Source organism: Lathamus discolor, chromosome 15 (genome assembly GCF_037157495.1).
Source record: "Lathamus discolor isolate bLatDis1 chromosome 15, bLatDis1.hap1, whole genome shotgun sequence".
Taxonomy (NCBI): Eukaryota; Metazoa; Chordata; class Aves; order Psittaciformes; family Psittacidae; genus Lathamus; species Lathamus discolor.
The window spans coordinates 5,621,747-5,736,979 of NC_088898.1; the positions used below are offsets into that span (position 1 = coordinate 5,621,747).

A 115,233-nucleotide genomic window follows, 5' to 3' on the forward strand; every position below is an offset into this window, starting at 1 on the left:
ATGGCTTGATTTTACTCCGTGTGTGTGCAAAGGCCTGAATATAGAAACCAGCTGCCGGCAGCTTCCAGCCCCCAAACTGCTCCTCGCGTGGGCCTTGCCACAGGGGTGTCCCCTGGGATGGGGTTGGAGCCAGTCTCATTCTCTTCCTCTATGCCTTGGGAACTATGCTTGGGAGAAGCCCTGGAGGAGAAGCACAGGGGAATAACATCAATGATGGCAGCAAACTTGCTGCCCTAAAACATCCAGCTGTTTGGAGGCAGCAAACCAACCACAACACCCCAGGTCTGCCCTCTGCAATGAGATTAACCAAACCTTGGCATTCTTTATTGGGCTTTACAGACAAAGGGCCTTTTGCACAAGGATCAGAGGTCAATAGAAGTCCAGGGTTGAGCTAGAAATGATCGGTAAAATAAGCCATACTACTGCTGCCCAAAGAGCTCCCATCCCACACAGGGTCCCCATTAAGGATCAGCTCCATTAGAGACCCATTGCTGGTGGTGAAGGAGCACTCCTACCCGGATGGCATGGAGCTGTTTCCACCCCTCACTACCCAGATCCCAGTGCACAGAATGCAGATGCGGCCCCGGGATGCAGGTAGGGAAGGCAGGAGGCCATGAGCATCCTGTTCCCACTCCAGCGCTGCCATGCTCCCTCCTTGCACACAGCAGAAGGTGCTGTGGGGCTGGCTGGGAGGGTGGCATGGGGACAATGCAGCCCTCCCTGCCCTGGGGAAGGAGGGTGGTGGTGGTCCAGGCTGGCAGGACTCACCTCCATAGCAAATCCAGTCATGGAAGCACCGCAGGACTGGGGACAGCAGGGGCCAACGTGTCCCACGTTACTGCCTCCAGTGCGGAGCAGATGTCTAGAAGAGCCTGGCTCCCAGAAACCTCCACTGTAAGCCTCGCTGCCAGAGCATGCGAAGAATCCCAACGCTGAAGCACAGCCAAGACACCCAGCTCTTTGGGGAAGCAGCATCTAAAGATGCAGGCAGCGCAGTGGCTTTGGGGGACAAGCGTGTCACGCTGGGAGCTGTTGGGTCCTCTGGCCTCCATCCTGCACTCACTGCCTTCCTTGAGCCACAGCCTGTCTCAAGGATGAGGTTGTTTTCCTGCCCCTTTCCCAAACAAGGTCTCCAACCAGACCAAAATCCCCTTTGAGTCCATTGAGCCTTCACTTGTGGACAGCAGAGATCTGGCTGATTGCATGGGGTTGGATTTCTTCCTCCTTTCCAGCTGTTAAATTGCATTATAGACAGTTAAAAATACATCACATACTTTCCTAATGTGACTTTTCCGTGGTAAGCAAGCAGCACGGCAGCACCGAGATGCTGGAGGTCACAGAGAGCTGCTCGCTCGTGCCCAAGGATGGCCAAGTGAGCGGCTCTGCTGGCTTCTAATTGTGTGGCCCTAAATTTGGGTCCTACAGAGGGGAACTGAGTGGTCCCACAGCAGCTCTGGCCTTGGCAGCCTGACCCTCAGGCTCATGGCCTCTCTTTTGCCTCAGTTTCCTCCCTTGTAAAAGCATTTATGGTGTGTTCTCTGCAACGAGATCTCACATTAACAAAACTTGGCTTTCTCTGTTGGGCTTTACAGAAAAAGGGTCTTTTGCACAGGTATCAGAGGTCAATAGAAGTCCAGGGGTGAGCTAGAAATGAGCTGTTAACAGCATTACAGCAGAAAGGCCTAATTCCTGAGCGAAATGCCAGTGGGACACGGCCTGGCCAGAGCCCACAGCAGGCATGGGGCAGTGCCAGGGTGGCTGAGCTCAGCCTAAGGCAGCAGCATTGCTGCAACCCATGTGTGAGCTCAGATTAATCTCCCCTTCTCGCAGCACAGCAAGCTGCTCTGAGGTCTGGGTGGGTGGGTGGAAAAACCAGCTCCTTTCGGTTTGCTACAGCACTGGAAGGAACAACTTACATCCCCAAGGATGCGGTTCCTCACGGCTGTGGGGAAGGCAAGGGGAGAGCAAAGGTGATCTCCCCTCGGCTCCCAGTGCTGGGAAGGTGTTTGCATCAGCCCCCTTCATCCCAGCCAGGCTGCATCAACCAAGACCAGCCCTGATAGACACTGACCCAGCCTCTCATAGGACTGATGCCACAGCCCCAGCATGGGGTTGGGCTACAGAGAGGAACCCAGCGCCCCAAAGCAACCAGGGCACCCTGGACCCCAGTGAAGAGCTGGATGGGGAGGAAAGCCTACAAGAGGGCAAGGAAGGAGTTAACTTCCCAGCACTGCCAGCCCCCCCTCCTGCTTCTCTGCTAACTTTGGGAGGAAGGGAATAGCATAAAGGTAAGAGTGGAGGAAGGAGAGAGGAGACAGATGAGAGAAGGAGCAAGCGAGGGAGAAGGGGGAGCGGGAGAGAGGAACAGACGGCAGAGAGGGAGAGCGTGGGGGGGAAGATGCTGACGCTTCTCCTCCATCTCTGCGAGAGGCAGATAGAGGGGAGCAAGGGGAGAGAAAAAAAGAGAAGGCAGCAAAGACCAAGGGAACATGGGAGAGGGAGAAGGAAGGAGCCCGAGCGAGGGAGCATGTGTGAAAGTCGCAGTGAGAGAAGGGGCCTCTTTGATTCCCCTGCCTCATACCAGACAGTGTCTAGACTGCAGCAATTATTGTCAGCTCAGAACACCCAGGCATTGCCATTTCAGCTGAAAGGGAGCTTAACAAAGAGCGAGGAAGAAAAAACCCTACCCTGCCGGCACAGAGCTGGTCTCCCTCCAGCACAAGGGGCTCTTCGGAGGGTCCTCCGTCACCCCAAGCCCCCAGCCCCGGGTGCTCTCACAGTGAGGGGGAGCAAAGAGTTTGCTTAGCGCGAGGTGGCCACGGTGTGTGAGCAGTTCCCGGCCCAACCCCGCGGTCCTTGGCTGGTTTTGGGGTGGACCCGCTGAGCTCAGCTCTCCCTGCAAGCCCAGGTTATGGGGTGCAGGGCTGGGGAGCCCTGTGGAGGTGCCCAGTGGAGGGGCAGCTTCACCAGCGGGCAGCATTGGGCTGTGAGTGCCTATGGAGCTGCTCCCCAGGCCAGTGGCAGATGGTCAGACAGACACCTCAGCATCACCACAGCCTGGGGGATGAATATGCCTCCTCTGAGCAACAGGGATGTAGCCCATAGAGTTGGGGACCTTCTCCTGCTTGGGGACCCTGATGCACGCTGCTCCGGCAGCTCTCCAGCTCCCTTGGGGGTCAGGAAATGACGGGAGATCACTTGTGCAAAATCACAGCGATAAAATCATCCCTCCTCTCCTCCATCCTGTTTCCTCACCCCCACGGGGGGAGTTACCCCTTCCCCTCTCAAGCCCTTTGCCCTCTAAGGGGCTTTTGTGCCTTTGGAGGTCTGGGATGCGGCCGAGCCTCACAGGAGGGAATTAACGCCCAGAGCTGGCAGAGAGTCAGGAATTCCTGCCATCCGCTGGAAACACCACCCCTTGCCCACCCCGGCTCTGGTAAGAGCCAACTCCGAATACCTCGGAGGGGAAGAGGTTGGGAGGAGAGCTCATGTGCCCCGTCTCTACTGTACCCAGAGGTTTGGAGGTGGTGATGATGCCACCCCACTGTCTGTGGGGCTGTCATGCAGATGAGCCCCATTGGGCTTATCCCCAGCACCACCCATCTTCAGTCTTAGGGTGCAAATTGCAGCAGGGCCAAGTGACCTTCCCCACTGGTGGATGGCACCAGGGACTGGCCCCGCAGAGGCTCAGGACCAGTCTGCTGGGAAAGGCGGCTGATCCCTGCAGATGCCAGAGCTCAGCTCAGGTTTAATTAGCACTTTTAATGCTTGGAAAGGAGGCACCAGGGGATACTCGGCGGGTTGGACGCATTTTCCTCACTAGTGATCCGGGATGCCAACAGGGAAGTTCCCCAGTTCCGGCTTGGTCAACATTGCCCTGGGGTCTAAGACATAGCAAATACCCTTGGTAAGGCCCACTTGGACCCCTCAGAGCAGGGGTACCTCTGTCAAAAGGGGGTTTTGTATGAAAGCCAAACAGTTGGCATGTTCTGACAGTGTGGGATACAGTTTGAGAGGTGCCTGAACACAAATGAGCTCAGCTGAGCTGTTTGTCCTTGTACCCTCTCTGTTACTGGGGAACGACATCCATTTTCTGGCCAGGTCTGATCATGCCTGCTAAACCAAGGACTCCTCCCTTGGGTACACGGCACTGATGCTGCTGTGTGGATGAAATCAGCCCCACTCAGGACCTGAGAGACCAGAGGAGATGGCAGCAGAAGTCCCACAAAGGACCAGGATGGCAAAACCTGCCTGGGGAGGGACTCATGCCCTTGGTTTACCTTGGTTGGCCATGGTGGGTCTGCAGAGACAATGCTGTTTCCTGATGAGGATCACATCTCCCATCACCATCCTGCTCCAGCAGTGCCCTCAGCTCCCATCACCATGGTGCTGAGCTCCATCACATGCTGTTGCAGTGGCATCACTTCTGCATCTCGGGGATGGGGTCTCCATCTCCAGCAAGGCCTTGCACGCAGGGCTTGCAATGCTCCAGCCATGGAGGATGCTGAGCCTCCAACAAGTGTGGGTGCTGCAGAGAAATAAAATACATGAAGTACTTGGTAAGAGCAGTGGCAGGCCTTCACATCATGAGCATGGGACATAAAGTGTTTGACCTTCACAGGGAACTTCTGGCCAGCCTACTCTGACTCAGGGGACCATGAGGGGGACCTGCAACATGACAAGGCTGGAGAGCCTGGGAAGTGTTTCCCCAAAGATCTGACAACTGCAGGGCTTCCAAACTCCCACCCCAGGGCTTTGTACGCAGACCAAACACAGCCATGGAATGCAGTGGGGCTGCCACCGAGGCCTCCCTGCAGTTCTCTGATGCTGGACTCCCATCAAAGCACGGTGAGGCAGTGCAAGGAGGACCTTGCCTTCTCCATGATACCACCAGTGTCCTTCCCTCGCCTGTGTTTCAGAGCAACTTGTGCCCCTGTGAGACCCAACCCTGCAGAGATGCAGCCTCCAAAAGCCTCCCACATGCGCCCATTGTCAGGCCCCTTCTGTGTTCCCCAGCTCCCTGCACCAGCCGCGGTCCCAAGCTCCCAAGCAGGGATCCAGGAAGCCACAGCCGCCGGTGTACGTGCCCTGTTTGTGTGCGGGGGTAACCGGCCGCATCCTGCTCCCCGAGCACGCAGACATGTGCCGGGAGAGGACGGGGCTGGCGAAGGCACAGAGGGCAGCCGGGACTCTGCGGGCACAGCCAGACCCGGCCCCGCTGCATCCCGTCCCTGCCGCCGCACCGGGACCCACGGGGCATCCCCGCACCACGCAGGACCCCTTCTCGCCTTCCCAGCCCTCTGCAAACCGCTCTGCAAATGCCAACTGCCTGTTTTCCAGTTCCTGCAGATTTACCCCCTCCTCCCCCCTCGCCCCCCCCCCCCCTTTTCCTTCCTTTCTTCTTCCTGGGTTAAAAATAATCAAGTTTCTGGGAAGCGCAGCCCCTGCTGCGCCTGCCTCCCTGCACTCGCGCCCCGGAGAATAGCTCCGCTCCCGGCTCTGCTCCGGCCCCTCCTCGCTGCTCTCTCCTTCCTCCTCCCCACCCCCTACAGGGATCTGACTAATATGCTCGGGCTCTGCTTGCCAGCTCAGCTGGAAAGGAATTTAACCATTGCCTGGCCTGGAGGGAGCGAGCGGAGAGACCGGACGTTCCCCCTCTAAGGAGAGGAGAGACCCTTCCTCCATCACCCAGCTCCCCTGGGCTGGGTCCCTGTGCAGCCGCGTTCCCTTGGGTGCTGGCCCGAGGGTGATGGAGGAGGAAGGATGCACGGTGCCAGCACCCCATGGTGAGTGGTGGTCCCAGCACCGAGCCCCACATGGGTGCAGTAAGCCTTGTGGGCTCACTCAGAGGTGTCCTGCCATTCCTTAGGCTAAGCAAGGTGAAACGCAGCACCGCAGGTACAGTGGTCCCCATGGGTCGGCTCACGGGAGCAACTCATCCAGCCATGGATGCTACCTGGGCACCCTGCAGCTCGTCACAGGCTTCAGTGCAGGGTGACGGTGGAAGATGGGTATGACAAGGTGCTGCTTGGGGGTCATGGTACTGCTCAAGGAGCATAGTGAGACCCACAGCTCCAGCCCCACAGCCCTGAGGAGCATACGGAGAGCCCTGGGCATGGGGAGCTGTGGCTCAGCCCTTCTGCAGCGCAGCTCTGGCAGGAGCCAGCAACCCTCTGCCGAGTGTTCGCACTCAGCTTCTCCTTTATCGCAGTGGGTAGAAAGCTGCAAGCAAAAGCAAGTCACATGTGGGTAACAAGCAAAAGCTTCTCTGTTCCCATGGCTAAACCCTGGTGCTAAAAAAACTGGTGTTTGTGCAGACCCCCTGCGTGCCCCCCCTTTGCCAGCCAGGCTCAGATTTAGCAGCACAGAAGGAGCTGCAGCCATGGCTCTGCTTCACAGCAGGACAAGCAAAGTACAAAGCTTTGACCAAGGTTATCCCAGAAAGGCTGTGGCAGAGGTAAGAGCTGACCCACCCCCCCCCAAGGCTTCACTCATTGGTGTAATGAAGCATCTCCTGCTCTGCCACAAACTCCCCTTGAAAACTCCTGCAAGGCCAGGAATCCTAAGCTTAGCACCCCATAGGCACTGCTCAGCTCAGCTAACCCCCTGTGCTGGCTGGTTCAGGTCTGTGCCAGGGCACAAACCACCCCAAAGGAGGATACTACCTTCCTGGAGTCCGATGCTGGGTGAGCTGTAAGCCCAGACCGTGTGGAGATGGGTCTGGGGAGGAGAAAAGGGCACCGGGCACAAAGCCTGGTCCAGGAGAGCAGAGGAAAGCTGCATCCAGGGATGACCCTTTAGCTCCTGGGATGCTCCATAGAGTGGGTCCAGCATACGCCAGGGGAAGGGGGTTGCACTGGCAAGAAGGAATCTGAAAGAGGAAGATGTCTCCTCTCCAAATCCTCCCTTAAATGGCAGTTCTGCTGTGAAACAGGATGGAGCTCAGTGTTTGTTTTCTCTGCAGGACCCGAGCGTGGCTCAGCCTGGGACTGCAGTCAGGCTGGGCTCCCGGCTCACACAGCCCCAGCTCGGCTCTCACAAACGTCCCTGCAGAGCCATTGCTCGGGGTGCGAGAGAGGAGGGGAATAAGCATCATCTCACTCCCACCTCAGCTTCCTGCCCTGGTTACAGGGCTTAAGGCAGCGGGATGGATGCATGGGGGACATGTGAGCCCTTGTGCACCAGGGGATGCACAGCAGAGACCCTTTGGCCCCTTACATTATGGGATGAAACGAGAGATGGTAGGACAGAAGCAGGACCCTGACCATCCCTTGGCAAACAAGGACACTCTTGTTTGCTCTCCCACCCTAAGTCCCCAATGCCTTGGAGCTCCCCCCAGCCCTTCCAGCCCCACAGGCCCTGCAGCAACCTCAGGAGAAAGGAAACGCTGGGATTGAGAAACTGCAGGATGAGACAGGAGCCAGCGCAAGCAGGATGTGACTCAGGGGTGACTGGGACCGCTGCAGGGATGTAACCAGGAAGTGGTACCTGGGGCCCATCCTGTACCCTCCCTCTCATGTTCCTCATGGCCAAGCCCCAGCTCGCCACAGGAGAGGTCCTGGTTGTGTTTCACCATCTCAGTCCTCTGTTAACAGCACAGCCCCTGTCTTCTCCCTCCATCCACCACAGGGTTTTGCCTTCCTGCTCTTCCCGGGGCTGTCCCCCAGGGCTGTCCCTGCCGCCACAGGGCCCCAGCCCTGCCACCCATCTATGTGGCAAACCTGATAATTCCCAAGGATTTTTCAGCACAGACTGGATGGCAGTGATGGGAAGTTTGGGGCGAAGGAGAGCTCAGACACTGGGTAGACCGTCTGCTTGTCCTGCTTCACATCCGCTGCTGTAGCACTGCAGGAAAGGAGAAAGAAGAGGATGAAGGAGAAGAAGAGAATAAAACCACCACCAACAAAACAACAGAAACGTGGTTTTGCCTGTCCCCTCTGTGTGTTGTGGTCCCTGATGGATTCCAGCACATCCTCTCATTTCTTAGCTCCAGCATGGCCAAGGAAAGGCAACTGAACAGCCACTGCCGCAACATCGCCTGCTTGGGAGGAGAGATCCAACCCCAGGCACAAGCCATAGCACCCAATCTATTAAAAGCAAGAACAAAAGGCATTAAACCCATTACAACCCAAAGACTGGACACAGACTCACTGGCTTTGTGGCAGTTCAACCCCAGTTTCAGCTCACCAGGTATGAGAGCAGACAAGCTGGTATTGTGCTGATCCATAAAGTGAACCCATCTTACTGGTCCAGTGAGGTTCTGTGGGTGCTCAGAGCCACCCCATGCTGTGCAGGGCATGGGACAGCTTTGCGGAAGGGGTATGTCCCTCTCCTTTGCAGGGGAATGGCTCATGCAAGTGTCACAAAAAGCCAGTGCTCAGCACAGAGCTTTAGCTGGGTTAGTGCTCTTCCAGCCAAGGAATTCAGTTCAATTCCCAACATCCTGGTTCATCAGCCATCCTTCCACACAAGGAATTATTTGTCCCAGATGAGGAAAAACAGAGCAACAAGGAGATGGATGCAGCAGTTGAATCCAGTAATGCCCACAGATGGATGAACTGCTTCCTTGCTGTGGGGCACAACACCAGGGAGATGTGGGACTGTGGGTCAGAGCCCAGGACACCCAACCCACTGCAGCCCCTGGTAGATAAGGGCATCCCCCATCCCTATGGAAAGACGTATGATGGAAAAGACCCTGTTACACAAACAGCTCCGACCCTGCCCACCAGGCAACAGAATCTCAAGGGCTCCAAGGTGCTGCAGTTCTCCTTTTCCATTTCTCTGCACAGGCAGGTCAGCAAAGCACAAGGACACGCTCCCAAGGGAGAGAAAGCTCCAAAGCTTGGTTGGGAGAGAGGAATGGGAGTGCAGGAGTGCGGTTTAGCCTGAAGGCCAGGAGATCCTCCTGGGATGTACCTCTGGACCCGGGAGGATGCAGGAGCCAACAGCCACATCACAGCAACGCCATCAAACATCACAGTTGCTCTCTGGGTAATGCACTCTCTCCAATGTGAGGCCAAACCTTTATCCTCCATCCGTGATCCAGGAGAGCCTGCGCTGCCCAGAAAACATGGGATGTCTTTCCATGGCCAACTCTAACCCTGGCACGGAGGCACCAGCTGTGGGGCTGAAAGGGACTTGTGCTCTACCTGCTGGGTGACTCTCATCTAAGAGCTGACGGAGATGGTGTTTGCTTGGCTGTGAGGAATAGTGGATTGATCGCCAACTGGAAGAGTCAGAGAGGCTGAATCATCCTGAAACTCAGGGTGAAGCTGAGAAAGGGTTTGAAGTGAAAAAGAGAAATACCTGCGTTGGGCAGGGGAGGAGGCTTTGAAGATCTCAGACTATCTCATTCCGCCCCTCGCAGGAGGAATTGTTGTATTTGGGCATTTTCTAAAAGAATCGGTTTGACTTTCTCATTGCCCAAAATCTGTATTTTTTCAGTTCAAAAAGTGACCCCCATGTAAATGAAGAGATCTCATTACAGTCAGGCAACCCCCAGACATAACAAACCAAAAACCCTTTCAGGCCAAACCAAACGTTCTGGCTTTACCCAGCACAACCACTTACACTGGTTTGGGGTACAGTATGGATTCTTTTCTACTTTATTTTCCATCTTGCCAGGAATTGCCTCCTAATCCCTGTTCTGGGTTGACATCATCCAATTCCCACACCCAGAATGTTCCCTTTGCGCACCAAACAACACTCTCCATTCATTTTCCCGGCAATGTGGTACTCCATCAGTGGGCCAGACCCACTGGAGGAACTCCCTCCTCTAAGAAGGATGAACACTTCGGTTCACCTTGCTCACAGAGCTCTGAGCATCCCTCACAGGACCTTCACCCAACCTCCAAACCCTGGTTATTGAGGGAGATTTAAGCCTCCTTAATAACTCAGCAACCCAACAGCCACCTCTACTCTTACATTACTCTTCTCAGCAGACCTGCTTTTCAACCCAGCTCGATTCTACCCAATCCAATCTGACTCAACCCAACCCAACTTTCTCCCCCAGTCTCCATCCCCATCATCCAGACTGGGTAGCATCATGCCCAACTCCAAGCTCACCATACAGCCACAAGAAGAGGGATTTACCACCCAAAAAGAGCAGGTTTCCCTCAGGCTGCCGCAGCGGAGGTTGGAAGGGGGGTGTCAGACAAAGAGATGCCGGGCAGCACTTGCAGCCCCTGCCCTGGCTGCAGAGACAAGGAGCAGCAGGATTGTGCTCTGCAACCCCAGGCAAAGAGGTGAGACCCCAGGAAAGTAGCAAACAAGTTGAGGTGTAAATGCGGGCTGGATCCACGGCACTCGAGCGCGGTTCGTTATCTCTGCTTACACTGGAGCCGGTGGAGCCGGGTTTGAGAGGAGCAGAAATCTCAGCAATTAAAGATATGTCGTGTCAAAAAACCTCTAAACTGATTAAAGTTGAAGGCTCCGTTTTCTTCTTTTCATCAGAGAACGGAATCAAAACCTGCCTGGAAAGACGCACTCCCCCCGTTCCCAGCGCTCCGAAGGCAGCGCCTGCATCCGTCCTGCTGTGTCCCTGCATTTTAATTACCACCTTATTAATATTCATGAGACTAGGCACTCAAGGGGGATTGCAGTCTGTCATTCTCTCTCTTTCTCTCTCTTTCCCCCCTCTCCAACCTCTCTCGGCTGAATCCATAGGTTTTTTTTCCCTTCCCCTTCCCAACAGTTGGCGTGCAGCAGATCCGTAAGGCTGCGTGTGCATGCTGCCCCAAAGGCGATGAGCATGCAAGGGGCTGCAGGGAGGATGCTGGTGGTGGTGGCAGGACATGGGGTGAGGATGGGTTGGTTGGTGTGGGGTTGCCCCCGTCACATGTGGTGGTCCCAGCATCCCGAGACAAAACTGTCACACACTTAGGGTGTGATTCTGGCACACGAGCAGAGAGGCCGGTTGGGAGAAGGAGAGCTGGAGCACATGGGAATGGTCATGTGAGGAGTGGGTGCAGAGAAGGGGTATATCTGCATGTTCTCACATTTGTGTGCATAGCTCCTGGTAGCAGCATCGCTGCTGAGTGATGGGCGATGATGTAGGACCTGCATGAGAAGAGGATGGCTGTGCAGAATGGCACTGGGTGAATGCAGATGCTCTCAGCCTCCATCCCACCACCTCTCCTTGGGGACTGAGCACCCTGCACCCCAGCTCACCATGCTTGGGCAAAAACAGCCACTGAGAGCATCACAGCACATCCAAGAGGCCACCAAGTAGGTTCCTGGTGGAGCCACAGCCTTGGCCATCAGGGTGAAGTGGGACCTAAGAGCTCTTGCATGCATTCAGCAAGGGGGTGACTCCCCCCACGGCTGTGCCCCCTTTGCTGGTGCAGTTTGATGGCTGGGCAAATTGGATCCCATTTGTTTTCTCAAGTCCATGGCGCTGGCATGCCCCGGGAGGAGAGAGGGCAGAAAGCCTGGCTGGAGGGCACACAGAGGGAATGGGCTGGTGGTGGAGCTGAAGGTAAATCGATTTTCTCATTCCTAAGTTGAGCAATGTGAGGTTTGCCTGCTCCTCGCTGCCATGAAGTGCTTAACCCTTTCTGTAGTCATTACTGAAAGCAGTGGCCACATGGGCAGCGAGCAGAGAGCTTGCGGGGCTTTGCAAACCCTGCTTCTCCCTCGCTGGAGGAAGCTAGGAGGGGCCAGGCTGTCCTCTCCTAGGTCCCTGTCCTGGGGACATCAAGGGACATCAGTGGGGTGATGCAGAGCCTGGCTGCAGGTAGTGGGCAGGTTCCCCCATCACTCCACGCTGCTCAAAGCCATTGGCAAAGGGGCACATGGGTCTCCCATCCCAACAACCACCAGTTGCAGGCTGGAACCCACCTCCATTCTCCATGCAGCCACAGCCAGACCACGGTCCCACCTTCCCCCAGCATCTTCCTCTTGGCTAATGCTACCCAAAGCACCATCAAGCAGCCCAAAACCCCTTTGTGGATGGATGCGCTGCCTCCCCATCACCAACCACCTGCGAGCAACCTGTCGAGAGACACTCCAACTCGGTGGCTCCCCAACGCCCCACTTGCTCAGCTCCACAAATATTTGAATTAAGGTCCCCTGGGGAGCCGCAGTCACAGAGTAACTGATTTCTCCTCCTTCATTATATCTCTGTGTAATTTACCGAGGGACGGCGGCGTGTGCCTCCGTTCCAGCGAATTCCCAGCAGGACTCCCGAGAGCTCACAAATCAGGCAAAGGCAAGGCATTAGAATATGAAAGGTGAGGCTGGGCGCTCCACCAAGGCTCATCCTGCTCTTCCCCGGCTCTGCCAGCCCTGAATTGTGTCTTATTTCCGCCTGTGCGAGCGCGGAGGTCATGGGTTGGGGATGGGCCACGGGGCTGTGTCCTCAGCTCCTGCTCCCTTCTAGGCAAGAAGGAGGGGAAAGGGTGCCCTCCCTCTTGGCAGCATCTCAAAGAGATGCCAAGGAAGCTGATGCAGCAAAGATTTCCAAGTGAAACCACATCACCTGGCCCTGAAGTCTGACTTGCTTGCACCTGGATAAGTAGCCTGTGCCTCAGTTTCCACGTCTACAGCAATGAGTAATCACTCCTTCCATTTACTGATTTAAGAACCCCCAACACTTAGATGGTGGAGGTCTGTAAAAGACAGCCGGCATTATGGATCCATCTGTGCAGTATCTCCAGCAAGGAGGAGCTGGAGGACGAGTTTGCCAGTGTAGCTCTATAGTTACCAGAAAGAGCTCAAAGAATCGCCAAGGAGAAAGAGAAGAAACGTGAAAAAATGAGGAATTTGGACCAAGGAAGCACAACTGAGCTGCTTGGTGCTGTTACACAAGATGTGAGGAAGTCTTCAGCAGACCCACCTCAATCCAAACCCAACCCAACCCATGGCCAAACACCCTATCAGCCCTGTGTTGAGGTGCCAGGGTGGGAACAAGTCCCCCCAAGAGTGGGATAGTAGAGGATGACCAGACCTCTCACCGGTCTTTGCAGCATCTATGGGCCGGGTAGGGGTTGTCCCTCTCCAAACCCTGGTCACCACCAGGGATGTGACAGCAGAGCAAAGCGCTGGCCAGGCTCGGACACAGCGAGCTCTGTTCCAACCACGCTGCAGACAGCGGAGGGCAACATTTTGCTTCCTGGAAACCCAGAGAAAGAAGTGTTTTTGCTGAAGAGCTGCAGCTCGCAGGCAACCTGCAATGGAGATTTCGGAAAGCTGGGTGTTCCCCCTTCCACCTCCTCTTTGCGAAGACAAAGACTTGGCAGATGGTGGTGGTGCTTCGCAGGGCTCCTGCTAGGCTTTGCTTTGGGAGATGGGTGCATGAACCCTCACTCTCACGCTTCACTTTAGAGGTACGAGCAATGTGAAACCTGCCCATCCCCAAATCCACCCATCCCTGGGCTACCTCAACTTCTTGAGCCCTTCACACGGGCTGACTTAAAGACCTGGGACTGCTCAGCCTTTAACAAAGAGCTCCTGTTTCCCCAGCCTTTGCCAGTCTTGGGAGTTAAATAGGCTGTGCTGAAACCAAAGCAAACAAAGCCCCTGCAAAGCAGCTCCAAATCCCCATCCCCTTTCCAGTGCTGAGCCTGGGCACAACGCTCTTGGCAAGCTATGGCTCACTCCCTGCTCCGAAAGGCAAGCATGATGGGCTGAAGCAGTGGGGTTGTGCTCACACCTATGCTTCTTGCTGCTGGGCATCCATGGGAGGCAATGAAAGGGTATTTTGGGAGGGAAGCTGCTCCAGCCTCTGCCTGCAAAACCCCTGCTCCAGTGGATTTGCTCTGGACTCCAGCCGGTACCATGAATCCCTGTGGAGTAGCTCCGGAGCAGCCCTCATGGGCACCGCATGGCTTTCCCAAGCATGGGGACCCCAATGAGACCTTTCCAAACACGCTGCTCAACCATCCCCATTCACCTTCTCCCATTCTGGGGCACAGCTCCCCATCACTGGGCACCGAGCCCTCCTTCCCCCTGGCATTAGAGCTCCCGGTCTGGGGAAGCAGGGAGGTGATGGCAGATGGGGGGGGGGTCTCCATCAACCACAGAGGGGGATTTTGGCCATGCCAAAACGCTGGCTCCTGCATCCCAGGGGCCTGGGGGTGTGTGTGTGTGTGTGTGTGTGCAGGCAGCACTGATCAAAGCACCGAGCACAGCCCGGGGCTGGGGGGAGGCAGGCGGCGAGAGATGAAACGGAGCAAAAGTTCCCTGGGTTCGGACGCGGGAGTTGGAAAGGATTCGACGGCAGCTTGGAAAAGGAGGAGGAGAGAGCCGGGAGCAGCAGCGTTCAGCAGAAAGGAATGTCCTGATGGGACGGCAGCCTGAACGCTGGCCAGGACCCCCCCCCCCTCCTCCTCCTTCCCAAGGCTGTTTAAAAGCCCCGGACCTCTCCAAGCCCTTTAATTGGTGCTTTAAAAAACTTCCTTGTTCCTTGACGCGGCGAGGTTTGCGTTTCATGCCCAAAATGACTCAATTCCCCCCTTTCCCCCCCCCCTCCATGAAAAGAAAAATCCCCTTTGAAAGGTTTGCTCTAAGCCAGCTCCATCCCCTCCCCACCAGCCCCAGTAGCCCCCAGCCCTCACCCCACCAGCCTCTTGTGTGTATTCTTGTTCTCCCCTAATAATCCACATCCCAGCTGCCTCCCTCTGCTTTCACCCTCCTCCTCCCTGCCTCTCTCGCTCCCTCTTTCTCTCTCCTCCCCCCTTCCTCCCCCTTTCCATAACTCAAAAGCTTGTCAGGCTGGTTCCAGACTGCTGGCGCCAGGCTTCACTCCAGGAAAAAAATAAAGCAAAAGAGAAAGGCATGCAAGGCAAAACAGCCCCGCCACATGAACACACATCAAACCAGCCCTTTATCTCCCCGGAATGCTCTCCCCGCTGCAGAGCTCCCTACCCCAGCCCAACAGCCGCGCTCTCCCCATCCCTGTCACCCCAATGCAGCCCCGCCAGGCTGCGAGCGTGCCCGCCCCGGCACAGGAAAGCGAAGGAGCAAATACGAGATGTATTATTTATCAGTGTTATCAATTATTTAGAGCCCCGGCGCAGGGAAGGGGTGGGGAGAAGAGGCCGTGGCAGAGGCAGCTTTTACCCCAGCAATCAGGCGAGGGGTTTGAGCCTGCGTCTACCTCCCTGCTGCCCCTGGCATGTGCCTGCCAATGGGGAGGTGATGGGGTGTCTGCAGCATCATTCCCTGCATCCTAGCACACTGGTGTGGGGCTGTTTCCTATCCTGATCCTTCCTGCCTTCAACAGAGCTGGGTGGAAGCACTGAACCCTGATACCACCTCCAGGAGCATTCCAGTCCTGGAGGCATCAGACCCAGCGTCCTCCACCACCCCTCACTGAGGGCCAGGACTTTCACATGTGGGGACCAAGCACTCTGCCTCCTCACCCATGGGACCAGAGATCCCTCAATAATGCACATTTTAGCATCAATATCCACTTTCCCAGGCACTCCCAACAGTGATCTCCTGCTTTGCTGGTGCATGTCTCCATGCCACCTCTCCCCACAGCCTGGAGGATGCACCACACTGCTCATCACCACCCTCAAACAGCAACACTGGCCTATGCAGGGCTTTGGAGCCCTGAGTCACTCTCACATCCAGCCAACCGTTATGGAGCTGCATCAGCACAAGAAAGGAGGCAGACATCCATAGCTCTCCACCTTATGGAGCTTTCAGGTCAGTCTTGACTCCAAAAGATCAAACCCAACCTTTCAAACCCAGCCCAGGCAGTGGGATGAAGATCACACCATGCTACCCAACCCCTTCCGCCTCTGTTTTCTCTTGGATTTGGGAGCAAACACCATGCCACCATCATTATGATGGTGCTGGCAAAAGGTCCTGGTCACCAGCACTGCACTGCACTGTACCCATGGGCACGGGTTTGTCCTGGGGCCACTGCCGCAAGCACACAGATGGCTACCGCAGCCTCCCCTGTCAGCTCGCACTGAGGAGCTGCAGTGGGAACGTGTGATGAGGTGGGTGTGCTAAGAAGATTCTTTTTTGGCAGACTTGGAGATGACTTTATTGCTCACAAGTTCTCGAGTCATGGCTGAGTAACACACTCATCACATGGCTGAAACAAAAAATAGCCCTTACCCCAGCACTAAACCATGGACAAAGGGGGTTTGCTTTGCTCTTCCTCACCCTGGCTTTATGTGGTTGGGGGTTTGCAGGCAGCAAACCTGCCTATGAACTGATACTTAGTTTGGGCAAAGAGATGGGCAGCAGCTCCCACCATGTACACAAGCACCAGACCCCATCCCGAGACCTCCCTTTCCAGTCAACAGATTCTGTACCTGAAGCAGAGCAGCAGCGTCCACTCCAGTGGGATCTCTGGGAAACAGCTTTAATTTGGGTGGCTGAATTTGTCCCTCTGCTTTCACACAGTGCAACCTCAGCCTGCCGTGGCCTCAAGTGTTTTCTTCTAAGGACAAAGAGTTGTGCCTTGGGGCACCATGTCCCCAGCCAAGCAGTGTGAAAGCTCCTGGGCAGGGTCAGGCGAGACCCTTGGGTACCACCAAGGATGAGTTTCTGCGATGCAGTTGGTGGTTTGGATGCCAAGAGGGTGCAGAGAGCGGTGTTATCTAAGGACAGAAGTGTCCCCAGCTCCTGTGCCTTCCACTCTGAGAAACCAGTGGGTGCTTTCGAAAAGCAATCGATGGATTCCTGACCTGGAAGGAAAGCCACTGGCCTCTGCTCCAGCCAAGTCAGCAGTGGCTGATGAAATCCCTGCAGCAACTCAGAGCGATCAAAGAGCGTTAACAACCTCTTAAGGCTGTGGGTGCAAAGAAAGTGCTCTCCCCTCTCCCAAGTAGGGAAATGAAGGTGATGAGGGACAAAGTGACTTCCCCAAGGTCACCTGGGGAATGTTGCTGGAAAGTTGGGGACAGACCTCAGGACCAGAAGAGAGACCCAGACACCAGAGGTTTGTGCTGCCTGGCTCCCAGGTCCTCACATCCATCCTGACCTACCCCTGGGTCAGCCACAGCCCCACAGACCACTCAGGGCCCTGATGACTTCAGAACATCCCTCCATTGGAGAGACGTGAAGGTTGGGAGCATGAACCCCTCCAGATGTTGGCTTTTGGGTGCCAACAGCTCCACAGGCTCCTCTCCAGCCCCAAAAGACCTCAACCGGGATGGAAAAACCTTTCCCTTGAGTAAAGGAAGAGTAGGAGCAGCTCTCTGCCTTTCACTGGCTCAGTTCTCCCATAGCAAAGGCTAAGGACAGATGAGAGCTAGTTGGAAGGGGGAAACAACTGGAACTATTAATCCCATTCCATGTTAATGGGTTCAAAAGGGGTGTTTTTGTAAATTTTCTACTACATTTTCCTTGTTTCCATTTTGAAAAACAACATTCCAGGAACACCAGCCCTTACAGTTGCTGTTCCTCCTCCTGAAAGAGCAGATCTTGGAGAGGAGAGCAGGGTGGTTTAGCGAAGGGAGAAACTTCACCGAAGATTGAGGGAGGAAGAGCAGAAGGCCAGGAGAAACCCTTCATTTGGAAATGTCACCGGCAGCTTCGGGAAGACGAGAGAAATCCCATTATGTGGAGAATGCTGCACGGAACTTTGTGTGTTTTAAAGGCTTTGTGTGCTTTTTTCCAGCTAAAAATAAACCCCCACATGCAGAAAAGGCAGGCGGCTGTCCCTGGGCAAAGCAAAGGGTGCTTGGAGGGACAGCAGCCACCCCAGGTCAGCTTGTGCTGCTCCTCAACAGGCAGCTCTGGGCATCGAACGACTTGGAAGGGCAGGATCTGCCCTGTGCTGCCTTTAAACAAGCCCAGGGAGCCGGGGTGGCCTCGCACAGCAGCGGATCTGCAGTGAGTCAGAGCTGGCCATCACCAGACTGGGGCCGTTTCCTTGTATCCAGCTCCTGGAAATGGGGAACGTGGATGCCCAAGAGCATCCCATGTGCATGTTCGGTGGTTTCTGGCCAAGCTCCAGAGCTGCCCCACTGGGTGCGTTTGCTGCAGTCCCTCTGGGAGCCCCACTCTGCTGGGGATAGCCCTGACCTGGTCCATTCCTCCAGCCCATCCCAGGGGAAAAGCGGGAAGCGGCACTGCCGCTGGGGCAGAGCACACGCGTGCTGCAGCCGGTCCCAGCTGTATCCTTTTCCCATTTCCCTTCCATGCGTGCAGCCGGGCTCCCCTCCCCGCTAAGGTCAGCTCCGGCTATTCTCTCCCCTGTTTCCCCTGCTCCTGCCATGCACTTCCCGTCTCCCTTTGATATTTCACCTTCACTGCGTCATTCCTGTGAGCCATTTGTGGGCTTGGGTTCACGTGGATGTGCCGTTCCCTGCTGTTAGAGCCAAGCCAGGGCCAAGCTTTGCTGTCGGGGACCACATGGAACAAGCCGGCTCGCACAGACAAGAGTTCAGCTGAACAAGCATGAGCCCCAAAGCTGAGATTGCACCAACAGCCTCGAGCAGCACAAGATGGGGGAAAAGCCGTGGAAAACAATGAGGAGCTGGAGGAAACAAAGGCTGGGTGAAACAGGGAGTTTCCAGCAGATGAAGATGGACAAATCATGCAGTGCTGGGCTTAACCAAGGCTGAGCAGGACCTGGAGCTGGCCCGGGTCACACAGACAAGCTATGTCCCATCACTGCCCTAATGCCACTGAAGCAAGGAAACCCTGGCATCACACATAGAGGCAGATCTATCCCAAGCATTACAGACTGGACACGCGAGCACCCACTCAGCTGACAAGAGTGCAGCACTTCCAGTTCACAAACAATATCCCCAGTGGGGTTTGGGAGCCAGCAGCCTCCTTATGCTGCCACAAAGGGCCAGGGAATACAGTGCAGAAGAGAGTACCTGGGCTCAGGTGGAGTGACACCGTGTTGACGCACACCGCATTTTGGCCAATGGTCCTTTCCACCGAGGAGCCAGGATGCTGAACAGCAAACATCCCCAGCACTGCTCCATGTGGCACCCAGCCAAGCTGTGAACAAAAGAGGACTGAGAGGAGAGCACGCATTAACCCCATGGTGGATCTGCTTCCAGGGAGGAGCATCATCCACCCCACCACAGCACAGCCCCGGCCCATGGCACCAGCGCTCACCCATCAGGGCAGCCATGGTGATGGGGTCACTTGGAGCTGCCCAGACCCATGGCATTCCCAGGACACTGCTCCAGCTCCTTGCCACCGACAGCCGGTGACCTCCCGGACACGGGCTGCAGCCAAGCCATGTCAGCGAGATGAGATGCCACATCAGGGGCTGCTCCCTGAGGCTTTAGGGGGAATCTCATGACATGGGAGCCTGGCAGAGGGGCCTGACCCCCGGTTATGGATTTCTGCCTGCTTGGATAGCGGTCACTGACAAATGCTCACAAGTACATTGCTTTGGAGGAGCACAGGCTCATAGAGCTCATAGGCTGCTTCCCTTCCCAGCCAGCCCAGGTCGCATCCCTGCCTGCTCCAGGGATCACAAATGGTCCCATCCTGCTCTGCAGGTGGTTCCCAGTGAAGGGGCCACAGGGGAATGGTGAGATCTCAAGCACTCACTTTGTCACTTGGCTTTAAAGCTTCTCCATCCCCTCGCGCTACATCACCCCTGCCACTGCTAGGGAAGGACTAGGATGTCCCCAGGCTCGCCCCTACTACATCCTTCCCGAGCAGTAAGCTCTCACATGGTCATGGATGTGCTCCCAAACCATCACAGACAGCACTCATTGCTTAAAGTCTCTATTAGTCATCATCTGTAGGGGGACAAAAGCCCTCAATGCCCTGTCCTCCCTTCTTTTAGCTCATGGATGCTCAGGATAGGATTGTTGCCTTCAAACACCACATAGCCATCCTTCACCCTGGACCTTGGGGGTCCTTCAGGAGCGAGGACAGGGCTGAGAGCTGAAAGATGTAGGAGAAAAGAGTCCATAATGGGAGCCCACAATGGCTCGTGTACTTCACAGCCTTGTAACCCCAACCCAGCTCTGAGTGGTGATGGGCCCCAGCCCATTGCAGGGAACAGCAGCAAACAGGCACCATTTTGTGTTTTCAGGCTCAAAAATAGAGTGTTCAAGTGAGTCACAGGGATTTTTGGCCCTCTCCTGGAGGCCTTACATTCATTCCTTCTTCCTTTCCTTTGTCCTATTTGGTAACCTGAAATATTAGTCAGATGGACTAAATCTGTAGGTTTTACTCAGCACCTTCAAAGGAAAATATGACTAAATAACACACCAAAACGGCATGCCCAACCCCAAGCATTCAGAGCCCCTAAAGTCTTCCAGACCCTGGAAAAATAAGGGAACAGCCTTTAAAATAATGAGATTTGCAAGGAAAAATAATAGAAAGAAAGAAAAAAGAAAGGAGACCAGTGGCTTGCTTTTATCTCCCATTGGGTCTGAGCCTGTAGGCCACACTGGCATCATGCTGCTAAGCTCGTCTCTGCAACCATGAGGTAAGAAACCCTAAGACCAGCAAAGCCCCCTTCCAGCTCACTGCGATTACACAGCTTCAAGTGAAAGAAGGAGGTGAAGGGAGCTGAGGGAGGTCTCAAGAGGTTTGGAGGACCTCTCATAGGACCAAGAGGAGCATCAGTGGGCAACACAGAGTGAGCGGTGCCTCTCTCCACCATGGGGTAATGGGGAGCTGGGGACATGGGTTGTGAGCACCAGTGGGGCCGTGGTGTGTGGCTGGGCTGCTCTTGGCAATCGAGGACAGTCCCAGGAAAGGGGAAAGACTTCCAGCACATCTCAGCAGTTTCTCTCCATTCCCAAAGGAAGAGTGTTTACTGGAAGCCATTTTATGCATAAATGGCCCTTTCCTGCTGTTTCCCACAAAAGCCAGGCTTGAGGACCCCAACCCACAGCTTCCTCCATGGATGCACAGAGCTCAGCCTTCAACAAGAGACTAAAGACATCCCTAAAACCCTGCCTAGAGCCCACCCAGCTCTCCCAAAGCAGAAGTCTTACATCCCTTCCCAACAGCTCTTGTACCAACTTCCAGCCACTTCAACACAGCACTTTCCCTTCAGAGGTCCCAAAGCCCTGTGAAGCCTTAAGGCCGTTCATCCTCCACATGTGCTCCAGAAGGAAGCATGGCCCCAGTCCACTGCTGAACACACACGGAGCTTGCTCAAATACCCCAGCAGTGCACGCTCACAGGTAAACCAGTCTTCAGCCCCCCCAGGGCTGGTGTGCAAGGGGAACAGCAGAGATGGAGACAAGGTGACCTAAAGGTGATGGAAACAGGGCCCCATTCACACAAGGAGAATGTGGAGGTCCCCTGAAGGTTTCACCTTCAGCAACAAAACCACTTGAAGACCATGACCACATTGGTGAAACCCATAGTGCATGTGGTCCAATCATCCCAAAAGAAGCCATTGCCCTGTCCTCCAAAGCCAAGCAGCCCCATGGACATTGCATGACAAGCTGTTGTCCTTGAGTTTACAGCAGGGAGGAAAGAGGGAGGAATGGGAAAGTCTCTGTTTGGAGGTGCTCTGGGGCTGGAGGCAGAGGGACTGCAGCACTGTGGAACTGGAAATGGGCAGGACACAGTTAACGCCTGGTTTCTCGTGCAGGATCAGGAGGAACTTGGCTTCATATTTCAAGTGTGGGATGTTGCAAGAGGACACGGAGCCCTGAACCCCAGCGGCACACACTCCCCATGGCTCAGCTCGGCTGTGGGGTGCCCACCACAACGCGCCCCACTCCATCAATGAGCGCAGGAGCCTTCATCCCAACGCATCACCATCAAGGACGGTGCCACCACGCCAACAGACACACCGAGGCCACGCCAGCTCCATGGTGGCAACTGAATACACAGCAGCAAGGGCCCCGTGCATGGCGTGGGGCTGGGGGCTTCGCACCCACCCGGCTCCCCTGCTCTTGAAAGCAAATACAAAGGCTGGGCTCCCCCAGCCCTGGCTGATGCTCGACCTCTCCGTTGTCCTCGCTGCACGCCTGTCCCAGTTCCAGCAGCCGGTTGCTACAGCAACTGAGCTCTGACTAATCATTTGCGCAATGACCTTTTTTCCCCCCAGAGAGAGGGAGGGAGGGAGATGGAGAGGAGGGAGGGAGGGAAGGAGGGGAGGAGAGGCGAAGCGAGCCGAGGTTAGCGAGAAAAAGCAGACAGGGAGAATGTGGGGGGTGGTTTTTCTTTAGGCGATGCAAGATTTTGGAAGGGGAATGGGGGGGGGGACGCGGGTGGTGGGATAGGGAGAGGAAAACGGGTGCGGAATGGGGGGATATTGGAGTCCCCCCTCCTGGCTCTGTGCTTATAAAGGATGGATGGGGGCAAAGCTGACTGCCAGCGGGCAAAGCGCCTCGCTGGGACCGCGTCCATGGGCTATGGGAGGGGATGATGACTCCAGTGGGGCTGACACCACAGCCCTCCTCCTCCTCCTCCTCACCCCACGCTGATCCCGGCCACCCCGAAGGGCCAGAAGTCAGGAATTTGGCTCTGTCCCACCAGCGAGTGCCTGCAAAGGGCTGGTGAGCCCCGGGTCAGCCTGGATTGAGAGCACAGAACCTCAGGGGGAGCTGCACCAGGATAAGCTAAAACATCCCCTTGTCAGCATTACAGCAATGGGGAGGCATGGCTGGGTACTGCTGAGCCAGGAGAACCAGCACGGGAAGGAACCTGAGCCCAGCTCCAGGGGCTCTGATGGTGTTACTGGGAGGGCTCCGCTCCCACCTTCAGCTGAGCAAGACCAGGGTCAGGTCTGGCTCCGGCTCCAGAGCAGTGTAAATAATGCAAAAGCCTCTTTCTGCATCGCACTGCCCCGGCAGGGAGAAACAGTGCAGGGGCTGCCCACTGCTCCTCACACGGAGACAACAGAAGTGGTGGAACCAGAACCGCAGCGCACGGAGGGTCCTGCTCACCAAGGGGTGGTTGTGCCGCCAGTCCCAAGCTTCCATGGTAAAAGGAGCTGGGCTTTCCTCCAGTTGGATCAGAAACCAGTCACATCTGACCTTGAGCAGCCACAAAGGACTAAAGGGAGCGGGGATGGACAGTAACGGAGATCCCTGGTGACCAAGAGCAGAAATCCATGGAGTGTCACAGAAGAATGGGTTGGCCATTTGGAAAGAAAAGGAAGTTTGAAGCAAACAAACTGGTTTTGTGGACGGATATTCCACAACGGAGCCTGACAAACTGCAGCACTGGTGTGTGAGCTGAAGGAGAAGGAGGGCTTGCTATGACTAACAAGCAAACCAAAGAAGAACCAGCTATATCCTGACTGGTGCTGAGCACACGCTCTCCACATGCAGCTCCTGCTGACATATGCTGGAGCTCAGGACAGGGAGCTCTCGTTGGATAAGGCAAAATCTCATTCAAAGAGGCATGATGGTGGCCTTGGCTCTGTCCTTGCCCTGTCTTTCTGCACCAAAGACAGACCCTTTCCTGAAGGCAGCTCAGACAAAAGTCTTTGCTCCAAAAGGTCCTAAAGCCAACCTTCCCCTTGCAGCTCACCACGCTCCGCTCTGCCCATCAAAACAATGCGAAGGGCAGAACATTCCTAGCAGGAATTCCCACTGCAGCTAGAGTTTGTGCAGCTAGGAAATGTAAAGCAAGGCTCACAAAATCATCTGTGTTTTATTTAAGGCACATAAAGGAGAGGCCGGGTTGTGAGGAATACTGCACCCAACATATTCCCTTAGCAGCATGACTTGGCACCTACAGAAATTCCCACTGCAGCATCTGATCCCAAACGTGGAGAGACCCACAGGAAGGTTTGCATTGAGCTCATAGGGGTGCCTACACTACACAGGGCATTGCAGGCAGCCACAGCTCGCTCCGCTTGAGCGGATCAAAGCCATGTCAAGCCCAATGTAATAAGTGCTGCTGCATGGCAAGATACCTTAAATCAGGCTTGGCACTACATGGCCACGGTCACAGGGCTTTGCAGATCCAGCCCAAGCTCCGATCCACCTTGTAGATGAAGCCAGGGCTGCAGCAAGTCTCAAGCACAGCGTGTAGGAATAAAACTCCTTTCCACCTCTTTTCGGTTAAATCACTGCAGCTCACACAGCTCCACCAAGGACAATTATTTCCAGCGTGTGCTGTGCATGAGCGCTGCAAGCAAGAGAGAGCTGGAGTTTCATCATAGCCCCGCTTTGTGTGCAGAGCAGAGAGGGAGCAAAAACAGAGAGGAGAAAAAACCACACGCACAAAAAAGGGAACTTGGAACTGGAGCCTCCCCCCCGGCCTCACCCTGATCCCGAGGAGGCTCTGCTCTGCTCTTGCTCAACCCGACACCGGGAATGAGGAAGCAGAGTAGACAGGCGGGGGAGGCAGAGGAACGGTCAAGCTGAAGACAAACAGCCTCCGAGCAGGGCAGCTTGGAAAGCTCCGGGAGCAACAGGGCATGGGAGCAAGAGAGCGGAGCCAGTGCCTGCTCCCCATTCCCATCCCTCACCCCAGGGGATGCTCCGGGGTTTGATAACCCGAGTTCAGGTCCTAAAGGAGGTGGTGTCCAGCACGGAGACGTGCCGAGCCCAGATCTCGTGTACACAGATGATGGCACATGGGGACGGTGAGCCCTCGCTGGGCTGTGCCGGTGCAGGCAGCCAGCGCTGCCCCTGGCTGGCCTAGAGCAGCTTTCAGCAGCTTGCCCCACGCTCTGCAATACCAGCAACCACAGCACCACATTGGCTCCTACCAGGAGTTCGCATAAGGAGTTCATCCCAGCCAGGGGTGAGATGTTCCAGGCTCAGTTCCACATGCCCAGGGCTGGTCCTTTGCCATCCCAACACCCCTCTCCGTGCTGCTCCAGGAATCACACACTTTACCTCCACTCACCCCATGTGTCAATGCCCACTGTCACCTTCCCCACCATGCTGTCCCCATTCATGAACAGGAGTCTCTCCTCCTTCTGCTCATACCCTGGGGAAGAAGAAATCCAGCTGATGGGAGCTCAGCATCTGCACAGCCCCACTGGTGACAGACCAAGACCCCAATGTGATATTCTCCTACTGATTTGCCCTTCTACCTCAGTAGGCTATTAAAGAGGTACCTTGATCTCATCTCTCTTACAGCAAAGGACATTGTAACAGCGACACAAAGGGACGTGCCTGAGGCCAAGGAGGACAGAGAACCAGGCAGGGGAGTTGGTTGTACCCACTTGCTTAAATGTCTTTATGGCAAGCAGTAATAGCTGTACCCCAGCAGTGAGGGATGGTCTGATGACTATGGGCCGATCAGTTCAGGACAACCCCACAGTGCAAGAGGTTTCCCATCAGGGATGCAGGCACCGTGCATCTTCCCAGCCAGCCTGCCTGGGATCCCACCCAGCTTGTAACCCTCCCACACCACGCAACACAGCCCGCACGGCACAAGGACCCGGGAAGAAACATGGCTTACATGGAAAGGACAAAAAACAGAAGGTTGGGGATGCATCAGGTTAATCTCTGTTAAAACCACACACTGAATTCCACACATCGAATATCCCTAGTGGGATTCACACTCGTGTAACTGTGAAGATAAAAGCAAAGGCCCATAAGGCAAACCCCACTTCCAGTCCTGAATCTCTCCGGGTCCACCAGCAAACCAAGACACCAAGATGGATCTGCTCAATTGCCTGGTTCCTGGAGGCTCGCACCAGTGGTGGAGCAGTTTGGGGGCCACCACGTCCCCCTGAGCTCATGCTACCCTCAACTGCCCACATCGCCAGCACCCCAAGGTGAGGGGAGCTGCAGCAGGAGCAAAATGAGAGGTTCCCTTCTCAGGATGGGAATGGCCATTGCTGGGGCTGATGAAGCCCATCCCAAGGGAAAGAGTTTGCTACTTCCCGAGAGAAGCGGCAAATCCCATGGGAAGGAGAGCTGGACCAGCCCTTCAGGGCTGCCAGGAGGCAATAAACTTAGAGAGGGACCAGACAGGAGTGGGAAAACCCAGCAAAAGCTGGGGAAAATGGAGTATCCCTGGAAGGGAAGATTCAGTGCCAAAAACCAGAGAGCTGCGCCTGCCCGGATTGTGGAATGGAAGGAGGGTTTGTTTGCGTTTCCAGCTTGGCTGGAAAACTGGAAAAATACAGCCCTGAAAATCTTATTCCTCCCCTGAAACCCACTGGTCTCTAGCCCAGAAAGATGCTGGAGCAGCACCACTGGGGACCTTCGGACACATCAGTGGGCAGGGACCAGGGGAAGCCTTTGGAAATGGGGCTGATGGGAGAGCAAAGATGCCAGGATGGGGCCTGGCAGCACCTTCCTCTGTCCACCATTAAGGCACCCATGGGACCTAGGAAGGGGGGAGCCCCTTGGACTAAATAACTAAATACAATTCTGCCAAAAGGGGAAAAGTGGGAAAAACCAGGGAATAAAGGATGTGCCTCTCCAGCACCTCCTCCCCTCCCAGAAACCTGTGTGCTATGCAAATATATGCAGATGAGACATGGAAGAGGGGATGAAACTGGCTTTCTAAACCAGCCTGGATTTAGGCTGGGAAGCGTTGGAGGCAGCTTCCTGGAAAGTTGAGGCAGAAATAGCTGCACCGTGAGGGACAAGCAATGACAGCTGGAGGGTACGTGTCCCAAAACGCCTTTGGTGGAGGGATCAGCTGCTGCAGCACCAGCACAACACAGCAGATACAGCCCCAAATGTCTTCTCCACAGCCTGGTTCAGCAGCTGGGCTTAAAGCATTCCCCAAATCCCCCTTCCCTCTATTCCAGGGGCAGAAAACTGTTGTTTGTGATCCCCCCCTCCAGGATTCCCAGGAAGGGATGGCAAAAAGCACTTCAGTGTATGGAAGCCCAGGCAGCTCATACAAAGCAGGGGCCAGCCAACATGGGCAGCCCAAGGTGATGCTCCCCAGGTGGGCACTTTCCCCGAGGACTGCTTAAGGAGCGACATCTTTCTTACATGAAGAATGGGATCGTACAAATTCCAGCTCGTTTGTTCCAGGCAATTTATCCACCCAAGTATTGCCTTGTTCCGTAACGTGTTCTCAAGGGGGTTCTGCAGAGAGGCAGGTGAAATGGAGAAAGTCTGAAGGCTTCGGGGTGTAAACACCATTTGCCTGAACAATGCTGCTCACGTCGATAGTCAACGCCTGAGCGTTTGCTGCTCACAGACAGGAGGGGGTTTGTGTTAAACACTCTCTGCTCCAGAACAGACCTGGCTGGAGCAAAAAGCCCCTTTCCTGCCTCCTGACCCAGGGCAGGGCTGAGCACAATGGAAGATTTGGGATGTGCTGCCAACGTCGCAGGCAGCCCTGGACCACAGCAGCCCCACTTCCGCTGGTCCTTTACATCAGCATCACTGGGATGTGATTGGAAAGTTGCCTCCTGTGGCTGCAGGGCTTTCAAACCCACCCCAGGCACTGGAGACAGGGCGAGAGGACAGAGCAGCAGAGGGGGGATGATACCAACACTTTGAGGCCAAAGATGCAGTGCAGGGTGCCTGCTTCATATCTCGCAGTGGGATGTAGAGGAGTAGGATATCTGCAAAAGGCACTGGGAAAGACTCAACCGCTCTCCGGCATGAGATGCCCATCTCCTAAGATTCACCCCTCCAGTACCGCTGCCACCATTTGCAACCTCATCTTCCCCCCAGGAAAGTCACAGCACCGTGTACAAGACAGCTCCCCCAGCCCTGCATCTTAATTTGCTTTTCACTTCGCTTTATCTGTCTCATTAAAGGCAATCTGTCTCATCTCCAGCGACTCCGACACCAGTCTCTAGCATGGCGGGTGCTTGTGTTTCCACCGTTGGGTTGAGCACTGTCAGCAGTGACAGCCCATGTGCACGGATGCCACTCTGGCATTAGCAGTGCTGAGCATGAAGCAAAGGCACCTTCCGTCCCACATGTGCAGTCATTGTGGGGTTATTGAGGTATGTCCAGTCCTGTCCTGCACCCCAGAACTACCCCCTGACAGATATTATGGCTTCAGCATCACATGTCCCCTAGACAGGGGTGTTCTTTACCTGCTTGGCTGCAGTGTGGTGCAGTCCACCACATCACCTTCCCTGGATGAGGTATATAAACCTGGGCTATTCCTACACCACAAACCCAGCTCCTTCACTTGACCTGGTCTGTAACACAGGGACAAGTTTGGGCATCTTTCTCACTGGTGTTTATTTGAGGCAAGAATGAGGCATCTTCAATTCTTCCGTGTTTTTCCATCCTTTTTGCTGCGTTTCACTGATACCTCACAGGGACCTGCCCCAGCACTGGGGCTCCAGCCCAGTGTCTGTCGGTGCATGTACCTCAGCAGTGATACACAAACTTCAGAGGACATGGCAGCCCATAATGACAGCAATTTGTGACTCTATATTGAAAACACAGCCTTAACCCACCTCCCTGAAAAGAGAGATGCCATAAAAGAGTTGTGGGGTGACAAGTCCAGGAGACAGATACCAGGCAAAGGGAGAGGAGCTGTTGCTTGTCCAACCTCTTCCCAACCCCTTCTCCAGCTCCTTTTTGTTGCTTATGAGCTGCTTATTTCTCCCCCTGCCCACACGGCAAAACCTGAAGAATAAAAGGTGCAGAGTAGCTGGGATTTCGAATTCTGTGATTAAGGATGGAGGCAATTCCGCCCCTCCCTGGGCTGATAGAGCAGGCAGCGGATGAGGATGCTGGCAGCAGCTGCGATAGGCGCCTCTGCCGTCACCAAGCAGGGAGATTATTCTCTGGATCTCCTGGGCTGTTTATCAGGAGCACTCACGGCTGCAGCCTCTAAACCAGCTTAAACACCAACATTAAAAAATAATTAAAAAAAAGAGAGAGTAATCTTTTCTGTAACCTCAGGAGGAGAGGGCTTGGGGAAGGGGAGCTGAAACCACCCGGGAGGCAAGTGAGGGTCTTAGCAAAAGAGCCATAGGCACAAGCAAAACAGGCTCCACAGCCACCACTGCAGGGACCAACATCCCCAGGCAGAGGGACGGAGCAGCAAAACCCACTGGCAGAGGACCAAGGGACCTGCCAGCCTCAGCCAAGGGGCACATCACTGGGAAGCCAGGGCAGAGTGAGCAGTGCCTGGGCTGGCGCATCGCCCTGCTGCTGCCTTCGGCATCGTGGGGTGGGAGCCATTGGGAGCAGCAGCTTTGCACCACAGCCAGGCTCTGGTACCCAAGCAGCAGAGCGATGCTCCCACCCCACACACGGACAGGGAGGGAGCAGCACATGTTGGGGATAATAAATTACATGAGAGTCCGGATCTAGGGACTGCCTGGGAAGAAAAGGCACAAGGTCTGATTTCCTTGGGCATCCAGAGCCTTTGAAGATCAGAAAGCAGCTAAGTGCAAGGCAGGCTTTCAAGCTGCCAGTGCAGGTTAGCGGTGGGCCAGGGACTCCCTGGGGAGCAAGAGCTGCAGCATGCTGGCTGCTGGGCTGGATCCTGCCGCCCAGCCTATAGGAAGGTAAATGGGAACAGCTCTATCGATACCACATCAGTGTGCTCCTCTATGGGTCCTTAGCACATGGGTGTGAACGGGGGAGCACCAAGCAGCTCATCCTGGCATGTTCCCCTCCTTGACATCCCTGTGTGCTGGGGATGGTCCCATCCCCTAGTACCAGGGGTACAATGCCCAGGAGTGCCCTCTTTGTGCAGAGGGATTCCTTCTCCCCAGCAGAGACCAAGCTGGATCCTCCAACCCTCCCACTGCCCTGAAATGCAGGACAAGCAAGACCCTTTGTGGCAGGCAGGAACAGCCCAGTCACTTGCATGAAAGGCTAAGACCACTTTCCAATTAGAGAGGCAGGAGCCATCGCAATAAAGCTCTTCTGAGGGGATATTAATCAGGGCATCTTCCTCTCACGGAAATGCAAATCAGCACAATGGGAATGGGAATGATTAGAGCCAGGGAATAATGCAGGCATTCGGATCACAGCTCCACAAGGGTGCAGGAGAGATGCCCCAGGCTCCCGTACCAGCCCTGGGACACAGTTGGAGACATGAGGGAGCCACAGGCTCCACCTGGGAACATTCAGCATAGGGTTTTCAGGTCAACACGAGCACCAAGACCATGGAAACACCACCAGTAACAGCAAACCAGCCCCTAGCTCTCAGGCTGGCTGCAGGGGTTTGGTCCATCCTCTTGCACCCACCCAGGAGGGAGGTTTGAGAAGACGTGGGCACTGCAGGCACATGGGTCAGGGACCTGACTGAAGAGATGGAGAAGATAGCAAGGAGGGCAGGAGCATGGGGTAAAGGATGTAGAAGGGAAGGAGAGGGTATGAAGAGCAAGAGGCAGTGCAGAAGGGGGCCAAGGCATGGGTCAAGGTGGTGGGGTGCACAGAGCATCTCCCTGTCCTGCCCAGCGAAGTGCCGCACTGAGTCCTGCTCTGCTCCTCGCGGCAGGAGGCATTAGATCCAGCTGAGCTGCTCCAACGCAGCGTGCATGTAAATCAGCTGGACAGGCAGAGGAGAAAAACAAGGGGGATGAGATAAGAGGATAGAGAGAGGCGAGGGGAGGAGGAGGAAGGAGAAAAGGGAGGGGAAGGAGAGGAGCAGGTGTGGAGAGAAAGAGAAGCAAAAAGAGGGCAAAGGGAGAAAGGGAGAGGGAAGAGGAGGAGGGATGGGGAAGCAGAGAGCAGCAGGAGGGCAGCAGTCTGGGCTGGGGTTGGTCAGTGCACCATGGTCCAGCTCCCACTGCCCCAGGCAAGGAGCACGGAGTGAATGGGGTGGAGGTGCCAGACCACAACCCAACCTGGACCAGGATAACCTTGGGCTTGAGCACCCTTCTCCTGCCCCTCGGCTTCCCAACCCTCCAGGACCCTGCTCTGGTCTTGGATAAACCAACAACAGAGCTGATTTTCCAGCCGTGAGGAGGATGTCTAATGGACATGCAAGTAGCCAGGCTGCCATCCTGTAATCCCTCACCTGCAAATGTGATCCCCTCAAACCACCAGACGTACATTTATGATGGAAGATTTGGTAGGTACCAACCTGGAGGGGACTGCATCTGCGGGATGAAATGACATGGGCACACCACTCCTCTAAGTCAGGAACGTCTTGCAAAGCACATCAAGTGATTCCTGATAAATAACAACTGAGCCCTGGTCCTTTCAGCCAGGAAACACAAGGGCTGAATATTAGTATTAAAGCCCAAGGCTGAGGATCAGCATCTTCATGAGAAGATCTGGTGACTGGGCAGGAAACAGAGATCTGACATCAACACGCGCTAAGCAACCGATGCTGATGCAAATACCATCTGCTGTAATCATGACATCACCTTTAATTACATAAGGAATGAGAATGTCACCACATGCAGAGTCCTGATGTCACCAGCAGAGCTGGGAAAAGGGCTGGAGCAGGATCATCAAAACAATTAGGCCATAGAAGGAAGATCCCAGCTCGGAAAAACAACAGCTAAAGAGGCACATTTGTGGCCTCGAGAAGGTGAGCAGAGATTGATTGCTCACTGCATCTCCCAGTAAAGGAATTAGGAGATATCCAATAACATTAAGAGGCAGCAGGTTCAAAAGAAACAAGAGGAGATGGCTCCTCACGTGGTGCGTGGTTCAGGAGTGGAAGTCCTTGCCACAGCTCTCTGGGGATGATTACAGCTTACGTGCTTGCAGAAATCAACCAGACCAATTCATGGGGAAGCCATTGAGGGGTATTAAAGACAAAATGCCACTTGCTTAGGGAGTCCTGAGCTGCCCTGTGCTTGCGGCTGGGGGATGCTCGAGAGATGCATCAAGAGCTGATCATCAGGGGAACAGGCAGGGGACAGTCTGCACAGGTCCTTACACTGCACTGGAGCTGGCAGAAGACATGCCCAAGCCAGCACACTGATGTCAATACAGTCTGCATCACCCAGAGTTCCAGCAGCCGCATGTGTTTACAGCCCAGTCTCAGGTGGTGCTGAACCTCCCCAGGACACACAAAGTCCATGAGAGCAGGACCACACAGAACACAGAGTCACCCTTAACCTCACCCAGCCCAGCACTGGGTCACCCCCCCCCCATCACTTTGCCAAACGCTGTTTTCCAGCACCCCACCGGGAGGCTGGCTGGATGCAGGGCTCCATCCCTCAGGATCCTGACCACGCACTTCCCCATGCACAGCATCCTTTCCACGCGTGCAGAGTCCATGCACGTAGCAATCCCAATTAAACCAGGCTCCATGGCAGAGGGGCCTGGCAGCGCTGCATTTATCAGCCTGCCTGGAAGGGGCTTGTGCAAGCTGTCCCCCCGGCTGACGGATTAGACAGCAGACAATTAGGTTTCAGACACACACACGCAGGCACACAAATCCTTTCTCTCCATCCATCCATCTGCAGGGCCGAGGTGGCCGAGCCCAGCTGCGCGCCCGGCCCGTGCTGCTGGAGCTGCGTGCGGCTGAATAAGAACGAGCCCCCGCGCCTGGGCTTTGCTCACACGATGAGCCCGAGGTCCCCAAAGAGATGACACAATTGCAATGGAAATCATTAACCCTCGGCAGGCCGGTTTCGCCTCCTCCTCCCTGCTCCGCAGCTCCCACTCTTTGGGATTCAAGGACAAAGGCGGAGCAAGGCAGAGCTCAACCAACATCGCAGGGAATGAGCAACCTCCTGTGTTTGCGCTCCGAGGTGAGCTGGGCTGGTTTGAAGCATGGATTGTACCAGATGCACCCCTTTGCTGCTGGGAGATGCCCAGCTCCTGGAAACAGGGACAGTGTCTCAACATGAGCATCACTTCTGTGACATGCCACCAAAGGCATCCCCAAGACCAAAGCTATGATTGCTATATGCAGATCCTAGGTGCAACACAAGCCAGTGTTGCTCCTCAGGTTGTTCCTTCAAGGACTATTGGGAACAATAATTCAGGATTTCAAAATTCATTGAAATATGAAATAGCAAAGTCAGCAATGGAACAAGCTGAGCTGGCTCCACTCTGGGAGAGGATTTCTGATGGACTCAACAGAACAATGGATAAAGGGAAATCAGTAGATGTAATGTACTGGGATTGTCCTAAAGGCTTTGAATAAAACCCCGCAGGAGATGCTCTTAAGGAGCCCAAGAACTGGGCAAGATGTAAAACATTGCTGGGGAGGAGAAAAGAGTAAAGTGGCACAAATCGGTGCGGGATGATTAATACCCTGCTGGGAAGGATTGTGGGGAAGTGTGTGGCCAGGATCCTGAGGGATGGATTAATGCTGGTTTGGAAAGCCAGAGCACGGCCATGCTCCAAGCCCAGCTCCTGCTGGCATCAGGAGTGAGGAACCAAGACCCCCAGGAAGGCAACACTGCAGACGCTTGGGGCACACCAAACCTTCACCATCAGCCCCCAGGGATCCCTCCCTGCTCCTTCCTTGCTTCCCACAGTCTGTCTCAAGCTGTTTGTCCTCCCATGTGGGCAGGGGTACAGGGCTGGGAGCATCCCCCCTCACACCTACTTGAGGGAAGATAAGCTGAACATGACACCAGAAAGGACCATGTCAGCCCTCAGCCTTGCTCCTCACACTCGCAGCCCTTGATCTCCCCGTGTCCTTTCAAGATGCCCTTTCAGCCATCTATCTCCCATCCTGCATTAGGAGAGGGACACAGCAGGGGAGGGAGGATCCTCCGGAAGCACCACTCTCAGCTGTGCAAAGAGCTTCTAAAAACAGCACCATGCTTTAGTTTTCCTGGAGGACAGCTTTGGAAGAAAGGCAGAGCAGAGGAGAAGAGCCCATCTTGGTGCCTGGTACCCACCTCACCCAGACAGGATGCAGCCAGCTCCAAGAGAAGTGATGCCCAGGTAGAAATGACCACAAAGGGAACTCAACCCATCCCTCAAACCAAGTCCAGCAATTTTTGGAGGTTCATTTTCATAAAATACAGACATAAGCCCTAATGTTACAAGATGCATCATCCACTAAAGGTAGAAGCTTTCCAGATGCACTGGGGAGCATCCAGATGCTTGCCAAGGAAGACTGCTGCTCTCCCAAAGCTCTGATGATTATTAGTAGTAGCTCAATAGCGGAGACATGAGGATGGACCTGTCCTCACAGAGCACATTATACAGGAATCTAGGGCTGAATGGAGGCTGCTGTGTTCATCACCTGTGAGCAGCTGGGTCTGCCCCACAGACCCATCTCCAGACCCATCAGCTTTTTTACCTGCCCCAGGGGCTGGCCCAGAGCCTCATCCTTCTCTTCACCAGAAACCAGTTCCTCAGTGTTCAGCCTAGACTTATTTGTTTAAGTTCCTGGTCATTTGGTCACCAGCCAGCAATATCCATCAGTGAAACAGCTCCTCTCTCGCCCTGCTGCTCTGTGTCCCCTCGTCTCCCAGCCCTGCAAAGCTGAGTGTGCAGAGTCTCGGGAGATGGGCCGTTTAGCACTTCTCCCTGGGGACATCACCATCATTTCATGTATCAATCCATAAATCACCCCTCCAGGTTTATCAAGGACCTGTGTTTCCCTCCGCAGCACTAAGCAGGGCATGGGGGAGAATTTTCCGACGACGACGCTGCATTTTCCTCTCCTCCTTTCATCCCATTACCCACAGCTATATCCCTTAGACCACTCTAAAAGATTGCTGAGCCGGGTGGTTATGACCTTCAGATGTTTGTCCATCCCTGGTTTAAGTGAACTCTGAGCCAAGCAATGCTTAATATTGAGACTGCGGAGAAATGCTCTTGTCCAAAACACCTCCAGGCTGTGGTGGGGAAGTCGATAGAAAGGGCTGATCCTGCACCATTTGCCACAGCTCTGAGGCAGTTTTTCAATCCCAGCAGCTTTCTGCTTCCTCAGTGTGATGTTTTCCCATTAAAAAACCCCAATGCCTGGAAACCTCCCTGTGCGTGCTTCCCTCCTACCCTTTTCTTGGGGAGAAGGGAGTGAAGGGACAGTTTAAATGGAGTGGTTCATGCAGAGGTGTGAGATCTCCAGATAAAGGTATCCAGGCACCTCCTTTGAGAGGGAGAGCTCTGAAAAAAGCCTTTGGGAATTACAGGGAAGGGAGGAACAGCTCTAGCTGCTTGTGAGGAGCCACCCTCCAGCTGAAGAGTTAGGGGGACCCTGTGTGCCAGGAGCATCACCACAGATGCCAGTTCCCTCCCAGGGCAGAGAGCTTGGGCAAGGTGAGGGTCAGGACCACAGTGAGGGAAGGGGAGACTGGCCATGGGAATGGAGACCTGCTGCTTTGAGCTCTGTTAGCTGGGCCATCTGCATACCAAGCAGCAGCAGGAGTTGTTAGAGACCACAGCCTGATGTGTCCTACAGGCACAAAGGCAGGGAGAAGTGGGAGATGCTCTGATAGCTTTTTCCCCATGCAGGAAGAAGTAGGGAGCTCTGGGATATTTTCTGCTGGAGGAAAACCCCAGCAGGGAGGAGAAAGGGAAATGCACACTCAGATACTGCACAGGCACTCACAGATACCAACACAAACACACCGATGTGCATGGCATGCATCTGAGCTCACAACCCCGTGCATGGGAGCTCATACCCAGCACAGTGCTGGTATCCACTACAGAGGCAGGAAAGGGGAGAGGGAATGGAGGAGGAAGCAGGATGAGCTCCCCATCCACAGCACCACCAGCTTCAGGCATTCACCTGTCATTGTCAAGCCCTAAACAAATTCACAAGAAGGGTCTAAGAGAGCTTGTGTCTCAAGAGTGTTCACTTGAGGTGGCTCTGATGCATCTTCTGCTTTTTGACGCTTTGAGAGGTCACGTTTTCCTGTATCGCTTTCTGCTGCGGCCCCAAGAGTTGGAAGGACTACAAGGACACTCTCTCCTTGTAGCCAGCCCAGGTTTCTGTTCCTTCGCAGAGAGCTTGGGTTCAATGTTTAGTCCCAACATAAACCCCGCAGGAGGCCCCAGTCTGACTCATGGAGGGGAAATGACTCGCTGTGGTCACAAAGCATCACTTTCCCAAAGAGGAAAGCAATCCAGCACGTGAAACAAAACCTCTTTGCTTCCTTAAAACTGGGCTGCACCTTTCAGGAGACAACAGATGACCCAGCCCAAGCCACACGTGGTCTAGGAAACAAAACTTGGCTTGCTTGACCCAAGGAGTATTTCCACTGTGCCAGCCCCTGGGATCTCCAGGTACCATCCCAGATCCTCCACCATCCACTTGTCTAAACCGGGACCCATTTCAGTCCTCTGTGGGCAAGGGAGCTGCCTCCAAACCTTCAGCCCCAAAGGAAACAGACCTGGCCACATGCAGCCCTACTGAAGAGCATCCTTGCTGCATTCCCTTCAGTCCTCCACCCCAACAGCACAGAGAAATAACGCCCTGGTCCCCTCCACAATGGCTCTTTGGAGGGGGGCGATTCTGGCTTGAGAAAATGAAATAGCATGAGGGGAGGAAAGCAGAGAGAGAAAGGAAGGACAGGAGCAGGGCTGGGATGCAGGGGCTGCAGGTCTCAGCCCGGCATCGGGCTATTTTCTGCCTTTTCCTCTTCCTCACCGCCGCGTCGCCATGGCAACCCCATCAGCTGAGCGGCTCCGCTCCCGGCTCCGCTTCCCGCTCCATGGGGATTTTTGGGGTTGTATTTTTCCCCATCCCTTCTTCTCACCCCGTTTTCCTGCTCAGGCCCCATCCCAGGGAAGCTCGCAGCCAGCGCTGACCAGGGATTCTAGGGGTGTTCATAAGGTGCTTGTGCAGCACAAGCAGAGATCACTGGCAGGACCCCCCCAAGCAGCTCCCATGGAGGGGTGATGGCACCCAGCCTTGGAAGCAGAGCCCTGCACCAAGGGAGACCTCGCACACCTCTCACATTCCCTATCTTTCCCTGGGAAATGTTCTTCCTTTCAATATCTTAAGCCCCGATGCTCCAAACACCTCCCATTGCAAAGGGCAGGCATTGAGCCACACCACTGGAACAGCGCTGCCCTGGGATGCAGACATCACACAGAGAATCCCAGGAGAAGCCTTCTGCAGGCAATGGACTCTGCTGGGGAGAAGTTAAACACTGCCTGGGTGTAACTCCTCCTGCCACCGGGGTTTGTCAGCCCCCAGAGGTCCCTTCCAGCCCCTTGTTCCAGGGCCCAAGGTAGATAAATCTATCAAAAACCTAGCTGAGATGGAATGATGGGTACCTTGGTGGGTTTAGAATGAAATAGAGAGAGAGAAACATATCAAGGCGAGAATGGTGATGGAGGAGCTGGACGAAGAGGAAGTGGGAGGAAGGAAAAACCCAGCCTTTCCTGCCTTCAGTTCAGACAATGTGTCCCGGTGTGACAAAAGAGCCCTCCAAAAGGGAAGAGGGACTTGGAGAGCATCCCTTGGCATTAGATACCTTCTGCCACTTAACAACACTGCTCTCCTCTTGCCCTTTGAAAACCCCAACCTTAAATACAAAGCAAAGTGTCTGTCCTCTTGAAATCCTGACCTTGAGGAGCCCAGATCCATCTCCAAAGTACGATCTCCTCTTTCTTGCCTGGAGTTTGGCCCTGCCCAGCACCGGGCTGGCACATCCCCAGAGCACCATGAGCTCATGCTGCCTGCTCAGCTCCTCGCCAGGACATCGGAGTCCCTTTGGGGTGTTTTGCATTGGGTTTGGTGCCTTCAGAATAGCTGTGGTTGGAAATCGGAGGCTCGGTTAATCTGACCCTGTCATACACATCAGATGTGCAGCAGAAACAGCCCTCCAGAAAGCATTACCACGACATTTGGAAAGGGGTTTTTTTCCTCCCCACACCCCCCTTCTCTCTTTTATAGCAGACATCTGCAGCAGGAGAAGGACGAGGAGAAAGGAATGAGAAGGAACAGTGAATTCTTCCACCAACCAAATCCCACTGACTCAAAGCCCCCTCCAATCTTCCCCAGATCCCAACTTGTTCAGGGTCAGAATGCTGCTGGAGAGGCTCTGGATGGCTCAGCACAGCCCCTGGCACTGTTATCCCTGCGCACATCCATGCCAGGCTCCAGGTTTCTTTATATGCAGAATCACGCTGACTGAACCGAAGGTGCAATTTTGCAGCCGCTTGCTGGGGAAGCTGAGGGGGTTTTTTCCATGTGGTTTAAGTCAATTAGGAGCAGGTTGAAGCTGAAGTGAATTAAGGCGTTCAACTCCAAATAGGAGCGAGTGAATGCCTGGAGGAAAGGGGAGGGGAAGGCAGCTCTGCACCACTTTTAGCTAATCCAGTGCAACTCAACCAATATAAACCCGAGAACACACGAGGCAGCATCTTTCCTTCCTCCCTCCTCCCTGTTCTCACTTCTTCTCCCCCCTCCTTCCTTCCCTCATCCTTCCCCCATCCCCTCCGAAGACTTTTTCTCCTGCTGTTCCTCTCTTCCCCACTTTCTCAGCCACCCTCTCCCAGTGCTCACATGCACAGCGGGGCCAGGAGGCAGTTGGAGATCAAACTCCTGGCAGCACTGAAGCATCGGCCATGCTGAGAGCCCAGAACAGCTCTGGAGCAAGGAGGAAAAGCAGTGGGATAAGCGAAAAGCAGGAGGGTTTGGGTGCTAGCAGAGGAACCACTTGCAGCATGGGAAAGATAGAAGGTGGCAGGGGAGGGAGTCTGCTTTATAGCACCAAGGAGTCACTGGGGTTTGCCCCACACAGACCTGCCTGTATCCATCCCCTGCCTGGATGTGGGACAGGGAAAGCCGTGTGTCCAAGTGACTGATCTGATGGCACCGGAGCAGCTCTGCTATCAAGGAGGGAAGTGCTGTGTGGCAGCAGGCACCCTTCATGGCATCCCTTGCTTCTCTGCTGTCTTCCACAGGGACATTGGACAGCATTTTAGAAGCCAGTGTTTACACTGTTCGGAAGCCTGTAAGGACTACTGATAACATGGGTTAACACAGGGTGGTTTTCAAGTTCAAAAGCTCCTACAGGACCACCTTTCTCTGCCCCCATCAAAGTCCTTAATCCCCCAGATTAACTTCCAGAAATAAACCCAGCAGTGTTTGACTTCTCCCAAACCTCACCTGGCTACTGAGGTGCCAGAGACCCTGGAGGAAGGATGGCTCCTGTCCTCACACCTCAGTGGTGGAGGGAGCCCCTGCGCACACCAGGATCCAGCTCTAGCTGCCATTACCAGTTTCCCTTCAGCAAGGGCAAAGGCACAGAGGATTAAGCAGCTCCAGGCCTGGGCTGTGGGACTGTACAGGTTTTCTTTGCTGGTGCAGGCCATCTGCATCCATCCCCTGGAGCCCTCGGTCGTGTTTCCCCAGGAAGGGGAGGAGGAAGAGGATGAGCCCAACCCCATGGAGCTGCTCAGGGGGTGCCAAGGCTCTGTGCAAAGGTACCTGCCGTGCGCTGGCTGCCATCAAGGACTCGCACATCACACAAACACCCTGCACAAAGAAAACACTGCTGAGAGAACCCCCCAGCACCTTGCCCCATGCCACAACCTGAGCTGCAAGACCCTCATCCCTGGGTGCTCCCTGGAAAAGGCAAAGACTCCAGATACATCCAGTGATCCCGGCTGCAGGTTGAGCTGGGAACACCATGCGTTGGTCTCAGATTCACAGCACTGGCTGCTGCCAGCAAAGAAAAGGAGGAATTAGGGGGGAGAACAGAGCAGGCACAGTGGGGGACAGTTAGGAAAGCCAGACTTTGGGATGTGCTTCCGCGTGTCACCAATGCAAATGGAACAGGAGGACCCAGGAAGACATCCTGTGCTCCCCATTGGGTTTATGCCCAGGTAAGTGGGTGACAAGGCTGGTTCTGGCCACTCCGTAGCCTTTTAGTCCCCACCAACACCAACTCGGATGAAGATGTGGGAGCTGCCACACGCCAGTGCTGGGCTTTAAATGGTGCAGCTCCAGAGAGGGAAGTGGTGTGGGCAGGCTTACATAAAGGAGCTTGTGACCCATCACAAACATCTCTCCCCTCTCTGCTTCTCTCCAGCTGCCCCAGCATCCAAGCACACCCATCTCACCCTGGGGACACACAGCCCTGGTCCACACTGGGACCACTGCAGTGCTGAGGCACTAAATGCCGAAATACAGACATTTTTCAATGCTCTCTGATTGAACATCCCAAAGAAGCCATTCCCATGAAGGAAAAGGAGGACCCAGACCTCCCTGTGTGGGGTCTGTGCTCCCTTTCAGGACACATCAGTGTTGGCGCAGACATCCCAAGACCTGGTGCAGGATTTCAGGAAGCTCCAGCTGAAAGGACATGAAACAGGCGTGTGCTAACAGACAGAAAGGAAGGCTGGACATATGGGACAGGAAGCCCGATCCCATTCCTGGCTCTGTCCCTCACTTCCCCCATGACCTTGGACAAATTCCAGGGGCACCAGGTTTTCATGCAACTTCTCCTCCTGTTTAAGCCCAGATTTACCCAAGCAGAGCAGGTTGCTGAGCAGGCTGGAAAGCCAAAGCCTCGTCAGCACCTCGGTTCCTCCTTTTGAAGGGCATCACCATGGCTGCCTTTCTGCTACCCCATTGCTCAGAGGTACTGGGGTGGGCAGGAGATGCTTCACATGTGTGCGGCTCTCTGGGAGGGAGAGGGAAGTGCTTCACCCCCAGAATGGGGTCAGGGGGGTCATGCAGTAAGAGCAGCAATAAAGCAAACTCTCCTTAGAAGCCAAACCAAAGCACTGGGTGTTTGCACAGAGCAAGGTGCTGTTCTCTTCAGGGAGGTCAGGCACAGCTAGAACTTTCAGTGTTGAAGCCAGCAGGGTTTGCAAGGGACTCATTTCTCTCCAGTGCTTTGGGGTACCTGGAGCCCAAAGCTGCCCCAAGAGGGACAATACTTGTGCTGTAAACCACTGCTGCAGATGATGCAGGAGTTTGGAACAGGCAGCAGTGAGGGCACTAGAACTGCCAAGCCCTGACATCCTGGACCCTGCTGGCTTTGGCTCCGCGTTTTACTGTCCCCAGTAGCTGTGTAGCTGTCACCCAGCACAGCTTTTGGGAAACCCTTTGGGGCAGGACAGCAGGGGCGAGCCAGCTCCTCATCCTGACAGCAGCTCTGATGGCAGCAACAAGGAGGAATGGAAAAACACAGAGAGGAGGTGGGTAAAGCTCCATTGTAAAGGGGCTCAGACCACACTTTGGACCCTATTCCCCACCTTTGCTCCCTTGCCTTGCTGGCTGCATGGTGCCTCCACAGGAAGAGCATGGATCCGAGCTGCAAACTTAGAGGAGGAAAGAGAGAGAGAGAAAAAAAGCAGAGAGGGAGCAAGCGAGTGTCTGCCTACAGCCCTAAGGGCTGTCACAACAGATAAAACCTCAGCCAGGCTTCGCAGTTTGAGCTCCTGCACGCTAATGCACAGCAGAGCTAAAAATACCGACGTGTGGAAAAGCAGAGGATGCTGCTGCTGCCTTTGAGCTGATGGCAGGAGCCAGCTTCCCGGCCAGCCGGGAGCAGCCGGGCACACGGCCGCAGGGAGGGAATTGCAGCCCTGGAGAGGGGCAGGGGCACTGTGGGGGTCCCCAACACCGCCCAGTGCCAGCTCTCTCTGTGCCATCCCGCACAAAGGGCTGGAGTGGGTTTGTGCTGATGCGAAGTACGGTATCTGGGCCACCTTCTGCTCTGCAGGGATGGCAGCAATGGGACGATGTAGCCTTGGGGAGAGGGGCGGACACATGGAGGAAGGGGAGGACAGAGCCTGCAATGAGGAGGAGGATGAACAAGGCTTCATGAGATGGCAAAAGGGGAGGACAGATCCAGTGCTCCATCCTTGGGGCTGCAAGACAAGCAGCCTAGTGCTAATCCTCTTGTGCAAGATGGGAACAAGCTCATGGCCATGCTATCTCCTGGTTTATCCAGCCGTCTTCTCCCCAGCAATCCTTAGCCTATCTGAGGCCCAGGAATAGGAACACACTTAAGCATGCACTTAAATTCAAGCATGCACTTAAAATCTGTTTTTTTCAATGGAGCTGAAGGACATGCTCAAGGATTAGCACATGATGAGCTGCTTGCAGCAAAGGTCAGTTCTCTGATCCAGGGTCTCACTCAGGACTCCCTTCTCCCAAACCCAGGCAGGGCATCAGGGTGTCCTTGAGCTGTTCCACCCCCTCCTGCAGATCCAGCCAACGCTGCCTGCTCCTGAGGACAACCATCCTCAAGCCACTGACTAACAGCAGGCATGGAGCAGCATCACACTTCCTGCGGCAGGTTTGTGTTGTGCCCATCAGACAGTGAGTGGAGCCTGCACACAGCCCCAGCTCTGCAGCCCAGCAACGTCCCGCTCTCAGTTTGGAAGCCATCAGGATGAGGAGCACCGAGATGGTCTCCCCCTCAGTTCTCAGCTGCATCTCATGCTCCTGCTCTGCCCCACAAATGAGACAGACACAACCATTTCGCGGTGATTTTACCCCAAGATGTGGAGCCCAAACTCAACCTCAGGGCACCAAAACAGAGCCTCCAGAGCCCCAGAGTCCTGGCTCATAGAGCCTGCTCTGCATTCCAACACCACACAGGGATCAAATCCCCCCAAACCCTGATCAGCACCCCTGGTACTGCACCTCCCACATCAGCACTGACCCACCAGGGTTGACATCCCAGTCACTCCATGCATCACCCAATTCCTTTCCTGCTTGCAATCACATTCAAGACACCAGCGCCAAGTCCCCGTGGATCTGTTTCAAGTTGCATTATCAGCACATTTGGCATTTCCATCATGCTTAGGACACAGTCCCTTACAAAAGGCCAATGTATCTTGAAAGCAAACTCCTGCCTTAGAGCCTGCACTTCACAGCAGCCAGCAGTGGTGCCAACACAGCCTTTGGGCAGGGCAGAAGGTCCTGCTGAACCCAATGGCATGGACCACAGGGCCAGGGAAGTACCAGCAGCCCAGCTCCACTGATAGCCCACATTTCCCAGCACCTGCGCTGGTTGTTTGCACTGCACCAGCACAAGCCACAGGAGCAGATTGGTTCCTGAATAATAACTATAACTTGGAATATTAATTGATGTTTCTATGGTGTGTCAAGGAATTAAAAGGAAAGGGAGGGTGAAGGAAGGGGCACATCAAAAATTGAAGTGGTACCTAAGGCCAGAGGGTGAACACCAGGCTTTAATAGTAATTAAGACATCAGAATTGATGAGTTAGACAAAGACGGTCCCCTCAGGCACTAACTGCAGCTGGGTCTATCTGCAACCACTTGCACAGAATGGGGCAGGAAAACTCCCTTTCTGATCCCAGCACAAGCTGAGCATCAGATGCTCCTCTCTGTTGTGTTTTACAGCATGACAAGCACCCAAAACATCAAACTTCAGGGGTTTTAATCCATTTCCAAACCCAGTAGACACCAACCAGCCCAGCCCCACACTTGCAGCATTTCAAGGGCTCTTCCAGCCCTCTTGTTTTGCTGCACACAACACATTCATATTATAGCTACGCTAGACACAGAAACCTTACTCATCACCATCCAGCTGTAACCCGGTTGCTGGCAAGTATCACAGCACCATCGCAGGGTGTTGCAAAGTCTTCTGACTTCCACAAAACCCCTCATCCCAGAGCCATGAAGTTATGGAAGAAAACACAGGAAAAACCCAAACCTCTTCTTGCACTAAATAGGAAAATTCACAGCCCCCATGGTTAGAGGCGAAGAGTTGGAAACACGAGGTTTGAAATGCAGCTCGGGGCCACAGAAGCTGGGAAGGACATGGAAATTGAGATTCTTCACACAGGGTTTACAGCAGACTTTTGATCTGGGGGCAGCAACTGGCATTACAATCACTCTTATTTGCTTACAGCCGAGCATGCAAAGAAGATAGTTCCACCACAGCAGCATTCACAACCAGGAGCTCCTTTCCAGACTGAATCAGCTCCAGCAAAAGGCTGGCTGTCCATGGAAAAACCAATGCATGAGCTGATCCCATCTAACAACCAACCATGCTCCCACTAACAAGGAGCCCCATGGCCCAGGGAGATCAGACACTGAGCAGCCTGCTTTGACCAAGCAAAAACCCCTCTGCAGCCCTCCCCAAGGCTCCCAAAGTCCCAGTTCCTCACCTCCTCAGCTCAGAAGACCCCTGGTGACCACCAACACCTCCACCAAATCACCAAATAGCTTCATCATCAAGCTTTTATCTGAGCCCCCTCTCGAGGCAGTGCTGCACCAGCTGCAGGCACTCAGGATGGTCTCACACCATTAGCACCCTTGGGTATGGAAACACACACCTGGAGGCTCAGAGCTGCCCATGACCTGAAAGGGTTTCTGAGAGCAGGCTGGTGGCCCCATGGGAGCGTATCCCTCCTTACCTGATGCTTTAATTTGGATGGCAAGATCTGTGAGACAAGGAGCATCTTATGCGTTGGTCCCGCTGCCTGCAGCCGAAAGTGCAGCTGGGTGAGTTTCTAATAAATGCTTTCAGACTCATCACCATCAACATGTCCTTATTGGTCTTCCCAATGGAGTTTCCAAGCAAAAGAGAGGCTTTGGACTTTTACAATGTTGTCACCAGCAGGGTCACATCCACCAGCCAGCACAGGGCACACACCCCACAGCACTCCCTTTGCCAGGCTTTGGGGCAGGTCAGTCCACCCCATCTGCTCCTCTGGGGGTCAGTGCAGCCCTCTCTTCCTTTGTGCCCCGTCTCCAGCCTCCTGAGACCTGGAAAACCCAGAGCTGTGGGTGAAAATCCATTTAGAACCCTTCCAAACCTGCCTTGGTTCAAACTCCTGAAGATGCTCCTAGGCCAGCACTGCTTGTTGGTGCCAGTGCCGGCTCCCCTCACACACTCCTGTCCCAAACTTATCAGGCCTCATCACCAGCTCCGGTCTCTTGGAATCCTGCACACTAATAAAATCCTAACTAATTTACATCGGAGATGGGGAGTGAGTGGCAGCTGTTGCTATAGAAACCCTCTCCCAAGCCCTGGCTCCTGCTTGCAGCTCCAAGATGAGAGGGTGGAAGCCAGCTCGGACCCGATAGCATTGGGACATCGCGTGGTGCCCAGCCTCGGTGTCCTGTCCTCCTCCAGGCCCTGCCTGTTGCACACTCAATCACTGCAGGGTCTTTCCTTTCCCAACCTGCTCCTGGAGCCTTGGGAAAAAGGTTGGAAAAGCTGAGCTGAGGATTACACCAACAGAAGGAAAACTTGCCATGTGTCCGACACTGAGTGTGGTTTGGGTTGTTTTAAGTTGGACTGATGACTATTCAGTGCACAAGCTCTGGGGGTGTTAATGCTTCAGACTGATAACAGCACCTTACATGAGACCTCTCAGCTCCAAGCAGGCTGAGTCTTGCTTTACCAAAGGAGCTCAGCTTACAGCATGTAACCTGGTCACTAGGGCTTCACCATTCCCTGCCAGCTTTGATGGGCATGGAGACACCACATCTCCATGGTGAAGCATCCAGCTTCAGCAAAAAAGCAAGCAGAGGACATGAATCAATATACCCGGTCCATGAGGCTGGATCCTGCTCTCAGCTGCACCTCTGTAAAGCTGCAAGGAACCAGTTCTGAACTGACACATCAGTGTGTGTTGAGGAGCAGCGAGCACACACGTACTGAATAGGTACTGGCGGGGTGAATGTGCTTCCTCCCCCATGGACATATTCCTCGGGTCTTCCCAGGAGCAGGATCCAGCCCACAGCATGGGTGTTCCTGGGCATCCCCTTTTACCCTTGGCCAAGCTGTCAAGGACGTGTGAAGGTTGCCCAGTGGAGACATCTCCCTCATCTCCTACATATGTGCCATGCACCACATGGGCGCCACAAGTCCAGCACTGCGGGTGGTGGAAGGCTCCCGACCCATCACCTTATCCATCCCCAGGGACAGACTTCCCCGGCATACCTCAGGAGCTATTTATTGCTCCTTCCATCCCTCAGCTGCCTGCCCCATCGCGTCACACAGGGAAAAACTGACTCAGACCTCCCGGAGATAAGGCGACCACATCTGCAGCCCTGGGAATGCAATCAGAATAGCGCCCAGCCGCCCCGGCGAGGGAAGGAGGGGGCAGAATTCCTCCTTGCTGACCCCCTGATGGACCGTTGCCATGGAAAGCCGGCAGCCAGCGGCCCCAGCTGGGGTCTGCTGAAGGATTTTCCCTGCTTGGCCTAAGGCGAGGGCAAGGGGAAGGGGGGGGGAACGCCAGGGAAGAGCTTGCATCTGGCCCTCCCTTGTTAGCACGTGTGGAGCTCACCTCCCTCCTGGCTGGAGCATCCCGAGGTGGGTTGTGATCCAGCAGCGGGCTCAGATGCTGCTGGGCAGTGTTTGAAGCACAGATAACAAACCCCATAAACAGCTCTGTGTTAATGACAGAGCGAGCAGGGAAGGGACAGAGGGACGGTAACATAGGACCAGGCTGCCATCCTCTGCGGTGGTGAGGGCTCTGGGGCACCCATCCAGCTCCTCTCCCCTTCAGCCTGTTTCCAATCCCTCATTTTAGCATGAAGAAATAGGACACTCGTTTCTCTCCTGCAGGGAGAAACAATACCGGAGCTGAAACCATCCCCTCCCAGGCTGACGTGTGCAGGAAGATCTGTACAACTTAGGGTGAAAAACCCCACCATGGGTGAAGGTTGCACCGAGTTGGGCACTGCACAAGGGTTTCTTGCCCCGATGCATTGGGATGAAGTGGGAAAGGCCAGAGCTTTAAGCTGCATGCTCACACAAGGCACGTTGGAATGTGGTGCCAGCAGCAGGCACCCAGAGGAGCCGTCACCCCTCCTGCTGCCTCGCTGGGAGCTGGCAGGAGGGGATGGACAGCTGCTGCTCCATAATCATCTCTCCACCAGTGACAACATGCTGGAGCTCAGTTCCAGGAGACACCTTGGGAAGAAGAATGCATTTACAAGCACCGGGAAGAGCATCTCCTTCCAGTGAACCAAAGACGTGCAGCAAAATAAAACGTGGCTTCTTGTTAACTCTTGCCTGTACCGAACAAGCAGTACAAGAGATGCTGGTCAAATCCTGCCTGTGTTCACAGGCCTGGAGCTTTGTTCATTGTCTCAGCAAAGACACGGTGGCTCTGAAGGTACATTAGTGATTGGAAGCTCTCCCTGAAGGAGGGACCATGCCAAGACTGACTCTCCCTGATACCTGCTGAGATCATGGTGTCAAGTGATCACCATGAACAGCAGCCAGGATGGGGAATGAGGTGCAAGCCCATTGGGTCCAGATCCCAGCCCTGCTCTGGCTTTGAAAAGCATCCCTGGCCCAGGAGGGGAAAGGGGAGCTGGAGAAGGGAAAAGGAGGGGGAACACCACCTGTGTATTGATCCGTCAATATGAAACGGGCTTTTCTGCTGGTTCCTGAGCTGGAGATGGGAACCTATTGAGTGCAAACCTCAGCTCTCCGCTGCCCTGCTCTCAGCCGCTCCCGGCTGCTATTCATTAGATGAGCATTAGCAGGAAGGCAGCTGGGAGGGATCTGGCTTTCTCCACCCTGCAGTCACCCACTCAACGGGCACCACTCAACCATACCCATCAGAGCATCCTCCAGTTCCTCCGGCTGCCAGGCTGATCCAGCTGGGAATGGGAAGAGAGGCACCGGGGAGCAGACCTGGCTGACCCTGAAGCCATTGGCACCCTGGTTGCCCCCACAGAATTAACCCTTTCACCACATTTCCACAAGCCCAGTAACAGGGCTTACTGTTGCACCAGCCCCAGGTTCAGCTCAGTAACCACGGAGGAGCCAAGGAGGCTGGAGCATGGAAAAGGCGTTTTTCCTGCCTGCATCCTATTTGGGAGAAATTACAACAAAGCCGTGAGGATTTGCAGCTCTTTTCACACTCCTTTTCCCAGATTAACACATGGATCCACTTTCTGTTCAGCAGCCTGGGAGCGTTATTGTTTTGTCTTTGTCACAACCTCACACTCCTGCATCCCAGAGCTTTCCAGCGCCCCACCGATGGATTTGGGATATCAACAGGAGAGGAGGAGCTCACTTTAATTAGCATGCACTTCTTCATTGGGCTGCGAGCCCCCAGCAACTCACACGGGGTTTTATCCTCATCTTGCAGACCTGAGAGTGAGGAAGCAATGGGAAGACCAAGGGACATGACCAAGGGTGGTCAGCAAGGTGGCGGAGCAATGGAGTCCTTCCTGTCCCCATGACCAGCACTGAACCCATTACAAAGCACTCTGTTTGCAAGGAATAACAGGAAGATCCCGTATTATCCAGTTGCATAAATCAGCCTCTCTCCCTTGCTATCAACGGAGCGACACAGATTCGAGGAAACTGGGTTAGATCCACATTTATATTGGGATGCAACATTCACAGGTTAAGCAAAGTCCCCCTGATACCAAATCCCACCAGGGAGAAGACCCTGCCCAGATGAGGCTTGATGTGAAGCCTTTACCAGGGGCATGGGACAAGCTCTCATTACATGTTGTAAAATAAACTTCCCAACAAAGCCAGGACGAGCTGTTTCAGCTGCTTTCAGCAGCAGACATTATCCGTGGAACAGATAAATTCAGTTCAGCCTCACCTATGGCTCCCCAGCAGCGTCAGCACTCAGCTCGCTGCTATCAGCACATCTGCAGTGCATCCATGCTGGTGTGGAGGGGGAAAGCCAGAGCCTCTGCATTGTCCTTCTCCTGCAGCGCTCCGGTCTGGCTGGTCTGAACTGGCTGTGGTGGGAACAGGAACATGTTGCTCCGGTTTCTTACCCTGCCATCTCTTTCCGTGTGTACTCCTCTCTTTCCATGTGTGCTCATTCCCAGGCCAGCATGGAAACACAATGGGAATCTAATGGCTGCAAGCTGCCTCGTGACAGAGGCAACAACCAGCCACCGGCTCTTCTGCAGACTACGGGGTGAAGGGCTGCAAACACTGGTGGAGGCAGCTGGGTGAAGGTGAGAGCCACCCCCAGGCTCTGCAGGGCCAGAAGGCAGGAGAAAAGAGGGAGAAGAGCCTTGGGTTGCGTTTCCCCCCACTCTCTTACTGCTCCTGCTCACTCCCAGGGGATGCTTTCATTCTACATCTGCTCTGAGAGACGTGTTAGCTGAGATGCACAATCCACCATGGGAGGCTGGGACCAGCGCTCGGACCTCCACCTGGTCCAGTGAGTTCTAATTAGCCACGTGCTGTGCACCTCCAGGTCTGAAACCCCTCCGTGTAGCTCAGGAAACACTGACCAGCGTCAGTGGGAAATAGGAGGAATGTGGTCAGTAGAGATGGGCAACACCAAACCTATGAGCTCCGTGGTATGCCGGGATGCCCGGTGTTGGCTCTGGGGCTATGCTGGTAGGGAAGTGAACCTGGGGGCTCTCTCCTTCGGGCAAATCCAAAGGCTAATTTTTCCCTGCTGTGTCATAACACCCAGCACATCAGCCCCCAAACACAACACTGAACCCCAGCACCGCACCCGGGAGCACTGCAAACCTCACCGTGTACAGCAGCGAGCACATCCCATCGAGCAGAGACAGAGCTCCAGCAAGAGCTGCAGGGAGAACTGTGCCCACTCCTCCATGCAGCACCCATCGATCGGATCCAGGCACCAACGTCCCCCTCCAGCCCCCAGCGTGACTCACACTGGTTGCCATGAAGAAGTCACCATTCGCATGCAGCAGCTACCCCACGGTAGGATGAGAAGCTCCTTCAGCTCTTGCTGACTCTCTGGGGGCAGGCAGCAAGCGGTGGCACCTCAGGGGCCAGCGTGGTACCAGATGGCAAAGTCTGGCATTTCCACAGGCATCTCCAGGCTGCTACCAACGCGGTGCGTACGTGCAGCACGCCCCAGACAATGCTCCCTTGCAAATGAGATGCTCAAAAGCGAGAAGGGAGTTGGGCACCCAACTCCTATTGCATTTAGGTTTCTTTCAGCTCCTTTACACTCGCAGCCTCAAAGCTCCCACCCTTGCCAAGCACCACACGGCATTAGCTACCCATGGAGCGATCGATGCCGGCGAGGGAGAAGCACACACACGCTCGCACCCACTCGGCACATGCTGCTCAGCACAGACAGAGATCGAGCACACAGACCCCAACCCAAAGCTGAGCTCACGCAGCAACAAAACCCAACACATCCGCAGGCAATTCCTGCTGGCATCAGTGCAGAGCCGTGCCCTGGCCCTGCAGTGGGATGGCTGCTCCCGCAGGCGTGTGAAAAGCCCCGGCTTGGGAGAGAGGGGGTAATTATATGAGAGGGGAGCAGCTGATTCAAACCCTTCCTGACCCCGGGCTGAAGAGTTCTCCTGATCGATCACGAAGATGCTCTTTCATTTTCCTCAAGCGTTTCGCTGACGGATGGAAAAATCAATGCCCCACAGAGGAGTCTGGAAGGGGGTGGAGCAAGGGGAAGAAAGGGAGAGAAAGGGAATGGGGAATGGAAAGGAGGAGAAGGGAGAGGGGAGAGAAGAATGTGCTGGGGGAGGCAGGAGCTCCTGAAGGGGGTGATGGGAAGGTGGCACCTATGGTCATTGCCTGCCTCTGATGTTTGGGATCTCCTTTCCATACGGAAGACTGATTGCAGAGCACGGCTACTCCTGGCTGTGTACCATGGGGCCAGGGCATTGCTGCTCTAAGAGCCCCCACCAGGCACCGATGAGGACCCCAAATCTGTGCTGGGGGGTCCCCCCCTGCAGCAACACTGCTGGTTTCCATGGAAACGTCTCCCAGGTCCCCACACTGACATCCCTGGTACCCACCATCAGATGTGGGGGAAGAAACCCTCAAGGTCCATAAGGCTTTTGGGTGAAAATTCCCCATTTCCTTGTTTTCCATGCCAAGTGCCCTGCTGAGATCCCCAGCTCCGACTCACTACCTGGCTGCAGCCCCCAGTGCCTCCCCAGGCAGAAACGCTGCCTGAATGGACTTCATCCCTTCATGGGGGTTGGAAACCTTCGCTAAAGAGCAAGCTGAGAGCCACACAGCTCATTCAGCTCTTGGGTTTCAGATTGCTGTGGCTCGCAGGGAGACGTCAGCCCTCCCCGCTCACACTCGCCGACACCAGCCACCGGAAAAGGCACCCACGAATCTCCCCTTAGGCCAGGGGGAAGCCGGGCGCACGCTGCTGGACGCAGCTGAAGTGGCAGCCTGCCTCCAACAGCTGGGGTTTGCCAGGGTTTTCTTCCCCACATCCTATTAATAATTAACACAACTGCAATGAGACCGGCTTTTAAGAGGCTTCGCCATGGGCTGTGTTACAGTCCCTCTTCCAGGAGCAAAGGTTTGTCTGTTACCACTGGAAACCAGGAAGGCTCCAGTGTCGGCCAGGGATGCCGTCCTCATGGGAAGCTATTGCCACATCCCCACCAGGCTGAGCCGACCCATAGCGCTGTGGGAGACAAGGCTCATCCTGAGCTCCTTCCCCGAATCCCACCCTGGGTTAGGGACAGCTCATTGGGACATTTTATAATCACCACCCTCTTCTATTTGAGGCTGAGCTGGGTGTGAGCCCACCAAGCAGCAGAACAAGCTAATGCTCTCCCTCGAGATGGGATTTGGAGGTTAAAGGACAGAGTTTAGGGGTGGTATCTGCCCACCAATGCACAACCCTGTCCCTTGACACCTACAGAACAGCAAAGCCAGAGCCAAGATCCACGTTAGGTCTCTCTGGGGGGGTGGTTTTCAGGGTGTTCCTTTCCAAAGGGCAGGGAGCTCCTTCCACATCACCACAGCGCTGTGCCAGGATGGGGGTGATGCTCTGCGCCACCAGGAAGGGAGAGCAGGGCTCAAGCTCCCCCCAGAGCGAGCTCCGAACTCCCTGCCTGGGAGAAACACGAGCAGAAAGGGGGTTGTGACAGAAGCAAAGCCCTCATCCCGACCAGCCCCTCTCCCTCTAAGTGCTGGGCCCCCCGCGGAGCGGCAGCACCGGCCGGGCGGGTTGGGGCGGCAGCAGCGCTGTGGGAGGCAGAGTGGGGCCTGCAGCTCTCCTGCAGCAAACAGCTTCCACATGCACCGCCTGACGCAGCAGCACGCTTACCCTGCACATGGCTGAGGGCTGGAGCAGCATCGGGGCGCTTGGTGCTGGGTGCTCCCAACAGCGGCTCCTCCTGGGATGGGGTCCCATGAGCCCCCCATGGTCCCTGGGGCTGTGGGTAGCTCAAGGCGCCCGTTCTGCAGCTGTGTCACAGGTCCAGAGCTGTTGCAGGACCCCCAGGATAGCAAAACCCACCCTCGGTGTGGGCACCAGTGCTGGCAACCCCCCTTGAGTCTCCTTTTAGTTGGATCCCCAGTTTTCCTCTTTATCCCACATTGTCCGCATCCCCTATGGCCATCGTGTTATGCCTCTCTTCCAATGAGGACCAGACCAAACCCACCAGGCTCAAACCCACATCAGCCTTTCCCCCTGGTCCCAGTGGCAGAGTCCTGATCCCCCTTGTCCTCTGTAAGACGAAAGCTCTCAGATTAAGGGTTGGGACAGGCTTTGAGCCCCTGGCCCTGTGCAGAGCTGCCCGCAGAGCCTGAAGCCCATGAGGATATCAGGGATACACCACCCAACAAGATCCAGGTTGGGACATCCAGCGATGGGACGGTCCCACCAAGGCCAGAGTGGAGCAGCCTGGTCGAGTGGCAGGTGTCCCTCTCACTAAAAGGCATGAGCTTTAGGGTCCCTTCCAACCCAAACCATTCCATGATTCTATGATCCCGGTAGCCTCCGGGGCTGATAAACCCCCTCTGAAGGCAGGGAGCAGGCAGGGCTCCGGCTCACTGGCATCCTGGCGGGTTTACGAGGAGACTTTTAGCAGCGCCAGGAACAGTCCCTGGATTAGAGCTACAGGCTTCAAAAGGAGCTGCGGAGCGCGCGAGCCGAGGGCTGGAGTCGCTGCGGCTGAAAAGGGAATGCTGCACATTATAAATAGCTACCTCACTGGCAGCACATCTGTTTCAGGCAGCAGCTCGGGAAGGCTGTGCGTGTTCTGGTTTGGCTATTTTGGGGGAAAGAGACTTGAAACTCACTCGTTATTATTGTTTGCCCACGAGATGTGAGCGGGCCCGTTTCTGCTTTGCCTTGTCGAAAGAGAAAGCAAAGGGAGGTGAGTTTCAGAGCGCACTGTGGTTGGTGTGAGGGGCCCTGCAAGCTGCAGCTCTCGCTGGGAGATGGGAACAGCACCCCGACGACACCTGGATCAATAGCACTAAATAAGGGGATAGGGACAGCACAGCCCTTGTCTCTGCTCTGCCATGAGCCACCCTATAGCATTGGGAAGCTATGGGGATAGGAGGGAGACAGGCACCAATGAGGCCAAGGCAGGCGTCAAGACTAGGAGTGATGCTCCCCAAAATACCATGGGACTGCTTCAGCCTCCTGCTGAAGCCACCACATCTCCACATGGCTCTGGCCCATCCCTGCACCAAAGGAGATGCTGGACTCCCTGTGGGACCAAGAGGAGCAAGGCCTGGTGATGGGACAGAGGCCACAGCCCCAGGGATGCTCCAGCACCTCCAGGGCAAGCAGGCAGAGGGCTGTCCCGCTCTCTCCAAGCGCTGATGTCCCAATATGAGGCGCTGCTGGGGACGAGTGGAAGGGCACGAAGAGGCGTCCCAGGTCCGGTGGCATCGCAGCAGCCCCTCTGCCCGGGCTCTCCCGTCCAGCCCAGCAAGGGCTCATTAATCACCCGGCACCGCGGCAGGATGGAGCCCTCGCCGCCAATCCCCGCGCCGTTACCACAGAAACAACCCTCACCCTGCACAGGCTTCAAAGGGTTTTGTGCGTGTGCCTGTGCGCGCTGCTCCAGCTCCCCCCCTTCCCGTTGTTGTTTTGTGTGTGTGTGTGCGAGAAAGAGGTGGCGGGGGGACGGGGATGGGGATGGGGGGGTCTTTTCCTCGGGAAGCGTTTGGCACCAGGGCTTGGATCATGCGAAAAGCGAGCGTGGTACAGAGAGAGTGCACGAGAACCAGGCAAAGCCACAGTGCTGGGGGGGGGGGGCCTTCAGCAAGAAGGGGAAGGGTTGGGGGGGGGGTGGAGGCGGCTGTGGTGCTAACGAGTCAAAAATAAATATTTATATGGGAGAGTTTTTAAAGCTCCTTTGCATCGCTGTGATAAATTATTCATCCGCCCGCTTCTCCCTGCCCGCCGCTCCTGCGCGGAGCTGCCATAGGGATGGGGCTGCGGGGCGAGGGAAGGGGGTCACGGGCTGCCCAGCACCCTGGATCCCCCCTCCATAGCGCCCCGGGGAGGTTCGGGAGGGGAAGCAGGGACACAGCACACATGCAGTCGCCTCCCGACACGACCACAGATGGGGAAGGGTGGGGAGAGGTGGCTGCGGGTCCCCAGGGGCTCGGTCGGCGGGGTCAGAGCGAAGTGGCTGCTCTTGTGCCATACACTGGTTATGGACAGAGCCCTCGGGGAGTCCCAGCCCCTCGGATTGTTGTTTTGGTAAAGACAAGTTTCCACCACATTAGCTGATGCCCTCAGGTGTCCTTCTGAGGAGCTGGGCAGGGAGCCTCCACATCCGTGGGTGTCCCGGTGGACACCGAGGATGAGCACGCACACAGAGGCAGTGGTACATCTGCTGTCATTCCTGTCCGTGCTCCTGCACCCGTACAACCAGCCCAAGAGCTGAGCCGATGGGACAGTGCTTCCAGGAGCCATCCTTACCTCCACATCTCCACTACACACTGACACGAGCACCACACAGGCCTCTGCAAACACTTCCCATCGAGGGCCTTGAGCAGCACCTCTCAGACTACCCCTAGACTCAGTGTGGACCCTTGTGGGCGCAGCAGAAGGTTTGTTTTGGTCACTATTGTACACCCCTATGCTGTGATTGCAGCTGCCACCACCTCCACCAATGTATGAGGTTTGAATAGAGCCACCCAGCACAAAGCAGAGGTCTGAGAGGAGAGGCGCGTCAGGGCTATTTCCAGGCTCTCTGCAACTGCATTTGCCAGAACTGCTGCAACAGAGACAAAAAGCAAGGAGAAAGGCACAAGAGCCTGGCTGAGCCAGCCACAAAGAGCCCTTTGCCTAGCTGGAGGCTCCCAGCATATGGAAAGGGAGGTAAGAGGGCTGGAGAGGATGAAAAATGATCTTCTGGATCACCCCGCTATCTCCTTTACTCCCCTTCAGCCTCTCCTGACGGCTGCTCCTCTGACCTGCCCATCCAGCAGCTCCCTGGCAGCCTCCTCCAGCGCCTCACCCCCACCATATCTGAACATCAAAACCTAAATCTCCCTTGTGCTGCAGTTTAAGCCCATAATTTCTTGTCCTACCCACCGCAGGACACGGAGAATCGTTTATTCCTATCCTGTTTGCAGCAGCCACTGACATGTTTTTGAAGGCTGTTATCACATTTCACCTTCAGTCTTAGACCTTTTCATGAAAGATGGAACAGAAACACAGGTTTGTGACGGGGAGGAAGGACAGAATAACAAAGAGGTTTCTCTGGATCACACGTGGAAACCAGGAGAGCCGGTGGAAAGGGAGCCAAGGAACGGGCAAGGAGCAGCCTATAACACTGAGAAGAAGCTTAAGTGCCACCAGCCAAGTTCAGGACACAAAGGGAGATGCTGGAGACACAGATCAGCAGGGAGGAAACGTGATGACACAAGGGTCATAATGATATGATATTTGGGACAAAACACGCTTGGGGTTCCAATGCAGGGCGATGGGGCAGTGCCCAAAAGGACTGGTACTTGGCTGCAGGAAGGAGAGGAGCTCGTTGGCCATGATGTATTGCAGGTAATGTGCCAACTCAGTGCTGAGGTCCTGGAAGGGTGCAACAGAGAACCAGAGACATGAGCAAGAGACATACAACAGCGTGCTCCAATATGCTTATCGTGTCATTGCACGGCCGCACGTGTCAAAAGTACTTACAAGCAGGAGATAATCTAATTTGATAAGGGAGAGGGTAGAGGAATAACAGTGTGGGCACGGATATCAGGAGCAGAAAACAAAGGAGAGACTGCGGCAGGCATCTGCTACAGACCCCCAGGACTCAAGGAGAGAAAGAAAGAACAAAAAGATTCCTGAACCAACTATCAAAGAGCTCACAAACACAGGATACTTGTACTCAGGGGGCACTTTAACCACCCCGACATCTGTTGGGCGACACACATCAAAATGTAGGGCTGAGCGGCTCCTTTCGTTCTGTAGAGGACAATTTACAGATGAAGGAAGTAGAAAGGCTTCACAAATCTCACCAATAAAAAGGCGCTGTTTAAAAAGGGGAAGTTTGGAGCCTGTGATCACAAGCGACACAAACCCACCGGAGTGAGGACACCACAGCGCGAGAGATCGGCTTCACAACAAACACGTTGCAAGGGGAACGAAGGGACAGGCAGGGAGCAGCAGAGCTGGAGCAGCTTGAGGCTGTTGGGAAGGGATAGAATAAGCAACCCAGATGTGAGGGGAAGAAAAGAAGCAGAAAGAACAGCCCTTTGCATCAGAGACAGCCCTAAATGTGGGCTGTGATCCCACCTCAGCCGGCAGCTACAGCACATCTCAATGTTGCCAAAGGCAGCTTTTGCCCAGAGCACAGGAGAGGTAAAGGCAGGAGCAGGCATAAGAGCTCGCATCCCACGCAGCAAGACCTCCCATGCCTGTTGCATGCATGAAACCACCTCTTCACATCCCTGCAGGAGCTGAGCACCTCCTAACACCAGTTCCCCCTTGAGCATCACTCCTCAGTCCCTCTATCCCTGTGCCAAAAGCAGGGACGAGGTCTGAGTTTCACAGAGCAGAGCCCCGCACAAGCTCTGTGCACCCATGTGCTGCTGTGGCTCCTGCCTGTCCCCTGCAGAGGGGGGGACACAGCCGTGCTGCCGCATGGAAAGTGCTTTCACAACATGTACAGACACAAAACACTCTTGCAAACCTTGGAGATGCGAAAGTAAAGAGCACTGCCAAGTCTGTACCGCAGCACCCAGAGCCCTTCGGCTTCTAGAAAGGAAAGTTAACTCTGTCTGTGAGCTATGGAAGAGTAGAAAAGGTTTAATTTCAACTGCGTTATCAGAGCCCCAGGCCCTGGGGGGCAAAAGCAGCCCATGGCCAGCCCTCACCCTGGGCACATGGCCCCCGGCTCCCTGCATCCCTGACCAGCCATGGCAGCTCAGCAAATCAAGGCTTTGGCACTCAATACCTGGTTCAGAACTAGCCAGCTTTTAAAGGTGTTTTGTGTCTGAAACAGCAAACAACTTGAAATGCCAGCAATCCAACTGGAAACCTGGCCCTTGGGCATTTAAAGGACCTAAGGTGCACTGAATGGGATGCAGCATGAGCCTCTTTTTCCTCTCCAGAGTCATTGGGGTGATAAAGGGATGTGTCATCCCCTGCTTCCCGCACCAACAGCAAGGACCTCCTCAGCCTGAAACGTGAAAAAACACCATCACTGGGGACAGGAAAATGTCCCCAACTTCTGACCACGTTTCTCAAGGTGCTTCCCATGTTTTGGCCTCAGCTGGGGTACAGTTTCCCATTTTACATATACAAAAGTAGCTCTGGGGTATAGGAATATCCAAGTTTCCCAGGCGCTGGTTTTGAAGCGCCTTGGAAAAACACAGCTATTAAAAAAGGAAGGAAAAGAAAGTAGCAGCAGCCATATGCTGCCCCTTCGCAGGGAGCAGCTCTGGATGTCTTGCTCTTTATTTATATATATATATATATAAAGCTAACACTGCTTTCCAGGCCTGAAACCCTGACTTCACTTATTCGAGTGTCTATTTATCAGCAGAAAAGCTGAATATTTCTGCTATCACCAGATTATTGCCAGTGCTTGGTTTTCTCCCTAACCTCCAGCTAAAACCCTCCGAGCTGCCGCTCTGTAAATGGAACAGCATACGAAATACACTGCCTGCCTCTCCGACGTGGAGCTCCCCCCCTCTTCCTTTCTCCCAATAAACAATTTTGCATATATTTAAACCTCCTTCCTCTGATTTCCCAACTCCTCCACCCTCCCCAGCCAAGAGCTGTCGAAAATCCGTCATTTCTCCCTTTTTCCCTTGCACCTCCATCTCTCAGCGTTTCAAAGGCAGTCTCCTCGAATACTGAGCGGAGCAGGAGATGGGCAGCGGTAATGGGAATGTGCTCCTGACTGTGCAAACCCACACAGAGAGTGAGGACAGGAGAGACTGCATTTGCATACATATTAAAGGAGAGCAGTAAAAAATGCAGACGTGCAAACCATTTGGACATGGCTGGGCTCGGCGATGAGCCCTGCGAGGGAATCAATCTTCAGTGTTCTTAAAGGGAAAAGCCTGGTACAGAGGAAAAGCAAAGCCAGAGACGTCCATGGTGTTCGAGGCACTCTGGCCTCTGCCTTTGCTCACCATGCAAAGGCTGACATGGAAGAGGTGAGACCCCAATGGGAGTTTCTACCCCCAGCGCCTGCCCTTGCCCTGGTTTCAGCAGGGCAGGTTGGTGCCTCTGGTCCTCTCTTCCCAACCGTCATCCACCTCCATCAGCAGCCAACCTCATGGCAACCTGCATGGAGCTGGAGCAAGATACTCTCACATCCCCCAAGTCCTCAGGTGAGGGCAGCACAGAGACCTCCCTCAAATACCTTGAACTGGGTTCCACAGAAGGAGTAAGCGATGCCTGGATGTGCTGAAGAGCCCAGCCTCTGCAGTACCTGCACCGAACGAACAGTGAGTACAAAGTGTCACATCCTGCTTTGGGCCTGGGTGTGATCCCAGTTATGACGATCTCCAATAAGCAAAGCAATGAGCCTGGAGAGCGTGGCTCCCCAAAATGGCTTTGGTCCAAAGTTTTTGGGAGTCCCTTTGCACCCCCATGCAGCTTTGCATCCGTCCTACCACATGCTGGCTGACTGTGCATGGGTCACAACAGCACTGCACACTCAAGCTCCTCTCATGGTCAGGATCTACCTTGCCCTAGAAAGACTCAACCCAACCTCACCTCCGCTTGTCCCAGTGCCATGATTAAGGATAGGATGTTACACCCAAGACAACAAGTACAGCGGAGCTTACGGATCATTCCTAAGTGCCTGCAAAGGTACGGATCTAACAAGGCAAATCAGGCAGGCAAACCTACCCATTTCAAAGTGTGCAGGTTCAGATGCATAAAAAGTGCAAAATCAGTAACTTTTATATTGCCACTCAAGGAACCACAAAGATAAAAGCAATATTCTGGGAGTGAGGATGCCATGAATATTTCTCATCTGCACTTACAAGGGATATTTGGGACCAATGGCTTGATTCTGCCTTACCCCTGCTCCAATGAGATAATCCACATTCCCTGCTGGCTGGAAACAGGCTGTCAACATATTTACTTGTGTCAGGTTCTGCTTCCCAACCACGGGGCTAAATCCCATGTGGGAGCAAAGGTGGGCAGTGGATAGGTCCAGGAGCAGGCAGGGATGACGAGGATGGGGTCCAGTGCAGACACCTTGGTACGCTCCAAACCGGTAAAGCATAAAGGTGCTGCAGGAAGGATATTGGGTGAATCAGCAGCCACTGCTTTGCGTCACATCCTCCAGCCTCTCCCTGCAGTGGTCCCTTCTGGAAAGCCAGGAGCTTGCCAGGTTGGGCTGTCCATCCCTGAAGGCCCCGAGGGCTGCAGACAACTACACACGTACCTCCTCGAGCATCGTGTCCTTAGTGCAGGTGCCTGCTGATCGAGTCCCACTGCCCAGCAGGGTTTGGCCCTTCTGCTCCTGTGGGAAATGGTGTCTGGTCCCTCCCGTCTCCAGCTATCCCCTGCTATGGGCAGATCTAATCTAACCCCCTGCTTCTATGTGACTGCCTCACCCTGACTGCCCTTGCACCTATAGGACGCAAAGGGGGAACACACTGCCAGCATCTGCCTGGATGTCAGCAGACCTCCCCACCAGCCCCCAGGAGCATCATTTCATCCAGTTCCACCATGCCCGGGGTAGCGAGGCAGCGTTCACCTGCCTTCTGCTTCTCCACCACCCTCCAAACAAGGCAGCCTTGGAGTGGGAAGGCGAACAAACCCTGCTTCCCAGTTAGCCTCCCCAGTGCAGGCTCTCTGGTGTCTGGTAAGGGGCAAGTCCCCATGCAGCTCCTGCGTGCCTGACTCTCTGCTCTTTACCCACCCACCCATTTTCACAAGGCTTGTGGGAGCCGTACGAGAGCTCCATCCTCCAGCCAAGAGGAATGGAAACTCGTCGCTGGGTAAAGAGCAGGGGGAGGCGGGAGCAAATGGAGAGAGAAAGAGAGACACGTATGCGCACATACACAGGCTGGATCACGGGGGCCCTATTCCCTAAAAGAGGAAACGGGGGGGAACCAAAGTAAGCCTCCAGTGCACCAGCTGAGCTGTTGGCTTGCCTGCGTGCTGCACAACCCCAGCCCTCTGCGCCTCAGCTGCTGGGGATTTACAGGCACAACCGATGTGGGGAGGGCTGGTTCAGGCACACACGGGTGTTTCTGCAGCGCCCTGCACAACAGTGGCCCCGTTCCCAACAGCAAGTGACAGCTCGGAAGCATTTGGGGCTGTTAATTCCATTCTGATTGATTTCTTTTTCTCTTTGCAATAGCGATGCTGGCGCGAAAAGGGCAGTGCTGAGAATCCCAAAGAGGGAACCCGGGGTTTTCCAAGCCAGACGCTGGCCCCTGCCCCGCCAGAGAAACGTGAAGGCAAAAAGAAAGTGGAGTTTGACAACAACAGAACAGCAACTTACTGCAGGGCTGTCACTGGGCGAGTGTGAATCCATCAGTGACTGGGTTGATATTAGACTCATATCAAAGGAGATTAATTTGATAATTGCCTGTGCGGAGAAAGAAAACCCCCACAATCCAGCCTATTGCCACCGGCATCCAAAACACGTCCCTTGCTTAAACCAAGTCCCTTTTAATAAGAAAGTTCTGGTGCAGCCATAATCCAACACCACACCACACATCCCCTTTTGGTCCCTTCTTTCAGCATCAGCCTGCCAGCCCGGAGCAACCGCGGCCCAAGGGCTTTATCCCTCACTTTGGGGTGGTTTAAGAGCCAGTAGGAAAATGGGGATTCTTTTACCGAGTGACTCGTGCAGGAGCTTCCCCAGCGCCGCAGCGTGGGCACCTCCTACGTGTGCCAGGGCCTCCCGTGGGACACGCACCCCGCAAATGGCCCCAGATGACATTTGCAGAGAGGCTCCGTTATCTGAGCCTACAAAATTAGCACCATGGAACAGGCTCAGTCTGAGGGGTGGTTCCAATGTCAATGGAGAAGATCAAAGGCAAAGCGCAGGCCTTCAGCAGCAGCAAACGGTTGTGCTGGTGCGAAAGCAGAGCTGGCAGCAATCCCTGCCCTGGGCACAAGCAGCCCCACTGAACCCCAAAAGCTCCAGAGCCTAACATCAATCCTCCCTAAATCAGAGAGATTCAAGACCAAATCAGACTAAATCAGGGATATTCAGGAGTCATTTCTCTTAAAATCTAGCAATAGGAGCACTGCTCTTCTGCCCAAGAGCCAACAGCCCTGAGAATGAATTGGAGGTCTCTTTCTTGCTGGGGGATTTCTCCCAGTGACACCGCGATTCCCACTTGGAGACAAGTTTCTTTGTTTGCTTTTCCCCAGTTATATAAAGGACATAAATTCTTGTTGCAGAGGCATCTCCAGGCGATCTGCATCTCCCTCAAAGTCTGCATCTCCCTCCAAGGCTTCTCACTATGTTTCGGCTCGAATGCAATTGCTGGTGCTGCAGTTTTCCAGCTCCTGCCTGCGCCTGCACTAAGCACTCTCCTCCGCCCCGCGAAGCAAGAGCCTGCCTGGAACAGGCTCCCCGTCAGGTCAAAGCCCTTTGCTGTCCCATTCTCAGCCTGTGGCATAGTGAAGGCAAAGACATGAGCACAGGCAAGCTGTGAAACCTTGGCCCAGCGCAAGGATAGGACTCCTACGTGCAAGAGCATCTCAGTGGATCCCAGGCTGTTGCTTTGCAGCTCAACTCTTCTCACAAGTCTCCTCCAGCCCCTGGTTTTGGTCTCCCAGCAAGTCCCTGATCCCCAGCCCCATCACTCAGCGCTGAAGGATGGAGCCAGGGGAGGGGAGGCTGTGCTGGGAAGGTTCTCCAGCGAGGGCTGGGTGCTCTCAGCACTGCATTGCACACATACCAGCAAACCTCAGCCCGGCAGCCCCGGAAGGGGAATGAGGCAGAGGCAGCCAGCGGCAGCTCCCAGGCTAGAGAGGAAGCCTTAACCCCTTCCCCACTCTGGCCAAGAGGCTCCTCAAGAGCCTGGGAGAGAGGAATCCACCCTAAGGCCAAGCATCCGATGCTGCATCCCTCCCTCCCTAGAAAAATATCCCAGCAATACCCTAAAAAATCCCTGGGAATGCAGCCTTCCTCTTCCCCTTCCCATGGCCCCACGGGGAGGCAGGGGACAATCCTCACCCCTGGCCAAAAGCCATCAGTGCTCCCAGCAGCCAGCACAGCCCCAGTGCCAGAGGTACCCCTCCACTCGAGACCTTTTCCCTAAAAGATGATCTCAGCAGGGTTCCATGGGGGACCCAGGGACAGCCACAGCCTGGCCAGGTCCATTCTGCACCCCAGAGAGCAGGCACTTTGAGCCCCTTCATTCACGTCACTTAATCGTGGTGGTGAGGAAGGTTTCTCATCAATGTCAGTGGAGGAAAAATCCCTCAGGGTAAGGTTTTGCTCTCAGGTCCATCAGTGTGGACACCCCTGCAGGACTTTGCACATGGGTGCTTGCACCCATTGAGAGCCTCTTGGCAGCTTTAGGTGCCCAGGAAAGCCTGGCTGTGCTGGCTTTCTCCAGCCCCTTTCTCAGCCTGGTTTCTCTTGGTCTCCTATCTCTTGATCTCTTCTCCAGGGCTTTGCTCTCCCACACAAGGCGCAGCCAACACATTGGTCCCTAAGAGCTGGGGCAGCAGCAGGTAGCCCATCACCTCCAGAGCAGGCACCAGCACTCCTCACTTCTGCAAAGACATCAACCAGGTATCATTCAACCCATGTAAATGGACTCAAAATGCACTGGGCAGGACTGTGCCACCCCACCTGGAAGCCACCTTGCTCTGAGCAGTCTCCAGACACACTTGTAACAGCTTAAAACTCACATTTATGGACCCAACATGACAGGAAACACTTTTCCCTTTTTTGTTCCTGGATTAAGTGGAAAAACCAGACAAAGCCATTCCCAGACAAAGCCCCCCCCCAGCACAGGTCGGATCCCGAAAGCCAGGGCTGAGGTTTTGGCAGGCAGAGGGAGCAGCAGGCTCTGGGGCAGGGGGTGTCAGATGGGATCTCCCACACTGGTTCATTCCAGCGCCAGCCCCATCAGATCAGGCCCAACAGGATTAACCACATAGCGCAGCGCAAGCGGAACGCAGGTTGGCCATTTAAACACACACACACACACACACCCCCCCCGAAGTCCCTGTTAAAGAACTGCCTCGGCTCAAAAGCTGCTTCCAAATTTAGGTTTTCTAAAGTTAATATTTCAGATTTTTAATAAAATAGAATTAAACCCTCTGTAACAAATTAATAATCAAAGAAATGTTTCTATAAACTATTCTTTCTAATTCCAAAGGCATTGTTTAAAAGAAGCAAGTGTTCCCCTGCAGAGCTGGCACTCCAGTAACTGCGGCACGATAGAAAATGGGGCTGGATAGCAAAAATAACTTACACCTCTTGCAAACAACCATGGAGCTGAGTCATCTGTTTCAAAGTCCAAGGGGAGACATCCCGGTGACAGAGCCCCCAGCAAATGCTAAGGTGCATAGTTAAAAGGGGAGGGGAGAAACAAAAACAAACAGTAAAAATAGTACAAATTCCTTCAGATACTATTTGGGACAGAAGATGAAAGCTGGGATTTTCATCCTCTTCCCAGCATCTCAACTGCAGCGAATACCTCGACTCAGGGTTTCATTGCACCAGACACCCTCATGCCATGGTCCCATGGGATAGAACCAGTAGCAAATACTGGAGGGGTCCTCTATAAAAAAGCCAAGGAAAAATAAAGGTGCCCTCTCCCCACCTGGGGTCAGGCAGAGCAACCCCGTGAAGAACTGGGGAAGGAAAAGCCAGACCCTGACCTCTCAGTCTTTTGTACTCCAGCCTCACTTGTATACACCGCTATCACGTTACTCAATGTGTAAGCGGCTGTATGAATGGCAAGCTGCCACTGGCATAAATACATTGGTATCTGGACAAAGGATCTGTCTGCACGTCAGGATCTTCATTAGAAATGAGTTTGTGAGCACTTCCCCTCATTCTTTTGGTTCATTTCCACTAAAATAACAAAAATGCAGCATTGTGTCAAAGTTGTGAGGACGCCCAACGTGAGACATGGACCAAAGGCCTGGTGCTTCAGCCCAAGGTGGCTGTGCTTCCACAGCATTCCCGGCTTTCCCAGGCTAGGGTTTAAAGGGTGGCATTTGATCCTGGTTATAAGCTTGATCTAAAGATGGGGATATCTAGAGCACAGCCTGGCGTAGTGGCAGTGAGGCCGTGGGTAGAGCACGGTGTGGACATGCAAAGCCCGGGCAAGAGGCTGGAGACAGTGAGGGCTGCATCACACTGCAAACAAGTGCCACAGCCACCAGGAATAAAATCATAGGATCATAGAATGGTTTGGGTTGGAAAGGACCTTCAGATCATCCATTTCCAACCCGCTGCCATGGGCAGGGACAGCTTCCACTAGAGCAGGTTGCTCCAAGCCCCATGCAGCCTGGCCTTGAACACTGCCAGGGATGAGGCGTTTACCACTTCTTTGGGTAACCTGTGCCAGTGCCTCAGCACCCTCACAGTAAAGAACTCCTTCCTTATATCCAGGCTGAACTTCCTCTGTTTAAGTTTAAATCCTTGTGGCTATTTAAACCCAAAGCGGCAGGAATGGCACCTTGCCCAGAAGGTTTTACAGCAGATGTTGCTGGAGATGGACAATCACAAAGGGAAGATCCTCAGCACGCTGATGATGTGTAATCCCTCCAAGAGGGACAGAGCTTGGCACACCTGGTCTTAACCAACACAGCAGCACATCCTTTATGCCCTCTTACCAAGGTAATTTAAAGTCCGTTCAAGTAGATAAGGGCACACCAAACCACAGGGATTGCCCGTATCAAGTTGACAGCGTGGCGTTTGAGAGTCAACCGGAAGGGGCTTCCAACCAGGCGTGACATGAGCCATGCTTCCGGAGCCGCTTCAGCCCTCTGCGTGCGAGCAGCCAGGAGCAGAGCAGAGCAGGAGCCTCCCCCGCTGTCCCCCCGTGCCCTGGGGCACTATCTCACGGCAAGGGCTCAGGACAACTCCATTCCCCTGGGATTTCACCAGCAGCCGACAGAAGCAGGAACCCCGGAAGGAGGTGACAAACGCTGGTGAAGCCCATGGGAACAAGCAGCCTGTTGCGACAGAGGGCCAAGTGACAGTGACAAACCTCTCCTCATGCCCGCTCGACAGAGCCATGCTGGAAACCTGGTGGCCATTCCTGCTGTCAGCACCTCCCTGTCCGAAAAGCTGCTTCAGACTTCCCTTCTCCAGAAGATCAGACCGCCTTAAATCCTGCCTTGTGCTGCTGGAACAAGGGAAGAGCTTTTGCTTTCTGCTTACTGATGAGGATCCAGCATCCAAAAAAAAAAAAAGCAGGGATCAGAGGCAGAGTTTGCAGGGAGAGGCCATAGTTTTTATCAGGCCAACTGACAGAGCTGGAAAAACAACAGGCTGAATTTGGGGCACAACTGGCTTTCTTCAAGGTCTGTCTACACCGCATGCAGGAGAAGCCTGTAGTTAAGAGAGGGTGTTCCAGTTTTTTTCCTAGGCTGCACCCTGAGTTAAACACACCACTGGCTGAAGGGCTGGAAAAAAACAAGGAGTTCAAACAGGACGGCATCTGAGAGGGGATTTCCAAAAAGGTGGAGAAGGAGCCATCAAAGGAAGGTTTCCAAAGAGCTTGGTGCTCTTCGGGCTGGGAAAGCGTTCAAAGATCTGACAGCCCAGGACAACGATAGCATCAGTGTGTGAAGCTGTCTCAGTCCCCACTGTTCCAGCATGGCTCCAGGTAGGCAGGAGACTCAGCTGGGTTTAAGAACAAAGCACAGCGGCAGATCTGAACCTTGTGTCCCTTTTACACAACACTCTCATCGTGAAGAAGGCAAAAAGCAAAACTTCCCCTCAGCTAACGTACATCTGCTTTAACTCTTTTTCAGCGTGAAAGGGACTCAACCCATGTTGAACCAAACCTTGCATCCTCATCACCACAATTCAACCCTCCACCTTACAACAGCCAGGCAGAAAGACTGTAGGGTTTAGCCCAGGTCACTGATGGATCGTGCAAGCACCTTCCGCCTCTCATGCTTACAACATCCCGCAGGCTTTGTGGTATGTTTGGGGGTCAGATACCTGCTGGGTTTGATGCTGGAGGGGTGAAGGTCCCTTCACATTTGCTAAAAGAGCACGCCAAAGAGGATGGGTTGTTCCCTAACAACAAGCACTGTGTAGATTTGCCCAGCCTCACCCAGAAGACCCTCTCATGACTAAAGTACATCCTAAGATGTCACCAGATTCACAGGTCTCCAGTGTCCAGTGTGCTTTTACCCTGACTGCCCCCAGAAGCACTTATCTGTGTTTCACAGGCAGGTCACTTGAGGCAAACAGGCAAAGCCCCAGCTTCCCTCCGCATAAACTCCTCAGAGCACCAGGTCTGAGGATTTCACAGTGTTCAGGCACCTGAACCTGGGTCCAATGTCGCTCAAAGCAAAGAACCAACTCCAAAAGCCCAGAATCCAGGCCAAGAGCTCTGACCACTGGCCACCCTTGCCATGTCCTGGCCAGCTGAGATTGCTCTCGTAGGTTTCATCCAGCATCCACCATGCTCTGGACTGTCTCAGAGTAGCAGCTTGTGCTGCTGACGGAACAAAATTCAGCCTTTGATGCCATTGGCACTTCTTCCATTAGTTGCTTTGAAGATTAGGGCCAGAGCCTTAAACTGGATTCAGGAGCTGATGGGGAGCCAGTGGAGCAGCTTGAGCTCCCGGTGGCCTGGTCCTCCGGGGACGTGAGCAGCCATGCTGGCCCCACCACACTCCTGCTACTTCAGCTTCTGCTATAAGGCACGGAAGCAGAGCCAGCTTGAGCCAAGAACAGCCTCTATACAGAGGACACAGTTGGGAAGGGAGAAGGAAACAAGCATTGCCTGGTCATCACAGCTAGCAAAGAGGCTGCGAAAACTGGGGTGCTCCAAACTGCACCCATAGTTCAAGGCATCACAGTGGCAACAGAAGGCAGGGTGATGTGGCAGGCTTCAAAGCCTCCTGTTTTCCAACCTGCTTCCACTCCATCCTCAGCCTGACTCAGCTGCTCACACCTGCATCCCACAGCAGCAGCAGCTCCAGCAGTTGTACCAGCTGGGAATGAGGAATACACCCATGGCATCTCCATCTCTCATCCTGGTGGAGAGTCCCTCTCCTCACCACACATCCACACACTGCCTCTGCCCTACAGTGCTGCCTGGCCTGGAGATGATGGGGGTAAGCAGGCAGCATGGAGACCAAGACATCAGGAACATCAACAGGAGCTCAGAGCGGGAGGTGCAGGCATGTGTTGGGTTCCTCTGTGTGTTTCTCACCAGGCCAGTTCTGCACTCACAGTGTTAGGTGCTGCACAGCCCCAAACACAAAGGGACCATCTTTGCTCTAATCCATTCAACTCCAGCCCTGAGCAGTGCCCACAGAGCTCTGCACACGTTGCTCAGGCTCTAGGCACTCAACAAAACATCCATCCCCACAGCCACATTTCATGCGGGAGCCATGGAGCAGCACAGCTGGATTTCACCTGCACCAACCCCACAGCATCACCTAGGACAGGTCCCTTCGCCCAGATTCCTTCCACCCCTTTGGAGGCTGTCAGCTCCAAGGATGCTAAGAAAGGAGGTGCACAGAGCATAAAAAGCCACGGCTCCTCTCCCCAGCCAAGTTAAATCCCCAGAGGAGGGAGGAGATCCACGCGTGCCAAACTTGCTTCCAAAGCATCTCCCTCCTCCAAGGAGCCAGGGCAGAGGGACAGGGAGCCACTCTCTGCCGTGCAGTGACACGCGCCGAGGGGACATGTGGCACAGCCCCAGCCACTCCATTAATTTCAGTTAATTTCCTGCAGTTCTGTCTTAGTTTTCCAGCAGATTCAGGACTTAAAGGTTAAAGCATAACCTTGTCTCAGCAGCTCGCTATTCGCTCCATGCAAATGCCTACCTACAAGCCTGGTAATTACATGCACTTCCAAAGAGCCAATCCCCGCCAGCCTGACAGATACTGATCTTCCCGTTTTATTTTTAGCTCTGTGCTTCCCCCTCTAGATGCAAAAAAAAATTCTGTTTGTTCCATCTTTTGCTGCAGCCTCTTTTCCCCCGGCTCCGGCAGGGCTGGAGCAGGGAGCAGCGCCGCGCTCCCACCAGGAATCCCGCGGGGGACCCCACCGTGGTGCCAGCGGCTCCTTTGGGGGCACCCAGGGGAAGCGTCGCTTTGGCACAGAGGGGCGTTGAAATGGGAAAGTCAAGTAAGATGGGATGAGTGAGCGCTGCTCGGCAGCGGAGCCGGACGCTGTCTCTCGGGGATGTTCCCAAGTTGCACGCATCAAAGCAGGTCCCCGGCAAGCAAAAAGGGCCAAATCTGGCAAAATTCAGCCAGATTTAGTGGCTCTGCATGTCCAGGGTTTGTCACCTCACAGAGGAGGGTGGCTTCCCTGGTCAGCCACGCAGGGCCAGCACGAAGAGGAGGCAGCAGAGGCAGGTCAGCCACTCAAAGATAAAGCTTGGTTGAGGTTTCCAACCCCTAAAATGGGCACGCAGGAGCCTAAGTGTGTCTGGTAGCACTGAAGCCACCATGCTGTCCTCCTCCATGAGCTCCAGAGAGCAGGCAAGGTGTGCAAAGCACTAGAAACGTGTGGCCTGCGGAAGTTCAACCCCACGGGGTAGCCCCACCGCCAAAGGTGCCTGTAAATCAGGAGAGACTTGTAAGAAACAGGGGTCAGGTTCTTCTTCTTTGCCTTTCCCTTTGGAAGGAGCCTGGAGCAGGGCTGGGCTGCGAGGGGTGAGGTCTGCATGCCTCGCTCCCCCTTCTCTCTCAAAGGCATAGCTTAGATTTAAACCAGAACAGATTCCCACAAACTTTAGTCACATGCTGGGGGAAGAAAAAGACTCGGAGCCTCAAAGGGACACGTGAGGAAAGGGCTGGTTGTTGGCACCACAGCAGGGAGAGCAAACCCAGACCGTGGCAACACTGACTGAGGGCCACAGGGTGTAGCTCAGGGACAAGAAGGGGGTAAAAAGTGTTCTCAAGGAGCAGAGGAAGGAAGGCTGTACACAGGGGAAGATGCATAATGAAATGTACTAAATAAATCATGGATGGTTTGGCTTGGAAAGGATCTTAAGATCACCCAGTTCCAACCCCCTGCCATGGGAAGAGAAAGAAAAAAGAGGAGCAGGAATGGGATAAAGCAGAGGGAAGGGTTGAGTGTGGCAGTGGCAACCTCTGAGACTTCACTACAAGGCACCAGAGCTGGGGCTGATGCATCTCCCCAGTGCTATGGACACTTCTCTAGTGCTCACCCCAGCTCCAGCATCAGCTACATGGGAATCATAACTATGTCTCGTACCTGCAGAGGAAGGATTCCTGGTCTTGTTCTACTTCTGAGGATCCTCCTGCTCACAATGGCATTGCAAAAGTAAGAAATTATTCCTACACAGTTTTACATTTCCAAGGGAATCACTTCTACCCCAACAGCAATTCCCCTCCTTGAAACCTTGTAATAAAGCACAGGAGCAGCTTTTCCAGCAGTGTTCAGACATCTCCAACAGGTAGGTTTGGGCAGCCAGGAGGAACAAGGATTTTACAGGATCTGGGCTCCAGGGTCCCAGTTTTCCCCAGCCTCAAGGTCAATCTAACACACAGCCAGGGGATCAGGAGCCATCCCAGCACCTGGAGCAGGCACTGGATGAGACTGTGAGATGACAAAGCAGAGAGCACGGGGGGGAAAGGAGTGATCCCCGTTACAGAGCTGGGAGAGCTGAGGAACAGGGATTTCACCATGTACTTACCGGCCCACAAGCCAGGAATGAAGCTCAGATCCCAAACCCATCCTTCTGCACCAAAATAAATGCAAACACCAACCAGTGAACCTGCCTCCCATCGAGGAGGGATTGGGGGCCTCTGAGGGAGCTTTTCCACCCTACACATAGACACAAGCTCTGGCTGAGCTCCACAAGAACCAGTTCCTCTGATGCCAACAAGTTTAGCCAAAGGAATTCAGGGCAAGCAATGGGAGAAGGCTGGTGCAAACCTATCCCTTCCCTATGTTCCTGTAAAGCATCTTTCAACCTGAGAGCTTCACATAAGTGTGTTTTAAACAGTTCAAACCTGGCACTGCCAGCTTTCCATAGGAGAGTCGCTTCCCAGCTGCTGGCTCCTTTGGGTTTCTGTTTCTTATCCACTATTCAGTCTCCATCTTGCTTTGTGCAATTCCATCGTATCCTTCCCACCTTAGCTTGAAATGTTAAAGGCTGCGTACCCCCAAGCCTCTTTTCCTGTGTTTATACCCTTCTTTTACAGAAAACAGTCTCTGCTACATCATTTAACCACCGACTGCACCCAGGGCTGCGGTTACTCTCTTGCATCCTGGACGCCCCTGCAAAGCAACCAGCAGAACCCAAGGCCTCAACTCTTCTCTCCTCTCCTCCCACAGTTATCCCACGTCATCGTGGTGCTTTCCTCCAAATCCCTTCCCAGTGGGTTTACACTCGAATGTCATTGCAGCGCTGGGCTTGGGCACTGGCACACAGCGTTGTGAGCACAAGCAAGAGAGAAAGAACCAGGGCAGCGTCTCCAGGGCTGGCTGACACGTGGCCCCAGCATCTGCTGCCCAAAAATACCAAAAGGCAGATTTTGTCCTTACACAAGACGTGCACAACAGAAGGATTTAGCCTTTCTGTGACCATAACTGGCTTCAGAGCTGGGTCCCCGCCAGCATCATTTTGACCAGTGCTCTCCAGTCCTGTGGTGCCATTTATTCCAAGTTTTCCAGCTGTTATGCAAGAAGCTCTTTCCCTATGGATCTCTGTTGCAGTTAGAGCCACTTGCCATGTTCCAGGTGGCGTGGTTATTTCTACCCTTCCCAGGCTTTCCCTGGATTTCTTTCCTTCTTGGCTTCTCTTTCTGTCTACATCCCACAATGGAGGATGGGACCTGCCAAATGAATCCAAGGGTCTGCAGCCAGGTGCTGGGTGCTCCCCATCACTCAGTCTACGCCTGCTTATCTACATCTTTCACTTACAGCATCTCACCATAGCATTTTAACCCATGGCTGGATATACCTCCAGAGGCACTCTAGAATCAGCCATGGAGCACTGTGTCCATTGGATTCCCTTGGGCTGGTCCAACCCCTGATAAATCTTCCTGCATACCCTGCATGCTCCTTCCCCAGCTCCATCACCTCCTGCAACACCATCTCAGACACCACAGCAGCAAATGTGTAACTTCAGGTGTGTTACTGGGAGCCACAAAACACCTTTACCTCCCATATTTAAACACATATTAAACATATATTTACCTCCCTCCCAGTGCCAGCCCAGTTCCTTTGCTAGAGACTCCAACCACATGGACAAATGGGAATTGCCCAGCTCAACCTAGTTTTCTCCCTTCACCCTCTCTTTGCCCCACGCTTTCCTGCCCCATCCCATATTTCTCCTGTATCTCAGGAGAGGTGCGAGCTCCATCTCCAGCCTGCCAGCACAGCATCCCAATGCCAGATCCTTGGACTCAACAGAAGCCTTTCCTCTGACTTCCACAGCTGCTGACTCCATTCGCCTGTTCCTCTTGGCCTCTCTATTTCCTCATGGGCTGCTTTTCTATTTGGGAGCCCGTGATTGTATCTGACAAGGTCTCCTCATTGTCTCCACTGATTTTACCAGAGACTGATTCTAAAAGCGATGCAGTAACTTAGTCTCTTCAATATCATTGCTGAATCCAACTCCTTCATTTATTAATGGGCCTACTTCTGCTCTTTCTCCCCTGATATGTTTGCAAAATCCCTTTTTATTTCTCTTAACCCCTTTGGCTAACATTAACAAGCACAAACGCAGGAATATTTGATATTCTATGTGTATAAATAAAAACAGGAAAAGATCTTATTCACTCCTGTTATAGCTACTAAAGCAGGCCTAGGGCTCTGGAATAGCAGCTTTATTGCATACGTTAAATATCTCCATTACTTTATTAATGCAGCGTTGGAATTTTATTGGATAGTTTGGGTTATTTACCTTCTAAAGTAACATGGGCATCACAGACCAGGAAAAGAGGGTATTTAGCACCTTCTCCTTGAGTCTGCATCTCCACAAAGCAAGTGAATGCAAAACCACAAAAGCAGAACCCTACGTGCTCCCTGTTCTTTTCCTTATGAGAAATGGGGATGAAGGAGAGGGGAGACCAACCATTACCCTGGGACCAACCCTGTCACAGGAGGAATGTGGATGGACAACATGCACACAGCAATCCCAGCCCTGCTCTTATGGCCATGAGGATGGGCAGCAAGTATGAAGCATCACTTTTAGGGGTAGAAAGAGGTTTTGGGGTGCCCCTTCCTCAGAGCCCAAATGCAGAGGGGGTGGAAAGAAGAGAAATAAAAAATACCCAACTACAGCCAAAAAGCACGAAAATTCCAAGAGGGAATTTTCAATCTTGGATATTTTCATTGCCTTCTCAAACACGATTCAAATGACACCCCAAATATCAGTACAATTGCAATCGTCAGAACCAAAGTGACCAAAACTCCCACTTCCAGAAGTCTTGAAAAGAACTAACATAATGTGGATAAGTCAGGTCTGCTGTGAGCCCAGTTCCTAACTGCAGGCTGGACTTGTATTCATCTGCCTTTAAATCGCTGCCTCAAAGACCTCACAGCCTGGGCACCCAGAGACCAGCTCTGGCTCCCTAAAGAACGATACCAGTGAAACACAGGAAATCGCTCCAAAACCTGCTCCGAGGCCCTGGCCCCACATCTTGGTGTTAGAGCTTCTTCAGGCCCCGGCACAAAGGGTGCCCCATGGGAGCAGCGATGTGAGCCCAGCTCGGGGGGTGGGGGGGGTGTTTTGGTGCTGGGGGGGTGGGAATAGGGATTTATCCCAAAAAAACAGGGGAGCACTTGAGCCTTTGGCAGGGCAAGGCTGAGCCCACATCCCAAGCACTTGCTGCCCTCACCTCCTGCGAGCCATCATGACAGTGAGCTGTTACCCTGTTTATTGCCGCCTTCCCCTGCTCCCCACATGCTGCTGCTACTGAAATGAGGGAGAAAATACCAAGGGAGATGCAGAACACAGGCATGTGGGGCTCAATGTCTGCCTCAGTTTCCCCTGCTCCAGACAGCAGCAGTCCCCAAGGGGACCAAGAGACAAGAGGGTGGCTGGCACATGGTGGCTTTTGCTGGATAAAGCCCTTCCCAGGGACTGAGGATGTGGTGATGGGATGAGCCGGATGAGGAAGGATGCTCAGACCCCACCTCAACCAGGTAGGGAAGGAACCTGGTAACAGAGCTACAGGATGAAATCCTGCCCCAGCACCACAGTGAGGGGGGATTTGGGACGAGCTGAGATCACCCCCAGCATGGCTGAGATAATGGTGACACCACCATCCCTGCAACCCCTTCCCACCCACTTTTGGGGGGCACAAAACTGAGGGAGCCCAGGCTTCCCTATCACCCTCCGTCATGCTCCCTTCTCTCAATGCAAAACTTCCCCTAGCACCTACTTTGAAGCCCACGCAGGGGCCGAGCTGCTGCCGTGGTGGTTTTTCTCCCGGGGGCTGTGATTTCAGGCAGCACAAGGAGGCAGAAGCGCCCTCGGCACCCGCACCCAGAGCCGCACGCTGCCCGCGGAGTGCAGGCAGCGGAGCAGAGGGAGGGCGGGCGAGCAGGCTCCCCTTGCAAAGTCTGTCCTGTGCTGTCTAATAACACAAGGTGTCATTGTATACCCAAATCAGTGCCTGGAGCTTTATTTATAACAACTGAAACACAAAACCCAGCAGGCCAGAAACGGCAAAGGGAGTGAGGGAGGGCAGGGGAGCAGCCGGGAGAAATCTTCCCTATTTAGCAAGATTTGCAGTGAGATTTTCAAGCTGGATTGAGGCTTAAAGTGGGGGGGAACGTGGGGGTCCATGGGAGGGGAAAGAGAGATGAAAAGAAGGAAGAGGGAGCTGGCAGAGCAGCGATGCCTCCCTGGCTGTCACCACCGTGGAGCCCTGTGTGGAGTGATGGGGGTGCTTCACCCCAGCCCCCTACCAACCAGCAAAGGGAGCTCCAGCCCCCTGGGACTCTCTGGCTTTTACAGCTATTCTATTAGTGTCTCTTTTAGCCATCCCCTCAATCCAGGAAGAGCTCTGCAGCTCAACAGCTGGCTCCAGTGGGCTCCCTCTTGCTCTGGAATAGGCGGTATGTGCAGACTTGGCAGGAGGCACCCCAAAGAGACTCTCCCAGCCCAGCAGGCAGCAGCCCCAGCACGCTCTCTGGGGCACAGAGCTCCTATACAACCCATGACCCCGCTCCTGCGAGAGGCTGAGCACCCTGAACTGCTGCTGAACTCGGTGGGAGCAGAAGCGGCTCAGCAGCGAGAGGTCCCAACCCTGCACTTACAGCAGCAGGAGATGCGCTCTCCTCGGGTGGGTCCAGATGTTATCACCCCCGCTGCCACCCCCGGCAGTGCCAGAGGCTCCCGCTGCCGGCGCGGCGCCGGTGGAGCATCTCTTGTGCTCTCTCCTCCATGGCTCCTGGGCAGCTTTGCCTAAAACCCCCTTTCCCCAGCAGCTGGAAGGGAGCCGCTGCCAGGCTTTGTGCTGAGGTGGGAGCGTTCATGTCCCGTTCTTCTGACTCACCGTGGAGGTGGCAGGCAACAGCGGGAGGGAAATAATAAACAGCTCGAGGGGGTAAAGGGGAGGTAACGTCTGGAGGAGCTGCAGCGAGGGATGGCATTTGGTGCTCACCTCCCTGCAGACAGATTTCAATCTCCAGGTGCAGAAGCCACTGAAAGTTCAGGCTGAGTCAGAGCTCCAAGATCCGACCCACTCACAGGCAGCAGAACAGGCCCATTGAGATAAAGCTGAACCCTGAGTCTGGCCACTTCACTCCAGCTTTGCTTCTGCTGAAGGCAGTGGGAGCCAAACCATGCTCCCTGCGAACCAACCAGAGCCAAGCGACGAAATTCCTAATCCATAAAGCAAAAAGCTCCCATTAACTTGACCAGGACTTCAAAACCCAACCTTTTCCTCCCACTCTACCCTTGTATTGGTCTCAGATGTTTTCATTTGAAGGGGGAAAACAGAACCACACCAAACCCACCAGGCACCGGGGGAAGTGGCTTTTGTGTTCCCCCAGCTGCACCCGCCGCCCTCGGCCCCCCCAAAGCCTACCTGCAGCATTACACTGCAGAACTGGTGCCCCGGAAATGTGCAACTAAGAGCTGTGAAATAAGCATGCCTGGAATCAGCCGTTCCCAGTGTTGTTAAACGACCGTGCCTTGAAACCTGCCTCCGCCTTTAGCCACGCTGCCATGTACGGAGCTACAAAACAAAGCGCTCCGCTTGTTCCACATCCCAGCCGCGGCGCTGGAGCTGCTGTTCCCTGCTAACGGGGAGCCCAAACTCCTTCCCCTGAGGGCTTTAGGAGTATGGAAGCAGGAGGAACTGAGCTCAGAGCCCTAAGCTCATGCACAAAACCAGCACAAGGGCTCAAAGCGCAGGGTATTGCCCATGCAAAGAGCACTCAGGAAATACAACCCCGTCTGGACCAAGCAGAGCAAATAGAGAACCAAGACACTGGGGTTCCCCATTTCCTCCACCACACATGGCTCTTCTCAAGAGGGACATGGCCCCAGCCACATAGTACAATGAAAACAAGAGCTTTCATAGGAAACATCCACCAAGGTCTGCCTGGTAGAGGATGGAGCCTTCAGGGCATGCAAACCACATCAGTCCCACAGGGAGCATCAAGGGGGAGAAACCTGGGTCCCCTCAGCCCATGCGGAGGGGACTGTCCCTAGTTACTCACTATGTCACATTATGTCACTAGAGACACTGTCACTGGTTATTCCAGAAGAGACCTCAAAAGGCCCAAGCCCTGCTGGAGACTTGTGACCGGTTATTTCAGACGGGTTTGCCCTGGGCAGTGGGAAGGCAGTTTTCTTGTGGACACGAAACCATCTCTCCTTGCCCTCCCTGAGCTCACCAGTGCAGTCCCATGTCCTGCTAGAGTAAACCACAGCACACAGCCTTCCCGCTCACCTATTTTCCCAGCAGCAAACAAGTTTATACTCCACTTTTCCTTCCTATGGAGACCAAGCATAGGAACATGGGCGGTAGAGAGGCAGGTCCGCATGTGAAACCATGGTTCTGCTGTGGCCTCCAGCCCTGGAGAGAGATCACAGCCCCCTCCAAGCTCAACTGCTTTCCAGGTTTCAAGCACCAGCCAGAGAGAAGCTGTGTAGCAGGGTCACACCAACACACACAACTTGAAGTGATGGCCACGTAGAAAAGCCAGGATCTTCCAGCAAAGTCACACGGAGCATCCGAGCAGGGGAGGACTTTGTTGTCTCAACACATGGATCAGGAAAGGCAACAGGTCTTGTACATGAAACAGCATGTCCCTGACCCACAGGGCTTAGCTAGCAGGTGAATCTCATAGAATGGCTTGTGCTGGAAGGGACCTTAAAGCTCACCCAGCTCCAACCCCTGCCATGGGCAGGGACCCCTTCCACTGGAGCAGCTTGCTCCAAGCCCCTGTGTCCAACCTGGCCTTGAGCACTGCCAGGGATGGGGCAGCCACAGCTTCTCTGGGCACCCTGTGCCAGCGCCTCAGCACCCTCACAGGGAAGAGCTTGTGCCTAAGAGCTCAGCTCAGTCTCCCCTCGGGCAGGTTCAAGCCATTCCCCTTGGCCTGTCCCTACAGGCCCTTGTCCAAAGCCCCTCTCCAGGTTCCCTGCAGCCCCTTTAGGCACTGGAGCTGCTCTCACGTCTCCCCTTCAGGAGCCTTCCCTTCTCCAGGCTGACCCAACCCAGCTCTCTCAGCCTGGCTCCAGAGCAGAGCTGCTCCAGCCCTCGCAGCATCCCCATGGCCTCGCTCCAACAGCTCCACATCCCTCTTGTGTTGTTGGCCCAGCGCTGGATCAGGACTGCAAGGGGGGGATCTCCCTAAAGCACAGCACCTCCCTTGACCTGCTGGTGACACAGCCCAGGACACGGTTCCTGGCTGCAAGCACGAGCTGCCCGGTCATGTTGAGCTTCTCACCAACCAACACCCCCAAGTCAATCTCCACCCAGCCTGTATTTGTGCTTGGGATTGCCCCAGCCCAGGTCAGGACCTTGCATTTGGCCTTGCTGAACTCTATGAGGTTCTCCTGCCTGTCAGGTCCCTCCATAGCTGCTGTTATTTCTCATGTGCTGATGGGTTGTGACTGCTGGAGGATTACACGGTCACAGACAGAGCTACAGGCTGGAACAAGGTCTCCCTGAAGGGTCAGCATCTCCATTCCCAGCCACCCTGCCTGCACCACCCTCGCTCTGGGGCTGTTCACCTCCTCCCATCAGGCAAGGTTCTGCTTCAAGAAGCCTAAAACAGTAACAACAACAACCAAAAAACCCCAAACCCAAAAATACAAGCTGATCTTTGAGGCCAAACAAAGGGTTTTGAAGCAAAGGGGAAGGGGGGGAGGTGGGGAAGGAATCTGAAGTTGCATCACTTGGAAATACCCGCGTGCTTCAGAGATGTACGTACACGTTCAGCTTCCTACTGGCTCTCCAGGAACCTACTTGGGAACAGCAAAGTGACACCAAAAGGAGCCCAATGACATTTGCCTGAAGCAAATAAAAACAGCCCTGAATTTAACCCAAATAAGCCCATGTGCAAAACATTCCCTTCCTTGGAGCCAGGCACTCGGGGGGGTTTCGGAGCTCCAGGCAGACAAGCAGGGTGAGAAAGGTTTGAAATCTAAATCGTTCAAGAGCTTTTGCCCTTTGGCTGGGCTCACAACCAACCCAGAGACATTCTCATGGTATTTCAAACATCTCTCAGAACATGGAACTAAACCCAGGTTTTGTTTCCTTCCACACAAGTCACGGTGGATGCTTCATGACAAGGAAAACAGAACAGAGGGGAAAGCCTTCTTTTCAGTCAAGTTTTGCTCTTTCAGAAAGCCAGGCTACTCTCCAGGCTGCCATCCTGCACACAGAAGACCTGCACCCAGCTCCAAGAGGTTGCTTCTGCTGCCATCCATGCACTGAAACCCAGGGAAGCAGGTGGATGGCATTGCAGGCGTGATCCCCTTTGGGCAGCATGATGCCTGCTGGGGAGGCCAGTTTCTACATCAAGCCAGCACACATCTCTGAGGAGGACTGGTCCAGGTCCAGCTCAGCTGAGGAGACACAAGCCACTCAACGTGCAGAGCCAGGAGTGGAACTGGCACATCTCACCCAGCCCCAGTGACACTAAAGGCTTTGCTTGCTGTCTGGCACAGGCAGCTATCCTCTCTCCTGGATAGCCCTGGCTCTCCAGGGGCTCCCTTCTACAGGGGGAGAAGCAGGAGATGGGGAAGTAAGAAAACATTGGGCCGGATATAAGGAAGAAGCTCTTCCCTGTGAAGGTGGTGAGGCACTTGCACAGGGTGCCCAGAGAAGCTGTGGTTGTCCCATCCCTGGCAGCGTTCAAGGCCAGGTTGGACAGAGCCTTGGGCAATATAGCATAGTGTGAGGCATTTCTGCTCGTGGCAGGGGGTTGGAACAGGGTGATCTTAAGGTCCTTTCCAACCCAAACCATTTCATGATGCTCCATTTCCAAAGGCCACCATGAGCCAGACTGGGAGTGCCCCGACTTGACACCTGCAGTCAGATGAAGATCCTCGCCAGGGCTGTTCCTTCTCCCTGAAGCATCCCGGCCCCTGCTCCCACGCATCCCTTGGGATGCTCCCAGCACTGCTGCAGCTTGCCTGCACAATGGTTCCTAGAGCAGGGCCAGGTGGCTGGGTGTGCATGCCAAGCAGCTCCCGGCTCACCTGCAACGACTTGTCGAGGGGGAGCCGCATCTGCCCTTTCTTGTCTGGCTTTAATCTGCCTGGGGAAAAGGGAGAAAAGGGATCCGGGAATGGTAAACACGGCTCAGGCAGCTGCACGTCCCGGTAACCAGAGGGCTGAGCAGGTGATTCAGAGAGCTGAGGGCCTGCAGGCACGCACCGACAGCTCCGGAGGTGGCAGCAGCATGGGAGTCACTGCGGAGACACTGCTGGGGTGTGCTTCCAGAGGCAGGATGGGGACTCTGTGCTGGGGGGTTTGGGGGAAACTGCTGCGCCTTGCTCCGCTTCACTACCTCCTGAAGGACACAGGACCCAAGAGGAGTGAGGCAGAGCATGGGTAGGTGCTGTACCAGCAGGGTCCAGCACTGCTGCAGACAGTGTGACCTTCCCAGCATTGCCCCTACAGAAACACACTGTACCATAGCCCCAGCCATGATTCCAGCTTCCTCAGTGTTACTCTGCTCCATGGGACCACACTACCTCCATGAGCCTCTCTGCTTGGCAGCATTTGACATAACCCATCATCAGCTCTTCACCCATGTTAAAAAAGAGGAAGCTCATTTCCTTGCTTCCATTGGCCTTTCCACAACCTGAAGAAGATTGCAGTAAATGAAGGGGGAAAAAAAGAGACCATTTTGCCCCAAAAGGTGTCAGAAGGTTTTTGGTGTGTGTCACAGACATCACCTCCAGATCCTCTGCTAGGACACAGGAACCCCCAAGATAGAGTTCATAGGCTTTGCACCCAGCATGGGCTTTGCCCAGGCTTCAGACAGAAAGGCTCAGGACCACAGGCATTTGGTCCTCATCCAACTGCAGAGACAGATGCTCTTGGGAGAATGGAGCCTTTCCAACTTCAACTGCCCCACTGAAGAAGCTTCCCCAACCTTGCCCGAGCCCTGGGACCCTGCCCAGCCACAGTCAGGGATATTCCATGCGGGTTATCCAGGTCTCAGCCCAGCGTAGAGCAGGGAGGTGAGTGGCAATGGGAGCACAAGGGGAAAGATCCAGATGGGCACTTGCTAGCCTTCAGTCCTGGGAGCCACTGGCCCTACACACGATGCACCGGTGCAAACCCAAGAGAGCTGCTCAGGGTTCCAGACCCTGCAGTGCACAGGGTGCAGTTTCCTGGCGTTACCAGGAATAGTTTTGCCTGGCCAGCCCTGGAAGCAGCCAGAACCCTGCAGAGATCCTTCCCTGCCTGCCCTCTCCTCGCTGAGTCAGAGGACCCAATGCAACCCCTCTCCCGACAGAGCTGCCCCAGGAGACGGCAGAGCCAGTCTGACCGGCTCAGGACTCGCCAAGAGCTCCATGGCGAGCAGCCTTCCCCAGCTGGGAAGCACTGTGCTCCCAGCTGCCTCCCCAGCAGGTCAGTACCAGGGCCCTGCATTGCCCCAGCCTTTGGCCTAATTAAGTTCATTCCTATCCCCACACCCTGCCCATAAGAGCAGGGATTGAGATGCCTATTACAGCGCACGCAGTTTGGAGGCACTGCCCTGTCTGCCTGCAGTGCAAGAGGAGGTGAAGTGGCTGAGCTGGAAAGAAAGGGCTTTGGAAGTCCAGTGTGGCCACAGCAGCAAGGTTGTGACTGAGAAAAACTGCCCCAAAAGGTCCCATCAGTTCCCAACACTGCATGTGGTGAGGGCTAAACATGCCTTCAACTTCCAGCCTCACCAACAGGAGGAGGATATATAGACACGGGGAGAAAACGTACGTGTGTAGGGAGGGAAATATGAGGATAAAAAACCCTAAAAGAATGAAATAAGAGGAAAAAAAGGCTGGGAGAAAACAAATCTGAGTATAATAGTCAGGCTCTGGCAGCAGTTAAAACTTCCATGTGTTTAGATCCCCGAATCAATGGATAGAGATGCTACAACAAATGTCACCTTCATGCGAGCACCAGAACTGCAATTTTCTCATCATCCCTTTCCCCCTCCTCTTTCTGTTGCTGTTTGAAGCCTGTTCAAGGATAACCTGTTGGGGGCAAACCTTGTCCCCAGCAGACACCAGGTTTTCCTCCTGGGTTCCCTCTCCTGCTCTCTTTGTCCTGTGCTGTTGCTCCTCCACAAACGAACTCCCTGTCAAGTTTCTGGCTGATCCAGAGGGAGACGTGGGTCCTGCCAGCTCCAGCATCCAACTGCTCTTCCCGGGCCCGGAGCTGCAGTAACCATAGAAACCGCATCCAACGCGCAGGCTCCGCTGGGGGGGGGGGGGGGGGGGTGTGCGACAGGATGCTCAGACACATGCACAGGCAGGTAGGGACCAGCCAAGGCTCCACCAAACCACCTCCAAATGATGCCCAGGTCAGAGAGGGGCGAGGTGGAAGGGGGATGATCGAGGCTTTTCTCCCTACAACCTCCCAGTGGCTGGGAGCAGCGTTGGGAGATGGTTCCTCTCTGAGTGAGCGCTGGCTATAGCTGCTTGTGGAGCTGACGGTGCATTTTACAGCGCACGGGGAGATGGGTGAGGTAATTGGGAGGATTCTGTTGCAAAGCTTTGTCTTGCTCTGCACTGCATTTTAGCTGCAGAGGAGATGGGGACCCAGGGCTCCCGCTGGCCTGAGAAGTAATCAGTCATTAATCCTTCCCTCCTTCTTGCACCGTGAATATAAACAGGCCAAATCCTATCCCCGGCTGTGCTGGGGGGAGTCTTTATGTTGATGGCTCTGGCAGCAACACACATGGCTCCAAGGGCAAGATCCGGCCCGGCACAGTTAGTTACTGAGCTCATCCCAACATTGCTTTGATTTTGCACCCCTCCCGATGCAGAAATAACCCCCACTTTCAGCAGCACGACTCAGAGCAGACTCGAACCACGACCAGCCCTTCAGACACCTATGGTGAGCCCTTAAATCCATGCATGGCTCTGGACGAGGCGGGATTTTCAGAGTGGCTGAGCACAGCAGATGCTCCGTGTCTACACGAGCCAGACAGATCCGTTCCAGTGCCAAGAAAGCGGATCCGAGGGGCTCTGGTGAGGAAGGACAGGGAAGCACTAACTGCAGACACCCATGTGCACCCCATGGGGCAGGAGATGGCTCGGGCAACCATAGAGGAACCCAGGACTAGGGACCAGGATGGCACGTGGAAATGGGCAAACACGTACAACAGAGACAGCATGTTGATGCTATGGACAGCTTCTCTCTGTTCCTCTCACCCACCATGATGAGGACTTTCAGGAGCACCATGACTCCACCATGGGGCTTTCTTCTTCTCTGCCCCTCATTCCCATCACAGCAGCCAGCAGAATGAGCCTCTTGCTCTTGCACCAGAGGTGCCCGGCTTGCACGGAAGCATGAGCACCTACGGGAAGGTGTGGGGATAAAAATACCAGCATTCCTGCCTTCCTAACACCAAACCCCAAACCCAAACAAGTCCACACAGCTGCCAGGCTCCTCTTTCCTTCCCCCTTCCAAGCCATAAATACTGCACACAATCCCCACGCACAAACACGCTGTGGCCTCCGGACAAAGAGGCCCACCCCTATGGCCACCAGGCACCTATTTTGGGCTGTAGCTGGGCCGGGGTGGGACAAGCAGGCTCAGCTGCACTCCCCAGCCCCAGCCCACAGCCGGGCCTCACCCCCAGCTCCAGCCCCTCAATGGCCCCATTGTTCAGGACTGGGAACTCAGCTGCAACGGTTGGGGTAGGGGCCAGTCTGGAACCTGACATCCAGAAAGGTCCAGAGGCCACAGTACCATTGAGGGGGGTCAGCAGACCTGAGCTTGGGGTGCCCCACAGCCCCCCAAAGGTGAGGGAGATGAAGGGGTGCATCCCAGTGAGGCAGTGCTGCAGTGGGGTCTCCTCCCTCCCCAGGGCTGTCACTGGGAGCGTGCAGGGTAAGGCATGGCTCCCACTTCCTTGCATGGCTTTTGGGCGTAAAAGGGGTCAAATACATCAAAATGAGACACAGGAGTTGAGCTTTCTTTGCCTACCCCAGGGACATGGCTTAAACCTCCCCCATGCCAAACTGGGGGTGAAGGCAATCCCACAGCCAGTTCACACCTCCAAACCAGGCCAATGGATCACAGGGCAGGAGGCACACAAACCCCTCGGAGCAGCCAAGAGCAGATCCAGGCACAGACTGGTTTGGGATGGACACACTTCAGTGGATCCCAGATCTGCAGGATCTGATCCCAGATCCCGTCACCCCGGGAGCCTTCCTATGGCTCAGCATTCCCGCAAATCAGAGCCCTGGAGCTGCAGCGCAGAGCTGCTGCAGCACCCTCCACCCAGCCAGCAGCTTCAAGGGCTGTGCTCGACACACAGACACCTCCACCAGGAGCTGAGATGTTCTGAGGGAAGGTCGGTGTCGACATTTCTGTTTCAACTCCCAGCAGTTTCCTCCTGAAAGATGCAAGTGAAAAGGGAAAAAACTCCCTTCCCTGCACAGCGCGAGGGCAGCATCCTCAGCACGCTTCAAACACCACCCAAGGAAAAACGTTAAAGAGACTAAAGCAGCCCAAAAAGCAGCCTGAGGCATCTCTGTGCTATTGTTCTTTCAAGGCCAGAAGGGGTGCAAATGCCTTGGGAGCAGCGGTGGGACATCACTTTTAACACCAACATGACACACAAGGGACTGTGTCCTCTGCTGGGTCACACCGCAGCATCAAACTCTGTTCCTGCTGCAGCAGCCCCCACCCCGGGCCAGTCACACCAGTTTAACCCCAGCAGCCAGGACAAATCCCCCTGCACAGCCCAAAGAGTCACCTGCATCAAACACATCTCATCTGGAACCTTCCAGAGCCAGCCCGGTGCAGCAGCACCCTCACGTACTGGTTGAACTGGCAAGCAGTGCCCATCAATACGAGACGTGCCTTCTCTTTGCACAGCTCATTTCTCTCTCCTGACTGGGAATAGCATTCCTGGCAGCGCCGGGAGCCCACGCTCAGGAACAGCTTGCTGCGTGCACCCGAAGCAGAGCAGCCCGAGCCCTGCTTTCCCTGCTGCTTGAGACCACGTTACTGGTGCTTAAAAAGGAGTTATCCTGGTGCAAGACAGGCAGACCTGAGCAGGGACCAGTAAAGCAAAGGGTGGTTTGGATTCTCCCCCAAACACATGCCCCAAGCAGGGGTAGGGAGGCCCAGCCAGTGCTGATTTGTTGCAGGAGATAGGATTTAAACCAACTGTACAGCTTTTCAAATGGTGTGTCTGCACTTCTCAAGCCTGTCCACATGGACTATCTCAAATGATCCCAAATGAAGAATGCAGTCAGACAGTCCCCAAGTCCAGCCATGACTGACACATGGCTCCCCAAAATAAGGCACAGGGGCAGTATGTCCCTGACCAGACTTATGACAACCCATCACCACAGCATCACCCAAGGCTGCACAGTCCTCTCCCTCCCACCATGCTCTTCTTCCAACATAAGACAGTCTTTCCACATCCATACCCCAATTTGGAAGAGCCTCTGTGAGGGATTAAAGGAAAAAGTCAAACAAACAAACAATCTAACTGGAGCATCTCCTTTGCAAGCTTCCCTCATAGGACTTCTTTCTAATGGGGGTGACATCTCCCTGCGCCACACGGGCTCTTCAGCATCATTCATGAATATCATGCACTAGTTGGTTCCTTCCCCTCTATTTAGCTGTTGGCTTCCCCTGTCAAGCCCAGCTCTGGATGGTCAGACAATCCCAGAAGGGTTCTGTTTGCCGTTGCTGAATCCAAGCATCCAGGAAGCAGAGCTTTAGTAGCAAAGAGCTGGATGAAGCTATTTCTGTGTCTTCTTCAAGCGGCTTTGCCCAAGCAGCCTGGAAGCACCAGCAGCTCCAGCAGCCAGCTGGACACAGCGATAATCCTGTGCCAGATCACGGCTCTGACACCTCCAGCATGTGATTCACCAAAGAACTATTCAACCCCAGGTCTCCCCGTCCGGAGGGGATACCCAGTGATCTGAGCTCTCAGACACTATATTTTACTCAGCATTTAACACTGGCAAAACACTTGATAGGACCCAGAGGGATTTCTGCATCTGCTGATCAGCTGCCTCCTCTCTTGTTCCTCTCCAAGGTTTCGTTGTTGCTTTGCATTTGCCTTCAGCCTGCTTCTGTTACCATATGATGCTGATGCCATCACAATGGATCTCCCCACAACTTCTAAACCTACTGACACACTTCCAGCCAAGGTGGAGACCTCAGAGATAACACTCTTGCAGTCGCAGAGCAATTCTGGGTCGTGCTGGGGTGCAAGCTCTGCTTAGACATCATACAAGGCACACAGAGCAAGACACTACAACTTCTTTTCCCTAACCACAGGGAAACGAAACAGAACAAGCTCCAGAATTAGAGCTCGTGTTTTAAAACCCAACTGCCAGGCAAAGCCAGAGAAATTGAGCTTTGCAGGCTCCAGCACCTGCACAAGAGCACATCCAAAGCCTTTCATTTACAGAGCCAGGAACGAGGCGAGACCCTGGGCTTCAGTGCTCACCAGAGGAGGTGTTTCAGAGCTGGGCGCATTGCAGCAGCCACTGCTCTCCCAGCAGAGCAGCCACAGCACTAGAGAGAGTTCAGAGAGGTGGGTGATGCTACGGTCACTATAAATGGATACCATAAACACCCCAGAACATCCCCCTCCCCTGCTCCCCACTCAGGCACTGCCAAATGTAACGCAACCATCAACCCCAGTGAGTGAGCTACAGGTACAGAGCAGGAGAGATCAAGGACATTGCAAATGTCTCATGTTCCTGCAAGAGCATGGCAAAATTCCCTGGGGATCCTGGGGAAGGGATCATGCCCCATGCTGCAGAACAGGTTTCCTGCCACCATAGCCGCATGCAGGATCAGAAAGCTCAAGCCTCAGGACAGCAACCCCACAAGCAGGCACCCTGGAGATTCAACATCCCAGAGAAGCACTGTATTGGGATTGAGTGGCAAGGGTTTGGTAGCAGGGGAGACACACGGGTGGCTTTATGAGGAGCTATTAGTGGCTTCCCCTGTGTCTGACAGAGCTGGCTCCAAGGCAGACCCCACAGTGACAGTGGTAGTGCCTCTGGGATAATGTGTTTCAAAAGGGGTGAAAAAACTCCTCCAAAAACCACAGCAACCACAGCAGCAGAGAGGAGTGAGGGTATGTGAGAGACACAGACACCTGCAGCCACCAAGGTCAGTGAGGAATGAGGTGCTCCAGGCTCTGGAACAGAACTGCCCCTGCAGCCCCTCAGGTTTGCAACAGAACTGGTGACGCTGTGAGGGACCCACGCTGGAGCCTGGGAAGGAGAGGAGGGGAAGGGGTTTATAAGATTTGGGGTTTATTTCTCATTATCCTGCTCTGATTTGATTGGTAATAAACTAATTCCCCAAGTCGAGTGTGCTTTGCCTGTGACGGTAACAGTGAGTGAGTGCTCCCTGCCCATATCCTTGCATCCTGACTCACTTGCATTACACTGGCTCTCCCCTGTCCCACTGAGGAGGGCAGTGATAGGACACCCGACGTCAAGCCATGGTCACCCCACCCCATCAGCACATCCTTTCCTTTTATAGCATGCCTCTTCCTGTGCCCCATCTCCCCATTCAGAAGACAGCAGCAAAAACATACAGTTCTGGAAGCATGGATTTACCAGTGCAAGAGGACCCCAAATTCCTCCCCCTCTTTAGCTCCTCTAGCACACCAGCCCCTGCATTAGCTCCCACCTAGAAACAAGGTGGGACAAGTTCACAGGCCCATGCTGTGGCCTATGAGGGACAGTGCCTGAGCCATACCCCATCCCAGCCACTAAACCATCTCTGCCACCAGTGTGTAACGGGACAAAGCCATCAGCCTGGTGCTGCTCTCACCCTGCTGCCTGCCCAATTACTCGCCTGCCCCAGCCCAGGGACACAAATCTGTGTCAGACGATGTGATGATCTGATTAGTCTGTTTGATAGTGCAGTGCCTGATTCAATGCCCATTGAAATCAAAGGTCCCTTGATCTCTGCAGGCACTAAATCAAGCCTTGGTTCCCTCCAGCCGAGCACAACCATCCTGTCCTCACCAGTTACTCCAGGCCTAGGCCACTACTGCATAATTAGAGGGCACAATGCTGGCTTTAACCCAGTGAACCACCATGGCTTTTCTTATCAGTGGTGAATTTCCCCTTGCTTTGGACTTCGTTCCAGAGGAGTTAAGTGCTATTAAAAGCTGCTGTAACCATAGAATCACACAAGCATAGAATCACCTAGGTTGGAAAATACCTTTAAGATCATCAAGTCCAACCATTAAACACTTGCATCTGAGGATCTCAAAGCAGAGACACAGTGAGTTATGTTAGGAGAGTTGGTGCAGGGTTGAATAGGAGGCGGAAATGGAAGCATCAGGAGGCAAAACTGGGTCTATCTCAAAATTGGGCCCAATTCCCATCTTGCTTTCCCTGCCGATGAAAGTCAGGAGTCACTACCCCGAGTCACAGAGCTGGAAAGAGCAGGAATCTGGCCCATTGCAACCAGGCTGCAATCTGAGATGCTATTTACTTTCCCTGTGCTCATTTAGGAGCAGAGCTGCCCGTGTTCACAGCCACGCCAGTTCTTGGCTCCACAGGGCCCAAAGACAAAGCAGCAAAGGGAAGAGCAAACCAGAGACCTCTCCATGCTGTGTGAACGAATCAAGGATCATTTCTGGGAATGACACTTGAACCTGATGTGTTCTGGAGCGAAGGGACACGTGAGATCCCAGACCTTGCACTGCCTGGAGATGTGGTCCTCAGTTCAAAATGAATCCTGGGCAGTGAGAAGGCATCCACCAGGATCTGGCTACATATCGCTAAGTCTTGGAGTCTGATCCCACGAATAAACAGGGGATAAAAGGGAGACTCAGGGCTCCCCTCCAACAACATCCCCCCATTCCCAGCTCCCAGGCTGTCCTAGAGCAGGAAGAACAGGGAGTGTTCCCCATTTGCTGCTCCAGCTACAGCAGCTGACACAGTAAGAACTGTTGCATGAGCAGGAAGGAGAGGGACGGAGCTGCGCAGCCAGCAGGATCCAGCCTCCCTTGTTGGAACCATCCCTTCCCGTCCCGCTCTGCCAAGAGTGGGAAAATCCCTTCCACAAATAACACAAGCAAATAAATAAAACAAACCCCTGGGGCTGGGGGAGAGGAGACGAATCCAGCGCTAACCCAAGGCTGCAGCGTTGGCTGAGCGCTGCCAGCGCGGCTGAGCAGCAAACAGTGGCGTTCACAGCAACGGGCGCTGGGAGCTCAGGGGGTGTTGGTGCTTTATAGGCCAAAAAGTGGCTTTATAAAAATGGATCTTCAAATATTTGCTCCGGCATGGCCTGAGCCCCATGTGCTGTGGTGAAACACTCACGTGTGCCAAGCTCCCGCAGCAAGCGGGGAGAGTGGCTGCGGCACAGCAGCAATTCCTGCCCAGAGCCAGGGTCTGCAAGCACGACACTGACATTTCCATGCAAACCCAGCCCCGGCTGTAGAAGAAATAGATGTGAAAACCGGATATTCCTTTCTCACCCTCTCAAAGAGGAATGATGCTATCAAGTTAGCCAAAGGAACCCAGATCTGCTGGTTTTGGTGATGCTGAAAACATCATTGTCTGAACCAGCTGCTCCAGAATGAACAATCAGGGGATGGCACACCGAACAAGCAACATCACAAGAGCCAACCCTGGTGTCTGCCTTGGGGATCTGCAGCCTGGACATAAGGACCCTCCAGGTCACCTTGTGGCCCTGGGCAAGCCTGAATGCCAGGTCCCCAAAGGGCAGCATGGAAAGCGGCTCCCGCATGGCAGATCTGCCATGACAAGCTTCCCAACCGACTTCCACTTGGCAAAAAGAAACAGAGAAGGCTGAATCCCTCCAGTGCCAGGCTGGATGCCTCTGGGCTTCACAGAGTCCTGCTGGAACGCCACCATCCTTCCCAGCAGCTCCAACAGGTTCAGAAAAGGCAGGAGATGACCTCCACTTCCCCAGGCAGAAGGGGATGATTTAACCCTGGGCACCCAGAAAGCGCTGGAAGCATAGAGCAAAGAGTCCCTAAACACAGTGGATACAGGTTGGCATTTGCATTCCTGCCAGAGAAAGGGCAGAGAGCAAGGATGCAGGCAGGAGAGGACAGGCAGCATAGAGCAACAGGAGGCAGTGGGGCGTGGGGCAGAGGGGTACACCCCCTGCATGCCTCTGAACCGATGAGGTCTCAAGGCTCTGGGTCAGACCCCCCATGTTCTATCCAAGCACACCAGTCTGTCCCCTCCCCGGAACAGCTTAGCACCACACAAGGGGCAAAGGAGCACAGTTCAGGTGCAATTCCTGGCTGAGAATTAGATCCTGGCTCTTTCCTGAGCTCAAATCACAAGGTTTCTGAGGCTCCTTTACTCCAGGAGAAGGAACCAGCTGCAGCAAGCTGGGTTCTGCTGTCGGGCCTCCAGTTCCCAACAACCGCCTGCCTCTGGCTGAGGAACACAGCCTGACCTTCCCCACACAGCATCCATCCTCCCCTGCACACTCTTGCCTCCTCCAGCCCCCCCCAGCCAAATATGCTCATTTGCTTATGAAGAGCCTGAAGGTGCATCTGCAGCACAGGGGAGAAGCATGAAGGCTGCTTCATTTTCTCCTCTTTTCCTCCTCTAGCTCTTCACTGAAGCCTCCACCTCCCCAGCTCGAGGAGAAGCCTTTCCTTTCCCTCCCTTTGCACTGAGCAGCACGGAAGCATGAAAGGTACTGACAAAATAAAGTTGGATTGTACTGCATTATTGAAAAAGTGACCTCCAGTGGTCAATAAAGCCTTTGCCCACCGTTTCCAGGCAGCGGTGCCTGTTGTCAGGCTCTGCCTGGGTGCAGCAGGATGCAGCTCGGCATTCCCGGTCCCAGCGACCGCGGGTGGACTCGTTAAAACCCAGGCTCGGCGTTTGGGTAACAAGGAGCTCGAAGCACTTTAATGCACGGCTGCAGTCGGGAATGCGAACGGGCTGCAGGCGGGAGCAGCCTCACAACGCTCTGCTCCCCCCGGCTCCTGCCTCACCGCTCCCGGCTCCAGGCAAAGGCAGTGTCTGATAAGCGGAGCTGGCAAAAGGCACAGTTATAGGATATGGTTTTACTGCAAACCCTCAGCCGCACTGTGCAGGGAGAGGGAAACGGGTGCAAGGGACACTATCCTGCTGCTCAGCAGCACTGGGCTCAGCACAGGGACCAAGAGGAAGCTGATGGACCCAGCACAGGTAGCACACAGGTTGCCCTCAAAGATGCTCTCCTCTGTGTTCCCACTCCTTTCACATTTGGTTTCTATGCACAACCATCTTTCTCCTTCCCTCCCCTACCCCAGCTGCAGAAGCAGATCGGTCCTGGCTACTTGAGATACCACTGAAGGACATTAAACCCAGCATGGAAGGGGAGCAGCCCATGGGAATACCTCCCTTCACACCGGAGCCCAAAGTACCTCTCACCTGGGGAAAGCAGAGCTGATTTCCCTTCACAGCACACACAGAGGCATGGGAGATGGTGATGGCCCATTTGCAGGATCAGCAGCTCGCCGGTGACACTGGTGCACCCTCACCTGCAGATCCCATCCCTTCTTCTTTCCCCCTCTCCTTTCACAGCCTCTGCAAGGCAAGCAGCAGCCCCTCACTGTCCTCCCAAGCCCCAGGCCAGGTGAGAGCTCAAGGTGAGGGATTAACTTCATGTAGGGCCCAACTGCAATAAGGGGAACCTTCTCAGGACGTTAGTCAAGGACAGAGAAGAACCAGCATCCCCAAGAGAAATGGGAAGAAGGCCCTAAAGCAGACCAGCTCTTTAAGGATCCTGCTCTATCTCTAAGTGCCAGTGCCACCATAGTGAGGGATGCCTCCCTGTGTCCCACTTCAAAGAGGAGCACAGCAGCAGATCCCATGACATCTCAGGACCAACACTGCTCAGAGAAGAAGGTGCTAATGAACCACCTCATTCCTCAAGGGGATCTCAAGGGGATTGCTTTAGATAGCATGAAAGATTAAAGGTCTAAAGGATGCAAGGGGAGGTGGAAGGGAAGAATCTCCTCCCATGGATGGACACAGATCGGCACCACGGAGCTCATAGGTATGGTCAGGACCAGGCTATGAGCTGTGGACATGATCTAGTGCACCAGGCAAGGAGATAACCAAATGGTGCGCTCCTAAATTTAGCAGCCACCATGCATCTCATCTCACAGCCCTTCATCCCCACAGCCCACTCCCAGAGTTGTGCAAGCCTGATTTCCATCAAGGGCTGTCTTGAAAGAGCCTCTTTCCACTTCAACCCATCTGCCAAGTGCCCACAGCCTTCCCCAGATCAGCTCCCCTCTTCTGCAACGTGCTAGCAGCATGGACCAGGCTGCTCTCCACCTAAAGCAACACACCCATGACACAGAGACAGCAGTTGCCTACATATCACCTGCAAAGCAGCCTCCCCTCACATGGAAATGCACAAAGTATGGCTACAGCAGGATCCTGGCACATTTATTGTACCCTGGTGGTCCAACAACCACCTCCCTCAGCCTGTGGTTCACAGCCCTTGAGAGCAAGGGCAAAGCTCAGCGCTCCCCTCTGGTAGGTGTTCTAGCAGCTCTCTCCTTCAGCTGCACAACATCCCTCACACAAGGGTAGGAGCATCCCACTTTGAAATAGGGATCTCAGTGCTGCTGTCCAGCCCTCAGCATCCCAGCATGGCCATGGCACCAAGGGGAGGACACCTTCAGCCAGAGCCAGGTTGTTGCTCTGTCCTGCAGCAGGTTCAATGTCCCAAAGGAGAAGTGGACAGTGACACTGAGAGGGCCAAATCCGCAAGGCTGAACCCCTCTGCCTGCAAGAGCAGGGCATGGTCTTGTGATGGCCCTGCATGGACAGGAAGGTGGGAAGATGAAGGGACCCAAGCTTTGGGGGAAGCAGTACAGCCAAGCTCCAGCCACCTCTAGACTACAAAGCACCTCTCCTCCTTGCATGGAGCGGTGGTCTCACCTCACCAAGTGTAGACCACCTAGATGCAAAGCTCGGCATGGTCCTGATGCCACTGCAGTGGGCAATGGCCCAGCCATTTGCTTTCCTGAGGAGCAGAAGGCATCAGGAGCTGCAAGTACTCCTCGTGACACCCCAAAAAGCTTAACCTTATGGGGCAACCACAGAAAGAGTGGCTGGTTTGAGCTGCGGTGAGTTCACACTGGGACATCGCACCCCATTTGATCACAGATCCTCCATTGGTGGCAAGACACATCTGGTCACACTCAGCCACACACAACATCATCTGGAAAGATGAGAACATGCCATATCTTAGGTGTGAGTCAAGCCTGGGTTTTGGGATGCCGAAGGCAGCCTAAAGCTTTCACTTGAAAGCTAAAGCTGAGGCTTACAGCTGGGTGGAGCTGAGGGGCAGGATGGGATCCTATCGCTGCTTCTGCAGGTCTCATTTGGAGCTGCACCAGCACAACCCTCCCCAAACTGGCATCACATCAAGCCTTGTGTCCACTGCTCCATCCCTGGCAGATCGGGTCTATCAGGTGGATCTGGGTCCGAGTTACAGCCTTGCAGCCCCCAGGCTGTACAAGTTTTAAATACTAATAAGTCACAGCCTCACATCTCAGATCAAGCTCCCTTTTGGGAGATCCAAGTCCCGGCTGGGAGTGCTAAACCAGACAGGCAGGACCAGAAAACATTCCCATCCTACTTCTGCAAAGAGGAGCCTCCACTCCACACCCTTCCAGTCTGCCCCTGGGGTATCTGTCAGACAGGCGGAGCAGGGCTTTGCTGTTGAAGGCAGCCTAATCCTGCGACCTTTACATCAGTGGGGCCAGATCTCTTGATTCACCCAAGGTTGGGCCCTTCTTGATTCACCCAAGGTTGGGCCCTTCTTGATTCACCCAAGGTTGGGATGCAGCTGGGAAGCAGGGGGATGACAGCAAGGAGGAGAGGGGACACAATTCAGGCCATCGCACACCAAGCAGCCTGGTACAAGCTGCGATAGCTCCTCCCTTCGCAAACCCCTCTCGGCATCACCAGCTGAATAAGGCTCAACCCGAAACCAGGGTTGTACCTGCACGTGTTGGTGAGTCAGAGCTGGCCAGGCACAGACACACACCAAGCCCTCCCCCACAGCCCCTTTCAACTCCTGTCTCCCTGACATGCCCTCACCAGCACTTTAAAGAGGTTTTTGCTTTCCCCTTTTCCCCTCCTCTTTTTCTCTTCTGCTCGTTTTTGTCTCCAGTCCTGCCAGTGGGTGGGGAAAATCCCGGGTGTCAAACTTCAAAAGGGAAGCCTGAGTTCACATCGCATTCATGTCCAATGTGCTGCCTAACCACAGGCTTCTGCCTGCACCCACACCCGGGACTGGCAGGAGCTCCAGTGGGGCCCGTAACGCTGCTGCCTCCACTCCCCACAGCCCAGTGAGTTGGGGATGCCCATTTCTCCATCCATGGCTTGGTGCACCCGCTCAGGTGGAGGTGAGAGGAGGGTTTGAAGGCAGAGCCGTGCTCAGGAGGGTTGTGGAGCTGAGGTTCAACGCCCAGCACAAAAGCAGAGCTCCTAGAAATCAGCTCTGCAGAAAGGAGACAGAACTCCTTGGCTTCTCCTCCCTGCTCAGCATCACATCCCTGACAGCAGCTTGGTGGCACAAGGCAGCCCTGCCACATGCCTCGTGGTGGCACAGGACAGCCCAAGGTTGCTTCACACCATGCGTTTTGCTTTGTGCGTTTGAGTTTCACACTTGATCTGGGTGATTTTGGCCAAAGCAGAACAGAGCAGCCAGACCAAGGAGGAAGATGTGCCCTGTGCTGTACATCCAAAACTAGACTGTCCCCTGTCCTCTGCAAGGGCTTTGGTGGGGATGAACAGCTCCACAAAGCTGAACCTGGGCAGATCTGGGGTGATCCCTGCACACTGCAGAGCCAGCATGGGGCAATAGATCCACCAACCTCAGCCTCGTGCTGCTACCACCTACAGCGGCCCTGGTCCACACAAGCCATCTCCTTCACATCTCCTGGTTTCCAGGTTAACAGAGCAGGGCAGTTTGAGACCCGGTGCTTTCATAACAAACCTATTTTCTTTTCCCCCAGTCACCTGCAACAAAGAAAACCAGGCACACAGACTGGGGAAGGAGATATAGCATCTATTTGATTTTCTATTGTACTCCTGAATAGTAAGTTAAAGCCTATTCACAGCTGATTTGGTTCTGTTTTCAGTGGCTTTTGAGACCCTCAGACTTCATGGGGAGATGAGCTCTCCCACTGAAGAGCTGGCAGGAGCCAGCCTTGCAGGGTTAGGAGCCAGGATGGTCCTGGGAGGTGAGTCAGAAACCCCACACAGAGAGGAAAAGGGGGATGCTCAGAGCAGGAGAGCCCAAACCTGTGAGCCTATACCAGGAGCCGCACAGTTAGACTGGAAAGAGCTTCACTGCCTGCCAGGAGCAGAGAGAAACGTCAGAGTGACATTTTGTTGAAAGGGGATGAGCAGGAACGTGGGAGGATGTGTTGATGCTCCTCCCTGAAGGACACAGTTTCCAGTGGGAAAGCTGTCCTGGCTCAGGAGCTGTGCCAGGAAAACCAGGGAGCACAGGATGGGCAGCGCTGCAGCCTGCCCTGATGCCCAGGGAGGTATCAGGGCAGCTCTGACACCAAGGTTGACCTGCAGCATCTCTGGCAGCCACCACCTTGCAAGTACACACACCAGGATTTCAGTCTCACTGTCTCCAGTGTGTTTGGATGCAGTGTCCTTGGCTATGACAGCCACAGGAATAGGTTCTTACCCTTCCTGCACTGCTGGGCACACAGGCTCTTGAGCATCCCTGCGGAGCACAGGGCCAAATATCAGGATATACAGGACATAAGCCTACTAGAAGCCTTGAATAACGATTCCCAAATCCAGTTGGGATCAACACAATGGGGAGCACACCACCTGCAGATGCCTGCTCTCAAAATACCTCCTGTGGGCTTAGCTCCAGCAGCCCACAGAGCAGCATGGGCACACTTTCCCATGTGGCCTTTTGGATTGCACTTTCCTTCTGCTCCATCTCCAGGTAAAGCAAGAGAACCCCATAACACAGCCGTGGAAAGGATGCTCCAAACAGTATGCAGCTGCAATGGAATACAGTGCTGCTCCAGGACAAACCTTGAGTTTAAGAAAGGCTCAAACATCCTGGAGTTGCAGCAGGGATTGAAAGGAGGGATGTCCTTCAGCGAGGCAGGCACACTTCCCACTGTGAGCCCTTCCCAAGCAGAGCCAGAGCCGGAGGGCTCCAGCATCTCCCCAGCAAACCCTTCACCCCCTCCAGAGGGGTTTCCACAGCAGGACCCAGGCCAGGAGCTGCAGGAAGGGGGCTGCCATCCCCCCCTGCCTCCCGCCTGGGAGCCAGGGGGACGCACGTGATGAGGCGCTGGCTTGGGTTTCGAGCCTTGCGACAGCACCAGCTGCTCCTGCCCGTCCCTCGCCCCCAAAGAGGCCCAGAGATCATGTTTCCTGTGCCCATACATCCAGGTGAGTCCCCGCAGATGTGGCCAACATCACCTCCCCTGCAGCCATTCCACAGGAATGCCAGACCAGCCACTGGGCACCAGAGCATCCCTGCGAGCTCCCGGTGACATCCAGGCACATCCCACCTCCTGAAGCCCTGGGGATGCAGGAGCTGTGCTGGGCAGGGGATCACGCCAGCAGAAACTGGATCTAGGCTGCTCCAGAACCAAAAATAACCCACCAGCTGCCTGGGAAGAGAGAGCCAAGTGAGCACAGAGCACACACATGGCAGCGGGGGGTCATCTGCATCCATCTTCGGGGGTAACAGAGGGGTTTGGTGAAATTCAATGGGTAACAGCAGACAAGCAGCCCACAAGAGCCTCCAGGATTATCTGGGCAGCAAAGCAGCAGATGACCAATACCCTCAGGGCACATCCTCCATCTGGGGAGCCACAAAGAGCCCTGTGCAGAGGCTCCTGCTCTGTCCCTCCTCTCCTGCCTCAAGAGGCAGCAGCAGTCAGGGCAGCTGAGAGCCCAGAGAACATGGAAACTGGTGATGTGGGAGCATTATCCCACCCCATTGCTCCACAAGCAATCACCCATAAACACTCTCCCAGCCTGAGGAGTGCTTGGAGCAGGCTACAGAAGGAAAGGAAATCCAGATGTGCAAAGCAGAGGAAGGAGGCACCAGGATCTGTTCACATCTCATGCCAGCCTCCTGCCAGAGGCTCCTGGTGCAGCCACACCTTGTGTTTTCGAGGAGCAGCAAGAGCCCTTATCCTTGCAGGGAGGAGCAGACAGAGCTTTGTGTGTTTGGGTTAGCTGTGATGCTACCCAGGGCTGGGGAGCAAGGAGGGCACGGAAGCCAGAGCTGCCTTTGGGCTGGATGCACTTGGGCTCCACAAACAACAGCCCTTTGAGCAGATCCAGCCTCTATCAGGAAAACATGTTTTTCCCATTTCCATAATTACACTCCAATCACTACCAGGACCAAGGCACAGGCTTAGGCTGAAGAGGCAGCAGGTAATGTTTCTGCATCAACCCTTACTTCAAGGAGTCACTTTCCCCTCATCATTCCCAAATCTTCCACTTTTCTTCTTCCAGGATCTGTGACCTCAGAGCAGGTCAACGCCTGCCCCAAACCCCAAGCATGGAGCATTAAAGAGCAGAAAGACCTGGCACAAGTCACTCAGCACACCAACTTCATCAGCCTCCTGAAGGCACTGGCATTGCTCATCCGCAAGCACTGCTACCACAGCCCAAGGGAGGGCATCTGCAGGTCACGCCTCACGGAAGAGCTCTATAAACCGGGGCTGAACCCTCAGCAGGTACAGGCTGACCTCAGGGAGCAGAGCCACAGCAGAGCTGACCTCAAGGGGAAGGCAGGAGCGTTCTCAGCCAGCCTGGGGAGGGAGCTGGCAGGAGCAGTGCAGCATCGCTGGGTGCCAGCGCTCACATCCACCCGCTGCCCCTGGGGTTGTGCATGGCTTGGGGCTGCTCCTGCTTTTCCCGAGCCAGCTCCCTGGGCAGGAGGAGACAAGCAAGAGCTCGGTGCTGCCGCAGCCATCGTCCTCCCTGCTCTGGCGAAGGGAGGAGAAAGCAGCAGCAAACAAGTCTTGGGCTGTCGGCTTCCCGGCACCCTCGGCAGTGCTGCCCATGCCAGCACCGCACTCCTCCACCTCCTTCCCTCCTCGCTGTGTCTGCAGGGAGAGGAGGAGTGGCTCTGCTTCCCAGCAGCTGGGGAAGGATGGAGCCAGCTCCTTGCGTTTCCCAGACCTGGGGCGCTGCACCAGGCAGAGGAGAGCAGCTCCTTCCTGCTGCTCCTGGTGCACCACAGGCCAGGGAGGAGACAAACCCCCTTCCTCGGGAAAGGCTCATCTGTGCCCTTCCCAGCTCCATCATCACCTCCCTGGAGTGCTTTGGGCAGAGCTGCTCTGCCTAGGTTTTCCTGCTCCCCTTGCTGGAGAGGGGAAGGCACTGGTCCATCTCGCACACACAGACCCTGTTGGCTGTGCTGCATCCAGAGAGCCTCCAGGCAGTTTTGGTCCAGCATCTTTGGCTGCCATCAATAAATCTACTGGAGGCTTTAAAGCCTGGCACTGCTCAATCTGCTCAACCAATCTTACATGTGTGAGGGGAAAACCCTTAACTCTGGTCTCCAGAGTCAGTCCTCAAAGCACCTACCACTTATTAAGACCCAGCTGACCTGATCCTCAGCATCCCAAAGCTCTGATTGCTAACTCAGACACACAAAGGAAGCAGAAGCTCCACAGAAGCTCTGCACCATCTAAAAGCCTTTTCTTTCATTTCGCTTGCTCTCATTTTAAGCTGGCCACCAATACCTTGGGAAACACAGGCTGGAGAGACTTAGGGCTTCTTTTTGAGAGCTTAACATCCATTATGCTCTTAAAAAATTTATACCCTTAAGCATCTGCACAGTGGCTGCTGAGCACCCATTAACAAAATCTCATCCATTGCTTAAGCCTGGCAAGTCTCACCTTCAAGAGATACCCATAAAGACCTGGCAAGACACTCGGCTTGAGCCCTGGGCTCCTAAGAGCAGACCATAACACAAACAGCCCTGGGGAAGACATTATCCCCCCCAAAAGAGTGAGCCACCAGAGGTGAGGTTTATATCCCAGAGCAACCACTGCATGCTGGTTTCACTGCAGACCATGGCAGGACAGCTTGATGTGTCAGTTGGAAATGCAATTAACTTCCATGTGCAAGGGGATAAGGGAAGAACTGAGGTTCCTATGGATGCAGTTGCTCGGCTCTTAATTCCTCTAGCAACGCTAGCCTAGCAATGTTATCCAGGTTTCACGTCTACCCTTCCCAGAGCAGGAAAAGCTCCTGTCAGCCTTGGGAATGCCTGTGCGTGTGGGAAAGCCGCACAGTATGCAAAGCAGCACTGCACCAGGAGCTGTTTGCAACCAGCTTCACCCCCAGGACCCCCAACCCACAGCTCCTGCTGCCTCCAGCAGCTGCGATCCACTCCTTGGGGCTCCTACTCCAGCATCAGAGCAGGAGAGGTCCAGGGTCAGCCCAGGTCCAAGCAAGACTGTGTCAGAAGGAGTCGTGGAGGCACAAAAACCTCAGAAGCTTCAGTGCAGGGCAACTGCTGCAACATAACCATCACATTGCTCTAGGCAGCTGTGAGGCTTCTTGGGGAAGGCTCCCAAATGGCAGGCAAAGGATGAAAAGCAAAAGGGAATGTGCAACAGAGCTAAACAGGCCTGTAGAGGAGCTTTCCTGTGCCCTGCTCCACCAGACAGCTTCTCCAGGTCCCCATGCAGCCTATGCATCCCCTCCAGATGCTCTAGCAGGGCACACACAGCCTCACAGTCAGGTCCCTGCTGGGTCAGGCACAGCACACACACGTACAGGAGCTGTTTGCAAGTCAGCACTGCAGCACCGAGGAGCACAGGGATTAACTGGACCAAGGTCAGGCAGCGTGGCTGGGGGCTGAGCTGTGCAGCCCAGGACACAGCACCTCACCTACCCCTGAGCAGCCCCCCAGAGCAGCCAGGCACAGGAGGATGTGTTAGACTGAGCCCCCACTCTCATCCCTGCATCCAGGCGAGACAAATGTGTTCCCTCCTACACCATCGTCTCCATTCACACCTCCCTGTAAAGGATGCGCTGGTCGCTCTGTGTTCCCACACACTGCTGTGGGGTGGCCACAGCTGGGGAAGGGCCCCCCAGGCAGCTTATTTCAGCATCCAGGAGACAACAGGCAGCTGCACCCACAGCACCCACACAGCATGGGCTCCCTGCACCCCAGCTCCTCGCTGGGTGCAGCAGCTTGCCACAGGCAGCCTCTCCCACTCCAGTGCTTCCTTTCACGCAGGAAAGGACCAAGTGCAGCCTCCACTGCAGCCCACAAGGGTCTTTTTGCTGCCTTTGATGCACCCAGAAGGTCACAGCTGCATGGCTTGTGGTCCAGCATCCAACCACACAAGTCCCTTCACACAGGGCAGCTGGGTCCTGGCACTGCAGGTCTCTCCAAAGCCATAAGCTCTGACGGGCTTCAGCCCTTCCACTGCCACTGTGCCACCATGCACCAGGAGCTTTCTGCACCCAGGGAAGGGTTCCTCTGCTCTTGGTACGAATTTCACCCTTACAAATCCAAATCCAAGCAAGACCAGCAGCTCTGCCCACTGCGCAAGCCAGGCACTGGGCTGGAAGGAGCAGGGACACGAGCCTGAACTGTCAGCATGGACTTGCTGGAGCCCATTTCCAGGCAGCAGCAGACATGCCTGATACTCACTCCATCACCTGCATCCAGGAAGGAATAAGGCTCAAGTGCAAACCCTCTACAGGCAAGCCCCCAACCCCTGGGCTGTGAGAAGGCTGAGCTGTGCCCAGCAGCCCAGGAGAGAAAGGCTTGGCCAAGAGCATGAGGCTCAGCACTGCCACCCTCCCCTTGCCTTCACACCGAGGACATCGCTCAGGTGAGCTGCTGTGCGTGACCCAAAGAATCACCAGCTCCAGCCAGCTCAGCTGCCGGCTCCCTGCAGCATCACAGCCCTCCCCACCAGTTGCGTTTTGTGGTTATTCCTGCTTTTCCAGTCGGCGAGGTTCCCATGCTGTGCTCCAGCAGCCCCTCTCTAGCGCATTTTCCTGCCACGGGGATTTTATCCCTCTCCACCAAGGCTCAGGGGGGCATGGAGACAAGGACCACCAGGACAAGGCAGCAAAGACAAAGCAATTCAAGGCAAGCAGAGGACAGCCCATGACTGACTGGCTCTGCTGGGGTGGATGTTTCACAGACACCCCCAGCACAGGGTCCTGACCCAGCCGCAGCTCCCACCATGCACTCAAGCCAGCCCCCATCCAGCCCCACAGGAGCTGCTGGGGGCTGGATGCTTGGCTGTCATCTCCCTCCAGGTTTGCACAAGCTGTCTAGAGGTAGCTGATGGCAAGAGGCCAGGCAAGCACGGTGCTTTGATGTGGGTGTCTGCTGGGCACATGCCAGGGCCGGGCCAGGGTGCCTGGCTGGAGGCACTGGGTGCCAGACTGAATTATGCCGGGAGCGGAAGAAATCTGCAGGTCACGGCTGTGCCACAGCGGCAGGAGATATCTGCCTCCACACTCTGCTCCAGAGCCCTTTATCTGTCTCCCCTGCAAGGAAAACAGCCACGCTGTGCATTCCCCATGGCACAGAGAGTGCCGGCTGCTTCAGCACCCACCTCAGGCTCCCAGCCCCAGGGCGCCGGGAGGAGGATGCTGTGGAGGGGAGGCAGGAGCAGAGGCGGTCCAGCCCGGCGGCAGGCAGGCAGGCACCGCACCGTGCCGGCTGCCGGTGCCCAGGCACCGAAGGAGTTACGGAGCGCAGGAGATGTCGTTAATAACGAAGGCCACGGGAGTGATTTTTATCTTTAAAAAGCCCACAGCCCAGGTTGCGCGGCTCTGCCGAGGAGCTCGCTCGGGCACAGCCGCTGCTCCTTTAAGGTATTTAACAACAAAGTGGGTGAACACGCTGGCTCCTCCCCGAGACGGCACATTCCCTCCGGGTCCCCCCGCCCCAGCCACGAGTGGCAGCTGGGACCCCCCACGCCAGCTCCCGGACTACGAGTCCCGGCACCCCGCGGGGGTTTGCTCCCTGCCGGGGGTTGTAGTTCTCCTGCCATTGTCAGTCCGTCCATCCACAGGGCATCCTAAGGCCACGCTCCCCCCGGCTGGAAGGGGAAGCTGGGGAAGGCTGCAGTATGGGGAAGGCTGCAGTATCCATCGCAGGCAGGCAGAGATTAACCATTTCAGAGCCCTCATCAGCTGGCAGCACTGATTGCACTAATCGGTGTCGCTTTTAGCAAAGAAGGGGACGCCTAAAAAGCTGGGACCAGGCACCATCCTAGCGTTCATTCCCCACCTGAGCCACAGCTCCAACTTTAATACAGTTTTTGCCCCTCCCCAAAGCCTTGGCAAGCTCAGGGGATGGGAAGGATCTGCTGCTTTGGTTGCTCTCAGTGCCAAGCGTCACTGCCTGGCGCTGCCAGCCCTGGGAAGGTACCTCTAGAGATGGGCAATTCCTATCACAGGAGCCTCGCAAGGGCCCCCCAACCAGCCAGAAGCTGCCTGTGCAGTGAGACAAGCCCTGCCCTCCACAGAACAGCATCTAGAAACCGGGGGACAGGGCAGGTGGGAGGGGACACGGAGAAAGAGATATAGGATTAACCCTAGATGACAAGCACTGGTCCCCATACCCTCCCATCACCATGTAACAGCTCAGTGCTGGAAAGCCCACTGGCCTCATAGCTGATAGGGAGCATGGCTACAAATCCCTCTCACACCCCAGCAAGTCCCATCCTCCTCCACCCAGAATGGATGGGAAAGGGGTGTGCAGGTGACATCCCTCATTCACACTGGTGCTGGAGACAGACTTTCCAGTTAGCTCCAGCATAGCCACATTTACAGCTGTAACAGTGTCGGACCAAGCCCAGGGATCAGTCCTTGCCTATGCAGAATGAGACTTCATTTGACCCAACACTTACATAGATTTGCTATCAGGTATCGGGGTTCATGAACACAAGTACCCACATTTTCCAGCCCTCTGGCACAGCTCCCAGACATTGGAAGCACCCAACAGCAGAGCCCAGCCTGGAGTACTGCCCCAGGTAGAGCTTCAGTCAGCACTTTAAGTCACCACTGAGCAGGGCAGAGGTTGTGGATGCTTTGACCACTGCAGGGGATGTTGTGGGGATGCAGCTCACACAAAGCTCCTGTGGAAGCCCCTAAGCAGCCGCCATGGGTGGCTCCCTGGGTGGCAGGGTCCAGGGAGAACCCAGTGCAAGATGTGAAACACTAGCTCACTGGAGGGAATAGACACCAACTTTATCCCCGCTTTCCCAAAGAGCAGCCCCTAAGCTTGTCACACACGGTTTATCTTGCAGCTTTAGCATTTGCAGGAAATCTATGCCCTCCAAGTGCTAGAAACAAGGCAACAAGGCATCAGCACATTAGGATGGACATGCTAGAGAAGCCTGTTCCATAAGCTTTACCATGCTGCTGCTGCAGAGCATCACACAGCCTCTGGATGCCAGGTGAGCCAAGCAAATCACACTAAGACCAACTGGGACGTTGCAGCCTTCCCACAGCTCTGCTCACACCGTCAGCAGCTTGGTCCTGCCCAGCTATAGCAAGGAACAGATCTGCTACTGAAGACTGAGCCCTGAGCACAGCAAAAGCTTGTATGGGCTGAAACCCATGCATGCAGGCAAGAAGCTACCTCTTACTTTGGGTCACATCACCCGATGGTTGACACAGCTAGTGTTTGCCCACTCATGGCAGGATAAGCAGAGGCCATTGCAGAGAGGCTCGGCAATAAGACCCTGGTAGCAATCACCTCCTCAGTTCCACCCTTCCAGGCTTAGCTAAAGCAAGAGTCACGCAACTGCCCTCTAAGGGGACCGCCCAATGCTTTGGTAGAAGTACAGAAAGCACCAGTTTGTGAGCACTACCTTGGGCACCAGGATGGGTAAGGCTCTGCTTGGCCATGCAGCAGCAGGGAAGTTGCATCCTTACCCTGCACAGCAGCATCCAGGGTACAAGAAATGTAGGAAGAAAAGTCAATGAGGTTAGGTAGGAACAGACCAGATCAAAGTAGTGAGCACTCCATCCATGCCTCCTGCTACAGTGGTGCTGGAAGGCATCATACAGCTCCCCAGCTGAAAGCACAGAAGAACAATGGTTTAATTGATATTTTTATATGGTTTCATCCCTATTTTCTGCAGGATTTTGTACAAAGTATTGGACTGTGGTACCAGAGCTGAGCTGTAGCTAGCAGCTACGACAGTGGGGTGACAGCCTCACCCACAGCCTGTTCAATACAGATGGATATGCTACTCCAAGCACTGCTGGCTTCTGGAGCCAACATACCCTGTGTCCCCCACATGCTGCAGCAGACCCTGTGGGTCTATGTTACAGGTCCCCCCAAGGTGGGGAGCAGCTTAGGGGGCCAGGCAACATTGTGCCTGCCCAGCACAGAAGACGGGTGGCAGAAGTTAGCTCTGCTCCCAGAGCTCGGGCTGCAGACCTTGTTCTGGCTTGTTTTCCCACTAGCTTTGGGTGCCTGACTTGTAATAAGTAAGCCTGAAAAGCAGGCTCCCTTCAGACATGCCAGGCACCCGCAGCTCCAGCTCCTAGACGCGTCTCCAGGGAGTCAAGTTCCAGGTGCACCAAAAACCCCTCATGTTCCAGCCAATACCCAAATGCCTCCGCTTCCTTGTCTGAGAAAAGCTGGGCAATGCCCAGGCCTCCGAGGCTCAAGGGGAAATTGCTCTATAGCAGCCAGTCTAATTGCACTGAAATTACGAGATCAAGCAGTAAATTCACGTCTGTGTTCGTTGCTCTGGGTGGCAAAGCTGCACCAGCAAGCGCCTGATCCCCGCTCGCCGCAAATTCACCTTCCATTGGCAAGGGAAGGAAGGGGTTAATGAAGGAGAGCATTGCCAGTTGGAAGTGCTACCTAAAAAGGGTTTCTCCTACTAGCTGAAGCAAAATGGTTTCTCTTGCCAGCTTGTTTACTCTGCAGCTGAGAGCAGCGCACCGCCAGGTTCTGCTGCTGGAGCCTGCTGCAGGATGGACAGCTGCGAAACCAGCACTGGCACCAGCACATCAGCAGGGCTGGACCCACAGTGGTGCAGCTGCACCAGCCCCAGCCCAGGGCCAGCCCCATGGCACCTACACCACAGCCCGATCCCCAGGGGGGAAATGCACAACTACCACCCTCCAGACAGCAAACCCTGGTCCCTTCCTGCTTTCCTTTGAGGAAATAATGGTACTTGCTGTTTAATAGCCAGTGCAAAGCTGCAATTACATTTGACCAAGATGGGTTTAGACCAACCATTCCCTACAGCAGTAGGGTCCTGTCCTATGGGAAAGGCACACAAACCCCAGTGGAGACAAGGGATGCTGGACAGGACACAGATTTTCCTGGGAAGGCAAGCACCAAACTCCTCTTGTCCCAGCTTGCTGTTGCAGAGCCAGAAAATGAACAGGACATTATCCTCTTCTACAAAAGCAGAGCTTACAGCCATGTGCCAAGGCAGGTACCAGCCAGATTCCTGTCTCTGGGAGATTTTGGAGTCCACAGGCCAAACTGAAGCAGTGCAGCTTTTGATGCCCATCCTGGTTCCAGGATTAAAGCCACCGTGTCTGCAAACAGAACACTCTCACCTGCCAGGAGAGCAGCTGGGGAGGAGAGCAGCCGCAATGCTGCCCGGCAGCCAGCGCCAGGATCAGGCCCCTGCTTTATAGTCCTTATATTAATTACCCGGAGTCTAAATAAGATTAAAGTTTTAATTCCAGCTTCATCTCCTAGAGGCTCCTGCTGTGCTCTTGGGTTTTCCTGGTGCCACAAAGCTTCTCAGGCAGCTACAGCAGAGGGCACTTCTCTGACAAGCAGCATCTCCCACATCAGGGCTGTCCCACCATGCCCAAACAGCCCTGAGAACGCATCACCCGCTGCACCTCCATAAACCCACCACTGCTGCAAGCTGGGCCCTGCAAAGTCCACCTGAGCCTTCACTTAAAGACACAGCCTGAGGATAACAGGGCCATGCAATGATTAAAGAGAGGAGGGCTGGTGCTGGCCAGTGTCCCCAGATCACACTGCAAGCCCAAGCTGAGGCAGGGTGGTGAGCAGGAGCTGGAGGATGTGTGCCAGGACAATGCTTTGTGACTGGCACCATCCATGCTGCCCAAGCCACCCCGGAGCAGGCAGTTGATGGGCAATTCAGGCTTTTAGCCTGGACCACCTAAGCTGGAGTTTTATATCTGGAAATAGGCCAGAGAGCAGCAAACACCAGCTGAGCAAGAGAGGCATTCACTGCCTGTGCTGCTGGCTGAGTGGAAGATGTGGCACAGGCTGGCAGCAGCAGTGCTCCCTGCCCTGGGTCCCCACTGCCCAGGAGGCCACAGGGAACACTGCAGAGTCACAGCTGGGGCTCAGTCCTCAAGCATCAACATCAACACCCTGCAAGGGCAGAGCCTTTGATCTCACTGAGCAGGAGCAAGACCTGTCTCCAGCTGCCAAAGCTCAGCACCGGTCCATGTGATGTGCTCCAAACCCCTGCTGTACAACATACTGTCTGCACAGATCAGCTCTGGGTATCACCTCCCTGCGCTCCAGCTGCAGCGCACCCACAGCCTTGGAAAAGCCAACCTGCAGCCAGTAAGGATTGCATGAGAGAGACTGGTGGAGGAGAGGAAGGACAGCTCAATCCCCTATCTCCAATGCTGCCCATATCCACCACCTTGAGCTACAGCCACCCTCTGGACATGGTTGTGGTGACTTTCCATATTATGAACAAATGAAACAGGTCGAGGGCATCCTGCGAGAGCTTGGGAATGCATGGTGTCATTCACCCTGGTTTGCATGTTGAGGGCAGAGTAATAGAAAAGACTGCTCCATAAGCAAGGTTTCACAAGCAAGGAGGGCTACTCAGGGGGCAGCTTGCCCCAGCCCAACTACTGTCCCAAGCACCTTTCCACAGGGACAAAATCCTCTCTGGTGCTGCTCCCACTCCTCTGGGTGAGGATATGGGTTTGCTGCACCAGCAGAGTCCAGCCAGGCAAGGAAGCAAGCAAAGCCCTAGCCTTCCAAGCATGCCCCCACAGAGTCTAGGCTTTGTACAGTGCCACCCCAAAACCAGTGAGCCCACTGACCACCATGGTTCAGAAACTGGGCTGTGTCAGTGGAAGCAAGGGCTTCAGAGGCTTTCTTTACAGAGGGCTCCCTACAACCTGCAGACACGAGGCTACCTGTAGTCAGCACTGAGGTACAAACAGCAACATGCTCCCAAAGCAGGCACACAGCATGAGAAACCTTCATAACCAGTGGAAAAAACCCTCCCACTCTGCACGGATCTCCACAGAAGATGCCATTTCAGAAGCAGCTCCCATTGCCCCAGCCTGGGGTCTCTCCTGCACTTCCCAGCTCACGGCCCCTTCTCCCACTGAGACTCTGCAGTCCCTGCCCCAGCTCTTACCTTCTGGCCAAGAGCTGCTCCTCTGCAGTGACCCCAGCTTCCCTGGGTGCTGCTGCTCCCCAGGCAAATGGCAAAGTCCCTCGGTAGCAAGGTCCTTCAGACAAAAAGCATTGGGGAGCCCCTATCCCAACCCATCCCTCCCACAAGGGTCTACCCGGCCCCTCCCCATCACATGTGCCTTGCGAGGGGGCACATTGAATACAGCTGTGAGCAACAAGGTGGGGTGAGAGCCTTTAATTACAACAACCTATGCACCATCCTGCTCCTATTCTGGGGGAAACCCAGGTGTGACCGGGGCGCTTGCTGAGCTGCGATTGATGCACAGCCCTGCTCCCACATCGAGGGCAGAGATCTGGCTCCTCTCCACCAAGCGTGAGGTGGAGGTGAGAGCTTGCAGGGCAGGGGAAGGGGGTGCCCCTGGTGCTCAGTGTCAGGGCGCGGGGGGAGCCATCGGTGCTTGTAAGGCCACAGGGCCTGGGCAGCTGAGCGGGGAGCCCAGGGACCGGGGCTTGAGGCAAGCGGCTGCTTCCAGACGGGAGAGGGCTACAGAGTGCCGGCGGTACCGGTACCACCACGGGTGCTGGGGGCAGGCCCTGGAGGTACCACAGAGACCGGAGCGGGGCGGCTCCTCCCTCACGGATGCTCGGGGCCGCCAACCGGGGCGGGAGCCGCCTCCCGCTCACCTGTGTGAAGGGAGCAGCGCAAGGAGGCGGCCCCGGCCCCATCGCCGCTTCACCGGACACCCGCTGCCCGGCCCCCGCCGCCACCGGCCAGACCCGCCGGGTCCCCGCCGCCCTCCCGGGCCACACGGCTCCTGTCAGGATTTGAACAGTTCCAGGAGCCCGCCTCACCCTCATTGGCCGCTTCACCCGCCCATCACACCTCTTTCCCCCACTCTATTGGCTGAGCCCGCCGAGGGGGCGGAGCGCGTCCGGCTTGCTGCTATAAATGGCGGGGGCTGGGCGGGAGGGCGCTCAGTGCCGCTGCGCGACAGGTACCGGCTGAGAGCGTCGGGCGAAAGGGGCGGGGCTCTGTGGAAAGGGAGCGAGGGGCGGGGCCGGCGCGCGAGCGCGCGCGGGGAGGGCGGGTTTTGGGGAGGGGGGGGCGGGGCCGCGCGGGGGGGGGGTGGGGTTGGGAGGTGGGGGGGGGGGGGGGGGGAAGGAGGAGGGCGGGGGCGCGCGCGCGGCGGTGCCTGCACGCGCCGATCCCGCACGGATCGCGGCAGCAGCAGCGGGAGCCACCGGCGCGCACGGCGATGCCCGCGCTGCTCCCGCCGCTGGCCGCCCCCTGAAGGCTCCGCTCTGTGTTCCCCCCTTCTCCAGCGACCTCAGGCTCTGTTCCCCCCCCTTTTCCCCCTTTCCCCCCTTCCCCTTCTATTCCCTCCCCCCCACCCTCCCTCCGCTTCTTTATCCTCCTGGTTTATTTCCTTCCCCCCCCCCCCCCCCCCCTTTCTATTCCCGACCCTCCGCACCCTCCCGGCTGCCGTGTGGATGCGGGCCGGGGTGCCTGACTGCGCGGGTGGCGAGAGCAGATGCTGAGGGGCCGGAGGAGGATGGAGTGCACCCTCGATGCGCAGAGTTTGATCAGTATTTCCCTGCGGAAGATCCACAGCTCCCGCACTCAGCGAGGCGGCATCAAGCTCCACAAGAACCTGCTCGTCTCCTATGTGCTCCGCAACGCCCGGCAGCTCTACCTGAGCGAGCGCTACGCCGAGCTCTACCGCCGCCAGCAGCAGCACTACCCGGACGGAGCCCCGCTCCTCGCCATGCCCGCCTGCCCGCCGCCCGCCGCCGCCCCGCCGGAGCTGGCGGTTCTCCCGCTGCCCGCCGACACGCAGGACCGCGAGGCGCGGAGCTGCGCGGTGCTGCGGGGCGGTGCGGAGCTGCTGGAGGGGCCGGTGTGTGCGGCACCCCCGGAGCTGCAGAGAGCGCCCTGCAGAGACTCGTCCCCGGGCTTCTACCGGGCCGCCGGCAGCGCCGGTCCCGGTGGTGGTGGTGGTGGTGGTGGAAGCAGCGCGGCCCCGGGGCTGCTCTACGCTGCCGGTTGTGACTTCGGGACCGGGGGGGTACCGCACTGTAGCAGCCGCACCACGGTGCTGGATTTGGACACTCACGTCGTGACCACGGTGGAGAACGGGTACTTGCACCAGGACTGCTGCTCGCAGTGCCCCTGCTGCTGCCAGCCGGTAGCGGGGCTCGCCTCCCCGCCGCCCGCACCGGGCACCAAGCGCAAGTATTACCCGGGGCAGGAGGAGGAAGAGGAGGGGGTGGAGGAAGGGGAGCCGGGGGGAGGCGGGGTGGCGGGCGGCCCCCCCTTCGCCCCGTGCACCAAACGCGCCCGTTTCGAGGAGTACAGCGCCGAGCACCCCCAGGACTCTTCCAACATCTCCAACTTGATCTCCATCTTCGGCTCCGGTTTCACGGGGCTGGTGAGCCGGCAGCAGGCGGACTCGGAGCAGCCCCTCAACGGGCAGCTGTGCGGCAAGCAGGCGCTGGCGAGCCTGGGAGCCTGGACTCGGGCCATCGTCGCGTTTTAGAGAGGAGCGGGGAGCAAATAGAGAGGGGGGGGACGGGGCCACGGGGTTGGAAGGAGGAGGGGGGGGGTTGGAAAACGGGGGTGCGATCCGAGGGGACAGCGGCTCCGGAGTGGGGGGACCCTGAAACAAAGGCGGGGAGGGGGGAGGTTGGGGTGAGGGGAAGGGGGGTGTGGGGGGTGCCGAGGGGTGCGCAGGGGGGGTGGGAGGGCAGAGCCACGCTAGTGTTTTATAAATTGTACAATAAAGAACCCAAAACCCGAGCCGTTGGGACTTTGTTTTGGGGGGGGGGGGGGGGGGAACCAAACAGAAAACCGCAACAAACAACCGAAAACAAAACAACGGAGCCCAACAGCGGAGCCCCCACTTAAACCCTCCTCTTTGTCCGCTCGGGCTCTCCCGGGGCCGGGGCTACCGGCGGCAGCGCCACGTGAGAGCCGGGACCCCCCGGCCCGGCCCGGCCCCGCGGGACCCCTTTCACGCTGGTGCCGGGGTGCGGGGAGGGCGCAGCGCCCGCGGCCGGGTCGCGGTGGAGCGGGTGGGTTCAACTTTTCCTCCCCGGAGCGGCGCGGGTTGCTCCGAGCGGGGGAGCCCCGGAGGGCTCCGGGAGCTGGGTTTGGGGACGGGGGTAAAGGAGGAGGTGAGGGGGGGGGGTGTTTGGGGAGGGGAAAGGGGGAAGCGCCCCCGGCAGCCTCCGCCTCAGTGCGTGCCTGCGGTGCCGCAGGTAACCGCGTCCCGCGGCTCACTCTTCCCCCCCTCCTTTTCTCCTTAAAGTTCAACAGCTCCGGTCTGAGCCTTCCACATCCTCGAACCGGCGTCGCTCGCTCCTGTGAAGGGCTCTGCCTGCTGCAGCCCCTTCATCCGGATCTCCCTATATTAATCATTACCTTTCCCTTTTAAAGGAAAACCTTTTGTTGTTACAAGGTGGGTTTCCTGCTCGGCCTCCCCTCCTCGCGTTTGGGTCCGTTTGTGTCTTTTGCAGCCAGCCCGCTCCCAACTTCGGGGGGTCCGCACTGTGTGCGACTGAGGATGCTTCGCTAAACGGGCTGTTGGGGTCCTTCTCTTTGCTTTTGCTTTTTCCCCCCCCTTTCTCTTTGTTTCGAAGCCTGCATTTTTGTGCGCGTATTTTTGTGCTGTACCGGGGAAAACTGTTCGGATTTGTTTCAATTTATAACCTTAATAAAAAGTCGGGTATAAACTTGCTGCGCCCTCACTTTCCTTCACAGCCACAGCCCGCGGAAGCCCCGTTCCCGACCCATCGCTTGGCCCCGCACCGGGGGGAGCCTTTACGGATGCTCCGACCCCCCCCCCCCCCCCCCCCACGGCTTCAGTGGACTCTGCCCCCCCTCTCCGGACCCCCCCATGGGGCTGGAGGCGATCGCTAAACCCGTCCCAGGTGGGGAAGGGGCCGCGGGGGCTGGGTCTCGGTGGGACCCCCCCGGCTCTGCCCCGCGCTCCCGGTGCGCTCGGGAAGTTTGACTTGGAGTTCGCCAGCGCCGCGCGGGGCCGCTCGGTGATGCGCGAGGGGGTTCCTCTCACCCCCCCATGCATATATCTGTATTATATATAAGATACATGCATTTCCCTCCTTTACAACAAACACTCGAAGCCGCCCCCCCGTTAGAAGGCGAGAATCAGTATCACCATCGTTACCATCACTCTTACTTAAACCCCGTGCAAAACGCGCAGTTCCCCGCATCCCCCGCAATTCCCGCAGCGCCGCTCCTCTGCCCCCCGCACCTCCGGGACAACCCCTCTCTCCCAGCACCCCGGGACCCCCCCCCCCCCCGCTCAGAACCATCCCAAGCCAAAGCCCCCTCCTCATCCCCACGCATCATCCAGCCCCTATCCCGGAGGGAAAAGACCCCGGACATGGGATGTGGGGAGCGGCGGGGGTGTCCTGCGGGAGCCTTAGAGCCGGAGCTACCCCCCGGGCCCCGCGCCCGCAGCGCCCCCTGGTGCCCACCGCGGGATCTGCAGCGAGCCGGTGCGGGGGGACACGACGGGACCCCCGCTGCCCCAGGACCCGCTCCCCCCTAAGGAGACCCAGGAAATACGTTAGCATTAACTACATCAGCCCTGCAACCGCCGGGCCCCCAGCGCTCTGCGGAACCCGGAGCTGGATGCTTGGACCCGGGGGGAGTTACCCATGGAGGCAGGAAGAAGCCCCTCTCCCTGCTCCAAGCCCGGAGCAGCCCCGAGGCTCCCCCGCATGCCTCGTCCCGTTGCCCCCCGGCTCCATCCCGCAGCAGGATCAGCAGCTCCTGCACACGCAGCCCTGGCTGCCACACGCGGTATTTAAGACGAGTTTTAAGCCTCAGGTGCTTCTGTGGGTGCCCACAGGTCAGCACAGCGGGTGATGCACCCCAAAGAGCTCCTGCCCCAGGCAGCCCAGCCAGAGAGCAGTAGGTCTCAGTTAACCCAACAGCCACATGCACACCGTCATCATCCTCCCTTTCTGCTCCCCATCTCCCAGACCTTGGGGTTTCCAATGACAAAGAGACCATCAGTTGGAGAACCCCCCACTCCTGCAGATCTCAAACCCCCCCCAAGCACCCCTATCCCTCCAAACCTTCCCTTTATGGGGGGGAACCAGCCCTCACCCCCGCTCACAGTGGAAGTTTCTGGGGCTTAGTCAAGGTTTTAAAGGCTGGAATGGGTAAAGATGCCTTTTACATCACCAGTACCCATATGGGGTGCGGGAGAAACGGGGGGCATATGGATGGGTACCCCCTGACCCCGAGGAACGAGCTGATCCCGCAGCTCCACGGAGCCACAGGGACTCCGTCGCTCCCGGCACAGCCGTTATTTATGTATCTCAAGCCCTGGTCCATGACATTTCTCTCCTTACGAAGGCGGCAGCAGCAGAAAGCCCATCACACACACACAGCCTCTCTCTTGAAAGCAGAGCCTGGAAACCAGAGGCTCATCTGCATATTCATAAGTATCTGATAAATTAATCATGATGGCAGAAGCATTGAGGCTAGAAGGGAGGTGACAGGGGAAGGTTGCACCCCCAGCACAAGCCCGTCCTCACTCTCGCTCCTCATCTCCCAGGCACAAAATGTTTTGATCCCTTCCCATCTCCGCTGACGCCCCTGGGTGCTGCCAGGGGAGGGGGCTCTGCCTCAGCCCCACATCCCTCCAGTCCCTGCCTCCAGTGGGAGACGCTCAACGCAAGGGCAGGGTGGAGGACCCAAGGACCAGACCCCCCAGCCCAGCCCTGAGCTCTGCTCCCACATCCCTGCCCATCCCCATCCCAGATCTGCCCCCAGCACGGTTCAGGGGCCCCGGGGCTGCCCAACATCCCTGATGCTGAAGGGTTTGACCCCAGAATCCTTCCATGTCCTCCTGTGCCCCGGCTGGGGGTGAATGGGCATCACTGTGCATGGCAGCCCCGGAGCAAGGCACCGAGGGGGCTGTGGAGGGGTTTGGCTGGCACAAGGCTGGGAGGTGGGAGACAGGGCAACGCAAGAGGTGTCCGTGGCACCTCTGTTCGCACATCACCGGCCACAAGAGAGCCGCAGCCTTCCCTTCACCATCAGAAACACCCTCCACGGGGTTGGGGGTGTCCTCAGCGTCCCCCCACTTTGGTCTGGTGGAAGAGTGACAGCGCCCAGCACAGAGCACTCACAGGCTCTGCCCAGCGCCAGCAGCACCCCACGGGCGTTCCGAGGGCTCAGATCAGGCGTTAGGGACTTGCACCTCAAACCCAGTGCCAAAGGGGACACCACTGCACACCCAGCGGGTCCCTCTGTGCCAGGGGGGACAAGGATGGACACAGTGATGGAGAGCTGCCCCCCGCCAGCTCTGTCCGCAGCTCCAGGCTTCCCCAGGGAAAACCCACCCTTGCACTGATGGAGCTGCTCCGCATCCTCCTAAACCAAGAGAGCCAAGAACAATCCGCACCCAGTCCATAGCGGAGCATCTCCGCTGATCCCGGCGCAGGATCCGGCCACCTTCAACCCCTCCCATCTCACCTCCCCGGATGCGAACAAGCACGAGTATATTTGGGGACATGCACACGTCTGCAGGTGCTTGGAGGAGTCCCCTGCAGAGAGGGCAGTAGGAGAGCTATAGAGGCCACAGCAACGTGGTCAAGAGGCTGCCCCCACTCACGGGGTGTTGAACGCGTTGGGTTTGGTCTGGGTAATTAGCATCTGAGCAGTAATTATTCACACTTGGCCTTTCTATCGCCTGCTTATAGAGCCCATGATTAACGCTGCCTACCCTGGGCTCGCAGCACGCGGTGGGAAAGTTAAGAGGAGGCTGTTGCGTGGCAGAAGATGCTGCCCCTGCATCCAACAGCAAACCCAACCCAACAGAACGACGACAGCAACAAAAGCCTTGCAGAGAAGCAGCGGACACCGAGCACAAAACAAGCACCTCAGCAGCGCATCTCTGCCACCGTCCACGCACCAGAAGCTCTGTTGTGCGGTAGGAGAAGCAACAACCGCCCCCAGCCATCATGAGATGCCCACACTGGGTGCACCGGGGTTTGCTGGTACCACAGAGACATAAGCTTGGGCAGATCCCTGCAGCAAACAGGGGCACACAGACCCCCTCAGCCACCTTCCCATCACATACACCCAAGTAAAGGGTCTCCAGGGATGGACCTGCTGACCCCGCAACCTCGGAAAGGGGGAAAACCATGGCAAAAGGGCTCCACATTGGGACTAACACAGCTCAGCCATAACCCAGCAATGGGCTCACCTGGGCTCTGGCTCCCGGTATCACCGCCTGTGACCACGCTGCTTCCCTTGCAGGAAGGCCTGGGGCAGGTTTGCAGCACTGGTGTCCCTTGGAGGACAAGTGCTTCTCCAGCTGCTCCCTAAGACAAGGGCACTTCCAGCTGAGCTGCTCTCTAGGGTGTTCATGCTGGGCAGGTGAGGGAGCCACGAGCTCACCCAGTGCCAAAGAGCACCCGGAGGCTGGCATGGAGAGGAGAGAACCAAGCCCAGAGGCAGAACTGCCCTGGTTCCTCTTCCTCAGGGAAGGCACCGACTCACTCCATGTCCTGCAGAGGAAGGAGAGGAGCACAAAGAGGCACAGCCCCCCCAAACCCTGCTCTTATCCTCACCTCTGGCCCCATCATCAAGGGCACCAACCCACACCTGTGGGGCGATGCAGAGCCTTAACCCTGCGAGTGCTGCTGCCCAGAGGAGGGGAAAGGGCTTTCCCATGGGGGTGAAACCCCCATGAGCTGCCTGGGATGCTGCTGTGCCCCTGCTCCTTGCTCCCCAGCTCCAGCTGCTCTTATGGGACTGAAGCTGCCCCTCCAGGCTGCAGGTCCCCTTCAAACCAGACCCATGGATGGGAGGGGAGCGTTTTCCCCCTGCTCCTGTTGTGTCCAACTAATGGGGACTCACATACATCGGAGTGCAGCGGATTCATAAATAGAATAGAATAGACTCAAAAGAATCAACTGGGTTGGAAAAAACATCGAGATCATCACTGTGCCCCCTGCTCCCTCCTTCCTGATGGGGGAAATGGGGATGGTGGCCGCAGCATGAAAACAGAGGCACATCCCAACCAAATCCACTTTCCATTCTCCCCAGACAGGGTAAAGCAAACACGTCTCTAAAGGCTGGGGGTGCACTCCGTGTCTGCTTCATGTCCCTGCTGGGGCTCAGCCCTGAGCAGCCATCCCTGCCTCGGGTCCCTGAGTGTTCCTGCACCTCCATTTGGGAGCTTGGTTTTCATAAATTCCCACTAAAGATGCGCTTCCCCCTCCTTTTCCTTCACCAAAATGAGGCTTTTGCATTGGAACGTGTGAAGCTGCTTCCTTTCCTCCCTTTTCCCCCATGTTTTACAACATGAAAGTGGATGTTGATGTGAAGGGAATGCTGAAACTGGAGACGGGGAAGTTCTGCTCCGGGAGCCGACTGTTTGCTCACCACATCTCCTCCTTCCAAGCTCCCCGATGGAATCCTGCACAATTCCGTCTCTCCTCCTCACCCATCCCGCTGCCCAGTGCCGCTCTGCCTTTTGTCCTTCCTCTGCTCCCTGGTGAGGATGAGCAAAACCCCACCACGGCCACCACGACGTCTCCTGCCCGTGCCCACTTCTCGCTGCGGCAGCGTTTGGGGCTGCGCACTCCAACCAGGAACCTGCTCCTAACCCCTGCGTGAACGGGATGCTCAGGATCCAGGGATGCTCCATGGGCTCCCCCCTAGCACAGAGCTGGATGCAGAGCTCAGGGGCTGATGATTCAGAAACTCTCTGCTTAATTTGCTTTGATGATGGAAAGGCAACACCAGCCCAAAGTGGGTGAAGTGAGAGGCTTTGCCCCATGCTGGTGTAAGGCAAAAGAGTCTTCATCAGGGGCTGTAGGAATAGGACAAGGGGTGATGGATTCAATCTGAAACAGGGGAAGTTCAGGTTGGATATACGGGAGAAGCTCTTCCCTGTGAGGGTGCTGAGGGGCCCGCACAGGGTGCCCCAAGAAGTGGTAAATGCTCCATCCCTGGCTGGGTGACATGGCCTAGTGTGAGGCATCCCTCCCTATGGCAGGGGGTTGGAACTGGATGATCTTAAGGTCCTTTCCAACCCAAACCATTCTATGATTTCGGTAGGGATGTGGGATGAGCCCATGCAGGGGCAAAGCAGCACCTTGCATGTGGTCATACAGGTGCCACTAAAGCCTGGAAGACTCTGAGGACCAGAGATCAACCCCCATGTCCAGGCTCCATGGCTGCTTTCTTCCATCACCCATCTCCCCCCACCAAAGGCCATGCTTGTGGTCCCCACAGCAACAGGAACATCCTGGCTCTTCCAACCCATAAGAACCAGAGGCAAGAACATGGTTAAAAAGCCCCGAA

At 55.3% G+C, this 115,233-nt stretch overlaps 1 protein-coding gene and 1 long non-coding RNA gene across 2 annotated transcripts; one reads left to right on the forward strand and one right to left on the reverse strand.

Annotated features, from left to right (window-relative positions):
• Positions 1-1,248: 1,248 nt before the first annotated feature.
• LOC136022255 (uncharacterized) lies at positions 1,249-105,968 on the reverse strand. The gene is made up of 5 exons (XR_010616104.1): positions 105,880-105,968; positions 74,104-74,671; positions 7,722-7,845; positions 4,281-4,528; positions 1,249-4,190 (listed from the first exon to the last, which is right to left on the reverse strand). It is a non-coding gene; the product is annotated as an uncharacterized LOC136022255 (long non-coding RNA).
• Positions 105,969-107,020: 1,052 nt separating this feature from the next.
• Positions 107,021-108,441, forward strand: IER5L (immediate early response 5 like). Its single transcript, XM_065695405.1, has one exon. It carries the CDS (start codon positions 107,411-107,413, stop codon positions 108,413-108,415), a length of 1,005 nt encoding a protein of 334 aa, XP_065551477.1. The 5' UTR covers positions 107,021-107,410; the 3' UTR covers positions 108,416-108,441.
• Positions 108,442-115,233: the final 6,792 nt, after the last annotated feature.

Coding starts and splice junctions, on each gene's coding strand:
- IER5L (XM_065695405.1), top strand. CDS start 107,411: ATGCTGAGGGGCCGGAGGAGGATGGAGTGCACCCTCGATGCGCAGAGT.